At 35.9% G+C, this 144,179-nt stretch overlaps 2 protein-coding genes, 1 long non-coding RNA gene and 1 pseudogene across 3 annotated transcripts; 1 reads left to right on the forward strand and 3 right to left on the reverse strand.

Annotated features, from left to right (window-relative positions):
- The first annotated feature begins 23,163 nt into the window (after positions 1-23,163).
- On the forward strand, positions 23,164-25,781 carry LOC114396938 (receptor-like protein kinase). Its single transcript, XM_028359100.1, has 3 exons — positions 23,164-23,409; positions 24,764-25,016; positions 25,726-25,781. Exons 1-3 carry the CDS (start codon positions 23,164-23,166, stop codon positions 25,779-25,781), a joined length of 555 nt encoding a protein of 184 aa, XP_028214901.1.
- Positions 25,782-52,524: 26,743 nt separating this feature from the next.
- On the reverse strand, positions 52,525-67,698 carry LOC114395224. The gene is made up of 2 exons (XR_003662969.1): positions 67,612-67,698; positions 52,525-52,756 (listed from the first exon to the last, which is right to left on the reverse strand). It is a non-coding gene; the product is annotated as an uncharacterized LOC114395224 (long non-coding RNA).
- A 14,342-nt stretch (positions 67,699-82,040) lies between these two features.
- Positions 82,041-82,667, reverse strand: LOC114396939 (annotated as a pseudogene).
- A 7,954-nt stretch (positions 82,668-90,621) lies between these two features.
- Positions 90,622-93,637, reverse strand: LOC114395641 (GDSL esterase/lipase At4g10955-like). Its single transcript, XM_028357471.1, has 2 exons — positions 93,238-93,637; positions 90,622-91,943 (listed from the first exon to the last, which is right to left on the reverse strand). The coding sequence occupies exons 1-2, from the start codon at positions 93,414-93,416 to the stop codon at positions 90,908-90,910; spliced, it is 1,215 nt and encodes a 404-aa protein (XP_028213272.1). The 5' UTR covers positions 93,417-93,637; the 3' UTR covers positions 90,622-90,907.
- Positions 93,638-144,179: the final 50,542 nt, after the last annotated feature.

The following is a 144,179-nucleotide window of genomic DNA, read 5'->3' on the forward strand; positions in this document are numbered from 1 at the left end:
GAATAATGTAAATATTACTTTCAACCTATATTTAAAGTGTGTCAAATGAGTTTAATCATTTTTACAATATTTGCTTTCAATTTTAACAAAATTTGAAGACAAAATCAGCCTCTCCCTCCAATGTTGTAACAAAGAAACAGAAAAATGTTTCATGTACAAATGGGACCACAATTGTAGGAATTGAAGGAGGTGAAAGTACCAATCTAACACAAGAATCAAGAATCAATTAATGGAGTCAGCATGGAGGATTGAAGCACAATTGGATTATCTGTTAAAGTTTTTTGGATGTTGAAGTTAAATGTTGTGGCTCTATTTTTTGCTAGTTCAAGTTACTGTTTAATGTGGCTATGTAATGCACTCTTTATCTAATTATCTTTTCTTGCTATGTTTAAGCTATTGTTTAATGAGGCCATGTAATGCACTCTTATGTAATTATGTTTTGTTATTATGTTCAAGTTACTGTTTATTGTTCATTGTCATATTTTTGCTTTGGTGATATTATGATCTAGTCTAATTAGATGCACATATTTTTTGTGTAGTTTCTAGCCCATTGACCATAAAGCATGGTTACAACTAATAAGTAATCATTTCTAAGACGTGCTCAAATTTTGATTTTTGAGAAACAAGGTTCAACAACTTGCACTAAAATACCCTTTTAGGGATAGTGATATGTCGTTGTTAATAAAGTTGTACAAGTAGGATTGTGGAAAATAGCTTGTGTTTGTATGGTTGTCCACTACTTGCATGATAATTTGGTGTCTTTTTTCAATCAACCTTACCTACTTGAATGTGGAAATAATTGCAAACACGCCACTAACCAGATCTTCAAGATTAATTCGCTAATGATTGATCATTAGTGTGAAAACATATTTTGTGTGGGAGAATTAAACATTTACAAGCCATGAATGGAACATTTAATTTGTGGAATCTGTGTAAACACCAGGTGTCTTCCAATAAATATTCATTACTCTAGTATAAAGCCTTTGAAATTGTCCTCTTTGTCCAAACAAAATTGAACCATTATATGCATATATCAGGTTCATGATATTTTACATCCCTACAATAAGAAACAATTATGATAATATGCAAACAAAATTTATCCTCTTTTTGTCAAAACAGAATTGAACCATGGGATCAATGTAGATCAATTCACTAATTATAATTATTGCACCAGCTAAAAAATGAAAACCAAACAAAGTTGAACACCAAATAAATACCAAAGCTGAACACCAATAAACTCTTCTATCATTAACATAACCATTCAGTAATTACAATTTGCAGACTAAAAACACCAACAAGCAACTTACCACTATTACTTTGGTCCTAAAACATTACATAATAAAAACACCAACAAGCAAATTGCCACCATTACATCACATTCTCCTGCTACATAATAAAAACACCAACAAGCAAACACTGACCTAAGACAAAACCAATCCAATCCCTAAAAATTTTCCCTTCATCTTCATGTCATTGATCTTGCTTTGCAAACCTTTTTCCCTGACCTTCAATTCATCAACCTTCTTCATCATAACCCTGGCCTATCAGGCTTATAAGACTTTTTAATAAGCCTAAGCCTGGTTTATTTAATTTAATAGACTTTTAAAAAAGTCTGAGCCTAACCTTTTAATTAAATAGGTCAGTTCAAGCCAGGCTTTATGTAGGCTAGGTCGTAGGCCTATGTAGGCCGGCCTGACCTATTCCCACCCCTACCTCCACCGTGTGAGACTTGTACATCTTGATATTATAATTTAACAAATAATAATTATTGACCTAAGAATATTGGTTAAGGAACTTAAAGTAAAAATATTTTTATTAGAAGACAAAATTATCCTACTCATGATCTTTTTTATGTTCTCTACAATTTACGTAATAAATATTTTGACCTTTTAATTTTTTAATAAGATCCTTATTTTTTAGCCTCTAAAATCATTTGTTATATATTTTAAAAAATAATACTATGATCTTGATATTATAATTTAGATATATCTAGTCAGTGTGAGATTGCACATCTTGATGTATTAAGGGGACATTTTAAGTTTTTTATTTTTTTATCCTAGGAATACAAGAGTAGGCAATTTTATCCTGTATTTAGTACAAAATAACAAAATAATTAATCATAATCATATTTTATTCTTGGATAAGTTATAATTCTAAGTTCAATCAATACTTTATCCCAATAAAAAGAATGAGAAAAAATTATTCCTATATAACAAGAATTCCATGAGTAAAAACTCATATACTCTTTTTACTATCCATTACTAAACTACCCTTCTTCATGGAAAATAAGAAATAGATAACTAGTCCTGATTTGCTTGAGAAAGTCATTTTTATTTTTATAAATAAATCCGGTCAAGCAAATACATTCATTGGCACTTAAAGCCAACAAGTTTTGTTTCACATGTTGATTTGCGTAACTATGGAAGTGTTTTATTTTTTGGTGATTTTTTAACAAATACTAACAATAATGATATTTTAGTAACACTACTATAATAAAGCTTTTCAACGATGATTTTTGATCGTCATTATAGCTAACGTCGTTAAAAGTGAATTTCAATTAACGACGATTCCAAAAAACACCGTCGTAAAAAACATGAACTTCCTAAGACAGTTATTACATCATAATCATTTTAGAAAATTAACATTCTAAGACGATTATTACATCAAAACCGTCTTAAAAAGTTTGTTAGACCCTGCTTTCTAGGATAATTCTGATGTAATAACCGTCTTAGAAAACTAACATTCTAAGATGGTTGTTTAAGAATCGTCTTAGAAGAGTAGACATTCTAAGACAGTTATTACATCAGAACCGTCTTATAAAGCAAGATCTAACAGACTTTCTACGACACTTCTGATGTAATAATCGTCTTAGAAAACAAACATTCTAAGATGATTGTTTAAGAACTATCTTAGTATGTATGTTTTCTAATATGGTTGTCAAAACTACCATCTTAGAAGGTATGCTTTCTGAGACAGAGTCTTTTTTTACACCCTAGAGGCACACGGGAGGCACTCAATGCAGTGAGAGAATAAATAAATTGTATGCTAAAAAGTTGATATCATGAATGTATTGATGTTAGCATAGCATCATTTCATGAGTGTGAGCCAAACATAACAAAACTTTCTTACTCTTCAACCTAATATTGTTGTAAACTTCTAATAACTCAGTGCAATAGAACTATGTCACTAACATTAATTGGACCAAAATAAAATCATGCAATAGAACTATGTCACTAACTTGAAGACAAACTTCTATAATGATGGGTTATTTATTCACAAAATTTATCATGCACCAAAAATTGCAAAATCATCTATGAATTTCAAAACATTTTCTTATAGTAGCAAGCTAAAGAGAACCAAATATATTTGTTATGTGCTTATTGTGGAAGTCATTACTATATAAAACACATAAGTGGTACAACTTACATTGACAAAGTGGTGCACCAAGATTGCATGAAATGTTCCATATGTGATGATACAAGCTCCGAACAAACCCTGCAAGCCTTCTATAAGTGACTTGTTGAGTCCCCTCAGCTAGTTTTATGAAGGACAAACATTGAAGAGGAATGAGAAATTTAGTTTCTATACAACTTTATGAATATTACAATAATTTTGAAAAATACAGTTTCTAAGAAAATGAAAATCATAATAAGTTTATGAATATATAGGGAAAATGCATTTAAACCTCATTTTTTAATGTTTTTTCATATATCAATAAGTTAAAACATAAATAATTATAAAATAATTTTTTATGTTTAAATTTGATTACTCTTTCACCTACTCCCCCAAATATAGTAACCATGAAGTTAAACCTTCAAACAAACTCAAGTATCACAAGGTTTACAACAACTACCAAAAGAACAAAGATTATAAGATAGGAAGGCCCAAAAAGTATAAAAATCAAAATTCAATTATGCAACTATAATTGAAAGACCAATCATGACATTTGATTGCAATTATACAATCATTTATAAACTACCAATAACAAATTATAAAAGAAAAATAATTTATACTCAAGTATTTTTCCTAAAAAGAAAAATATAATTATTTCCAAAAAAATGTTCTTGAATCAAGAAAAGATTTTTCTTATTTAAAATATTACCAATTAAAAAAAAAGAGATTTTTTTTTCTCTTTTAGTCCTTTTCACTTTAAGCTTATAGAAACCGTAATTAAAAAAACACAAACTTAGAAGAAGAATTACAATTAAAAAAACACAAACTTATAAGACTAAAAATAAATAAAAAAAGCTTACAGGAATAAAAATTTAAAAAAGCTAAAAATGAATAAAAACTTAGAAAGATTAAAATTAAAAAAACATGAACTTATAGTAACAAAAAGAACATATTGAAAATTTTTAAAAAATTATGTATTAAAAATTATCAGTGCATGAACAAAAAAATCATTAATAATATTCTTCCTATTACAATTAAAACTGAACCAATTCAAACTATTTCATAAGTTAGTTTCCTAATCACTTGTTTCAGAATTCTTTCTCTTTGGTTAGGAAATATATAGACAACTATTAATTTTTCTGTTCAGTAAAAATAAAAATGTATGTGATTACCTGAGCATTGATTTTTGTGGTAGTGCTCGCGCTTGAGTGATCAGAATAGGCCTTTTTGTACCTCTCTATTGTTGATCTTATGTTGTAATCACAAAGGCCAAAAAATAAAATAAAAAAGAATGAACAATCAGAGAAGTTCATTAATTTGCATAATACATATATTATTCAGTATTCACATTGTTATTCATACTTTCACTTCATTAGTCGTAAGGGGGTTGGAAGGATTTCAGATCTTTTTAGGCCTATTCGTTCATTCAATTAATTATATTAAACTCTGTTAAGGGAAGTTTCTTCTTAAACTTGAAAAATTGCATGCTAAAATTAACATTTCAAAATATGAAATAGACAATTTAATTTAATACATATATAAAGAAAAAGGAAAAAGAAATATTATCGAAAGAGTACAAGAAGTGCTCTCATTTTTATAGAGGAAGAACTTGTTAGCAACTTGTTAATTACTACATGGTAATTAAACCAAGCAATATAAATAAGAAATAGGTCATTCTGAAAAAGAGAACCGTGCCAAATGCATGCCAATTACTCTAGCTAGACGAAAATATGCAGTAAGTCGCATCTTTCTAGTTTGAAAATAATTCTCTTATCACCCATTTAGCTAATTAAATATTTAAATAGATCAAACTTCTGTGAACCATAAAGTCGCCCAGATTTTTTTTTTCGATCCCCACCTTTAATTTTTTATTGTATATATGTATGTTTGCAGTTTGCGTGTGTTAATTTGTCCATCTTAACAATCATACTTTAGTCTCAAAGAAAGATGCATACGTCTTAAAAGTTCTAATAAGTTACAGGAGCCAGTCAAAGATGAGGCTGAATAGCATGATTATGTTCACCATATGGTGCTAATTTATATGATATTATCTATTCACAATAGGGGACTATATTCTGATAATTCATATTGTATTTGTTCGAAAATACGTTACAGTAGCGGAATTTAATCATCATGTAGTAATATTAACTCAGAATAAGTTATTTAAAACAAAACAAAGTCACGTTGCAACAAAATATATAGTAACTCTAATTCTAATTCTAACCAGATCTTTTTGTTTGTATGTGTCAGTGCATTTTAGTTTTGAAGCTCGCTCGCTAGCCAGCTAGCTCCTCTATCTTTCTTTGCCCTTATATGAAAAACAGCAAAATCCGTTCACTCCCTCTAGGGTGTGAACTGTGAACTGCATCTCTCAACTCGACTGAAAGAAATTAGACCAAAGACGACCTTGTTGTTTTAACACAAAAATATATATGTAAGTCTAAGAACAAGAATGATATCAAACTCAGATCCTTAATTCCTAAACTTCAATTCTATTTTTCTTTTCTGGAGTCAAGGAAACTAGAGATCTTGTAAATATATAAAAGATGCTTCTCAAGGAAATTAAAACAACTTTGTTGATAAGAAAAAGAGCTGGCTGGAAAACAAAATTAATATTGAAAAAGATCTTGAAGCAAGGGTAGTAAATGCCATTTTGCAGAGTAGAAAAAGAGATGGGACAAAGATGAGGTTAAGACAGGAAAGATTACTGTTAAGAATAATAAACAGATAATTTTGTTTCCAACTAACTGACCTGCTAATTTGTTTGGGAAGAAAACTGTTGGGATTTTTTGACTCCAACAGCATGTGGTTGAAGGAGTCAAATCAGTTAAATAAAGACATGTTCCTATGCTATTTCTTAGAAGGATTTTATGCATGGTTTAGTTAATTAGCTTAGCAGATATCTCTCAAGTTTGTTTACATTTATGTTTTTAATTTGTAGTATAATATTTGCTGTTTATGTTCAATAAAATCATCAGTTCCCCTTTCATCCTCTTGTCTCTTATACTTTAAATCCTACAAAAACTACCAACCTTTCAGGATGGAAACCCTTGTTTTGGCATTTGATATTGGAAATATGTGGCCCAAGCCAAAGGAATTCTGTCATGGAAGCAGCTTGTTGAGATCTTGCCTCAGCCATTGCAGCCTGAAACAAACATTATTCAATTCGGCATTTTTATCATAGGTTGTACATACATGAATCCAAAAAAGCACCCTACTTGGTTCAAGTAATAGAACTGTTTGATTGAAAATATTGTACTTAAACTAATAAAAAAAGGTGATACCATGACACATTTACAGTGCGTTGGTTCAAAGAAGTGAAGGGGGACGGAGGGATTTTAATGGAGGGAAGGATAGGTCCCCTTGTATTATCAAACAGTCACCTACAAATATACAGTGGCAAAAAAAAAAAGCACAAAAGAGCATGACATTGTAGTTTGTACCACAAATATCACCATCCAATTAAAGTATATATATATTTCAGCTCCCATGTGTCAAGATTAATACTAGATCTCTCTTTTGCCTTTACCCATCATTCTCCTTTTTTCACTCTTGCTTGTTAATTTCAAATATCCAATGCCACATTTCCCAAATTTTCTTATATTCTTCCTTCTTTCTTTGATCCAAGAAAGCAATGACTCCCAAGCTATTATTACATATATCAAAAGACGGGGGCTAAAAGAAAAAGTTCTACCTCACAGATCTGCACCTCTTAAGCATTGCTTAACCTAACCCCCCAGAAAGAAAAATCAAAATCAAGACAGTACAAGACAACCTTTAGATATGGGAGTTAGAAGTTGGCCCCTTGTGTTGTTCTCCTTGTGTCTATTTTGCAATTCAGGTAACTTAATTTTTTGTTGGAACTTTGGCCATTAACCCAAAACATGGATACATGTGTTTACATTTAATATATATTCTTATTCATGTATTGCTCGGCATAACATAGTTACAAAGGCTTAGAAGCTGACCATAAATATAGTAGCAATGTTTAATGTTTAATTAGAAAAATACAATTTTCAAGCCATGAAAAGCTGTAGATAGAATTTGCGAAAACTCTAAGGAGCAAAAAAGTCATTGAAAAGTTTCACAATTTGCGAAGTAACAACCATGATTTTTAACAGGAACAAGATTTGAAAATAAAAGAATGAGACTAATTAAATATCACTCTTCTCCCTGAATCTGAATTAATACGATTGCAGAATCAAGAGAGAAGATGCAAAACAATAATTACAGATAAGTATCTCTCACAACTCAAGGAAATTTGAGACTCCTGCATGCATATCCTTCCAACCTCTACTCCCAATCTAATCTAACTCTTATTATTACCCTCCTATTTATACCCTGCCATATTTCCCACTCTTTTATAAATTAGCTAGGATCTCTAACCAACTAACTGTTGAATACCGCTGTTAACAACTTCAACGGACCCCAATTTGAGCATAACAGTAACCAATGCAATATCTACTCCTTTTGTGCTCGCTAGTATTCCTGCTAATATACACCTTTTTAATTGGGGATCTGCTGCTAAGTGTTACTCACTTAGTAACTAATTATAAGAACCTTTTGAAAAATTTGTTTGTTCATTTTATAATATTATTTTTTTAATTTCTAAATGTTTTAATTATTGTTTTCTCTTGATGTCCTTAATTATTTTCTTTTCGAACATTAATAAGAAATAATTAAGTGGAGAAAAAATTGAGGAAAAAAATAATTTTTAATAATAATACTAATAGTTATAAATAATGTGATTAAATAAAGTAATTATTTTTCTTAAATAAAATAAATTAATTGAAAGGATTTTATAATTAGAAACAAAAGGAGTAAAAGATTCCTCTCGATGATTTTGTATCAAATGAATAAATAAAATATCATTTTTTATTTTTCTTCAAACTATTATTTTAATTAATAAAGTTATTTCTTCTTATTTATTTAATTATAAATACCTCATCATTTTTCTAAAATTCAATTTATTTTTAAATAAAAATTCTTTTTTAATTTATTTTACGAAAAATGAGATATTACAAAAAGTACCGATGGATGATGGATTTACAAATCACTTTAAGAAACTTCTAGTGAGGGTTTACAGACCAGACTTCTCTACCTTTCTTGGTGGATGATGGATCCAAATATTCTTTGTCATCGTGAATGTTTTCTTTTCTTTGTTGAGATAACATCTTCAAATTCTTTGGCCTCATGTACCCGTATTTCTTAAGATATGCTACCATATGTTTATTAGTTCTTTCATCCTTATAGGCTTAAAGAGATAATCACAGGCTTCATATTGAACACCTTTCATCACCCTGCTTGCTTCCCCATCCACAGACATCACAAAGCAACATTGTAAAGTGTGACTTGTCAGAGCTTGGAGTTTCAATCAATGAGATCAAAGGCTTACATTGATATCATATAACTAAAAAATTAAATATATTATGGATAGAAAACTGACTAATGACAGGAAGATCCATCTCAAGCCCAAGATGGTCAAGAAGTTTAAAACCTTATTGTGGGTCATGTTTACATGAGAATATTACTATATCATATCAATCCTTCCTTTCACGAAGCAAGCTTAGAGCATGCCTTGCTAAAAAACATGTAGACACTAATGCAAATGATAGAAAAGAGTCAGAATAACATTAAGAAATCAACCATCTCCCACAAATAGGATTGTCAACAACTGTTAGTAACAACAAGGACAATCAACACACCTAGCAACACATAGGCCATTTCAGCAACCTCACGTAGGTCATAACAGAATTAGTTACGCAATGTTATGCAATAGTGCAATTTTGTTAGGCAAATATTCTCACTAGCAGACAAACAATTATATGTATAAATAAGCACTAAGTGAATGGAAATGGTAGAGAAGAATTATGAGATACTTGTTAGTGTAGTTTAGCATAGCTAGCTTAATTCCTTTTCGTAACAATTGGTTCGACCTGCCCCCTTCTCTGTCGTTCTTCAATGGCAGATACCGAACCTCTCGACGCTAGCCTAGACCGACTCGAGGCAGCCATGGCCAACCTCGCTGTAGTGGATTCAAATCTCCATGCATCTCACCTTCATTTAGACGCGCTCCATGCTTCCATGCTCTTCAAACTAGATCTCATTAGCCTGAATTTAGATACCCTGATCTCCCGCCAACACTCCCCGTCACCTTCTCTGGTGCAGCCGCCGCCGCCGCCACTGTTCCCTCCTTTAGCGCAACCACCACCCCCATCACTATCGCTACTGTCGCCGCCATCGTTTCCTCCTTCAGCGCAACCAACACCGACACCACCAGCTCCTCTGCCTCGCTCTCACGTGCCTCCTCCCATGGCTGGACAACGAGATAGTCCTGTTATTGGAATCGATTCCAGCACCATCGATTTCCCCGTTAGCGTGTGGCAGCACCGTGCCGACATCAATCGCCACTTCCGATCCATCCAGTTGTGGCTTCTGCCGCTCCGCACCAACCCCGCCGTTACTGCTAGATCCCCTACGACAATGATATCTTCCTGCTCGGGGACGTTGTCGTAGCACACCGGATTCGTCCGCGTTGAATTTGGATTCTCTTCGCTACTGAGACTCCGCTTTGCTCCGTTCGTCATCGACGTCAACTACCGTCGCCACATCCACCACCACCTCTAAAGCCACCGCCTCCACCATCATCTCCGCAACCTTGGTTCACACATTCCTTGACTGCTCCACCCCACGGGTCACACACACTACTTTAGACATTTTTATTGTTAGGCCCAAACTAGCCCACCAACAAAGCCACTGCACTTATGTACCTTTTATTTCCTAAACTCACCCCTATTTTTGCTTGTTTTTAATTGCCCAACCTTGAGGACAAGGTTGGTTTTCTAGTGGTGGGTATTGTTAGTAACAACAAGGACAATCAGCACACCTAGCAACACATAGGTCATTTCAGCAACCTCACGTAGGTCATAACAGAATTAGTTACGCAATGTTATGCAATAGTGCAATTCTGTTAGGCAAATATTCTCACTAGCAGACAAACAATTATATGTATAAATAAGCACTAAGTGAATGGAAATGGCAAAGAAGAATTATGGGATACTTGTTAGTGTAGTTTAACATAGCTTGGCAGCACAAAAAACACTTATCCTATAGAATCAACTACACATTGCAAATAAAAGGCATTGTGCAAGGCCTTGGGTGCAGACAAATTGTAATAAATAAATATATATTAATGCTGAAATAATTTTCAATTAATCAACATAGTTGTTTATAATGTGTTGAAGACCAGCCTTCGATCTTAAGAGCTTTAGCTTTAGTTGGAGGCTAATTAATGTTTCTATTATCTATTTGGCTTAACATACCCCTCATGCAAGGACTCTTAGAGCTTGAATTATGGACAATCTCATTCTACCTTAATGGGGGCGGGATGATTTGAATTCTTGATTACATAGAGCCTCTGATATGATTTCAAAAGAGCATCTCCCCTAAGCTTAAGTCGGTAGAGGCTCATGAATGGATTTGTATTCATAGCAACATTTATTGTCAATGATTGATGAAAGAATATACTCTTTCTAGAAGCTTTTCTAAAAATGCAAAAAAGTTATTTTTTTCTTTTAATTACTCAATTTATATTTACAAAATTTTATACTAGTTCTTTGAAAATTTGCTAACCCTTTTCTCTCAACATTTAATAGAGAATACATTGATTTCTAAAATTTATTATTTTCATTGTAAGATTTTCCAGAAATAGTTTCATTTGATGTAAATGAAACCTAAAGAAAGTATAGAAGAAAAGGCAATCATTACATTATATCTATTAAGACTATGGTTATGCGGTATTATAATATTAGCATTAATTACTGTTCACTCCATTACACTTACACTAGACTATTATCAATCTATTCATTCAGTTATACAACTGACACTAACTATCACCAATCATCGTAATAAAATCCAAAAACCATATCAGTATAATCATGAATTTTTTTTTCATATTCAGTTCAAGTCTAGAATTCAGAGTCAGTTTCCTTTGTCTTTCTTTTTTCTCTCTTCCTCTCTTTTTAACACACATTTTTCTCTCACTTTCTCCATTTCTCTCACCTTGATTACTTTTTGGTTTGAATTCTTGGTATAAGACAACCATTTCTTGTGAATTCTTGTAGATCATTATGAATCTGATGTCATCGAGAGTCATTTTCGTAAGTTCTAAGGGGCTCAATATATTAGAAAATTTTATGTGATTTAGTGTTTTCAATGCAGATTTCGTGGATGGAGAAGTTATTGTAGAAGGGAACTGAGATTACTGCACGTGTGCCAATGACTCCACTTGCTGGAATTACTGGGCTTGGGGGTTTTGAAGTTCTTTTGTCAAAAGGAAATACTTTGCGATCTGATGCAAGTGCTCTAAATGTCGGTGTTTTCCATCTAGTACCAACAATGGAGGTGTTTCCATTAGTAGCAAACCCAAAATTGTAAGCCTGATTGCTGAATGCTATGAGATTAAACATTTTTTATCTATTAGGCTGCCCATGTTTTATTTGTTTTGGTTGTTTATATCACCAAAGATGGCAATAAAGCTAGATGTGTGTATGACTATATGCACGCACACACACACACACACACACATATATATTAGCCTGAAACAATGTTGTTTAGGGTTTTTTGGGTAAAATTTATGATTTCTTTCCCTTTTTCTAATACATTTTTTTGCTTTAGAAACAAAATAGTATTTGAAACTCTTCTTCCTTGAAATTCATTTTTCGGTAAAAATAATATTGTAAAGTTATTTAGTATAAATGAGATAAGGATGATATAGAATTAAATAGAGACACAAAAAGGGATGATCCTACCCTTCATAAATCTAATGAGAACTCCATACCATGTCTTTTTCTATGCTGTTTTCGTATTGTTTTCTCTTCTGGTAAGGTTTTATATGTGCAGCACTTCATTTCATCTTTTATTATGTGAAGGCTCTTTTATCATATATATGTTATTGATTAATTCTATTTTCTTTCAACTTAAATACGTTGTGAACCTCAGCTAAGCAAGAAAAGACACGGGAGACTACTAGAAGAATATGATGAATGGCCTACCTATGTCTGAATCAATCAAAGACATCCTTGTTCAAGATCCACACGTATCAGATGCAATGAAGGACCTATATATTACAGACTTTGATATAAAGCCTAATGTCATCTTATATGACACACATGTTGTTCCCAACAAGCATAAGCAAAAGATTCAGCAGGCCATGGCCAAGAAATTGGAACCAAAGTTTCAAGGAACTGAGAGGCATGGTTGAACAAACTGTGGACACAACTATATCCGTCAAATCTCATACAAACGAGGAAGAAGATTATTCTTTGAAGAATAAGGGGAAGTCCATTTCACTTGTAATCCAAGCAAAAGTGACTGTTCAAAGAAAGGAAGGTTTGAGTTTGACTGGGGGCAGAAGTTTGACAGGCTAGAAAGAGCATTTTGATGTTAAATCCAACCAACCAATGAAGCCAAGTGTTCCGAAAAATTCACACAACAAATCTTCTGGTTAGAATTCTTTTGGTGCTCTTAGATAGAATAATGTCTACCAGAATAATTCAATTGACAAAGACAAATTACCATCAAAGGCATTGGTTACCAATTGAAACAGTAGGAAAGTTCTGACTGGGGATTCCTCTTATGGACACCATAGAAAACAAGAACAAAATAACATACAGATATATGAAATTCATTACTCACTAATTGAAATAGTTGGTACTTACCTATATGGCGATGCCTGCACACAACATACAGAGGCGCAACACGAGGGAGACACACTTTTGATAGCTGGTGAGTAGATGAGTAGAGTGAGGGACAACAAGAGGGATAGTGGGTGAGGAGTTGATGTCAGCGAATGGTTGATGTAGGGCACTTTTGAGAGTGGGTGAGCTAGAGGGAGAGTAGGTTCCAGGGGGGAATGATCGAGCTAGGGATTTCAGTGCCAACTATTTGGGACTTAAAACCAAGACAATTTTACGTAAAACTGTCGTGGTTTTCATTCCCCCTAATTACAAGATTGTCATCGAGTGACATTCTAAGATAATTCCTCATAACCGTCTTAGAATGTGCGTTGTAAAAAAAAATTTTCATTCCCCTAATTACAAAATTGTCACCACATGACATTCTAAGACGGTTCCGCATAACCGTCTTAGAATGTGCTTCGTAAAAGAACAATTTTCTAGTAGTGTTTTGTTAATAGTTCAGAATAATTGGCTAACAATATGTTTTAGGAACAACTTAATTTCCAAAGTGTTTTTGCAACATAACGTTTAGCAAATAACAGTTGTTTACTTCATATCTATTTTCTTATGGATTTTCATCCCTTAGTTGCTTTCCCTACTTTTATTTGGTAAAAATGTATGAATTTGTGGGATTTTAATGCCTATATTTTCTTGTTTGACTTCATATTTTTCTAAGAAATAATTTAGCACGAATGTGATATGATTTCATGTGGAGAAAACATGGCTTAATCTAGATGATTATAATCTAATTCTAAAATCAATAAACTAATGCATTAATAACAAAAGATTATCTTTGTCTAATGACAAATGTCAACCATTGAACTTATCCTTGTTGATATAAATTTAACTCAATTATCATGTTACTCTTCAAGAGTGTTATTAACTCGTTACCATCACAATCATGACTTCTCTACCTTTATCATCATGATTGTCGTTTCTACCACCATCATCATGACAACCATAACCATTATCGCTATTGTTGTAATTATAGTAGTGTGGATGACGGTCATAGTGATAATATATGGTCACAGTAGTGATGAAGATGGGTTAATAAAAGTATAATGGAGAGGTTCAATTGAGAGCCACTCCTAAATGCACATAACATGACACCTCTTATTTAACTCAATAACTTAAGGGAACTATATTAAGCACTTGGATTTAAATCATATATTTTGTAATTATACAATAATACATCATGTTGTCATGTAGAAATTTTAGCCCAAAGCTCAAATAAACACTCACAATGATTTCTAAATGAATCAACTAATTGCTGTTCTTTTTTCTTTTTTTAAAAAGATTCAACTAATTGATGAAGAGAAAGAGACTTTGTTTCTTTGGCTTGGATTCCTTTGGGCTGAAAAATCAAACCGATCAAGCCCGCATTACCTTTAGGCAATATTTTTTTAAGGCTCAGCTTAGTCTTACTATGTGGGGCCATTGGATCAAATTAGTCTATATTAAAAATAAATAAAAAATAAAAAAAATTCAAAATGAAACAAAATTGAAAATAAGTTCGGTATTTACTAGAAAAGAGAATAACAAAAGAATCTTTTCCTTACAAAGATCTTTATTGCTCTTTCTTTTCTTTAGTTCACAAATTTCTGCAGTTGTGACCATGCAGCCTGTATTAATTTGTCTGGAATGGTCCTATGAGTTACCTCAAGAATAGGCTCTACTATTCCTCTAATTCTATCGTTTACTATGAAATTGGGTTGTTTTCCTTTCTTTCATTGGATTTTAGTATGTAACTAACATAATGGATGTATTTAATTAATTATAAAACTAGAAAAGAGCTATAGCTGCGGAAAGTTTTGAATGTGAATAGCTGAATTTTGTATGTTAAAGTTCTGAGAGTAAATATTTAAATTGATTAATCAAAACTACAATACACGTGATGTCTAATTATTGCTCCAAAAAAGTAAAAATATGCATTACCTGAAAGAATGTAAAATTGCAGTAGAGGGGAGCATATATCCATTCACAACTAATTGATTTGAATCTAGTCTCTAGATGAGACACACTAACAATAGCCTTTGAAATTGGGCTAGCCAATAGTTATGGTACATATGTGATCCTCAATTTGCATATCAAGTAATGTGATACGTAGTGACCATCCAGAAAAAAGTGTCCTAATATGTTTAAATTGAGGAGAATACTATTGGTTCCTACACAAATTATTATTGGCCCCTACATCATTGGGAAATTATCCTTTTACCTCCAACTTTAAAATTGCTTACTCTTCCCTCTTCCCCTTCCTAGCCCCTTCTTCCCCTTCTTCTCCATCTTAATCCCAAATCCCCATCCCTTCTCCTTCTGCTTTTCCTTCTCATACTAGATCCTCTTTCCCTTCTCCTTCTTCCTTCTTCCTCCTCAACCTAACCAAATGAACCATTTCCTTCTACTTCTCAACCCTTTTGTTCTCCCTTTCTGTGCACCCTCTCAAATCTACTATTTTTTTAGGGTTTTATATTCAACAAAATTACAATTCGGGGTTTTTGGTTTCTCTACAACGAAATCATGATTCCGTTACTTTTTCTTTTGATTTTGCAAACCACAAATGAAATCATGATTCCGTTATGGTTCATTCCATAACCAAAATGGAATCATGATTATGTTTTGGTTATTATTTTTAATTTTATTTTTAATAATTAATGTTTTTTTGGTTATTTTTTTTATCAATAGTTTAATTATTTTTCCTTTAATTTTCGATGGCTCGAACCAAACATGCATCATATGTGGATGGATGCAATCCCTCTCATGAGTGCCCGAGCCCCTCACATGAAAGGGATGATGCTAAAGAGAGGCATCGAAGGCTGACCGTGTCAACACGCGGCCAACGACATTGGTCGACAAAGCTAGAACTAGAGCCAAAGCCACAAGTAAAGGCACACCCATCTAATAGGATCATTGGACCTCCATTTGGAAGAGGTCTAGTCGATTTGTCATTGATCCTATGTTACAAGGACCACTGTGTTGGTCATCTATGGACCCAAAAATGACAATCAGAGATGAAGTTGGTCAGTAAAGAGGTCATGAAGATTTTGCTCATGACTCACCTTAGCATTAATTCAAAGGAAGAGGCTATAATGGCGACCACCGTAGATGCCAGGGATAGGCTGGCGTTGCTGGCAGACCTATATACACTTGGTCGATAGTATGATATTTGTTGACAAGTCCTCAATTCATGTCCATGTCACCTACCTCCTCTACCTCAGTAACCTGGATGACTGCCTCCGGTATGCTTGGGGAGTCGTTGCACTAGTGTACCTATCACTACTATAAAAAAGCATTTCCACGACATCAATATAACATCGGTGCTATGCAAACGTTGTTGAATCTGTAGCGGTGACATTTTTGTAAATACCCCGACATTAACAACAACGTTTTTGGTGCTGCCCAATGTGGTATTTGAGTGGTTCAACAAATGACTATGTTTGAGTGAAAAACGTCTTCGTATTTCACAGCATGCCAATGAATACAACAACATTTTTTAAGAAATCACCGCCCTTGTTGCAGTTTTGCAAATTAAAATAAAATTTTAGAAAAATAGTATCGCGGCAAGGACGTTTATTTTAAAAACCCGTATTTGAATTGTTATGCTTTTTTCTCTCTCTTATTTATCTTCTCGGGTACACTGCTGCTGACCCTTCATTTTCCACTCACCCTTCACTTTCCTCTCTCTCATTGTTGCCTTGTATCTCCCTTTTTCTTTGTCGTAAACCCTAGCATGGTCAGGTGCCGAATCTCTGAGTCTGAGAGGCTCAGCTCCACCAAGGTCGGCACCAATTCTTTCCTCCTCCTTGACTCCTTTGCCCACAATTTCTTCTGCCTCCTCACCTCGCTCTTGCTCAGTGCCGTGATGCCGGTCCCTAGGACCGGCACCGGCACCGGTTTCAGTGGCATGCTCCAGCTCGGCTCGAAGGTGTGCCCCACGCGCCGCTTCTTGGCGATGCCGAGGCTGTGGAGCTTCTTGGCGATTCGTTCAATGGCGGATGAGATCGACAAGTTCGGGTTTGAATCTCGGGAGTGGAGCAATGAATGTGGAATCTGGTTTTGGATTTGGGGAATGGAAGAGGGGAAAAATTCAATGAAGAAGGAAAGGTGTATTGAAAGTGGATATGAGTTGCAGGAAGCAACATTTCAGCAGTTACTTACTTCATGGAACATGGATGAATAAAAATACGAGGCCGCAAGATATTTTTTTTTAAAATTATTGTATGTATCAAAAATTGCCCGAATTTGGATTCGAATCGTGAAGAGGAAGTCGAATAGGTTTTTGTCTGTTAATCCTTTGCAATTTCAATAATAAATTTTTATTGAACAAAAGGAAAAAATACACAAAAAAACTCATTTTTTGGCTTCCAAAAACACTATCTATTAATTGCTTCCACTACTAAAAAAAAAGGTTTTTTACGACGATTAATAAGTGCATTTAACGACGGTTATTAACCTTCATTGTTAAAACGAAATTAATTTTTACAACGGTTATTATAATAACCGTCTTTGAATATAGGAACCTTTCGAAGATGGTTATTAGCTAATAACCGTCTTTGTATGCTATGTTAGAGTTTACATTCAAAGACGGTTATTTGCTAATAACTGTCTTTGAACTGTGTGTCAGAATAGGCATTCAAAGACGGTTATTAACTGATAACCGTCTTTGAAATGTGTGTCAGACTTTACAATCAAAGATGGTTATTTGCTAATAACCGTCTTTGAATGTTGTGCCTTTCAAAGACGGTTAATTGTTATTAACCGTCTTTGAATGTTGTACCAAATTTTAGATGGAGCAGTACAATAAATAGGTTTACCACAAATAACCATATATGCTAAATCATTGTCAACCAATTTCAACTATTAGTATGTATTTAATAATCATAATTATCTTAAAAATTCATATGAACTGAATCAAGGGGCTGAACATGGAAAGCAGTGGACTCCGATAATAGCTCAGCTTTAACCATAACATCCAAAGAGGGTTCAGTTTCAGAAATCTAATCATAGCAACCTACGAAAAGCTAAAAATATAGCTACAGATGCTAATTACATTGAAATGTTGTGTATATTTATATTTATATGTTTAATTAGCATAAAATATTTGATGTTGCTTATTACAGTGGTGTGCAAATTCCTAACAGAGAAAATGAAAGTTGTTATTTAGATATGAATGCATCACAAAAAAAAATATTGAAAGTACAAAAAATTATTATCTGAAAATGAACTAATTAAAGATGTTTATTAGGTATCTACTTATGTCAAAAAAACGTAAAAAAAGGTGTTCCACTCTTTGAAAAGAAAGAAAATAAAACGAAATCTTTAGTCAATTGTTTGTCATCCTAAGCTACTTACTTTCACTAGCATGCACACATATTCAATGGGCACAAATCCTAAGCATGTCTCTAATCCTTATACTATGTATTTTTTCTCTCACCCTTGCAAATAATCTCAATTCTTATACACGTAGTATTTTTTTTTCTCACAATTTTTTTTAATGACAATTATGTTCAAGTTACAATTAAGCACTAAATTAAATATGATTTTTTTAAAATAATTTAAATCTTAATTGATCATATTATAAAAGACTTTTGTCTCCTACCTTGCACATAATCTCTATTATTCCTATATACCTTTTCTCAACTCCTACCTAGTTGATCATGTTATTTATTTTAGATATAATTCTGTACGAAATACTATTTAACACTAAATATAAACATCTTTTTTAAAAAAACTTAAGCCTTAATTTGCCACCTTATAAAAAGATTAAATTAATTCTGAATCCCTATACACTACTAGTATAGTATAGTCTCACACACGCAAGTTGGAATAATTGACTAAATTATCTCCTAAAATTATGAAAAAAAGTGTTTAAAATTATTAAAATATTATCTTAATTAGTTCTTAATTAAAATCAACAAAGAATAGTCATTTCAGTCCAAAATATTTATCATATTATTCTTTAAAGTTACATATATAAAATAATAAATTTCAACAAAGAATCATTTTTTGGTTCCCTTGATCATCTTAGACCATCAAAATGAGATGCAAAGAAACACGTGAAATACACTAATATACAAAACATGAAGAGAGACATAGAGAGTAGTGAGGCAGAAACATAACACACAAGACTGCAATGGCAGTCAAAGGCACTATTGATGAGTGAACAAAACAAAGAGGAAAGAAGTCTAATAAAATGACACCAGGATTCTAACATTTGTTGGTGCCAACACTCTACACGATAAAAGCTTCCAATCTCTTACCATTTTTAATCCTTGTTTTGCTCTTTCCCTTCTTAATCCTTTACCAATTTCTACATACCTCACCCAACCAAATCCAGGCCTAGCTTACCTAATTGAGCAGCTTTTTCTAGAACCACTCCATTAACTCTCTTTTCATTACACTCCAAACCCCCAACTAGTCTCCTTTTTTTGTCTTTCTTGTCATTCACACACAAGTCTTTATAAGCAATCACAACATTGAGTAGGTAACAAACTCACCTTAGAACAAGTAAATAATAAAACACTGCTATAAGTGTGGAACATGGCAAGTAGTGATTAATTGTATAAGTGGGAATTGTCCATAATAAGTTACGGAAAAAAAAGCACAAGGCATAAACAAATTTCTATTAAGTTGACAAAGGGGGAAGGGGGATAATCCACTAAAATAGAAAGATTTCCTAGCAATATAAACTTATTTGCTTGTAATTAAGTGATCTTCACCTGCCATCTTGAAGCTTTAGAAAATATGCCTTGTCTTATGACACAACAATAGCAGATACAAAAGCTGCAACAAAAGTCCAAATGCAAGGTACAAAATCCATTAGAAAACACACTAGAGTAAAACAAGTAGAGAGTAGAACAAATTCGGTAAAAATACAAGTGAAATGTGTTGGAGACTTAGAAGTCCCAAAATTAAAATAAAATAACTATAAAATTATAACTTCAAGTATCCAATTATTTTGTGTTATATCTCTTAGCTAGGGCCGAAATTTTTTTTTATAAAATGGGTTATCAATATCATGACTTACATCATATAATAGTTCTTTTTTCTCTAAAGCTTATAAATTTTGTTAAGTGGGGGTGTATTCAATCCTGAATTTTAAAAGTTTTTTATTAAAAAAATTACAATTTTTAATCGAACTTTTAAATAATAAAAATAAGTCTTATTGCTACAAAGTCATAAGTTCTAAGAAACAAATATTTCAAAAATAAATATCATGTGAAGATCATATATTTGGAAAATAATGGTTCTAGGAAAATCATATATTTGGAAAACTCTTGCAGGATTTTTTTCCAGGAAAATCATATATTTCTAACAATAAAATCCTTCTCCTATTTTATAAAAAAGTATCAGAAAATAGATATATTTAACGAGGAGGGATGAAATTATTTTAAGAATAATATTTACTCTTTATTTCAACCATTCATTTTTTTAAATTCAATAATCTTATAGAATGATATGGTATAATAGATTTAGAAACAAACTACCTAAGTTACCCTTGAACCTAGAGAACCCAAATATTTTCACTTGTTCCGTGAATAAAAATTACGTAAACTCTTTTTCTTGTACATTTATTTTTAGTAGTAATTTTTATTGTTACCATTGTTTATTGCTTAACTTGTTAAACATTCTTTAATTTTTATTATTTCTATTGTTTTCTAATACACCAGTACACCCGTTTCTCCTTCACGAGGATTGAAAATATTATTTGTCTTAAATATTAATATAGATTTCTGTTTTATGTTAACAAAATAAAAGCAAACCTCATTATGTACTGGGGAAATTAACAAAATAAAAGCAAACCTCAAGATCACAATAACTCGGCTAATGTCACAGCTGCGTCAATGCATACATATATTAATCAATTGTCATTTATAAATGCACATGATCCAAATAATACCATCAAGACATATGAATTGCCAGCTACTATATAATTTAGTAGTAGTATTTTTTAAATCGGAATATCATCACACTTGCAAGTAAGATCAAAGACAATTGGAAAAGTTATTTATAGTCAATTGCTATATTATCTTATTTTTTTAAAAATAATAATAAAAAATACAATAAACTCTAGTTTAGTCAATGTATATATTGAGAATTGACTATCAAAAGGACCTAGCTTGCTCTAGATATATATATTGACAATTTGGCTGATATAGCCCAATTAATATAATTTATATTTCTATAAATTTTTATATATTATTTTGGATAACAGATGCTTATGATTAGAAATATGCATGCATATACTTTATGCTTAATACTGGATGAGTAATTTATTTGACATGTGGATATTTTAATTGGAATCATGGATCGGCAATATAGTAGCGTTATTATCATATCTTATTTTGTTGCTAATGCATAAAAATATAAAGAAGAATCACAATTATTTTACAGATTTATACCTAAGTAAATTATTTTACTGATTCAAATCTCTTGACTAAACAGAGGGATTATATCAAATTCAACAAGTATAATTCAAAACCAAATATGTAGGCAAAAAAATAAAATTTATAAGGCCTTCTTTTGTTTTGCTAGAAAACTCAACTTAAGAACATAGCAATAGTATTCCCCTCTGTAGCTTGTTATGTTATATTCTGTGAGAGTTGAAGAGGTTCAGCATAGCAGTGCATAATATGAATTTACTCAAGCAGTCCAATTTGTACAAATGATTTATTCAAGTAGTTGTTGGTGCAATAAAGTTTCATTCAGTCATTTTATCAAGCAGTTTGCAAATAGTAACCCTGTCTGTGATTCCAGAAAATAGCTCTAACAGCTTTGAAACCAAGTTAGTTCAAACATAAAAGCAACACAAAATAATTATAATATGAAATGAAGCATACAATACAACAACAACATCAAAGTAGACAAAGACGCAAAACCAACAATATAGTTAAGCCCAAGTGATTCATACCTGCATAAAGAGACGTGTTGATGTTTGTGGAGCTTTCCTTGCACGCAACATGCCACGGTAATTGACCAAGTCCAGTCTTGGTGAATAACGAGTAGCAGAAAAAGGAGAAACACAGTCATTAATAATTCATTTCTTCAACATTATAGAGTACAGTATACGCATCTTCAATTTTCTACTCATCATTCCAAATCTTGTACACGACTACCCGAGCACAAAATTATCAATCTAGAAATGAGGAAAAAGGCTTGGTGTTGCCCTGCATTGCTGAAAATATAAATATACATATAAACCAGAATGTTAAACATCTTTCTAAAGTAGAAAAAAAAGTGGCATAGTTTATTGGACTTTGTTGTGGCTTGTTTGAAATCAAATTATATATGATTTAGAATCACATTAAAATGTCAACTGACATGATTTTAAGTCAATGTCTACATATTTAATTTAATTTTAAATTAATGTGGAGTTAAAGTTCATCTAACTTCAAAATTAATTTTTTAAGTTCAGCAGAAATGGTCACCCAATGACAACACAGGCAAGCAGACAAGTTACCTTGTGAGCAAGAGAGTAAGCCATGGCTCTTTCTCTTTTGAAAGCTTCTTCTTGCCTCATTTGTATCTTTGTCTTAACGTCTTCCAACGTTCCTCTGCTGTCACACCATCCTTCCTACAAATTCCATTAGATACAATACCACACCACAGGTAAATGATGAAACACAAGCTTGTATGGGTGAGTTATAAATTATAATACCTCAGCTTGCTTCAAAAGATCATGTTTACTCCGTCGCACGTTGAGCAAGTTTTGCACAGCTTGCCCCTCTATGGACATCCTCACACGACTAGCTCTTACTCTGGCCTGAACTCGAACCAAGGCCTGCATGCACCTTAATGTCTCCGCTGTCTGCTTCCTCACGTGTCTCCCCCCGAACAAGTGCTTGAATCCTCACCACTGCCTTCAATGCCCTCAAAGCCCTTCTTGCCTGCAATCACCACACAAGTGATGTCGAAATATAAGGTTGGTCTAGTGGTAAAGGCCGAACGCAGAAGGAAAAGGGGGAGAGGCCATATGTTAGAAACTAACAATCCTAGCAATTAATATTTGTCTATAAAAAAAAATAGTGAATGTAAGATGGTATACCAAGAAGGCGCGAAGCTTGGACTCATCCAGATCGCACTGAGTGGAACCTCCGACGCTGCTGGTGACGTTGAGGAGGCGGTGGCCACCCTCGGGGATGAAGGCGCCGGTGTAGAGGGAGAGCCCGCGGAGGCAGAAGGCGGCGGAGAGCGTGACGTCGACGGGGAACAACCGGGGGAGCGCTGTGAGAAGGAGGCAGAGGAGGGTGGAGAGTTGGGAGAGCGAGGCGGAGACGAAGAGGCATTTAGCCTTTGGAGCGAGGAGTGAGACGCGGGCGGAGCCTCTAGAGGGATTGGGGGTTAGGGTTCTTGGCTGTGCTGTGCATGTACCACTCTCACATATATATCTAGGGCTTTTGTTTTAATTGAGATAACGACGGTCTTTTATTAAGACTCGTTGTTATTGTTATCACCAACACACATTCTAAGGCGGTTTTTTAATAATCGTCTTAGAATGTGTCCTTTTTGTAAAATAATTACAAAAATGCCACCGGTTAATTTTTTAAGGCGGTTCTAAAATAACCGTCATAGATTCGCTGTCGTAAAATCCCACATTTTTAGTAGTGTTCAACACCCCTTCGGTGCACTTCTCCCTACTAAAAATCCATCTATTTTGCAAGAAACAATTAATTTAGCAGGATTTTTTTTCTAGTACAGTCCTTAAACAGAATACTTGAATGCATGGAATATCTACGAATACCCAAAGAGTAAATTTTGATGATATATTCAATATACAAATTTTCTCAGAGCTTTGTGTTCTATTCTGACCTTTCTAGTTTCTTCTCCAATTAATATACCCTTAACATGTATTTTTCTCCCTTTTGCTTCGTTCTTAATTTTTTTTCATTTTTAATTGTTTTATTTAAACATTGCTTGTTTCTATCGTATCAAGAATTTGTTTCCAAATAAATAATTAGTCTATATTTTAAGCATTGCTTTGAGTCAGATTTTGTACTCACTTTAGAGCACCAAAGGTATATTGATATTATTATCTTATTCTGGACTTGCTGTTTTCTAACAAGAGCAAAGGTATTGGCTTCACCACTTTCTGTTACTAATGATTCTATTCATGTCATGCCAGTTAGTGGTTGTTTACACTTTCCTTATTTGGTTTGTATCTTCATACTGGAAGTGCCATGACTTTGTAATTCATAACCACATGGTTGATGATAATGGAAGCAAGAGAACAAACTTAAATTCGTTCACAACTAACAATTTGAAAATTATGAATAACAATTTGAACAAACTTTAATTTTTTTTATGCTGATGTTGTATGATTTTTTTATACAAATTCTAGTTTTTTAAAGAAAATTATTTTAGGTAGTTTTAATTTTAATCTTCTCAAATTCAGAATTATTATCAATTTTCCCAAAGATTAATATGTTATTAATAATAACTAAAATAAGTGGTTTGTTCAAGGACCTGGGGTAGGTGGGGAAAATGTCCTTGACTTTTTTTTTTAATATGACAAAATTGAAACTTAACTAAAATTCAGAATTCTTTGGTTTTTCATAAAAAAGAATGTTTTCATTGGTGGTTCGAATCTGGGAGTCTACTGATATGCGTTTTTTTTTACTTGTTGTACAGTTTTGCAGCTTTGCTATAAGCAGTTAACTGGAAGGATACCTACACAACTTGGTGATTTGAAGAAGCTTAGTGTTCTTGCTCTTCAGTCAAACCTGCTGGGTGGAGCTATCCCTGCTAGTCTAGGTGATTTGGGAAAGTTAATGAGGCTAGATTTGAACTCTAATAATATCTTTGGTTTCATTCCCATTAAACTAGCTGATCTTCCTTCACTGCAAGTTCTGGATGTTCACAATAATACTCTCTCTGGGAATGTACATCCTGGTAAACATGATGCTACTCCTTTCATTTTATTTTATTGCTACTATCCATTTCTTCATTGATATATTTTGTTTTGTCATTGAAAATGTTCAAACTAAAATAAGTTTATTTTGCTACCCTTTATTAAAATGATTTACGTTATGATTGTTTGATACTTCAATAATCAGCATCTTTTAAATATTCTGGTATAAAGTATACACCAACAACATGTTATTAGTAAGAAAAGGCCGTGGTTGGTACTGAGAGCATCTCTTTTCTCACTATTACTCATGGATGCTTCAAGAGAACACTCTTTCTCATGGTTTATTTTTCAATGAACAAGCTTTTGATGGATCTTTGCTTCTGAACACTCTTTCTCAGGGTTTATTTTTCGTGGGTTATTGATTAATAATTAAAAACCTGATCCAAGTGCTCCTCTATAACATTGCTACATGATTAGCTCGTTGTTTGATTATAATATATAACCTTAAATGTCCTTGAAAGGAGTTGGACTACTGGATTGTTTTATTGACCTGGAGAAAATATGGCATCGCTGTTCATATAGTTTTGTGAAAACACTTCTTAATTTCCATGGCAATATGAAATAAGTATTTTTATTCACGTTCTGCTACTAGTTGTTAACTTAAGCTTCTTTTTCTCCTTTGTATAACTTGCCCAAGTGTCAAACATCTACATAATAAATATGAAGATCCTTTTATTTTCCTCTATACAGATAACTTGCTATTGACTGAAGACCAGAAAACAGTCAAGCTAGCAGATTTTGGTTAGAAAAAATTCATTAACTGAGATGATGACTGCTGAAACAGGAACTTACCGTTGGATGGCTCCATAGTATTGACAGATACATGCACTTTAATGTGAATGTAAACTGCTTTGATCAGTTTTAAGTAGAAAACAAAATAGAATTTTGTTAGCTTAGCTTCTTTAAATGTGATAAACAACATAGAATAGTGTACTCTTCTGACATTTGCTTGACTTCTTTAAAAGTTCGTGTTATTTACTTAGATAGGTTTACTTGAACTCTGAATTTGCTATACTAGATAGTTTTACTTTTACCTAATTACTAATCTTTTTCTTTTCATTTAAAGCTGTGAGAGTACATTAATATTTTCAAGTAAGTAGCTACCAATTTACTGATAATATATCAATTGGTATCTGGTGAATGACATGAAATTCTATTAATTGTAATTAATATTCAATATTTAAATGATAGAATAAATATAAATAATACTAAAACCAGTATTTTAATTACAATATTATCATATTGTAATTAAAATACTGGTTTTCATATTATAAATACTGATTTATTGATTATTAGCAATATTGATAATATTAAAAATATAAAAAATGATCATTAATTAACAAATTTTTAATTGCAAGTTATTAAATATTTAACATCGTTTCTTAACTTAGCACCGAGGTTGAAAAGCGTTATTTTACAATGTTAACTAAGATAAAAACGATGTAGAAGGTGTAATTTCTACATCATTTCTTAACTAAGCACCGATATTGAAAAGCGCTATTTTACAGCGTTCACTAAGATAAAAACGATGTAGAAGGTGTAATTTCTACATCATTTCTTAACTGAGCACCGATGTTGAAAAATGCTATTTTAGAACGTTCACTAAGATAAAAACGATGTAGAAGGTGTAATTTCTACATCATTTCTTAACTGAGCACCGATATTGAAAAGCGTTATTTTACAACGTTCACTAAGATAAAAACGATGTAGAAGGTGTAATTTCTACATCATTTCTTAACTGAGCACCGATGTTGAAACTTTCTACAACGGTGATATAGGGACCGATGTTGAAACTTTAAACTTTCAACAACATCTTATTCAACATCGGTCGACCACCGATGTAAAATGTGATTTTCCACCGATGTTGAAACTGCGTTTTCTAGTAGTGTATACGACCATCTCTCCTATGTGAGCTAGTACACCAGTAAGCAGGTTGGAGGTTACACAACATTATTCAAGGTAAGTAAAATAATTGTTTAATTGTGATTCTTTGTATTATTATTTCTTTATTACTATAATTAATTTTTTTGACAATATTTTTTATAGTCTTAGGTGTTTGCGCATCTGCCCACTTTTTTTTGGCTATTTCAAGCCTAGGACTGGTTAGATGACCTCATTAGCCAGCAGATGGAAGCCAACACGAAGCACTGGGTAGACTCATTCGATTAGGGAGAAGCTGGATGACCTCCATATGGATGTTGTTGTCTGGTGTCCTTATGAGCGCCACAAAGGTGTTAAACTTTTCACCCAATAGGCTTTTTTCTCTGGCTTCATCATGTGTGGGACGAACGTGTGGCTGTATCTTCTGGAGAGGATGCTAAAGTAGTTTGGTTATGTTCATCTCATCTCACAACAATGTCTCATATATGAGGCTTGTGACATAACATGGATGGAGTGCCAACAAGATGTCATTCTACTGGGCGATGTTGTGCCACCTAGGGGTCCTTGGGCTTGCACCCCTAACTACCTGCCTTTGTTTTATCGGGTTTCCCACCCATATGCCATTTCACTAGAGGAGGGAGAGCCACCACATCCTTCTGTATGTTTACGGCCCATCCCAGTGTAACTACCACTTTAGCAGCCATTGATAGAGTATGTACCAGGTGGAGATTACTCTTGCCAGGTAAATCAAAATGGATTTTCACTACAAGAAAAATGACATATGCCTACAGAGGTTTTTTCCTACACACATAAATTGGTGTAGGTAAAAGTCAAAAAATCTAATGCCTCCGTGGACCACTCACCTCCTCTTCCACTCTTCAATTCAATTAATATCTCTCTCTCTCACACTCACACACACTCTCTCTCTCTCACACACACACTCTCACTCTCTCTCTCTCATACATACACTAAGTTCCCTCTCCAAACATGGCGGCAATTTTCTCTTCTTCGCTCTTCGTTTCCTCGCCTATTCCTGAATCCATAAAGCTCCACAACTTTTCAGGTTCGTAGTCTTAACCTATCCTCGCTCTTTTTGTTCCTCTGTTATCAGTTTCATTCTCCAATTTCTTCTTCTCTAGGGCTCGCTCCTCGCTCCTTCAGGATAAAGAGGAAAAAGTGATCGTGTAGGATTCATTCCCCTCCAAAACCTCTCCTCTTCACTCCGTTGATAAATCAACTAGTGGAAACTCGATTAACACCTCTGCGTTCGAGAAATGGATTATCAAGGTTGAACAATCGGTGAATATCTTTCTCACGGTAATTTAATTCTCCTCCTTCAATCACTCAACTGAAATTCACTGTCGGAATCACCATATGCTGTTGTATTGTTACGCATCCTTATTTATTATTCATCTTTCTAGCAAAACATTTTAATTGAGTTATTAAGTGTATGAACATTCACCAAGCATTTTCAGATTAATCGCGTTACTTGATATTGAGGGAAACTGCAGACAAATGCCGCTGATGCTGTCACAATTGCGTTTGTGTTGTCGTCACTAACCATTTTTTAAAACCTTGATTTTACATATAGTTGAAACTTTCTTCACTCGTGGGTTCTGCTTTTGGGGATTTTTATTCCTAGGAAGAAGGATGTGAGTATTTGAGAATGTTGCATTACTATAATATTTGAGAAATAAGGACACATACAAGTTATAATTTAATTGGTGGACTAAGTTCATATATCTCTAAAATCTACCATATTTTTGAAACAAATATAAGGAAAGTTAAAAAGCACTGAAACACGCATATATGCATTGTAGGAACTAAGAATAAATCTTATAAAGTTGAATTTTATGAAATTTTATTTTATAAAAATTGTGTTTATATCTTTTTCTACACAGAGTCTCAATGTCTAATCAATACTTGCAAATATTCTGTTAAATGTGCATAGGAAAATACATAATCTCGGTCCTTGAGGAGAATTAAATTAATAAATAACGTTTCAATACATTCATAACTTATCATATATGTGTACATAATATTCACTATTGATTATTTCATCATTAATTGAAATTACATACTTTACCTTTTAAATTCAGAAGCTTACTATAGAAAAACAGGATCCGTTTTTTAAAGTTCCACTTATTTACTTTTCACTTTTATATATTTTGGGTCTTTGCTCTTGGTCTTTTTTGGATACTTTGAGTATATTGTGTTTAAAATCTTCTTTTCAATGTTTTGAAGTTTTTAATATGGAGAAGTTAACAAAAATGACTGCTCAAGGAGATCGACTTATTTGTTTCTCTCAATGAGGACAGGTTACGGGTCAATCAAGCCTTTTATGGTTTGGAGATGCTACATACCAAGCCCATATAAAGTGCCAGAGTCTAACTAGGTTGAGTTTTCTAGGTTTGTTTCATGAACTTTGGAACATTTCCCTGCCTTATTCGGTTATTGTTAAAAAGGAGCTTAAAAGCTGATAAAAAGTAAGAGCTTAAAAAAGTTTATATCTGAACTCTGAAGGATCAGTTAACCCCATTCAAATGTGGTTTTTGGTACAAGCAAATGTAATATACTCATCATAAAATAACTGCAGCAAGTTCCAAATGCTTTCCTAGGAAGATTTCCATGCAAATGTTCACACAACCCTTCACAAGGATTGCAGGGGTTTCATCTCAACTACAACATTCAGCATATATTTGATGGCATATGGGACCCACATACAGTGATATGGGGTGCAAACTAGCCCTTGAAGACAAAAAAAGAGTCGCATTTAGGAGGAGGCAGAGGCATGAACATGTAGATGCAGCAAGGCATGCCAAACCTTGCAATTGTTCAAGTTTGGCCTCTCAGCAACAAAAAGGTCACAGAACCAAAGAGAAACTAATTCAATTCCATTGTAGTAGTTGCTTGCTTTGTGTATGTTGCCCTTTAGCCTGTGTCTGTTGTTTCATCAAGCTACCATGCATAATCTGTCTTCAAGCACTGAGGTGTGCCCGGAAATGGGCATGTTATGGATCAAAGAATAATAGGGTATGTGCTTTAAATTGACTGCATAGGAAAAATCACCCTTTAGGTTTCTTGTTGAACACCATTTAGGAAAAATCACCCTTTTTTGTTTTCATTTAATTCTTTGTACTATGTCTTACTTGGAACTTTTATATAATTGAAGGCTAGTGACTGAAGCTTTGAAAAGGCTATTGTTGTTCTTGTTTCTGTTGAATGTAGCTTCTTCTGTAAATCACTAAATCCCTTGTTATTTATTGAATAACTCGCCCCTTTTTTTCAAACCTTACTTTTTTGTGCCATGTGATGTTTTAACATAAGCTTGCGCAGAATATAGATTGTATACTTGTAAATTCGTACATAGATTTGTAGTTTTATTTAAAAAATCAAGTTTTACTTTTGAAGTCAAAAAGTAATTTCCAAACATGCAATTCTTCATCTTTCTAGTGTTGGATTTACATTTGTACTGAGTTTTATTGCAGTTGAAAAATCCACTACCATTTAATTTATCCTTTTGCATAACAAGCTGGGTTTGTGAATTCCTTGGCTTTTGCAAAATCAGGAGAATTCTTAGTTGTTGGAGTTGGACATGTGAAAATTTTCTCAAACTGTGTCCTGCTTGTATGCTTTTTTTTTTTGTATACTATTTACTGAAATTTCGCTGGAAACACTGCCATGGACAGAAAAGCTATCTGTGATGTTGGGGGTTAAGATGATTATTTAATGCTTTTCTCTGCTCCTTCAGTCTGAATTTTCCCATTATGGTTGCAGACCGTTGTCCTCAAAGTTGGTATGTCATGTCAAGGGTGTGCTGGAGCAGTAAACATGATTTTGGGAAAAATGGAAGGTATTTTTATTCCTGCAAGCTATCTCTACTATCAGATCCAAAATGAAAATGATCTAGTAATTATAGCAATGTAGTATCTTACATGTGAATTTTTTTGTAGTAAACTCAGAAAAATGCAGATCAAACCTGTGTGTTCTCTGTCAATTCCATTGACAAACTAGTGCCTTGCTTCTGTCAGTTTTATCACAATCAAAATATGCTGCATGCTTTACATTCTAAATTTTTAATTATCATAACTATTTGGTTTGTTTTGTTAATTTTGATGTTCTTTTTCATTCCTTTGTATAATTTCTTTAAATTTGTGTGTAATGCCATTTGTAATGTTAAACACCAGAAGTTCCAGTTAATATCTTTTTCTCTTAAACTTCTTGCCATTTTCTGTTGGGTGATTAAGTGGTTTTCCTGTTCACAATTAACTTTCGGACATAATCAAGAATACCCTGCACAAGTCAAGGGCTGTTAAGGCCTGACTAAAATTTGCCAAGACTCAGCAAAATTACATAACATGGAGAGTGTTAAAAAAGTGTGTACTCATAACAAGGGTAGAGGCTGAGGACCACCCGCCGGAGACACCGAAAGAGACTTCTCAGCCTCTGCAGCCGCAGCCATTTGCTTCTTCTTCATTAATAATCTCTTCCCAGTCCTCACTCTTCTCATTGTTTGCAAGTCCCCAAACCTTACTATCACCATCTTTTCTTCTTCTGCATTTGTCCCCATAGTGCTCTTGGCTTCCTCCACAACCATTGATGTAAAATTTATACTCTTGTTTCGAATAGACGAATATAAACAAAAAAACACATTAATTAAGAAAATGAATTAGTACTGGCATTTAGTTGTATTAATTTTATTTAAAAATAAATATTTTTTTTTCTAAACTACCCTTTCTTAAAACTTGATAACAAACAATTTTAAATGAGCATATGAGAATGAGAGTTGCTTTCATATGGGAAAAAGAAATAACCTCAGGCTTTAATGGAAGCAGTCACTTTTAAATTGTTGAGTTGCTTTATTTATTATGGGTGGTGTCGTGATGCAGTCACGTATGTATGTAATGTAAGCTTTCAAAAACTGAAAGTGCTTTAAATGAGCATGAGTTATCACAATATATAGGCCATCAAATGCAATGATCATCAAATGATGATGCTTTATTTATTAATGAGTTTTGACTTTTGAGACTCTTCTTCTACTTGCACTTGGGTTCTTTCCGGTTTTAATTCCAACATTCTAACTCCAACCATCAACTATGGATGCCACCTCCACTCTTCCGACACCGGCATCACCGACATTGCTTTGCACTCCTCCGGGATCAAGTCAGAAAAAGGTATGTGATGTGTTACTTGTTGCTTCTAGTTTGCTGTATTTGTCCCTCTTAAGCAACTAAAAAATATTCTTGATTTTTTACTCTTATATAATTAAAGATTTGTTTGTTTGTTTGCTATGCGTCTTCCTTTCAATTCCCATCTCATCCTTAACGTTAAAATCAACAAGCTTATTCACAAATGGTTGATTGGTTTCCATAATCTAGATAGAGGATCGATAAACAAAACTATGGAGATTAGTGTATCTTATAATTACCTCAACAGTGGCCATTTGGAATGCAAAGAGGGAAAGTAATAATAGGATGAAGTATGAACTGGAAAGGAAAGCTAAGAATAAAAGAGAGTGGTTGTGAGTTGATCGAAGTAAGAGAGGTTTAAATATATAGTTGTAGAGTCTTCAACACTAATACCTTCCTAGAGAGTGTGAGTAATGGCCACTTCCAAGAATCTTTTTCAAGCAGACAACTCATGCCACTATATACCAAAAAATTAAATATAATAATAACAAAGATCACCATTTCCAGTTGTAAATGATTTTTGTTTCCTTTCATTTATTTTTCAAAAATATTACTTTGACAAATAACTAGAATAAGAGATACACGAATATATATATATATATATATATATATATATATATATATATATATATAATAAATATCACTATTTATATTCATGTATTTTAATTTATAATTTATGCTAGCATATAAATTAATAAAAAAAAAATTATTATTATTATTATTATTATTATTATTATTATTTTTAAATTTTTATTATTAATTAACTTAGTAGTAGTATGAACCAAAATTTTAATTCTTTAGAAAAAGACTCAAATAAAAAGATATAATAGAAATTAAAAGGTTATTTAAGCCTTAAAAATATTAACTAAAATTTTCATTAACATAAATTAATTATTATTTTGGCCTAATTATTCAATTTTAACTTTGGACCATTTAAATAAAGTAAAGACATTTAACTCCAACCATCAACTATGGATGCCACCTCCACTCTTCCTTTCAATTTTAACTTTGGACCATTTAAGCTTATTTTGGCCTAATTATTCAATTTTACAAGGAATATACACCAGACATATCTGGACTTTGTGCAATGTCGCGCTGCTTTCCATTTCCACCACCAGGATATACAAACAAGGGATATGAAAAAGAAGGCTACAACTGAGGACGTGGAATTACTGACAAAGGTTAACGTACTTTCCTTATATTCACAGGGTACATTTTGTTTCATTATCATGATTTGGGATGCAAAAATGAAATTTCTTGTCAATTGTGTAGCTGTTAAATATAAGATACATCTTTGCAAATGGACCATCAAATTGTTTTTTAAGAATATACGTGCTATGTGGCTATCAATATAACTCATCCATGATGTGGTTTAATTATGTACATCCCTTTGTTCTGAACCATAGATGAATTGGATTTGCTGAGGGTCCATTTTAATTGTGTCCTTACTCTGTTTTTTCCTTAGAGTCGGGCAGCATTGGCGGAGAAAGTTAGATTGGTGCTCAATGAGTATCCACAACTCAGGCTAACCCAAGGGAGAAAAGTGCTAGAGATCTGTCTAACCATTAAATGGGACAATGGCAAGGCTCTTGAATTTTTGTTAGAATCATTGGGTGAGTAGATAACTATATATATTAATTCATGCAAAAATAGCCTTACTTTGATATCTCACCTACCTACACTACATATATAACATATATTTGTTCTGATTCACTATAATAATACTATTTGCGTATTTCTAGGGTACGAGAATTCGAATGATGTATTTCCAATCTATATTGGTGATGATCGAACTGATGAGGATGCTTTTAGGGTAACAAATGCTGCCACGCCTAGTTAGTTAGTTAGAGGTGTTCATGTTAAACATATACCTACAGTTGAAGATGATAGATACATATTAAAGACTTTTACCTACAGTTAAGAGATGTAAGTAGAAGTTAATGACTTTTACCTACACACTATACATAGTAGGTAAAACCTATAGTGATAGACAATTAGCTGTCATTATACGACCCCTCAAAGTTGACGGAAGAAACGTCTGTAGGACAAAGTCTATCATACATTTACCTACGGATTTTTTATTTATAGTAACAGTTTTTGTTCGTAGGTATAGGTAATTTTTCTTGTAGTGTTTGTTAATTTCCCCCCCTAAATTGTCACTTTAAAAATAGTTACTAGTTGAAATTGTTCTCGTAGGATCGAATCCGGATGGCGTCAAGCACCATGCAAAGCTTACTGGACCTCAGAGTTGTGCCAAAGGGGACGAGTCATTATCAAATCATACAACAAGCTCTGCAATTGTTGCATGAGTGCTTCAAAGCTGATTGTAACTTAGAGAGGCAGCGGAAAAAGGCTGCCAAGGATGGTGGCAAGGGCAACAGAAAAGGTGACAGAGGCAGATGATTATTTAATTATTATTATTATTATTTGTACAATTTTTTGTTGACATATTTTTTTAGTTGATGGTGTGTTTCATTTACTTATTTTTTGTGTTCGTCAACTATTAAAACAACACACGCCTAGTAGTAACAACAACTCTTCAATTGATTCATAAAGAAAAACATTTGATAAACAACAACTACATAAACACTGATAATACATAGGTTTTTTGAAAATAAAATAAACAAACATTGTATGATTTTGATAAAGTAAAAACATGACTACATATATTTAACATTTATCAGAGCAATGATCTCATTAGCAAATCTTAGTTTCATTGGGTTGCACAACAGGGTAAGGATTTCATTTGGAGATCAACCAAAATTTGCATTCTACTCAATCAGACCTTTGCTACTAAATTTAGAAAAGATGAAAAACATTTTTCCTACATCATCGTCATGTTTAATCTTCATACACCCATATTGAACACAACCATCACTAACGTAAATTGGTTGACGGTAAGAAAAATCAAGTAAAATTCTACAACCTCTAATAACATCAATAATTGCTTTTCTTAAGGCATCAAGCGATATGTGGTCACTTATTGTGATGTCTTGATGACCACTAGGGCATTCAAACAATATCCCTTAAGATGATGAAATCATGTCACCATCGCAATACACAAGAGCGGATACACTCTCCATATTTTAAACAATATGGTGAATATCAAGCAAAGATGTTGAGTTGTGTTAAACCCCTACTTCTATTTATACTAGATGATCTACTATTCTTTTGTGACTCATATCATATAAATGGTTGAGATGACACTTGATAACTGCGAAATATGAGTTAATTTAATAGTCAATTTTGGCTAACAATGATTCCAATTTCTTCACATTAATATTGTTTTTAATGAAATAATGAAGAAATTAATATCTTTACAATTTTTTATAAGCAGAAGTCAAAAGAAGAAGATTTCAAGTGCTTTAGAGGAAAATTGATGCAAAAATTGGAAGAAAAAGCCTTGAAGAAAAGTTGGAAGAATTGAATAGCTCGCTTAGCGCTCTCCAGGCTTAGCGTGTAGAAAGCCCACAATGAAGCCCAAAGACGCGCTTAGCGCGAAAACCCATGCTAAGCGCGAGTTTAGCATGAAAAGTAAGTTGCCTTAGGCATATAAAAGGAGTAGGAAGCAAAAAGGGAAAGACACACCGAGTCTCATAGCTCTCTAGTGAAGAAATCCAAAGCCTGAACACCCCTAATAAGGGAAACCCCTTTACTTTAGCCATTCCCTCCTTTCTTTCTTCTAGTCATTCAGCCCCTTCTTTCATCCACATTAGCCCCTGAAGTGTAAAGCCTCTCATGGCTATGAGAGGCTAAAACCCCATTGTTGGGAGCCTGGCAGGTCAACACCCTTATAATATAACTGTTTTTATTATCTATTAAATGCAATTTCTATTTCTATCGCTTCTTTTCTGCTCTTCATTTTTATTGTATGGTCTGATCACCCATGCATTAGTTTTAGGGATTATACATTGGGAAATGGTAATTTCTAAAGAACTGGAAAAAAGCATCTAAAAAATTCATTGCTAGGGATAGAATGACTTTGTTTTGCCTTTGCATACATCTCCATGCTTAATGCGGTTTATTATTCAATCTTTGCAAAGGATTTGGGAGAGAGAATAGATAAATTATAAATTAGGCTCTTCATCGTGAAGGATCAGAGTTGAGTGTCTTAATAGATATGGGTGGAAATAGGGATTTGATTAGATAGAAAATATTTTACATTATATTATAAGTAGTTTTGGCATAGTAGGTTCCAACTTTATCACATTTTGACTTCATCTTTGTGCAAATAAATTATTATTTATTTTTCTTGTTATCCTTTTCTTTGTCTTACTCCAAATTTCACACTTCCTATTCCTTATCTTTTCTTCTTCTACTTCTTCTTATTACTTAATAATTGGGCTTGCAACTTAAGTACAACCAAAGTCCCTGTGGATTCGACACTTGGACTTCCATTTTAATCTTTACTACTTGTGATAAAATTGGTAAATTTGTCAATGAGTTAACAGCACCAAAAACATAAATAATTTAGATTGCGCCTATATTTAATATGATTGGTATGCATATTAGAAAAACAATTGTTCACTAAATACATCTTGAAAAAAGTAATGTTCAATCATTATGTCTAAAAAAAAAGCAATCTTAGTCAATAAATGGGTAATAAATGCATCATTGTAGTGTTCAATAAAAAAACACATTTAAGCTTCACTCAAATGTGTTTTTTCTTTTTTCTTTCTTTTTTAAAAATCACCACAAAGGAATCAATATTCTGTTGTAGATTTTTTTTGTATCCCAATGAAATCGTGATTCTATTGTGTTAAGGGGGTGCTGCTAAATATAACAACAAAATCATGATTCCGTTATCACTATTAGAAAATACACTTTCAACATCGGTTATTTTGAACATTCTACATCAGTTTTAAAACCGATGTTGAAAGTGACGATGTTGAATGTATGAATGTTAACATTGGTTTTGGAGAACCGATGTTAACATACATATGACAACATCGGTTCTCTAAATAACCGATGTTAAACACAATGAACAACAAAAAAAAAAGTGTACGCATGATGAACGTTGACATCGGTTTTCCAGTAAAACCGATGTTAATATGTTAGTTTAACATCGGTTTTCGAGAAAAAATGATGTTAATATATGCCCTTAACATCGGTTTTTCTAGAAAATTGATGTCAACGTTGATGATGCATACACTTATTTGGTGTAGTTCTTTGTGTATAACATTGGTTAATTATAAATAATCGATGTTAATATTTAAATATTCACATCGGTTATTTATAATTAACCGATGTTAATGTACACTAGTTGACATCGGTCATCTACAGATAACCGATGTTAAAATACAAACGCTGACATCGGTTATTCCCCAAAAACCGATGTTAATATACAAACGTTAACATCGGTTTTGTATTATAACTGATGTTGGTAATGATATTAGCATCGGTTTTTGTTAATAACCGATGTTGTTTTCAAATATTTTTTTTATATATACTTTCTGTTTTAATAGTAAACCCAAAATTGTACCTGTCAAATGCAATTTCAGGAGGCCCAATTTACAGCAAAGAAACATTTTATTCTGCTTTCAAGCGGTTTTAATGATAATAAACATCAAATAGCAGATTTATATATTATAAAGAACAATCAACAAATGAATTCAATGTTCATGTTTCATAGAAAATGTAAAAAATGTAAAAAATGTTAAAAAAATGTCCCTAAATCCTAGGCCTGATCTCTAACTCGGAGATAAAACTATGCCCTCTGGATCCGCAATGCTTTTAATCTCTCAGGCTCCAATGGTCTAGGGTCGTTAAAATACTGCATGATTAAATAAATCATATTAAGTTAATAATGTAATACAAATTATAAATAAATCGATTTTGTTTGAAATAAACTTACCGCTTCCCAATTATTTCTAAAACTTCCTAAAATGATGGTGGACATCCAGTGCATGACATAGTAGCCGCACTCAGTAGTTCCTTTTTGTCTATTACACTAAATACATAATGAAATTTGGATATTAATTAAACAACTAGTGTACAAACACATAAAGAAATATATATAAGTGGAAGTTTTATGTAAATGACGTACCTTGACGACAATCCACCTAGCAGGAGCCTTTGATTTAGGCTGTGGAGCATCATCAAGACCCTTGATAGCACTGTTCCATATGAGTAACAATTAAAAACTGGTGTTGTACGTTGAGGTATTACAATCCAAATGTATTGAAAAGAACACTAACCTATTAATAATCCCCTTAAGGTAGTTGTCTGGCCTGCTATGCAATGAACAAAACCAGACAACTAAGTGTTCCTTGGGCAGGATGACCACCATCTGCCAATGTCCGCTGCAGTGAAACCTAAAATGGGTTAGTACATTAGTAAACATTAATTAAATTTTGTTATTTTGTGACTTACCTATTTAGGTAGGATCATTTCCTGAGGGATCAACACAACTCCCCTTTGTGCTCACCCGAGGACCGGAGGGACCAGGACCAACCAGAGGCTCAGAAGGTCCCTGAGATTGCATCTGTGACTGAAGCTGGCTGAAGGATGCCATGACCTGCCTCGTCACTTTCTCTGTGATGGACTCCTCTAGCTGGTCCCTGATCTGCTGATTCAGCTACTGTAATTCGTCAGGAGGCAGGGAGGAAGCGTTGCGGGACGTCCGTGGAGCCGATCCAAAGTATTGCTTGATGGTGACACCGGCTCCAGCAGCACGGACACGTCCAGGGTGCTTTAGACGTCCAATAGCAGCAGCCAGAACATCCTGACGTCCATGGGGGACGAACGATCCCTGTGTGGCCTGCTCCTCAAACGAATCCTGCACAGAAAACACACAGTGGTACATGGCATTCTCAAAATATTCAAACATAATTGTAATGGTTAGTTGAAAATGACTTACAATCTTCTTAGCGATTTCCTTTGCGGCCTCAGTCGTCATCTCCCCTGTCTTCTTCGTGCGGGCCATCTTCCACTTCACGTGGCGTCTGACCGAGGATGGAGGGTCGATGACGCCATCAACGCTTCCTGACTGTGCAGCTTCCTGCATCTTCTTCTTGGTCTTCTCAGCCAGGAGCTTCTGCTCCAAATAATCATAACCCCCACGAGACAAAACATGGGGGGCAGTATTCTGCTTCTGGATGGCCCGTGCCTTGATGCGCACATCCTGGAAAAATTAAACAATAATGTTTGAAATGGGTAGAATGAAGTATAACAACATCATGTTTAATATGAAAAACTTAAATGGCAAAGGAACATACCTCCCAAGAAGGGTCTCTGCGAGTCTGGCAAAACTGGGCCCACTTTTCCTTGCTGATGCCGTATTTGTCACAGACAGTGTCCTCGACACCGTCCTGATCGGCTGCAAGGGCCCATTTCCTCATGAGGTATGATTTAAACTGCCTCAATCTCTCCCCCACGGTCTGTAGTAACTTCCTTTTCGTCCTACTGTCAGAAGCCTCTAGGATATCAAATTCCGCCTGACAACATGAAACAAAGTCTATTTGTTACAATAATGAAATTTTTTGGCTATTAATTAGAGTCCTGAAATCTGTCCTCAGAACTTTTGAGATGGTTTCCGGTCTCAAGATTAATTATACCAAAAGCCAATTTGGGTGCATGGGAAAATCAGAGGCTTGGTGTAGGGAGCCAGCTCTCTTTCTCAACTGTGGTCAGCTAGATATCCCCTTTTCCTATCTTGGAATACCAGTTGTAACAACATCTAAAAGTTGGAATGTGTGGCAGCCTATCATTACCAAGTTTGAGTTCAAACTTAGTAAATGGAAGCAGAAAAGTCTATCCATGGGAGGAAGGATAACACTTATTAATTCTGTTTTAACAGCACTTCCCATCTACATGATGTCCTTCTTTAGAGTTCCTAAAAAAGTGGTGCACAAGCTAGTCTCAATTCAGAGAAACTTCCTTTGGGGAGGAGATTCTGAAGTGGCCAAGATTGCTTGGGTAAATTGGGATACTATATGCCTTCCTAAGAACAAAGGGGGTCTTGGGATTAAAGACTTGTCCAAGTTTAATGAAGCCTTGCTTGGTAAATGGGTCTGTTACTGCAAGAAAAATCAATGATCTAAAAAAGCAGATAAATGACATGGATGCAGGTATTAATGCCTCAACAATATCCCAAACTCAGGCAGACCTCAAGAAATCACTGCAGGAGCAGCTATGAAGTGCAACCCTTGCCTATGAATCTATGTTGAGGCAAAAATCCAGAGTGAAGTGGTTAAGAGAAGGGGACAGAAATTCATCCTATTTCCATAGAATCATCAATCATAGAAGGAGGGTTAATGCTCTTCAAGGTCTGTGTATTGATGGAGGATGGATCCATGACCCTAACAGTGTCAAGATTGCAGTTCTTCAACACTTTAAAGAAAGATTCTCAGAGCAGAATCCTTGCAGACCAACCTTGGAAGGGATCCAGTTCTCTTCCCTTGATCAAAGGCAGAAGGAAAGCCTTGTTGATAGATTCATTGAGCTGGAAATCAAGTCTGCAGTTTGGGCTTGCGGGGGAGATAAAAGTCCTGGCCTGGATGGTTTGAATTTCAATTTCATCAAACAGTTTTGGGAAACTCTAAAACCTGCTTTTATCATATTCTTTGATGAATTCTTCATTAATGGCAGATTCCCCAAAGGAAGTAATGCATCCTTCATAGCCCTCATCCCCAAAACCAATAGCCCCCAATCTCTTAATGACTATAGACCCATCTCTCTCATAGGGTGTGTCTACAAAATAATGTCCAAAGTCCTGGCTAATAGGCTGGCTCTTGTGCTGCCTCGCTTAATTGATGAAAGGCAAATTGCTTTCCTCAAAGGCAGACATATCCTCCATGGTGTAATGATAGCTAATGAGGTCTTAGCTGAAGCTAAATTCAAAAATAACCCCTGCATGGTTTTCAAACTTGACTTTGAAAAAGCTTATGACTCAGTTTCTTGGGGATTCCTAAACTATATGATGATGAGGATGGGATTTTGTGAAAGATGGAGAAAATGGATCCATGGATGCCTTTCTAGTGCAACTATATCAATTTTGATCAATAGCAGCACTACTAGAGAATTTGTGCCTGAGAGGGGACTGAGGCAAGGAGATCCCCTTGCACCTTTCCTATTTAATATAGCAGCTGAGGGACTCACTGGTTTGATGAGGACAGCTGTCTCCAAAAACATTTTCAGCAGCTATAAAGTGGGGAGGCAAAATGAGGAGATTAACATCTTGCAGTATGCAGATGATACACTGTTTTTTGGAACTGCAACTACAGCTAATGTTAGAGTCATGAAATCTATCCTCAGAATTTTCGAGTTGGTTTCAAGACTCAAGATTAACTATGCTAAAAAGCCAATTTGGGTGCTTGGGTAAATCTTTGGACTGGTGCAGGGAAGCAGCTAGCTACCTTAATTGTGGCCAGCTGGAATTTCCTTTTTCTTACCTTGGAATTCCAGTAGGGTCCACCTCTAAAAGCTGGGATGTTTGGCAGCCTCTCATCAGCAAGTTTGAATCTAAGGTAGCCAAATGGAAGCAGAGATGTCTCTCTATGGGAGGCAGGATATTCCTAACAGCCCTTCCTATCTACCTACTGTCATTCTTCAAAATTCCTAAAAAAGTGGTGCATAAGGTAGTATCTATTCCACACTTGGTGTTGGTTAAATGGAATGGAGACAGACTTCCATCTTCAGATTTTTGCAGTGCAAAAAAAAAAATAATCATGCAAGCATATTTGAAAACTTAAAATACAAATAACTCAAGTTAAAATCAATTCATTTTTTACAACTGTGAACAAATTAATTAAGGTACAGTAGGCAAATTTGTTTTCACTAATATTAGTAGGTCATCACCACTGCAGTAGAATTTAAGTTAAACTTAGATAAGTACCTTATGAAGAGGCCAGCTACCTTGTCACAACTAACAAGTCAGAACTGAACAAATTTCTGCATGTATAATTCAACAAATTTGTTATCAAACTTGTGTGTGTGTCTTTGTATGATGAGTGTGTGTGTGTGTCATTAGTGTGTGCCTGTGTGTTTCTATCATACGTGTGTGTGTGTGTGTGTGTCATTAAGGTTTGTGTGTGTGTGTGTGTGTTTCATGACCAATTTTTCTTACTGGCAATTCAGTGGCAGTGTATTGCTTAGGCTTCCGTCGAAATGAAAGGAAAATCAACGAGTCTGACAGAACAACTTCAGTCTTCACTCTTCACTAGTTGAACACAAATTAAAAAAAAAAATTAAACTACTTCAAGGATAAATAAAAGGTTCAGAAGCAGCAGGCCTAGATTGTCTAAGCTATTTTATAATAGGCAGCTATAGTTACAATGATGATGAAATGAACTATAGAAAAAACAAGTATAAAATATAGAAGAATAAAAAAACAATTAAGGGCAGAACTCAAAAGCTTTTAGCCATGCTGCTTGGAATTTAATCAATGAATCAATCATGTCACTGAAATTTGGAACATAAATGAACTTCTCCCTTACTATCATTCTCTTTCTCTATTTTTTCTCTCTCTCTAGCTGCCTTGTTATGTTATATATCTATCTGCATATACAAATGATACTCTCTTTTTACTTCATGGTGAATAATTAACCTACCTAGGTCTACAATGAGGGACTGAAAGTTCCAAGAGAAGAGTTTGAATCCAGAGAATATCAGTTGTGGCAACAACTAAACTTCTATATTTTGCTGCAGAGGCCACTTCTATATCAGTTGTGGCTTTGTATCTATTGATATTGCCATCAGAATTAATAATGATCAAGCAAAAAAGAGAAAAGATGTTATTTCATATACATTGACCTAAACATTGATCTACTAAGGACCATATACACTACATTGGTTAAAAGAAAATGTTGCATAGTGGTTAAAACTTGCTTGTTGTAGCCTAAACCAGTTTAGCATCTTGCTCTCAAATTACTGGTTTCATAACTATGCTACTGGCTTATGTAGCATAGTGGTTAAAACTTGCTTCTTATAGCCTAAACCAGTTTAAGCATCCTATTTTCAAATTACTGGTTTCAATTTTCTACACAAGCTACAAACAAAAATTCTTAGGATCACTTCACAAACAAAAATATGCATAAAAAGAAATCATTGGAACTATCTTAACTTTTAGACCAAAATACTGACATTGTGTTGGATTAAACGAACGAGCTGATAAAAGAATCCTAACTAAACTGGGAAAGAAGAGCATAAGCAAAACAAACGAAACGGCACTCAAACCAAATAATGATTGCATGGGTAGTTTTCTTGAAATAGCACTCAAACTGGGAATGGCAGCTTAATTGGAGAAGACACCTAGCCTTTTCGATTCTGAAATAGCAATGGCGGATAGTTTTCTTGGGGACATATAACAGCAGCAACTTCATCCCCTAAGGGAGGACACTTGGATTTGGAAATCTGAACCTGCAGGAGACTACTCAACAAAAAGTGGATATGATTTGATATGGGGAGAGCTGATGGAGGCAAGACAGGAACATGATTATGGGGCAATATGGAAACTCAAAATACCCACAAAAACAACAGTGTTCACTTGGAGGCTACTTCGGGATAGATTACCAACAAAGCAAAACCTTAGAAGGAGACAAATACCGATAGATGATATGCTATGTCCTTTATGCAGAAATAAGGAGGAGGGGGCTAAACACTTGTTCTTCAATTGTAGCAAAACCCTCCCTTTATAGTGGCAATCAATGTCCTGGGTTAATCTTATCACTGTAATGCCACAAAATCATAAGGACCATTTTCTGCAACATGGAATGGAGGTAGCAGATGGAGTCAGGTCCAAAACCTGGAAATGCTGGTGGATTGCTTTAACTTGGACAATATGGCACCATAGAAATAAGGTGGTGTTCCAAGATACAACTTTTCATGGAACCAAACTGTTAGAAGATGCCCTATTCCTACTATGGTCGTGGATCAAAGCAATGGACAAGGATTTTACTCTTCATTTTAACCAATGGTCCTCTAATCTTAAGGAAAGTTTTAGGAACTAGGAGGCGTTAACTCTTAAACTCTTAAACTGTTACAAGAACACAATAAGGGTAAGGGAAACTGTTAAACTCCAATAATAGGCGTTAACTCTTAAACTGTTACAAGAACACAATAAGGGTAAGGGAAACTTCACTAAGGAGAAGAAGCACAAAGTTGTCACGATGCTCGAGTTAAATATGAGATACCCTAGCCATGTTTAGTTCACTAAGTGTGCGATACATGAATGCAATCAAATATTTATACAGGATTAGACCAAACATACCTACGTGAGGTGGCGAACGAGAAGAAGCACAGACTTCTGACGATGCTGGAGTGCGACGAACACGATGCTCGACCTTAGACAAAATGATGGTCAGATGGAGAACATACAACTTCAAGGTAGATGGAGAACAAATAGAGTAAGAAAGCATGGATGGAGAAGAAGACAGAGAGAAGGAGAAGACAACGCGAAGGAGACAAAACATACCTAGGTATGGTGGCGAAGGAGAAGAAGCAGAGACTTGTGACGATGCTCGAGTGCGACGAAGATGATGCTCGAGTGCGACGAACACGATGCTCAGATGCAGACAGGGACGGTTTCGCTAGACGGAGATTAGAAGAAGAAGAGAGCGCGAAAGCTTAGATGGAGAAGAAGACAGAGCGCTAGTTTCTTAGGGCTCACCATATTTTTTAAAATATAACTTCAACATCGGTTTTTTAAAAAAACCGATGTTAACAAAACGATGTTAAGGTTAACATTGGTTTTCTGGAGAAAACCGATGTTAACATATCAAACGTTAACATCGGTTTTCTAAAAACCTGATGTTAATAAACATATGTTAACATCGGTTATTTAAAAACCGATGTTAAATAATAAATGTTAACATCGGTTCTCCAATAACCGATGTTAATGAACTTCGTTAACATCGGTTTTTCACAAAACCGATGTTAACGTATACACAGTATTTACAATTATGCCACCGCGCATATGTTAACATCGGTTTTTTTAACAACCAATGTTAACACACTGATGTTGAATCCGCTTTTTGTAGTAGTGTATTATGTTTGGGTGACAAAAAAATATACAATAGAATCACGATTATATTGTATTCATATACAATATAGTCACAATTCCGTTTTGAATAAGATGGCAAACATGACTTTAAAATGAAATCACGATTCCATTGTGTGTTTGGTACAATGGAATCATGTTTCCTTTAGGGGAGGATGTCTTTAAAATAAAAAACTCTCAACTCCTTGGTAGGGACCAAGAGCAATTAACATAGGATCAATAGTAACTCCCTTTAATCGATATGTGTGTGGCTTTTATATTTTACATTTAGCTATAGGGCTAGTCCGACTCCAACCCACTTATCCCATTGGATAAAATTGGTTGGGCTTTTAGTTCTTGCACCTCCTTTTTTGCTTCCTATACCCCCTAAAACCCAAATGGATAGAACTACTCCTCGTTAGGCACCCCTGCACCACCAACCTATTCTAACCCTCCATCGACCCCCTCCTCTCCTACAATGCCATCGTTCATGGTTAAACCACCATCACCAACATACATCCAATGTAAAGCTTAATTCAAGAGTGTTACAAAAAAACAAAAGTCCACAATCACTTCAAAGAGATATTTGAGTAATGTAAAGATCACTGGAATGCATAAAACATTATGATGTTGTGGTAGGTGCTAAACCTTTTTCATAATAGCGGTGTCAAGGGTGAAAAGATGGACAGAGGCTGTAGAGGCTCTACACTTTCTTGTGACACTCGAAGTCGTCTTGGTCTTCGTTGGAGTTGGTGGCAGAGTTGTTGAAGGTCTCTGGATCTGTTGATGATGGGGAAGCATGTTACTATTCTTATACCTCACCCTGACACCCTTAAATGCTCCCTTCGCATTGTCATTCTGGATCTGTTAATGTGGTGGTGGTGCGATGTAAATGATGGGTTTGGTGTTAAGGGTGATGATGGTGCAAGTCGCGAGGAGGTTTGAGGCTTGGGTGGCAATGCAATCTTAGAGGATGTGTGGGCAACACAAGGGGTACTTAGATTAGGATAAAGGAAAAAGTTAAAAGGGAATAAGGGGTGCCACCCCTATTACAAAATAGCTATTATGAATTATGAAAACTATATATTCTAGAATAGGTATTTTGAAATAGGTTTCAAATTATTTATTCTTATTTTAGAATAGCTATTCCAGCATATGAAATTCATATTCCAAGATAGGATACTCATTTGAAATGATATTTCTAGTATAGGGCTAAGAATAATCTTGTCTGTTGGAGTCTTTTTTGAACTGCAGTAAGCAAAACAAGAGGTGCAAGAAGTAAAATCTAAAAGAGCCACCCTCGTCTTTTTGTTGGCTGTTGGAACCGGCCCATTGAACCATGCCCATTTTACTAGTTCTAATTTTGAGACATAAGAAACAAGAAAGTCTAGGCTACCAATAGAATTACATCTTGTCTTGTTGTAGAGGTTTGTAAGGAAGTTAGTTAAGAGAAGTCCTTACAACTTTAAAACTGGTGAAAAGTGGTCTTCACTCTTCCGTTGAAAATAGGAAGAAATTATTATTTTCAAAAATATATTAATAATGATAATGACCATATTGAAAGTAGATAATTCACTGAAAAAAGGAAAATGTGACTATATGTTTAAGGAGGTGAATATTCTGGTGGTTATCAAGAGTTAGTTATTCCGTTGTAAGATCAGCTATCGGATCGATCAATTGTAAAACTAGCTGATGTAAAAGTCATTCATCTTTGAAAGAGTATCTATAGATAGCGGTAATTTAGTGCTTAGCTATACAAGCATGACTTGTACATACTTTTTCAATCACACCAATCAATCAAATTAATATTTCCTATTTACTTTACATATATCTTTATTTCTTTTGTTGCCCTTTGATTTTTGTGCAAGTTTAATTTTTGTTCAACCCTCAACACTAGGCACTCTTTCAAGTAATCAAGGAATCCATAGCTGAGAAACAAAGTCTCTTTTTTGGCATCAATTAATTGGTTCTTCAGAAATTATTGTGAGCTTAAAATTTCTCTTTGACAACATGACGTATTATTTTATAACTACAAAATATACGATTTGAATCCAAGTGCTTAATAGTTTACTTAAGTTATTGAACATTGAGTAAGATGTGTTATGTTATAGGCATTCAGGAGTGCCTCTCTGATGCACCATAGACAGCCAATGCCAAAATTATTGATTTTAATATGACCATGACAATGACATAGCGGGTGCAAGCATTCACACAGCTAAGTGATACAAAGAATGCTTTCATTTACCAATTGATTTATGCCTAACAAGCCATCAATCATTTCCACCATAATATATTAATATATTAATTATATACAAGAAAGAAGGAACTGTAGATGAGGCTGCACTCAATTTTGAGCATAAATGAAAATATAAGCACTCAATTTTGTATAGATGCTCATACCCAAATACATTAGTAGTACCAACAATATTTTGGATAATATACTTTGAATTCATTTATGTCTAGCAAAATGGCAATAGGGAAATTAAAGAGAGATTCAGGAGTACTAACAATATTTTGGATAATACTTTGAATTCATTTATGTCTAGCAAAAAAGCAATAGGGAAATAAAGGAGAGATTTGGGAGTAAAATAGATTATTGATCTCTTTAATCTTATTCTATATCTAATTATTTTCCTTTTGTCTGATTCTGGCACTGCACAGATGCTATTAGGGAAAGAAGATTAAGCAATAATTAATAAATCATGCATCATGTTGCTTGAATATTAAGCTGCGTGCCCTCAATGCCCTTCTACTTCATGTGGCATCTATATCTACTGTTAAAACAAGTTATTTTTATTCCAGAAAAAAACATCTTATGGAATTGACCAACATCCACATCTCCATGTAAAAAACAAAATTCAGCATATCTTCCTTTCACAGGTCATACTTGAAAATGCACATGGGTAGAGACAGAGTTAGAATTTATAAAGAAAAATTGCTAGCAACTGACCTTTTTAATCCACTCTTTTTAACACACTTTTTTTACTAATATTTGAAATTTATTAGAACTCACACAATGATGTGAGTCATACTTTATATTTAATGATTCATGAATGTGAGTTTTCAATAAATTTTAACTAGTTACGTTAAAAAGAGCGTGTGTCTGACTAATTTTTATGATTTAAAATGATTAGAGATTGTTTGTTGGGTAAGGATACCTAATAAAACAAGCTTTTTTTAAAAAACGAGTAAAATCTTTTTCAGCATCTTTTTCATACCATGCTATTTGTTCTGTATCCACCCCCCCAATGCATATCTTCTACTACAAGAAGAAATATTTATACCTAAGTTCCTTGTATCCTCCGAGAGGTGGGAGAATATTACTAAGTGCCAGTTGTATAGACATAGAAATCATCACCATGGGAAGGAAAGTAAGTCAAGGATCACTGAAAATATCTAAGGTTGATCATCAGAAACATCAATTCAACACTCTGATCAAGATCTTACGGCCTAAGGTCTACATCACTGACAGCTCAAGCTTCAAGAAGTTAGTTCAAGAGCTAACTGGCAATGGAAGCCCCACCACTTTGTCTCCACCACCTTTGGAACCAAACATGGATGCAAATTTCCCCCTTATTGGAACTGAGGCTCAGAGTGACCCTCAAACTAGTCCTGATGATGTTTCAATCTCCCCTGAAGTAACTAGCAACTCACCTGAGTTGTGCTATGATGCATTGATGAATGAAGAGTTTAACCAAGTTTGCAACCAGTTATGCTTAGATGGCCTAGCCTTCCAACAAGACTCAGTGACCAACCAATCTATTGACCATTTTTTGGCATATCAGAATCTTGAGTCACTACTGCTTGATGTTGAACCAAATCCCTTGTACAGCTGTTATGAACAGATGGTGCAGCCAGATGTCAGCATATATGATTATGAGTTGTCAGGAATACTATGAGCATGTCTATCTTTTTTAAGGAAGATCAACCAAGATGTTGTTTTTTGATTTACTTTTCTAGTTCATGTCTTGTGTTATGTGTATAAGTATTCTTTTTGTATATACTATATATAGCCCATCTTGTGTTCTTTGATGCTTATGATTTTGCTTTTGTTATTTAGTACTTGTTTGTTTCCAGGATTAATCTTAACGAGGCTAATTATTTATGTTTTGCATTGGATGGTTATATTTTATTCAGCATGCATGCATGAAGCATGTCACTATGCGTGAGGTTAACCTATTAAGCAATGTGCTCCAGTTTTCTTAAAAAACAAAGGCCATTATGCTGATGATTGTCACCCTTTATTTTTTGGTCTAGGGTTAGAGAACACGTATGGGTGTCCTTCAACCCACTATATGATAGACTAATCACGCTCGCATGGGTGTCCTTCAACCCACTGTATCATAGACTAATCACACTCATATTATGATTTGCCACACTTTATTACTAATGATGCTCTGGAGATGAAATCTGGCAACCGTATAGACAAAATATGACTTCTCAGATTTGTCAGTTCACTCAGTTGCATACTTCATCTTTCGCAACTCTGAAGGGTTTAAACACAATTGAAATGACTAATATTTCATTATGCTATTGTATATTATATACATGACTTCTACGTTCTAACCATTTCAAGGGTTTTAAAATCAGTTCCTCATGTTTGTGTAAACTTTATTAACTTATATAAGAGTGCATTCGTTACTATAACCGTGTTTTTTTTTAAGAGATATAACACATTGCATATAAAATATGACAGCAGTAGTTTTCAATATTTCATACATAATAATGTATATGAAATGTGTATTGGTGTAATGAGGGAAGCATAAAGGACCTTTTATTATGATGTCACACTCTAATTTGTTTGGTACTTCATATATTAAAAATGTTGATTTAGACTCAAGAGCAGACAAATGAATGAATCACCGATGGCGTGCCTACAAAGTCCTTCTACCTCATATACACTTCTGTTTTTTTTTTTTCCTTATCCCGTGCTTCCTTGAGGCCAGCAAATTAATGTATAGCAGATCATGCTATAATATGTTATACAATTTTTACGATGTAGCTTCATAAAATAACTTCTATAATTTCTTTTTGTCAATACAAATATACAAATCTTCGGATGTGTGTATTGTGCACAATGAAGAGACCATATCAAAAAGTGGTAAGCGAGGTATTTATCTTGGAAATTATCCTTACATGCTGGACACTAGGGATAAAAAAAATTGCTTTACATACGGTTTTTATTAATTTGAAAAAAAAAATGTAACATCGAGTGCCAAGATAAGATAAATGTTTTGAAAATTTTTGGAATAGAAATATGTTATAGCCACTTATATTTGAGTTATAAGAAAACATTTATGACAAGATTAAGTGTTACCAGGGGTGAGTATAAAGGTAAGTAGGTTATTTTCAATAAAATTAGTTGAAAATTAAAAAATTAACTTATTAAATTATAAATATCCAGTAAAACTAATTGTTGAAATAGTTGAAAAGTATAAACTGACAGTAAAATTATAAAATCATGATTTATTTAAAAGGATAACTATAAAATTTGATAAATATATTGAGGAATAAAAATATAAAAAATTAAAAGTTAGAAGTTAGTACTTTAAAAAATACTACTTTAATTAATGTTTCAAACAATGCTAGAAGTTATTAAAAATAATCTGTTTATGGAACAAACAAACTTTTCACTTATAAAATTTAGGAGCTAACTTAAATATTTGCCAAACATAACCTAAACTCGTCTAGTAGATATATGTAATATGTAATTACTTAAATGGTCTTAATTATATATAAAGTAAGTTGTTCATTTGTTAATATAAATATATTTTAGATTATTTTTCAGTATATGTTTTAATATTATTTATTTTTATCCTATCTTATTTTATTATTTTTCAAATTTTTTATTAAATTTTGTAAAATAAATATGTCCTAAATTTTCTATTTTAACAAATATCTAAAGATATTCATCGATATTCGTAAATATTGAAAAAAAAATTAAATTAGTAGAAATTCACTCGATAAATATTCGTATGAGTACGAGATGGATTTTTATCTAACAAAATGGGTGACAAAAGGTTACTATTGGTGTCTGTAAGACCCCAATTTCTTTCATTCCTTATATCTAAGATTTGTGTGAGTAGTGATATTTGTGGTAATTATTTAATAAAGATATTTTGGAAAATGGAGTTGGGTAATTAAAATTAGTTTTATAATTTAATGTTTTAAAATAAAATAAGTGGAGTTTGTAAGTTTTGTTTTTGAGCCTTTTGTTATTTGTGCACCTGTTTTTCTAAGTCGGACCTTTGTATTTGTAGCTCAACTAATGTTAAGAACTGTCTAGTAGTCTAGACCTAATTATATTGTACATTTCTGAAAAGTACGTGTTTTATTGGAGAGCCATTACATGAACCTTTGGGAACATCATTGCAGTTGTGATTAGAAATCAAAGGAATTATTGTTGAGCTATATTCACCTTCTTCTTGTCGATTCACCTTTTTCGAGGCAATAAGGAGTGAGTTATCTCGCTTATCGGTGCAATAGTCATGGATAAAGCGGTTGACATTTTATGACATTTTATCCTAATTCATTGATTTGTATAAGGAGATGTGATTTCCCCCTTTTGTGTGATTGATCACTTATTATTATATTTTTCTTGATGTTTTCCCCCTTTTGTGTTCTTGATATTTAAGTATAACAATTGATGATTTGACGTGTTAAATTCGTACTCATGTTATGTGTTTTGTGTTTTGCATTGATGAAATTGTGTTGGGAATTGGTTTTGGACTCGTTGCATATGATTTACGATATTTGGGAACCTTTTAGTGAAGAAAATGTTGTCAAAAACTTTGATTCATGACATTTTGTCTATCTCCTTTTGCTTAGCGAGATAGTTACAAAGGTTGGGTGAGCTTCTCTGAGTCATTCGTTAAGCGAGAGCAACGTCTCTTTGAGCAAAAATTGGCCATAGAGTGGGTAAAATTCTAAGAACCATAAGCGGGTGATGTGTCCTACTAAGCATAAATTAGGCACACAATTGTTTGAAACCCTTGGAACAAATATGTTGATATCTCGTTGATCGAAAAGCTAATGTTGGTTAGCGAAGCCCAATTTCGCTTAGCTTAAGCTAATAAGTGAGTGAAAGAGAATTCCCAGAGCAAGAACAAGTTTTGTTGAGTGAAAATGAGTAAGAGAGTTAGTGTAGATCATTGTGACCTATCGTTAAGCGAGAGTAGTCTCATTTGAGCGGAAACAATCACCATAGTTTGGCTAGCCTAAGAGTAAAATCCCACTAAGACACAAATAAAAGCAAACAAGCTACCAAAAATTCAGGAAAGCCTCCCTTAAAAATACAATTAATCACACATAGAATAATCTGCAAAAACATATCATAGATCCATATACATATTCAAATCCAATAGCCAAATGTCAAGGCCACATATCACAACATAGACCCTTAACAAAATATATAAATACAACAACTAGTATTAATATAGCTCATACACAATAATAATCATCATTTCTCACATCATAATTACATAATTAGCATGTTCATATGGTAGGATCACATAGGACTTAAAACAAAGATATTGTCCCTATCTCTATCCTTATAGTTGTATTATACTAGAGTTATCAACAAAATAATCCCCATCATAAGCATTGAAAGCCTACCAAAAGATGAATAAATTCCTGGATAGATCAACAAATCCCCGAAAGTTTGCTACTCAACCACCTGATATCAATAAAATAAAGCGGTAAGTCATAAAAACTTAGTGAGAGCATAATAAACAAAGTGAACAAGAAGGAAACATGACACAAGTTTTTACACATGAAAACTAGCTTGAATGATAGTTAACAAAAATTTAATGCAGTATAACTCACTTAAAAAAGCATAATTACTCCATTTAGAACTCATTAGAAATATAATTAAAGTCATAATCAAGAGTAACAAACTTTAAATAAACTTTCTTTATACTTTGTGCACATAAATCACATTATTTCTTCGTTATGGCGAACAATAAGCCAAACTACATTATCTCTTTGTTGTAGTAAACAGTATTATGGGTATCTAACCCATAGGTTATATTATCTCTTCGTTGTAGCGAATGAAAAACATATATATATTATGAATATTTGACTCATAGGCTACGTTATCTCTTCGTTGCAGCAAACTAAAAACATATATATACTATGAGTAGTTAACTCATAGGCTGCATTATCTCTTTGTTTTAGCATATGGAAATTAATCACAAAGTCCACAATAAAAAACCAATTTCAAATTTAAAGCTACATTGTCAAACTATTAAGGATTCACTTAGAATCAAGTCCAATCAATTGAAATAAATATTATGCTTCATTCTCAAGTACCCATAGAATCCAAAATCATCAAAAAAGCTTATTTTAAAATTTACTTGTTTCTCTTAAAAATAATTAAAAGTGTCATTAGGTAGATTGACTACTCACAACCAAAGAGAACACAATGATTGTTGTCAAAAGCCATAGGGAGGAGTAATCACTGTATTTTATAAGGAATCTAGTCATTAGGAGCAAGATAACAATAGATTAGATAAATTATATCCTCAAAATTAACATGCTTAGGGTTTTGAGAAAACCACAATGATCCAACTATTTAAATTTCCAATTTGTCACCCACAACCCATAACTAATCTATGTAACAAAAATAATCATCTACATCAATGAGTTATAGATTTACCTCAAGGAGCTTTAAAATAGGATGAGTATTGTTCTTTTCCAACTCAAATCACTTTCCCATATTATAGTGCTTCATGGCATATAGGGATTGAAACAATGATAAAGGGGAGTGCAAGAAGAAGAAAAGATGAAGGGAATGATCCTGTTTTGAAAGAAAAAGAAACAAGATCGAAGCTACAAGGAGGTTCGGGGTTCTTATAAACAAAAAGAAAGAAGTTATGTTGGGGAGGAAGAAGGGTTTTGGGTCTCTTAAAACAAATAAGGGAGGGAAGGGATTAGTTTATTTTAGATTTATTTTTTTTCTCATTAATGAAACAATGTGTTTCATTCTCCCCATCTTAAACAAAATCTGTCCTCAAATTTAATCTATTACTAACCTTTTGTCTCAAACAAGTGAGGGTACTTTTCATGCATAACTTGTCTCTAACTCCTAAGTCATATTTTTATCATTTATTCCTTGCCATGTTACCTTCACTAACACAACATTCTTAGAATGAAAACACTTCATGCATTTGTCTATTATGGTCATTGGTTGCTTGGTAAATCTTATATTTGCATCAAGTCACACTAGCTGACGCTAAATAATGTGAGAGAGATCATGAACATAGTTATGAAGCATTTATACCTAGAAAACTGAATGTACTCTAGATATATCAAGTTAGAAGGCTAAGCAATGCTGCTTGCCCCAGTTTCTTTAGAATATCAAAAGGACTAATGAACATGAGACTATGCATACCCTTCCTGCCAAATCATAGAATATGTTTCATCAAAGACACATGTAAAATGCTTGTTCTCTTGCATTAAAATCCAAAGGTCAACGCCTCTAACTTGAATAATATTTTTGTCTACTATGAGCAATCACCAAGTGATATGAAATTATATTGACTATCTTAACAACTTCTAGAATTAGATCTTGACCTACCAGTATAAACTTTCAAATTTCAAACCAACCAATTGGTGATCTATAATACCTCCCATACGAGACCTCAAAAGGTGTCATCTGAAAAGCAATATTCAATCCGATGTAGTCCTTAAGGCTACCGAAAAGGATTTCCAATATTGAGTTGTCGACTAAGGTCTTCAATTATATATTATGAACAATGCCACTCCACGAAAAAATACTACTCTCTCTATATAAAGCTTGACATATTGAGTTGCTGAATAGGTAGTTTTCATAAGCAAAATGTGTCTCATCTTACTCAAGTGTTCTACAATTATCCAACTTTAGTCATAACCTTTTGAGGTTCTAGGTAACCCTATCACAAAATCCATAGTGATTTTCTCCCATTTAAATTAAGGTATATCAATCCTTTGAAACAAACCTACGATATTTTTGATATTATACTTTAACTTAATAGTATACTAAGGCCTTTAGATACAAAATCAATTGTCCTTTTTAATCCTTTCCCACAAATGGAATTCTTTTAAGTCTTGATATATTTTAGTATAACCTTAATGCATGTTGTAAGAGGAATAACAACTTCCTTTATATTCTTCTTCCCTCAACTCGCTGACATTAGGAACAAGTAACAACCCTCGATGCCATTACATGGGACACTAAGATTTTAACACTAAAATATATATTTTTAGTCCTTTTAAAACTCTTGAATTAGTTTAATCAATGAAAATACATATAAATTTTTCATCAATTCAAACAATTCATATAAACATTATCCATAAAAGGTCCTCAAGTTATAAAACATCAAGATACTTGTGCCTCGAGCCATTACATCATCGAAACATCATAAACAAATCTTCAAACAAATCTCAAGGGTTCCATTAAGGCAATAAATACAACATAGATCTATGAATATATCTAAATCCTAAGTTGGTTACCACTAAGACAAAACATAGATAAAAGACCAAGGGTTAGATCTCATCCCTAAGTCCACCACCAAGTCCACATCAACCACGAGTGACATGCTCCTCAGACCCTTCATCATAATCTACTTCATGTCAAATGACACGACCATGAAAATTCAATAAAAAATAATGCAATGGTAAGCCCATTTTAAAAGAAACAACATATAAGAGAAATATAAGATCACCATGTTTAAAACAGATCTAGAAATCCTTCACTTTTCCAACAACCATGTACTAATACAACTCACCAAGTAACACATCATTCTCAATAGCAAATATCAATGCACATGCTTATTTATCATATTGTGCCATGATGATTCTTTACTCCCAGAATATTTCCCTTGAGCAATTAACCCAAGTACATCCCTTTACATAGTTACACCTTGACCACTCAGGAGACTTAAATTAACCCTGCGGAAGGAGTGTGATTTTGTCAAAAATGGATGAGTGTGGGTAGTAGCTTACCTTTGATAAGGCTCGAAATAACCTTAACCTATTTAAGAATTTTTCCACCCATCCATTCTATAGGTCATTTCCTCATTAGTCACCATCGACAACCTCTAATACTAGGTTGAGGGACTTCTTAGCAGCCCCTACGTTCCTACTCAAATGCAATGTTATTCATCAATGCATGTATGCTATTATGGCCATTCAAATCACTATCATACGTCATCACAAATACATTCATTCACACACTTCCATTCATTTTCACTTTGTCATTCACATCTTGTTCAATTCATCATTAATTCACCATTCATATCATTCTCAACAATCATGAACTCTCACCTAGTTCATCAAACATCGTGAGACTTTTTACAACACAAGTTCTCATAATCAAATGAAAAAGATTATGGAACTTACAAACCAAGAGAGGGGGGGGGGGGGGGGGGAGTGAATTGGTTTCTAAATCAAATCCAACTTCAAAAACAAAAGTTAAAAAAAAAACTTCTTTTCCAAGGATCATATCACAAACTTTTGATAAACCGATATTTAATCAATCACCCTTTAAACAAAATATTTTGTTAAAGCTCTTTCCTTAAAATGATATTTTCTTTAACATTCAGTAAATTGATCTAGACTAGAATGAGAAAGAAATATAACATCAAGAAAAGATGTACACAAATTTTTATGCTAGTTCACTCTCTATTTCTAGATAAGCTAATCAAGTTGTCTAATCCAACTCGAATTAGATTTTCACTATGCATATAGAATTCTTACAAGTAATCACAAGCAATCTCAAATCCTACCCTAGAAAAAAAGACTAAAGTACCTAACCCTAGGGTCTTTTATGAATAAGAGCCTAAGAGAAACCTACCCTTAGCCTAAACTAAAAACAACCTATTCTAGCATGCCTTCAAAAATTCATGCATATACTAACAATGTACACGAAAATTAGAGTCAAAGAAAAATACAACTTGATCAATCATACGCAAGAACCATGCTTGAATGAATGAGTGCCTTCTTGAACTCAAGAGAAATTCACAACTCACTTTTCACAATATGATCTTCATAAACAAATTTTAGAAGTTGTGAGTCACACTTTATCTAAGCACTTTATCTTCTCTCTTTGTATCACTAACTTTAGCTTGCACTTTTTCATACTAATTTTTTACTTAGAAGTGAAAACACAAGGTGGTTATTTACAGAGAAAACAGTTATAACATCCTGTAATCAATTAAATACACAATGTAATCAATTAGTTCGAAGAAGTAATCGATTATATAACCATTTCAATCAACTAAAGTGTTCTTCCCAAAATCTGAAAAACTTTCAAGAACAATGTAATCGATTAGATTATTGATGTAATCAATTTAAGTGTTCTTGATCAGTTCTAAAACACTTTTAAGAGAGAAGTAATCAATTACGATTACCTGGTAATCGATTAAAGTAGAGACTCCTGAAAAACCAATCATTTTCTCAACTGAATTGTGTAATCGATTATGATTAGCTGGTAATCGAGTAAATCGATACGAGAAACTTATCTGCAAGCTATAAACACTTGTGTAATCGATTAAGGTTAGCATGTAATCGATTAAAATAGAGAGTTTTAAAAACTGAAGAAATTATAGACTTTCTTTTTACTCCTACATGATGATGTATGATGCACATATAAAAGGATAGAGACTAAGATGCAATACACAATGCAACAATTAATACAAATGTCACTCAAGTGAGGTTAGCATGTAAAAGACAAAACTTCTTCAAGCCTCAAGGCTTAGTCTTCATGTTGCTCCCCCTATCTCTAATGTCAAACATCGATCTTGTCATAGGAATATGAATTACATAAGACTAAGAAGATTTCTATTCAATTCATACAATTAAACGATATAATAATATCTCATCAATAATAATATCATAGACCAATCAAATCATTATAATAATGCATCACTATACATTTATAACCACTTTCCACTTTATGTTTAAGGTTATAAACATCTCATGAGTTTGGGGTTACTAATTCCCTCATTTTCTATTATGTGCGTATGACCTCCACAACTTATAAACATGATAATTAACGATATACTAATTCAATTAAGCTATTTATTGTTTCATTTTAAATCTAAGAATATCATCTCCAACTTTCATATTTACTCAAAGGCCTACTTTGGAAGCATACTATGCCGAAAATTACAATCTATATGAAACTTTTACCTATTATCGGCAATTTGACCTTTGTTCACTAATTTAACCATTTCTAGAGTTATACACAATATTTTTGAGTGAAACCAATGCCATTAGTTAGCTAACATATTGGGATACAATTTTTTTGAAGATTATTTTCCCTAATTCTCCCTTATAGATTGACTTTTGTTCCACTTAGTCAACTATGTCTTACTATAGTTGACTAAATTTAGCATAATTGTACTAGGGGGCTTGTACTAATATAAATAGTCGATGATGATGCCAAATAATCAACTATTTGCAACCTGAATTAAAACACAACTCCTGAAACTTAAAATAGTGGATTATCTTGTGTGGGCTAAACCAAAATTCAACCTCTGAAGATCATTTTAATCAATTATAGAGCATTATAGGTGACTAAAACAATTCAAAGAAGTTGGGAATACGAATTTAACACAAAAACTCCAACTTGCTCTAATCTAATGCCATCTCACACTATGTGAACATCATCACAATGAAAATCAAACATGCATAAGCCATTTTCAACCATCAAACTTCATTCATATCCATTCATATCATCAAATCAACATCAAAATTTCAAAATTAAATATCTCAACATCAAACAAGAAAAGGTCAACTTTCCTTACCTTTTCAACTTTAAGGTGCAAAATTTTCAGAAAGTGGAGGAAAAAGGAAAGAACTTTGGGTCCAAGAGACGAACTTTCCTCTACTTCCACAACAACCACACTACATAAGCATCAACTAAACCCTAAAGCCAACCAAAAACAAAATTGAATCCCCTTAAAATCAAGCTTTTCCATGAACTTCCATGGGTGCTCTAGACAAACAAAAATGAAGAGTAAGGGATGAAAAGGAAAATCTTACCACACCAAGGACAACTATGGAGTTCCAACAAGAAGGAAAAGAATCTCCTTTGAACAAATGCATAAAAAACTCAACTCTAAAGGGTTGGGTTTCTTGGAGAAGAAGTGAGTGGAAATGAAAGGTTTTTCATAAAAGTTTCTGAAATGTGATGGTTTTGAGAGGTTTATGACTCTTTAAACTCTTTATTTTTACACCTTAGATTCTACTAACACATCTATCCCTTTCCCATAATTCAAAATCCTATCCCTTTAGGCCTAAACATATAAAAAAACTCACCAATACACATAAAACAATACTTAAATCACTAACTCATCAAGTAATTAATTCATTCAAGCACTTAAATTTTATTTCTCTTGTAATTTAATTAAATCACTTAAACAATTAATTAATAGAATACAACGTTACAGAACATATAGGTGAGTGCTAAGTGTAAGACATCCTCATAATCATCCACCAATATTGGGAACTTTGCCCACTTAAGTTTCCTACATAATATTCCTTAAATGATGCTCTTCACCTTGGGTTGCTTTATTAATATTCATTAACGTGGAGCATACATGAACATGAGCTAAAATTGATTTAGTGACTATGACCTCAAACTTCACTCCACAAATTACCAGATCTTGGAACTCCTTCACCATAGGTCTCCTAACTTCAACTGTGAGCTAGGCTACCTATAGACTTACTACTTAAAGCATCAACAACTACATTTGCTTTACTTGGATGATACAAGATTGTGCAAACATAGTCTTTCAAGAGCGCCATCCACCTCTTTTGCCTTAAATTCAAGTCTTTCTACGCAAAGATATTCTTATGACTCTTATGATTAATCTCACAAGTCTCACCATATAAGTAATGCCTCTAAATCTTAAGAGTAAAAACCATTGTTGCCATTTCTAAGTCATGTGTTGGATAGTTCTTTTCATGCCTCTTATGTTGTCTAGAAGTATAAGCAACCATCTTTCCATGCTGCATCAACACACACACACACACACACACTTTCCCAAACCAATTCTAGATACACCATAATAAACCATATAACCAACACTACATAATGGTAAAGTTAAAAATGAGAACAAATAACCAACAAAACTTTAATCACGGGAAACATTATTTTCATGCATCATTCCATAAGAACACAACTTGTCTTTGTGTTAATTTGATTAAAGGAGTTACATATAATTGGAAAAATCCTTAATGAACCAACAATAGTATCTTGCAAGTCCAATAAAACTGCACATTTTAGACATTGATGTAGGCTAAGGCAAAATTTGAATTGCTTCCACTTTCTTCATATTTATGCTTATTTTGTCCTTAGATACCACATGACCTAAAAAGACCACACTATCCAACCAAGACTCACATTTGGAGAACTTGCATATAACTTATGCTTCCCCCAAGCTTACAAGGCTAACCTTAAGTGTTGCTCGCACTCTTCCTTACTCTTGGAAAATGCCAATATGTCATAAATGTATACTATCACTAAGTGATTAAAGAATGACTTGAAGACTCAGTTCATCAAGTCCATAAAAGTTACATGGTCATTGATTAGTCCAAAAGACAACCAAAAACTCATAATATTTGTATCAAGTATGAAAAGTTATCTTAGAAACGTCTTCTCCTTTATTCTCAATTGATGATATCTAGATCTCAAATCAATCTTTAAGAAACAATGGGATCGTTGGTGTTGATCAAATTAGTCCCTGCTACGAGGTAAGAGATACTTATTCTTTACCATCACCTTGTTTAATTGTCGATATTCAACACATAAATGAAGAGAATCATTATTGTTCTTCCTAACAAACATACCATTATGACATCCGAGTATTCATATACCATTATGACTTTCTTTAACTCCACTTCTAACACATCAACATCTTTTATCATTGCAAGGTGTCCATGAAAACCTTTCCTTAACAACCTAGAAACTTTTACTGCTAAAACTTAGTTACTTAATGACCAACTTGATCACCATGAAACCCAAATGTTAGTTCCTTTGGCATGTCAAACTTCACCATTTTATTGTGGTAATCTTCAATAGTACGATAAAAACCCAACCAATCGATACCTAATATCACATCAAACTTTACTATATCCAACTCTATAAGGTCTATCATTAACAATTTTCCCTCTACCAAAACCTTACAAGATCTGTACACTGAATTTGCTAAAAAGAAGTCACTCAAGGGCATAGCAACTATCTAAGGCTTGTTCAAAAGGCAATGGATCTCTCCCAAAAGCATACGCAAAGAAGGGAGACACAAAAGGAGTGCATAGTTTCAAAGTCAAACAAAACACGTACATCTTGATAGCCTATGAAAAGTTAGGGGTGGGTAAGCAGGCCGACCCCTCCCATGTAACGCCCGTCCGCGTAAGCCCGCATTGGTAACAGATGGGGCCAGCCCATCTCGCACTCTTACACAAACTTAATACATTGGTCCAACCCTACTCCACAGACCCCGTGAGCCAAATAGACCGGTCCACTGGCCTAGTTTTTTTAAAAAAAACTTGCAATTTCAAAATAAATATATTTTTTTCTCTTAAAAAATAGTCAATTACACTCAATTATATATTTTTTAAAAGTCTTAATAAATCTCTAACAAATACTCAATTACAAATGTTTTAACACAACCAAATAAATTTTCAACATAAATGCAAAGAAATTTTGGATTGGACTTTTAGTATTAATTAGGTTTGGGTTGGGCTTGGCTGGTGGTTGTGGGTTTCCAAGCCAACCTATAGACCCCACGGTCCAAACCCGCATAGCCTGTAGATTATGCGGGGCAAGCTCAAAATCCCATAGCCATGGATTTTAAAAAATAAATTGGTTTGTGACCCCGTGGACCAGTGCATGGACCTTAACACGTTTACCCACCCCTATCGAAAGTATCCCATTCATAACTACATTGAATGTCTGAGCATGATGAGTCCAATATAACACATAAGCCTGTCCTTCACTAGTTTGTCCTTGCTATTTGCCTCTTGGTCCTTTGCCACCCAAATGTGCACTATTCAACACTAATGGTTTAGAATCACTGGACTATCCCACTTGAACCATTAGGTGTTGATACTCTACAATCCAAAAATGCCTTTCCACACGTAGTACGTGTAATAAGGGTCCAACCAAAAGTTGTTCAATGTTGTGAAACCCCTTGACTATGAGTCGTTGGTTACTTGGTTATCCTAGGTGCTCTATGACCATCAATCTTCATGTTGTCCTTGAAATCACTAACCAATATTATCTCTAGAATCTTGTTTATTTTCCTTGCTCAATAGTTAAAGTCCTATGTAGACTTGTTCTTAAGTCATATCTCTCTACTCTACAATCATCCTAAACATGTAACTCTTCAAACTATCCAAAAATATATAAACTCATAGATTCTTCATAACCAGCAAGTGTGGTGCATATCTAAAAATTCATATGAAGTGAATATTATGGTCGATTAGTAGCATTTGATTTACTTGCACACATGTCTTATACTCTTGTGCTCTACTATCTCTAACACTTAGAATCCAAAAGTTATCTAAAAAAAATCTAAGAAACTCATCTTACACTAAAGAATCAAATATAATGACTAAGACAAACTCTAGTGTAACAATGGATGTTTATAGCCTCTTGCATGTAAGTTAAGCTGGAGTACACAAGTTACAAACAAGATTCTACAACATACCCAAATAATACAGCTATAGGACCTATTAACATAAGCTCTGATACCAACTTTGTGATGATCCTCTCTTAGACTGTGACTAGTGCACAAACTACAATCTCCATAGCTTGACTAGCTTGAGAGTAAAACCCCACTAAGACACAAATAAAAGCAAACAAAAGGAGCTACCAAAAATTCGGCATAGTCTCCATTAATAACAAGATAAACCACACATAGAATAACATATGAAAACATATCATAGATCCATATACATATTAAGATCCAATAGTCAAATGGCAAGGCCACATACCACAACATAGGCCCTTGACATAATATCCAAATACAAAAACTAGTACTAATATAGCTCATACATAATAATAATCATCATCATTTCTCATAACATCATAGTTACATAATTAGCATTTTCATATGGTAGGATCACATAGGACTCAAGACAAATATATTGTCCCTATCTTTATCCTTATAATTGCATGATACTGGAGTTATCAACAAAATAATCCCCATCATAAGCATTGAAGGCCTACCAAAAGATAAATAAATTCCTAAATAGATCAACAAATCTTTGGAAGTTTGTTAGTCAACCACCTGATATTTGAGGGGAAAAAGAAAATAAAGGAATAAGCCATAAAGACTTAGTGAGAGCATAATAAACAAAGTGGAAAGGAAGGAGAAAATAAACATGACACGAGTTTTTACATATGAAAATGAGCTTCAATTATAGTTAAAAAATGTAATGCACTATAACTCACTTTAAAAAAATAGTAATTACTTTGTTGAGAACTCATTAGAAATATAATTAAATTCATAATCAAGAATAACAAACTTTATATAAACTTTCTTTATATTATGAGCACATAGACCATATTATCTCTTCGTTGTGGCTAATGGTATACTAGGCTACATTATCTCTATGTTGTAGCAAACATTAAATATGCTACTTTATCTCTTCGTTATAGTAAACGAAAAATGTGCTACATTTTATTTTCATTGTAGAAAACAGTACTATGGATATTCGACCCATAAGATACATTATCACTTTGTTGTAGCAAACAAAAAAACATTTATATATTATGAGTATTCAACTCATAGGCTACATTATCTCTTCATTTTAACAAACGGAAAACATATGCATACTTTGAGTATTTGACTCATAGGTTACATTATCTCTTCGTTGTAGCAAATAATAAACAATCACAAAGCCCACAATGAGAAACTAATTTCACATTTAAAACTACATTATCAAACTATTAAAATATTTATCAAACCATTAAGGATTCACATAGAATCAAGTCCAAAAATTTGAAATAAATATTATACTTCATTCTCAAGTACCCTAGAATCCAAAATAATCAAAAATAACTTATTTTGAAGTTTAATTTCTTCTCCTAAAAATAATTAAAATTGTCACTAGGTAGATTAGCTACTCACAAGCAAAGAGAACTAAGTGAATGTCATCCAAAGTCTCTACTCTAAGCAATCTAGTCATCAGGAGCAAGATAACAATAGATTAGATAAAATCCCCAAATTTAACATGCCTAGGATTTTGAGGAAAGCACAATGATCATAATATTTAAATTTCCAAATCTTCACACGTAATCCATAACTAATATGTCATAAAAATACTCATCTACATTAGTGGGTTATATATTTACCTCAAGGAGCTTTAAAATGGGATGAATATTGTTCTTTTCCAACTCAAATCACTTCCCCTTACTTGAGTGCTTCATGGGTGTATAGGCTTTGAAACAATAAGAGAGAGGAGTGTGAGAAGAATAAAAGGTGAAGGGAAGGATCCTACTTTGAATGAAAAAGAGACAAGATCGAAGCTGTAGGGGGGTTTGGGGTTCTTAAAAACAAAAAGAAAAAAGTTATGTTGGGATGGAAAAGGGGTTTTTGGTCTCTTAAAACAAATAAAGGAGGGAGGGGTTTAGTTTTTTTTAGCTTTATTTTTTCTCACTAATGAAATAGTGTGCTCCACAAAATAAGCTAGTAAGTGAGTTAAAGAGAGTTTGTAGAGTGAATGGAAGTTTTTGTTGACTGAAAAGAGTTAGAGAGTCTATGTAGGATCCCTATGAAGCAAGATTAGTCTTGTTGAGCATGGGAAGTGAGTGTTGTTAAGAGAGTCCAAATCTCGCCAAGTGAAAATATGGCAAAAAGTATGACTTATCTGCATATTTCTTACTAAACAAGGGCATCCTTCACTGAGTGGGACTATGCTTTACAATAGAGGAATTACCTATTCTTTAGGTTAAGACTTCCTATTATACTTCAATTTTATATGTGAGTTATGTACCCCTATGTAATGATTGACATGACTTGACATTGTTGAGATGAGTAGCCTAGTCTATGAGAGGTGAAAATGGACTCGAGTTGTGCCTTATTGGTGAAGGGCCTAGCCTATGAGGGTAGAAAATAGGACTTACCTTTTTGGAAGAAAGGGGTCTAGAAGGACTTTTGTATACATATTATGCGTTGTGCATGATATTGACATTGAGATGAAATGAGTGGGTAGAAGATAATTATGAGTATCCAAGGTGGAGGTCCTAAAAGGTCAACTTAATGATACCTAATATGGACACCTTAATGATTCATTTTTATCTCATGGAATTAGGGTGTACTAATAAGTTGGGTAACCTTGACTAGTCACCAAAGGACATCACTCTAGTGTGCGGGTGCAAAATCAAAAGCATTGGCACTACTTCATGAGTTTAGGTTAGTACCACATGTATATGAAGTAGAGATATGAGGAAAATGCATTCCCTTGTGTATTTTATTCTCATGCATAGTTTATAAGTTTGTTTAAAAGAATGTTATTTGTGAGCTCTACTTATTTTTGTTGTTACAATGCGAGCATGATGTGATATGTATCTTGCGTCTTATCTTTCTTGTGTGTTTCTTTATCATTCATTTTTTACTTAAAGTAATATTCACTATCTCCAAAAATTTCCCCCACTCCCAAAGGTTTAAGGGATATTTTAGTAATTTTAAGTGCATTAAAACAATCACAAAAATATTTAAGTAAAAGAAAAATCATAAATGTATTTTAAATGTGCATTCATTCAACATAAAGGAAATTAAAAGGATCATGATTTATAATTTTAAATGCAAGAAGTTATAAAAAATTATGCATTATAAAAAATTAAATGTACAAAAATTATAATTCAAAATATATTTGATATTGTTTTTCTTTTATTTTGAATTTTTGTGACTGCTTGCATTTCAAATTATTAATCGTGATTGTTTTAATTTCCTTTATGATGAAGGAATATAAATTTAAAATAACTCTATTAATTTCCTTTAAATTTATTTTGAACTTTTTTATTGTTTTAATGTACTTAAAATTACTAAAATGCCCCATAATAAGGATATATTTGGCGGATTAGTAATATATTCTTTCATCAATTGTTGAGCTATATTACTTTAAGTTATAAATGATATATTTTAATAATAAAGCTTTGTATATATTCATATCACTACTACGAAAAACACTTTCTACGTCGGTTAATTTGCGCATTTTACATCGGTTATTAACCATCGTCGTAGTCAACGTCGTAAAAAGTCTGCACTTTCTACAATGGTTCCATAGGGAATCGTCTTAAAAAATATCATTCTAAGATGGTTCTTAGCTAAAAATCGTCTTAGTATGATACATTTCTAAAATGGTTCTTAGTTAAAGACCCTAGATGATTCTTAGTTAAAAATCATCTTAGAAGAGTACACATTTTAAGACATTTTTTCAGAGAACTGCATTAGAATGCTTTTTTTAAAGAAAAATTTAAAATTATTGAGGATTATAAGAATTTTTTTTTTTAAAGAAAACCGTTTTAGAATTAGACATTCTAAGACGGTTTTTCATAGAACCATCTTAGAATGCATTTTTTTTAAAATTAAAATATATTAATGATTCTAAAATGGTTCTCTGAAAAACCATCTTAGAATGTGTTTTTTTTAAAAAAAATAAAAAATTTCATATACATTAACGTCCCATATGAATTCTAAAAAATTTTGTAAGCACTTTACCCTGCACAATATAGACCATCACAAATTAATTATTTATTGGTTTAATGGTCTCAAGACTCTACTGTTGAGAATGCTGATGCAATTTAATAATCCTAAATGCATTAATTTTACAATGCAAGTAAAGGTTGCATGGATCAAGTTTTTAAACAAAGCAATAAAAAATTATATTTGGATTCTTAGAGTATTGAATTTTAGCCTATAACAAACTATATTTCAAATGACATAGCCATTAGTAGTTGGGAGCAGTTTCACAAAATCAGTATTTGAAATAAGCTCTTGAAAATATCCCATGATTTATTCATCAATGAATAATGATACAATATTTTGGAAGATAATAATAATAATAATAATAATAATAATAATAATAATAATAATAATAATAATAATAATATAACCCTACCACTACATTGAATTTCCAGCTATAAGAACAATTTGACCATAATGCTTCCTATCAAGCAGTTTTATTTACCAGTCAAGCAGAATAACATATGACCATAATGCTTCCTGTGAATTATCACATAGGACACTAATGTTTACGAATGTAGTTGAGGCAAACTACACAATATATCATATCATTATATAACAAAGTGCAGTCAAAGGAATAATTATTTTAGTAGAATAAAGAACCTAAGGAGTCGGGAGAAGAACATACCTCTTGGCCCTTTGTTTTCACTAGGTCTAAAATAGTGCAACCTCAGAATTCACTTAATTAGGAGTAGTGAAGTAATCCCTCTTCTTACCCATTGCAACATATAAGTATACATGAATCACAAAAGCTACTTGAAAAAACTGATAAGTAGGAATAGGAGTAACAAACCTCAAGAAAATGAAGAATATCTTGCTTGCAGTGAAGGCAACTAATAAAGCATGCTAGTGAAGAATACAGCCTATGATTTATGAAAAAATGAGAGTCAAGCAAAGTAACTTATTGAGCAACCAAGCACGCAGTAGTTAAAAAAAACAAAAAATAAGCATGCATGCATTGCAACAGAGTATTTATATTTGATTGACCTTGACGTCCCAACAAAACCAGGTAGTGGGTCTTTAACCATCTTTATCCTCAACAAATTCATGTGCCTAAAATGCCACAAGAAAATGATCAACAACTACTTAGATTTACGAATCCCTTGGTTTTGTATATGGCTAAATGCTTGAAATACCCATTTATAGTAGGTTGGTTAATACCCAAAGGTCACGTTACAATCAAAACAATGTTCATACTTGTTAAGTAAAGCAACAAAATACATATCAGGTAGTCAATTACTTGAATAAGTTGTTATCATAATCTCAACATTCTAAATTTTTAATAACTTCACCCTAGAAAGAGAATAGGCACCAATTTATAAAATTAAGCATAAAAGAAAAATCATGAAACTAGTCTTAACCATTTAAAATACAATTCATCCCTTATATCCATACCAAAAATAAAAGAGTCCAAGCTACCATTAAGCATGTACTCATAAACCAACATTTTTTCCTCTCCTTCAAGGCAACATCCAAGAAGCCTCTTCACAGAAATTTCTTCCCCATCTTTTAGAATTCCTTGAAAATTTTAATTTTCAAATTGACCATTTGAAAGAAATCAAGAAATGTTCATTTTATTCCTCAATTCTTAATGCCATAATAATCTATAAGCAAATTACCTTGTATGCAGGTCCAAAACCATCTTCTCCAATTTTGTTCTTGACTGTGAAGTTGCTAGTGGTCGTAGCTATTGTTGACAAGTCAAAAACTGGTAGGTCCATATCATCCACTCGCATTCCACTATTTTGATTTGATTTGATATTGAAGTCTGATCTCTCTGACATAGTATAAGTAGGTGTTTCAGATTGTGATAAACATTTCAACATATTTCTTTTAATTTTTGAAAGGACTAGAATTTCATCTTTTGATTAAATGAAAATTTCTTATATCCTACTCCGAGTTATTCCACTTTCCCTCCCTCAAATGAAAAGAAATGATTAAGGAAACAAGAGAGCTAGTACCTCCAAGTAGAAACTATACACAAGAAAAAGTGTTTCAGATTTAACTAAGTTAGTTTTGAGATAATCAATTAAAAGTTCATTTTGATTTACCTTTTCCAACACATTATCCAAACAAAACTGAAAAAACAAAAAAGTCTTGCGCATAATATGATTTATAAATTGGCTGCAATCATAAATAACCTCCATTGAGGGAAGAATTCAGAACAAGTGTCTGTCATGACTTTTCAACGTCCATAAAACTTATTGTCCTATTATTTCAAACTGAATTCTACAAACTTCTTATTTAGCATGTAGTTATTGACCAAGGAAGGTGAACCAAATTATCTACAGTGGAACCTGTACACTATTTACTTCTATGGTTTTTGTTTTTCAGATCATTGTATGGTTGTCAAATAATATGCATACATCTAATACAATACTACAAACATTAATAAAGCAATACAAATAATTTTTTCTTTATGAGAATAGGAACAGAAATGTGAATTTTACCTTTGACACTGCAACATGATTTCTTTCTAAAGCACGAACCAAGTATTATTAGTATTCTAGCAACTACAGCCATGACCAAAGAAACTGTTACTGCCACTAGGAATCCACCCTTCTTGTGGCCCTCATTGGCATATTCTAATTAAATTTGATCACAAATTTGCAAAGGTAACATATGAAAATGTCTCCTAGCTAAAAATTTATTTGAATAAAGACCAATAATTAGTTTCAAAGCCAAGCTCCTACCTAATTCTGAAGCATCAATTTGAACATATACATCCTGGCCTCCAGCTGCAAATAGTCTAATATCAATTAGATCATCAAACCACATAGCACAGACACTTCCTTGTCCACTAATATCCAAATTCGCGTAAGCCATACAAGAACAGTTATCCAAGCACTTAGCTTTGCATTCCTCTAACCCAATTGTCTGATCCATTCATGTCATGCCACATGGTTTCAAGATGGATAAGCCTATCCACTTAGCTGCATCTCTTTGTAAAGATGAGGAGATGCATTATTTTTATACAGAGGATTAGCTTTTACGACTTAAGTATATTAATTTACAGGTTAATTCGATATATTGTCGATTACAGATTTTTATACTACCCATTAATTAATTTAACTTTTAAATTAATTATTATAAAAATAATTTTTTTTAATAATATAATAATTTATAAAACAGTAATGTAGTTCAATTAAATTTATTAATTTATAAATTATTATTGTTTATAATAATTTATAAAACAATAATAATTTATAAAACTTACCCTGCCCTGTGTATAATCTTAGACAATATATATTTGTAATAACAATAAAATAGTCTAGTAATATATATATTAGGGGTCAAACTATAGCATAGAAAATAAATTAATAAAACATTAAATTGGCTTTCAACCGTACAAGTTTAAGGTTCACACAAATCATTGATAGGATCCCACTTAAAACCAATGTGACAGGCTCAAATTTGTAGAACAAATTCAACTTAAAGTGGCCATTATATTTTAAAAATATAGTGAATAGTTGTAAATCCCACTTTAATCTCAGGAAGCTTTACTGGAATCTAAGAAGGCACCTATTATTGTTGCTTGAATTGTGGCCAGAACGCATGCTATCATTGTTCCTCAATACCTCAGTGGAAATGCTCTAAGCAACTTCACCTTTATCAATTCAAAATATCTATTTAAGACGAATTTAATAATAATGATAATAATCACATTCAAGACATTTTTAGAGTGAGAAGATAATTGTTCATTAACTTTTTTTATTTAACATTGGTTAACTATAGACCATTGAATAATATATAGTGTAGACTAATATGATAAAGAATGAAACGCATACTTGCGGAATAAACCAGGCCATATAGAGTAGACTAATACTAACATGGCATTATTCCATTAAGAGCTAAGCTAATCATTTAAATAAAGGAAATAAATTAAGCAACATTAAGATATTCTTTCCATGCTACCATAATAACCGGCATATTTCCTACAATAGTCGCCACATGTGCAGCCCTTGGAGTTGGAGGTTCTCGAAAGGGAGTTATATATCCTGCATGATATTTCCCTTATTAAGCATTGATGCAAAGTATGCAAGTCTATACAAGTAATAATTAAGTCTTAATGGAGGTGAGAAAAAATAACTTAGTTCTAAGCTCACCTAGACCATTTATTAGTCAAGACATCATAACAGTGGACATCAATTGTGGCACCAGCTAAACCTAAAATGTAAACCATGTAACGGGATAAATTGTAAGCATAAAAACTATAACACTTAATTGTTAAAGCTATAGAGCATATCATTTCATTCACAAAGAAGTTCCCTTAATCCAATCAATATCAACTCTTCTTCAAAGGGAAAAATGCATAAATCTATATAAATTATTGTTTATTTTGTGTTACTCCTTACAAGAAGATAAGCAAATATGGCCAATTCTCAAATAATCAAGAATGTTTGCACCAAATCAAGTTTTCGGTATGTAGTTACCAACATCGATATGCACCATAAATAAGACTTATAAACATCATTTAGTGCTACAAATGAACAAACCTCTACCTAAGAGCTTAAACTTTTAGAAGAGTTGGCTCTTACCAAGGATTTTACGACCAAGTGGTCAAGAATTCAATCCTTGTCACCACCGTTCTTCATAATTAAAGTAAATTTTAGGATACAGTAAATTGGGTTTGTGCATTGTCTACACTTCAAACTTGAGATTCCTTTGCTTACAAGGTGCGTTAGATATAAAACCATTCATGGCCTTTCACCTAAGAGAGGTTATCTGTAAGGAGAATTAGTTATTGACAAGCTTGTTTGGGTGAATGCAATGGCTATGAAGTGGAACGGAATAGACACTAACAAAAGGAACCACTAAATCCATCTTTTGGATGCATTATATAGAAAGCCAAATGGAATGAAGTGTTCCCTATAACATTTGTGGAAAGAGTTACATAAAAATTTATGAATTTCCAAATGACAACCAACCATAATATAGAAATAAAGTTGTATACTAATAACCAATTCATTTAGTTTATTGCCTTATGCACACACAAACCTGTCTAAGATGGTTTGAAGTAACACCTTTTGTAGATGCAATTGGCTTTGATGTTTTGATGATGATCATGATGATGTGTTGCAATTGATGCAAATGGGCTTTTCAAGATTAAAATTCAAGACAATACTTCAAGATTACAAGTCACAACATCAAGATGATCACTAGAATATTAGGAAGGGAATTCCTAATTGAATTAGCAAAGGTTTGGCCAAGTGATTTAAATTAAAAAGTGTTTCTCAAAGGTTTTACTCTCTGGTAATCGATTACCAGAGGATGTAATCGATTACCAGTGGCCAAATACGTTTTATAACAGCTACAAAAATTTGAATTCGAAATTTTAGACTGTGTAATCGATTACACAATTTTGGTAATCGATTACCAGCAGTTAGTAAACGTTTTAATTCAAATTTTAAAAGCTGTAATCGATTACACAATTACTGTAATCGATTACCAGACAGGATTTTCAGAAAAATAATTTCAAGAGTCACAACTTTTCAAAGGCTTTATTCATGACCACCAATGGTCTATATATATGTGACTTAAACACGAAATTGCTTAGAGATTTTCAGAACAACAAAGTGTTTATCCTCTCAAAGAGCAAATTCATTTTATCCTCTTAAGAATTCCTTGGCCAATTCAATTGCAATTCATTAAGGAATTATTTGAGTGCTCAATCTGTAAAATCCATCTCTTTCTAGAGAGATTTGTTCTTCTTCTTCTTCTCATTCTCTAAGGGATTAAGAGACTGTGAGTCTCTTGTTGTAAAGGATCTATAAACACAAAGGAAGGATTGTCCTTGTGTGTTTAGAACTTGTAAAAGGAATTTACAAGATAGTGGAACTCTCAAGCGGGTTGCTTGGGGACTGGACGTAGGCACAAGGGTGTGGCCGAACCAGTATAAAACTGAGTTTGCATTTTCTCTTCCCTTAATCTCCTTTATTTATTATTGCTTTATATTCATATTCAAATTGTTTCATTTGAATTAATATTTAAGAAGATTGTCATTAAGGGAATTCATAACTTGAGTAAAAAGTGAAATAGATTTTTAATTAGGGGAAACAGTTTGGAATATCTTAATTCAACCCCCCCCCCCCCTTCTTAAGATATCTGAGGCCACTTGTCTAACAAGTGGTATCAGAGCTTCATTCTTGTATAAAGTTTAGAAGCTTCAAGAAAAAGATGGCCTCAGCAAATTCCTTATTTCCGGAAGGAAATTCTATCAATAGACCTCCAATCTTTAATGGAGAGGGTTACCACTACTGGAAAACCCGAATGCAAATTTTTATCGAGACAATAGATCTAAATATCTGGGAAGCCATAGAAATAGGGCCTTATATACCCACCACAGTAGAAAGAGTTTCAATAGATGGTAGTTCATCAAGTGAAAGCATAACCATAGAAAAACCTAGAGATAGATGGTCTAAAGAGGATAGAAAACGAGTACAATACAACTTAAAAGCCAAAAACATAATAACATCTGCCCTAGGAATGGATGAATATTTCAGGGTTTCAAATTGTAAGAGTGCTAAGGAAATGTGGGACATTCTTCGATTAACACATGAAGGAACTACACACTAACTCATGAGTATGAATTATTTAGAATGAATGCAAATGAAAATATTCAAAGTATGCAAAAGAGATTTACACATATAGTAAATAACCTAGCAGCCTTAGGCAAAGAATTTCAAAATGAGGATCTTATAAACAAGGTGTTAAGATGTTTAAGTAGAGAATGGCAACCCAAAGTAACGGCCATTTCTGAATCAAGAGATTTGTCTAACATGTCTCTTGCCACTTTATTTGGTAAGTTGCAGGAACACGAGATGGAACTATTGAGATTGCACCAAAATGAAGAAAATGACAAGAAAAAGAAAGGAATTGCTCTTAAAGCATCATCCTCAATTCAAGAAGAAAGTGATCAGGATAATGATCTAGATGATGATGATGATGATCTAAGTCTCTTTGTAAAAAGATTCAACAAGTTTCTTAAAGTAAGAGGAAATCAGAGGCGACCAAATTTTAAATCAAAGAGAAGGACAAAAAATTCATCCTCTATTCTAAAATGCTTTGAATGCAATCAACCTGGACATCTGAGGGTTAATTGTCCCATCTTCAAGAAAAAGATGGAAAAATCTGAAAAGAAAAATCATAGTGAAAAGAAACTGAAGAAAGCATACATCACATGGGATGAAAATGATTTCGAATCCTCTGAAGATTCTGAAAATGAAGAGATAAATCTCTGCCTTATGGCCAAAAGTTACGAAAGTGATGAAAAGGTAACATCTTCAAACAACTTATCTATTTCTTTTGATGAATTGCAAGATGCATTTGCTGATTTGCATAAAGAATCAATTAAACTTGCAAAATTAGTTTCATCATCAAAGAAAACAATTTCAAATTTAGAAAATGAAATTTTGAAATTAAACAAAGAATTAGATCTTCTTAGAAATGAAGTCTCAATCTCTAAAACAAATGAAAAAGTTAATATCTCCACTATTAATGACAAGAAAATAACAGATTCTTGTAGTTGTTGTTATAAATATGTAAAAGAAATTAAAGAGTTGAAAAATTCACTTGCAAAATTTTCATATAGTAGAAATAATTTAGATGTTATATTAAGTAAACAAAGATATGTGTCTAATAAAAATGGACTAGGGTATAAATCTGAAAAACAACAAAAGGTTCATAAAAACTTTTCCACTTCCACACAAAAATGTAATTCTAATTCTATCACTTGTTTTTACTGTGGAAGAAGAGGACATGGCATATCAGCTTGCTACTTCAAGAAAAATTACAGTAACATTAAAATGATATGGGTCCCAAAAGGATCCTCAGTTTATACTAACATGCAAGGACCCAATAAAATTTGGGTACCTAAGTCAAAAACTTGATTATGCAGGTGTCTTTGAGAAAGAAGTGGTACATAGATAGCGGATGCTCAAAACATATGACTGGAGATGCATCAAATTTTACATATATATCTCCAAAGAAAAGCGGGCATGTAACATATGGTGACAACAACAAAGGTAGAATTCTTGGAGTGGGTAAAATAGGTACAAATTCTTCAAACTCCATTGAAAATGTTCTACTTATTGAAGGCCTTAAGCACAGCCTGCTTAGCGTTAGTCAACTATGTGACAAAGGCTATCTAGTATCATTTGATTCTCAGAAATGTCTTATAGAACATAAGCATGACATTAATATAAAGCATGTAGGACATAGAGTCAATAATGTTTACATGATAGACTTAAGCATAAAACAAGAAAACAATCATTGCTTTCTTAGTAAAGATGATGATCCATGGTTATGGCATAAAAGAATTGCTCACATAAACATGGATCACTTAAATAAGTTAATTTCAAAAGATTTAGTAGTTGGTTTGCCTAAATTGAAATTTGAAAAAGATAAACTATGCGATGCATGTCAAAAGGGCAAACAAACAAGAGTCTCATTCAAACCTAAAAATGTTGTTTCAACCACTCGACCATTACAGTTATTGCATATGGATCTATTTGGTCCATCTAGAACCATGAGTTTTGGAGGAAATTACTATGCTCTAGTTATAGTTGATGATTTCTCTAGATATACTTGGACACTATTTATTACACATAAAAGTGATTCATTCCAAGCATTTAGGAAACTTGCTAAAGTCATACAAAACAAGAAAAATCTCAAGATTGCATCCATTAGAAGTGATCATGGGGGTGAATTTGAAAATAAAGATTTTGAATTATTTTGTGATGAACATGGTATTGAACATAATTTTTCTGCACCAAGAACCCCTTAACAAAATGGAGTTGTTGAGAGGAAAAATAGGTCATTGGAAGAAATTGCAAGAACTTTATTAAATGATACTTCTCTTCCAAAGTATTTTTGGGCTGAAGCTGTCAATACTGCATGTTACATCATGAATAGGGCCTTGATAAGACCTATATTAAAGAAAACCCCATATGAGTTATTTAATGGTAGAAAACCTAATATTTCTCATCTACATGTTTTTCGTTGCAAGTGCTTTGTACTTAATAATGGTAAAGATAATCTAGGAAAATTCGATGCAAAATCTGATGAAGGCATTTTTCTTGGATATTCATTACAAAGCAAAGCATATAGAATATATAATAAGAGAACTATGAATATAGAGGAATCCATTCATGTTACCTTTGATGAATCTAATGCTATATTGTCAAGAAAGAATATGCTAGATGACATTGCAGATTCTTTAGAACATATGAACATTCATGAACAAGATTTCAAAGGAAATGACAAAGGAAACAATGAAGATCCTCCAGAAGAAGTCAAATCCAATGATGCACTCCCAAGAGAATGGAAAACTTCAAGAGATCATCCCATCAACAACATTATTGGTGATATCTCAAAAGGGGTAACAACTAGACACTCTCTTAAAGATTTATGCAATAATATGGCTTTTGTATCCATGATTGAACCTAAAAATATAAAAGAAGCCATAATAGATGATAATTGGATCATTGCCATGCAAGAAGAATTAAACCAATTTGAAAGAAATAATGTGTGGAAATTAGTAGAAAAACCTGAAAATTATCCTATCATAGGAACAAAATGGGTTTTTAGAAATAAATTAGATGAACATGGTATAATTATTAGAAATAAAGCCAGGTTAGTAGCAAAAGGGTATAATCAAGAAGAAGGAATAGACTATGAAGAAACATATGCTCCTGTTGCAAGATTAGAAGCCATTAGAATGCTATTGGCATATGCATCCATAATGAATTTTAAACTTTATCAAATGGATGTTAAGAGTGCCTTTCTAAATGGCTTAATTCAAGAAGAGGTATATGTTGAACAACCCCCTGGTTTTGAAATTCCTGATAAACCAAACCATGTTTATAAATTACAAAAGGCTCTTTATGGTTTGAAACAAGCCCCTAGGGCATGGTATGAACGATTAAGCAATTTTCTTCTAGAAAAAGATTTCTCCAGAGGTAAAGTGGATACCACATTGTTCATAAAGAGAAAGCATAATGATATTTTGTTGGTTCAAATATATGTTGATGATATAATTTTTGGATCCACTAATGATTCATTGTGCAAGGAGTTTTCCCTTGATATGCAAAGTGAATTTGAAATGTCAATGATGGGAAAACTAAAGTACTTTCTGGGATTACAAATCAAGCAAACTCAAGAAGGTATATTCATCAATCAATCCAAATACTGCAAGGAATTGATCAAAAGATTTGGGATGGATAGTGCAAAACACATGTCTACACCGATGAGCACTAATTGTTACTTAGATAAAGATGAATCTGGTCAGTCTATAGACATAAAACAATATCGAGGTATGATCGGATCTCTTCTTTATTTATCTGCTAGTAGACCTGATATTATGTTTAGTGTATGCATGTGTGCTAGGTTTCAATCCAACCCCAAACAATCACATTTAAGTGCAGTAAAGAGAATCATGAGATATCTATTAGGAACAATCAATTTAGGATTATGGTATCCTAAGAATTCAACATGTAACTTAATAGGATATTCTGATTCTGATTTTGCCGGATCTAAAACTGATAGAAAAAGTACAAGTGGAACTTGTCAATTTATTGAATCGGCTCTTGTCTCATGGCATAGTAAGAAACAAAACAGTGTTGCTTTATCTACTGCTGAAGCGGAGTATATCTCTGCTGGTAGTTGTTGTGCACAGATCTTATGGATGAAGCAACAATTATCTGACTATGGCATCATTCTTGATCGCATACCTATTAAGTGTGATAATACTAGTGCCATAAATCTATCCAAAAACCCAGTTCAACACTCTAGAACTAAACATATAGAGATTAGACACCACTTTCTTATAGATCATGTCCTAAAGGGAGATTGTGTATTAGAATTTGTTGATACTAAGAATCAACTTGCTGATATTTTCACTAAACCTCTCCCTAAGGAAGTGTTCTTCTTTATTAGAAGAGAATTAGGTCTCTTAGATGTAAGAGATTTAGAAAAATAGGGATTGATTGGTTGATTGATTGATTGATTGATTGGTTGATTGAATGGTTGATTGATTGGTTGATTTACTCTTACCTTTTGATTGTAGATTATTTTGTTTGATCTTGTTTAAATTCTTGTTTTTATGATAGAATTTATGATTTCTTGTGTATATAATAATTGAATGATTGAGTTTAGTGTATTAGTAGTGAAAATTAGTCATATAGGATGTATTTGAGCATAAATATAGATATTCTCTTAAGAAACTAGCCTAGGATAGGCTCTGGTAATCGATTACCATCCAGTGTAATCGATTACACATGAACAGGCAGCCTGTAATCGATTACAACATCCTGTAATCGATTACCAGAAGGCTTATTGGGTCTGTAATCGATTACCAATACCTGTAATCGATTACAATGCGTCATCCTCTATAAATACTCACGAAATCAGAGCTGCTGCGTAGCCAAAGCATCCTCCACGTTTTCCTCCATACCTAGAACTTCAAACCTTCGATTCTCACTCAATTCTTCACCAAATCACGTCCCGTAAAGCCCAATCTTCCTTTTTCTCACTCCTCTTTCACTTCCACCGATCAAAATCCAGAAAAACTTCATCAAATGGTAGAGCCATCAAAGAAGAGAAAGGGATCATCCTCCACCGCTACCGCTGCTGCCCATCGCCGTCACGGCCCATCCGGAGCACCCACAACACCTATTCCTCCTTCTTTGTCATCTCCAAGATCATCAACACTGTTTTCATCCGATGATCAACGTCTACGGTACCTTTCTCAGTTTTCTTCTAGAATAATCTTAGACCCTAAGTACCTAGACGTAGAGTTCTTTAATGATGAAACGTTTGATTGCCATCAAGTGTTTCAAAATTCTGGTCTTGTTGATTTCATGTCATTAAAATTGCCATATTATCCTGAACTTGTAAAGGTCTTCTACTGCAATTTAAAAATTCAGGATGGTATTATTATGTCTGAGGTGCATGGTACTTCTATGGTCATTGATCAGTCACTTTTCTTTTCTTTGACTCATTTACCCAGTCAAGGTGCACCTTTTGAGGGCACCATTGTTGATGACTGGAAATTCGATTATTCGAGTCATGATGCTCGTCGCATGGTCTGCAATGATCAAGCTGAAATGACCGGTAGATTGTTGGCCGGGTCATTAACTTTTGATAATCGCATCATGCATTATATCATTGTTAGAATTTTGCTTCCTCGGTCTTCAACTTTAGCACAAGCCTCTGAGGAGGATTTGATTCTTATGTGGGCTTTTCTAACTAGTCGTCAGATCGACTGGGCCCATTTGGTTCGGTACCGAATGCATAAGGCATTACGGGCCAATGCACCTCTTCCTTATCCACATTTGATTACTCTGTTTTTGCGTCATTTTCAAATTCCGCTTGATGATGAACCCTTTGTTCAAGTCAAGCGTTCCTTTGCAATTGGTGCTGGTGCAGTGACCTCCTTTGGGTATCGTAAAGATCGGAATGGACAATGGCTGAAGAAGGATGCACTCCCTCCTTAAGATGAACGTACTCCTTCACCTCCCCCTCAACGTGACGATTCTGCACTCATGAATGAAGTCCTCTCCGAATTACGGGGTCTTCGTTCTTATGTTGGTGACCGCTTCGACTCGTTAGATTCACGCTTTGCCGATATGGACATTCGCCTTACACAACTTGAAGAGGATGTCGGATACATTCGTCAGAGTTTTGATCTTCCTCCACCACCTCCATCTTCTTAGATTTTAGTTTCTGACTATATGTCTTTTTATAAGCTGTGTATTTTGGCTTTTAGTTTCTTAGAATTTACATTATTATGCTAAGTACTTTGCTTATTTATCTTGTGGTTTCTTAAATTTCAGTCTTGGATGTTTTGTGGTTGTTGACATTTTCAGTTATTTGGATTCTGATTTGATTATTTCTTCTTTGTGAGTTTGGCTTCTTGTGTTTTATACTCTGATATTTATATATTTTTCTACTCCTTTGACATATCTGTGTTGATTTCCGAGTTCTTTGGCTTTTTTATGTTGCCAAAGGGGGAGAAAAGGTTGCTTAACAAACTTAGAAATCAAGTGATCATGTATTCCGAAATATAGGGGGAGTAAACGCATGCACGTTTTATCTATATACAATTGTTTGTTGCTTGCTTGAATCTTGATTTCAGGTATTGTATTGTCATCATCAAAAAGGGGGAGATTGTAGATGCAATTGGCTTTGATGTTTTGATGATGATCATGATGATGTGTTGCAATTGATGCAAATGGGCTTTTCAAGATTAAAATTCAAGACAATACTTCAAGATTACAAGTCACAACATCAAGATGATCACTAGAATATTAGGAAGGGAATTCCTAATTGAATTAGCAAAGGTTTGGCCAAGTGATTTAAATTAAAAAGTGTTTCTCAAAGGTTTTACTCTCTGGTAATCGATTACCAGAGGATGTAATCGATTACCAGTGGCCAAATACGTTTTATAACAACTACAAAAATTTGAATTCGAAATTTTAGACTGTGTAATCGATTACACAATTTTGGTAATTGATTACCAGCAGTTAGTAAACGTTTTAATTCAAATTTTAAAAGCTGTAATCGATTACACAATTACTGTAATCGATTACCAGACAGGATTTTCAGAAAAATAATTTCAAGAGTCACAACTTTTCAAAGGCTTTATTCATGACCACCAATGGTCTATATATATGTGACTTAAACACGAAATTACTTAGAGATTTTCAGAACAACAAAGTGTTTATCCTCTCAAAGAGAAAATTCATTTTATCCTCTTAAGAATTCCTTGGCCAATTCAATTGCAATTCATTAAGGAATTATTTGAGTGCTCAATCTGTAAAATCCATCTCTTTCTAGAGAGATTTGTTCTTCTTCTTCTTCTCATTCTCTAAGGGATTAAGAGACTGTGAGTCTCTTGTTGTAAAGGATCTCTAAACACAAAGGAAGGATTTTCCTTGTGTGTTTAGAACTTGTAAAAGGAATTTACAAGATAGTGGAACTCTCAAGCGGGTTGCTTGGGAACTGGACGTAGGCACAAGGGTGTGGCTGAACCAGTATAAAAATGAGTTTGCATTTTCTCTTCCCTTAATCTCCTTTATTTATTATTGCTTTATATTCATATTCAAATTGTTTCATTTGAATTAATATTTAAGAAGATTGTCATTAAGGGAATTCATAACTTGAGTAAAAAGTGAAATAGATTTTTAATTAGGGGAAACAGTTTGGAATATCTTAATTCAACCCCCCCCCCCTTCTTAAGATATCTGAGGCCACTTGTCTAACAACCTTAAAGAGACTTCTTGGCAATGAATACAAGAAGATCAGTGACACGTTAGCTGTAGAACCGAGGACAAAGAAGGTATTAGAACCAACTGAATTAATAATAATAAAGCATCTAAAAATCGTGTGATTAGATTTTTGGCCAAATTAACAACTTATTGACACACTAACCCACTATCACATACAAGAAAATGTTAAAGGTGCATTTACCTGTATCCCCCACTCGTTGTCGTACCAAGAAACAAGCTTCACAAAGTTCTTATTCAATTCAATTCCAGCCATTCAATCAAAAATGCTTGATCTGGAACAATGATTTTAAAAAAAGGTTAACAGGTAAATGAATAAGGTCAGGCTGTCAACATAAAAAAGGGTATGGAGTATACCTTGTGTTCACACCAAAAAAGGAAATATACCTTGTATACGACATTATTTTATGGATGTTTTCGTGTTTCTATGAATTTAAAAGGGTCAATTGCTTTTGCTGTGTGGTAAGCAATCCGATACAACACTGCATTGAAAGCAACACCTAGAGTGTCAGCCTGTTAGTTACTAATTTACTGTGAACCCATCTGTTACATACATGAGTACTAGACCATTCATGCATTCAATTCTTGAATCACATACATAAAAAACACCATAAGCTATCTCAATATTCAAGAGATACTAAAGAGACTAGCTAGACATGAGACTACAATCATGACAAATTGTTGGTTGTATAATAGACATGATGGAAAAAATAACACTACCAATGGATTTTGTACATTTCCTTTCCAAAGTTTGATGCAAGATTACCCACCCCCATTCTTTTTAATGTCTTCATCAGTATTTTGTATTGAACAACTAAAATTTTGAGTTAATGTTATGCCAATTGTTATATAGTTTATTTCATACTCCTTAACTTATTCTCCACATATAATTGATTTATTTCAACCACTATGCAACTTTCACTATTTCCCCATGACTCTATCCATCATTTTCCACAATTTGCTATTGATAACATTGGATAACCATAAACACACCAAGAACAAGTAACAAACATGTATTATTATCAGCAACTACAATTCCGAGTTGACACACCTCAATCATAATTCCTCTGAGACTTTCTGCTTGACTGGGAACAACTTTAATGACTCTCATATGAAATTCACCCAATTTATACATCACTCCCAGTAGCACTATCATAACAGATTAAGTGAGCAAAAGCACAAGAATAAAAACCGCGACATTGCAAAACAAAACGAACCTTGAAATGAAGGGCGACTTTGGACTTGTAGGACTAGAGTTTCTCCATGATAAGCAAGATAGAAGAATCGGCCTCCAGAACAATCTTATGGCCACGAATGATGAAGTAGTATTTGTTCAGCTGCTCCAGCATCGAAATCCCCAGAAAATCGCGTGGGAAATCGATGGGCACCGATTGGTCTGCGAAAAATAGAATAAAGAAAATGCTTCAGAGAAAACTAAAAAACCCAAAAATAGAAGGCAAAGAGAAGAGTAACCTCGTAAATTGGGTCAGTAGAAAGTGAGGGAGGCTTTGCATCTTCCTTCTTTGATTCTATTGAGGCTTTCAACGCATTGCGAGATCTCATTCAAGCATTAGGGTTTAGGGTTTTGTCGGGGATTTGACTCTCAGAAATTAGGTTGGTCATGGTGAGAGGGAAGAGTTTTTTCAAAAGGGTGAGAGACTAAGGTGACAAAGAACGAAGACACGAGTTTGGTATTTGGAAGAAAGAAGGAAATGGAGTGGATAGTCACTTTTATACCTTTTGAACGTCCTTTGGAAGCTGGCAGCAACCATGGCCTTTATTTCGTATCTCTCTTTGCCATCGGAGACCAGGAAGGAAGAAGATGGACAAAGTGGAAGATGAAAAGAACATAGGGTTCATGAATAAGAATGAGAGTGAGAGTGAGAGGAAAAGTAAAAAGCAATAGAGCAGAGGGCACTTTCAATGAAGACGGTTTTTACAAAACCGTTGTGACACCCTCTACCCCACACATATATGTACTAATAATAAAAGAAATAAAAAAATTAAACTTAATTCAAGTTTTTAAAACATATTTAAATACAAGCCTTTCAAGTGGGTAGCAGGCTCACATTCACCTTTCTAACATCATCATAAAACTTTTCTAAATAAATAATAAATTCACTTCGGCTCAAACAAGGTTGTCTATAAAACCCTATACCCCAATGCCACATCCTATCAGAGCGTTGTGTCCCGACGTCTTTCAGCACATGGTTCCTTAAAGCAATTCACCTAGTCATCTGCTCCCCCGAACACAAAGTTCAAGATTATCACAGGATCCAAACACAAACAACACACGGGGAGTGAGTTATCACATTCCTAACTAATAGAGAAGCAAGACAACTAGATATACATATCATATAAACCAAATAAAACTCACTTGCACATAACTAACGTAATCCCGTCACTTTGTCATTCAAGGTTCACTTTTCAACCATCAATCGCATCACACAAGAATCACACACTCTGATCAAGACATAATAACACATCAAATTCATAATAAGCAATTAGCAAGCGCATGAGATAGTTATGCTAGGACTCAAGCCTATATGCAATGTGGTACCATGTCAGTGAAAAACCACCCTGTGGCACTTAGGAGTACATAACAAGACACACCACACAATAGGTTTGCCAGGTCACTCTCACTAAGTAAGATCATAGGGAGACCAGTCAGGGTCACGATGTTTTGCGAGAATACTCCAACCATATGGGATCAGCATAGGCTTAAAGGAACACTCAAACTCGGTGACCCCCAAGGCCTACACTCCGAAGAGTCCGTCAGGGCCTCTCCCTCCTGATACAGGTCCAACCCCTAAAATCATTTTAGCACACAGACACTGCTCGTGAATTATACAATACTTACGACCTCACACTCGTGTGTTAAACACGTACAACATATTGCGCTACAATTTAACACTGGTTCCTGAATAGGAAACCTACACTTTCTCTTTAACACTGGTTCCTAAATAGGAAACCTATATTTTCTCTTTAACACTGCGCATTTACACTTTTCTCAAGATAACACTGGTCGGGTTATTGTACAATTCACAGCTTACAACACCAATAATATCACATCAAGAGTTAATCACACACTTATTCACGACCAAAACTCATTCACAGTTTCACATCTCATAATGTCACAATCCACCATCACATGTTTTCACGCATCTCACAATTCAACCCCTGTTCTACTTTACACTTTTACTCAATCTCAATAACAATATTATAATCTCAAGGCAACATATTATTCCACAATTCATCACATATTTCATTTATAAGCACTGCTCATGAATTATACAATACCACGACCTCACACTCATGTTTCAAACATGTTTAACACAATTGCGCTACAATTTAACACTGGTTCCTAACTAGGAACCTACACTTTCTCTTTAACATTGCGCATAAACACTGGTCGGATTATTGTATAATTCATAGTTCACAATATAATTAATGTAACATCAAGTGTTAAACACATCCACTTATTCACAATTGAATATCATGTCCACACTTTAACATCTCATAACATCACATCAACCATCTCATAACATTCCTAATGATATTCATAAGGTACAATATACACATGTTCATCAAATTTAACCATAATATCCTCAAACTCCAACACTTAATAATTTTTGGAATCATACTATAACACTCTACAATATTATTTACATAAATTATTAATATAAATAACTACCTCTATATATATAAACTAGCATACATCATATTGAATCACAAATTACAAAGTAAGCTTTCAATGCACAAATTCTAAATAATTATATGAACACTTTGGTCAATTTCAATTATGATATTAATTTTTTAAAAATTATATATAAAAACCTAAAAAGCAAGAAAAAGAGAAAATATAAAATCAATATCTCTCTCTAAATTTCTCCTTACTTTATTTCATCAATTCATATTAATTAGAAAAAAAATACTCCATTTATAGGGTTCACGCTCAACACAATAGCATATCAATTTCACAACAATTGGTCTGTCAAACATATATAATTCACTGTAATAATTATAAGGATAAAATGAAAATTGCAAAAACACCCCAAAACCCATTCCAATTGATATCTCTAAGGATCATTACACATGTTCTCACTAATTCCCAATTGTGAATAGCTCATCTCTTACCTCTAAGCGGGCTCACGTGTCTTCCAACAACGACAAAGACATCTCTAGCGGTTCCCTGAGATTCCTCCAGTTTTTCCTTCGACTACTCTGATAGAGTTCCCAAACGTCACAGAGACGGAGAAGGGATTGAAACCTCCACTTGTGTTGTCTTCATGCGATTCCTTTTTCTCCCTCCATGAACATTATCTTGCAAATCCCAATGGTGAAAGTGTGCAAAATTAAATTTCAAACAACATATCCAAATTTCATGAAAATCCAACTGTTAACGAAACCGGAATCGTAATTTTACTGAGACCGTTTTGGGTTTCTGCGGGAAAGGAAAATGCTACAATGCTTAAGGTACTTCTCTCAGCTCAAACATGATATCAAAATTCCCAACTGTGAGAATGCTAGGAGATGGGCTGTAAACGTAGTGCTCAAATTTCATGACGATCCAACGGTGAATGAGTCTGAGATCATCATTTTTCTGAGACAGGTTAGGTGGCCTACGGGAAAAAGAGAGGATTTTGGGAGAAGAGAGAAGAAACGAAATTGTGAGGAGAGGAGGCTGAGGAATCAGTCTGAAAATTGACCTAGCATGTTGCTATTTATAGCTAAGGGCATTTACGACCTATTTTTTACTCTATTTATTTATTTATTTATTTATTTATTATTTTATAAAAACAAACTTTATTTTATTCTCTATCAAACAAATAAATAAAATACCCTTTTTATTTTCTCTCAAATCATTATTTTAATTAATAATTATATCTCCTTATTTATTTATTTATAAAATCTCATCATTCATTTTTTTAAAAAACTCTATTTATTTATAAATAACAATCTTTTTTAATCTAGTTTACGAAAATTGAGATGTTACAACCGTCCTAGAATAATAACCTTCTAAGACGGTTTTTGCGAAACTATTGTCGAATGGTAGTTTCTAAGACGGTTTTTATAGAACCGTCTTCGTTGAAAAGCCTCTTATTTACAAATTTGTCACTGTCTTACATACTAAGACGGTTTTCGATAACTGTCATTGAAGGTGCATCGTAAAAAATTATTTTTTCAGTTGTGTATACAAAATTGGGCGGATTAGTAATATATTCTTCCATAAAAAAAGTAATATATTCTAATCAAACAGAATTTTAAAGCTTTACTCTCCTAAATAATCCACCAAAATGGGTCAATTTTTTTTATAAAAAAATTGATTAATTATTTAATTAAATTCTTCATTACTCACAGGAGCACATCTATTGTTTCTAGTATTTAGGATTGTGTAAGCAAGGATTGGGTTTTGACCTTTTTCCCTTGGTAGTAGGGATGCTAATTGCTATGCTCACTTCTTAGCTAGTGTAGGAGTCCACCAATCTCAGTCTTTGAAGATTTGGGACACTTCCTCTCTGCTTTGTTAACTCTTATTTTGGGATATTCCTTTGGTTGAGCTCCCTTTCTGTAGTTTTTTCACAAATAAAAAAAAAATACATTGTCTCCAAAAATCCTCATCCCAAAAATTGAAGAGAAATTTTAGTAATCCTATGTGCAATAAAACAAGAAAAAAAAAGTTATACATTGAACATGTAAAATGTTGTACATGAACATCTAATTACAACCCATCATGATAAGTTTATTAACTTTTAAAATAACTCAAATAATAATTTATCATTGGATAACATTATTAATACATAGACATTAAATTCTTAAAACAATCACAAAAATATTTAATAAAACAATGATTACACTCCATCTCTCTCTTATTGCAACAATGAAATAACATAACTCAAGATGAAGGAAGGTGGTTTTTTTTTTTTTACATATTTACTTTGTGAAAGATGATAGATACAGAAAGGATTTTCCATTTAATTGTTTACGATATATATTAATTTTTATTTCAGATATTATAATTCCATGATGCAGGGATGTTGTTAACAGTATTATTTAAATCTATTAGGGAATTAAACAAATAGATAGTATCTTTGTTATTTTATTGGAGAAGGATACGTTTGAAAAATATTATTAGAGATCCAATTTAGAATGCCACTAGTGTTGGTGTTTTTAAGAATAATGATGATTATTATTAGAGGCAGAGTCAGAAATTTAGTTCAAGGGACCAAGAAAAAAATATAATTTAAATTTTGCATCATAAAATTTATAAAGGAACTTTAAAATATTATATATATTTATTATTATTTATAAATAAAAAATATAACTATTCGCAAGTAGATACATCATTCACCTATTAATATTTTAAGTCATTCTCACATTAGTAAAAATATTACTTTGAATTACGAATAATGCTATTAAGTATGACCATTGCTTAAAGCTTTTAATTCTATGACATTATTAATCAAAATTAACAATTATTACAATATTTTATTAACTGATAAATTTGTTATGTGCTTCTTTATATATATATAAAAGATGAATCCTTAATCTTTAACAATTATTACAATATTTTATTAACTGAGTAATATTTTTTTAAAATTTATCATTGGATTGAAAGTTCATTTCACATAGATTATATATAAAAAAATTTATATTAATCTAAAATTATTTGTTATCTCGTCTATATTAATTAAAATCAACTTAATATAAACATTTCAAAATATACTAAAATATGGATTATTTGATTATTTTTTTGTTGTTATTCAATTTTGACCAAATTTGACACAAATGATCTTGATAATATGTAGAAATAATTTAGCGGTTGAACCATTAAAAATCACATTCTATATTAAGTGATAGTTATCAAGGTTACACCCGGATAATTTGATCTCTCCTCATATATATATATATATATATATATATATATATATGAGAAAATAAATAAATTAGATATATAGAATAATTATGGATAATCATATAGGAACATTCAACATCACAAATACTCCACTAAAACCTATAGTTTTCCTTTTATTCTTCTTCCTATCCCATTCTCTCTTTCTTTTCCTGTGTTCGACTAACATTTTAATTTCCTGTATTATTTTTTAATATTTTTTTATTAATTTTAAGAGAAATCTAAATTTATTTTTTATAATAAAATATACAAACTTTAGAAAATTCTAGGGGAACTTACTATGTGTTTATTCATGAAGCTGATGGATGAGATGGTAAAATTTTATGAATTGAAAGGTGTTCATCATCTAGAGTTTATTTATTGTTGGCCAACTTATTTTAGTATTAATTCTTTAATTACATGCTATAAAAAAGGAAATAATAAATAAAACTAATGAAAATTAAATTTTGAAGTCTTTGAGCCAAGTGGGCATGCATTACTCTCTCCATGGGCTGTTTGTAGCTACGTGGGGACTTGAATCATGTATCTCCTTATGTGTATCCCGCACCTCCTATTATTCAATAAAAATATAATAATACTTTTAATGAAATATTCATAAGTAAAAAATGCTTTCGAAATCACCTTTTCATAAACAAAAATTGCTTCTGGAATGGCCTTTCCAGAAGCAAAAATTATTCTTGAATGACCTTTCCACAACCAGAAATGATTTTAGAATGACTTTACCTAACAAAAAATCCTTCTAGGATGGTCTTTCCATAAGCAAAATTGCTTATGGAATGACCTTTCCATAAGCAAAAAATGCTTCTAGAATGACCTTTTTATAAGCAAAAGCTGCTTCCAGAATGACCTTTTCATAAGCAAAAATGCTTACGAAATGACCTTTCCATAAGGAAAAAATAAACCTCTAGAAAAGGTGTTCCAAAACAAGCTTTTTCCAGAACATTCATTCCGGAAGCAAAATGTCAGGAATGATATTTCAAAAGGGATGTTCCAGAAAGTTTTATTGGGCTTACGAAAAACCCACTCTTGAAGAAGCACCTGCACTTTGGATTAGGCTTTCTGGAAAGGAGTTACTTTCAGAATAAGTATTCCAGAAAACCTTTTTCCAAAATGGTCATTCCATAAACAAGAAAAAGGAAGTATAGGATTTTTGTGCTGAAATGTACCTGGCATGAAGAGTTGGAGGAGGAGAGGGCTGGAACCTTTGGCGTAGATGGAATAAGGCATCAATTGGAACCTCAAGTGCTGGAAAGTCAGTGCGCTGTGGAAAGAAGAGAAGACGAAATGGAAGGGTTTGCAGGAGGAAGAACGAGAATAAAAAGAAGAAGATAGAAGAGGTAGGGGTAGGTTAGGTTTTTTTCAAAAAATGGGAGGTGCAAAATGCGATTAGGGAGGTGTAGAATGCAAGTGCTAGTTGCGTGTTGGGCAATAGGGCAGTTGGGCCCATAGACATGTGACAATAATATTAAGGGTGTTAGTGTTGGCCCAACAAAATTGTGCTTGTCCCCTACCAGTCATGAACAATTACCAAACTATCTTTTCCCACCCCACCTTGCACTCACTTTGCTAGGTATTTTTTTTCATTTTCGTGGTCAAACGGAATCATGATTCCGTTGTGAAATTTTGCATATTGGAATCACGATTTTGTTATTTTTGGTGTTCTAGATGCACAACGGAATTATGATCCTGTCGGGCAAAAATCACACTTCCATTGTATATTTTTTTTTTTCTCCAAAAAAATACTAAATGGAATCACATTTCCGTCTAGTATCGTAGAGGCAAAAAATTTGGAAATAGGACATCGTGCTTTTCGGAGAGGGGCAATCTTTGAATTTTGAGTGATTGTAGTGGCCAATAGCAACTCCCTAATAACAATATTGACAAAATTGATGCTTGACTTCCTAATAGGGATGTGTAAAAAAGCCGAATCAAATTGATACCAAATTGAACTGAACCGCTTTGAAAAAATCAAACCATTTTGAAGAAAAAACTGAGTCGAACCACTTTATGAAGACTATTCAATTAACTGAACCATTTTTAAAAAGAGTTTTGGTTTGGTTCAATTTAATTATTTAGGAAAACCGATTCATACATGGATAAAAATAAATATATGAATTGAACCAAACCAAACCTAAAAAATATCCTATTTAAAAAAAAAACCCAAACCAACGCGGTTTGGTTAACCGAATGACTTTTATAAAGTGGATTTAAAATGGATCGGTTTTTATTTATAAAAAAAAAAAATTGCAAAGCCCTACTTCAAAATATACACATCTCTGCAGCCAGATCTTGTTGAAACCCCCCATTTATCAAGTGTTATCTTTTTAATTGCATTTCATGCTTTCCTCTTAAACACATTAAATTACATGGCGAGCTCGTGCTCAAGACCCCACGCACATAATGTTATCCATTGTGCAAGAATTGAACAAGGATTAAAATGATGAAAATGTACACCAATATTGATGGGTAAATGAAGGCAAGTTTTTTACAACTTCTCACGTCACTGTTTCTCCACTATTGGCTATTTTCCACTATGATAATAAACCAGCTTTAACCAATTGCAATGAAACCTCTGGTGAAACTGTAGAATTCCCTGAATTTGATATTAGGAAACAAAATTCAACTGTCGTCTGCTGGTTGCAGACAAATCTGCATTCATTTCCCCCTTCACTCTTGGAAAGGAAATAGGAAGATTATGGATTTAAATTTATGTTCGAGACTCTAACATGAAATCACAGAAGAATGACTTCATATATTGCAAGGTAAAATGATACAATTTGTTTAAAGGAAAAATATAAGAAAACCAAAAGTAACAAGATATGAACACAACCCAAATTATAATTAAGAATGAAAACAACTCATTTCACAAACAATCAGAGCAAGACCATTTGTTACCTAGGTAATTTTCCTTGCATTACTTGTGAAGAAGTACCACTTGTATACAAAGATTTAAGCTGCCTGCTTATGAGTTTACTATTAGCCTGCTGAAGTTGTGCATCACTGGACCACCATTGTTCCAGGGCATGAGCTTCATGAAACTTCTGCTTTTCCTTGGTGACAACAAACAGTTTTGCCTCAACTTGTCCATTTGTTGGACCAATATTCTCCTTGTCAGCATCATTCTTTTCTCCTCCCGAGCATTCGGGGTCTGTATAAGAGCAACATATGTAGTCACTGTTGTTTACATACAGATGAGGAACCCATTTTCCGACCCCGAAACCGGCATTCTTGAAGCTAGAAAACCGAGGTATCCAACTCTTCAGTCCCATGCTCAAAGTCTTGTCTCCATCGTTGCCGGCTTGAGCTTCTTCACTACTCGAAGAAGGAAACATAGACTTAAGTCTCTTCCAAACCAACTCAGCCTTTTCTCCAATGTTTCTGAGACTCATGCCTAGTGAAACAGAAGGTGGATTGAACAAATGTGTCTCCACATAAATGCCTTCTTTTGCCAATGCCTTTCCCACTTGAAGAGCGAAACCGGCTCCCAATGAATGCCCTGCAATGCAAACATTGCTGCTTCCGTATGTGTCAGAAACCGATTTTAGTACCTCCAGAGCTACTTTAAACCTGACAGAGCCCTTCAGGCATTCCCAGGCAAGAAAACGAAGGTCATCTTCAATGTCTCTCCGCATTGTAGGGCTTTTGAGTAGCGTTCCCCTTAGAGCTAAAACAGCTTTGGGGGCACCACTTGGTCTAATTAGTACTAAGTCGGCCATTGCTGCAGATCTGTCCCATTCAAGAATTGCACCAAAAATGGATCCATCTCTTTCATCAATCAATGTTTGTGTGAGCTTGTACTTGAAGGGACTCCACCAATTTGGAGCTAGAGCGTTTTCTTGCATTCGGTTCTCCTGTCTATCTAGTTCAAGCAGGTAAACTGCTTGTATAAAACAAGCAATGACAGTTCTTTTGTAAGTTGCATCCTTCCTGCATACAAGCAAAATAGTTATCAATATACAAATACTCTGAAAACTATACGATTCCTTTTGTTTTAGAATTTACAAATGATAATATTAACCAAAGTAAAGGGTAGCAAAATTCAATCCATAAAAGACCCATGTTATAAATTTAAATTGAAGATGACATTAAAATAGAAAAAAAAAATCTGTTATAGTTGTCCAATCAATAGAAAGGATTTTAATTAAGAAATCGATAATACAAAAAGTAAATAGCTTGGACTATCTTTACCCATGCGACTCAAGTATAGCTAATAATTTAATAGCCAATCCATAATTCTAAGTCGACTAATAATTATATCCTAATCCTCCTAGAAAACAATTACATTGATGCTATTGTTAATAATAGTAGAGGAAATGCCGTAAATCAGGGTCCCCGAAATTCTATTCCAAATACTATAATTAAAGTAACTAAAGAATTGGGTATCAAAATGAATATTCTAACATAAAGAATCTTCGAAAGTAAAAATGTTAGCCCCTGATTGATAACACAAGGCAAAGACGCATAAGTCAAATAAATGAACAACATATAAGGAAACTAAAAGAAGATACACATCAATTCTCATTCACCCCACTGTAGTTTTGGAAACATGGTCGAACACACCTTTCTATATATATAGTTCACAATTTATTTCATATGCACCCACCAAAATTCTTTATTAAAATAAAAATAAAAATTCAATTAAACGGTTTTGGCAGATATAGATATTTCCAAACATGCATTTGAATCCACCGCATCTAATTTTATCATTTAGATCTCTAATATTCAAGAAACCCATCTCTAATTTATAATGACACGCCAAACCCATTTGATAAATCTTGCTATGTTTTCCATTTCATGACCACTCTTTCAGTAAAAAACAGTAAAATCCAAATTCCCGTTAAACCCATTTGCGAAATTTTCCATATCATGATATTTCCTTCAATCACAAATCGCAAAATTCAAATTCTCTACAAACCAATTGCTGAAATTTGCTACATTTTCCATTTCATGATATTTCCTTCAATCACAAACAGCGAAATTCAAATTCCCCACAAACCCATTTCTTAAACTTCGCATACTCATGCTCAAATCCCAACCCCCATCACACTTAACAACTTCAAAACGGATCAAAGCACTGAGACACCACACAGGTTACAAACTTTCCAAAGCAAGTTTCAAACATTGACCAAATGTGGCCGAGAAACACCAACCCAACAAACCAAAAAGCTAAATTTATGTCAGATTCAGACGAATCAAAGCAAAATATGAAATGGGTACCTACCAGCTAGAACTGATAAGGTCTCTCCAGTTAAGGTTGGCCAAATTGCGAGGACCAGAAACATGAAAGGCGTAAGGGTGAGACGCTTCTTCTGCTTCTTCTTCTTCTTCTTGAACCACTTCCTTTGTTCCTTCCTTTTCTTCTTCCCCTTTGATCACTGGGGTTGCGGTTTGCGTGCTCATGGTGATGGTGATGCTTCAGAGAGGGAGAGAGAGAGAAAGACAGTGAACTGTGAAGTGGTGGCTTTCCTTTATGGGAACTAGTTGCTTGGGATCTTCATTAGATTTGTTGTGCTCTTTTTTTCTTAAAACAACGACATAATTGTCAAATTCAAACACGATTCAGAATTCGGATCCCTCTATATAACGGTCATATTTCTATTTTCCACCGATGGAGGAAAATGAAGGAAAATGAATTGAAATTTTGGATTTTTTTTCTTGGGATTCCACGTGATACCTCGTCGCAACGTGACGCTGAATACGTCAACTTTTTGTTTTTCCACTCTTTATACAAATAAATAATGTGGTTATATAATTAAAATTTATAATAAATATTTTTTAATATATAAATTGTGTTTTTTTTATAAGAAAAATAAATATTTTGAGTATATAAATATAAATTATATTTTTAATTTATAATAAAATAACTTAAATTGATAAGAGGAGAGAGAGCGGGTGGTTCAGTGGGAGGAAGGTGAAAATTGTTGTAGGGGATGGGGTCCTAGAAAACTCACTAGCTATTTTTTTACCAATTTTTCGGACACGCATCAAGTTGTGGACTTATGGAAGATTTTCGTTCCATATGGGAAAGTCTAGAACGTTTTCTTATCCCCTAGAAGAAGCAAGGATGGTCGGAGATTTGGCTTTGTGATGTTGAGGGAGGTGGAAAATTCGGTGTGCTGGAAGCAACACTGGACAATATATTTATAGGACAGTCGAAGATGATGGTGAATCTACCTAAGTTTGATAAGTCCAATATCATAGCAGCTAAAAGGGGGAGGGAGAGAAGAGTATCACAGGTGTAAAGCAAGCGGATCTTCTGACTTTTGGCTATAACGGAGTCAAGCCTAGTCAGTTATACGCTCAAGCTGCAACACTTCAACAAGCACATAACAGGGGCCATAGGAGATGTCAGAAAAAAGGAGAAAAAAAGGTGATGCAGACAACCTTTAGTTGCTCACCCCATCGGAGGGAGCTGACTTGTGAGAGATACTTAAAGGGGCTTAGTGAACTCTTTGAAACCATTGTCGAATAGACACTAGAAGTATGTTTGGTTATCAAATTCTTGAATTAATTCACTAACTCTTACGAGTTTACGAGTGCACTTGTACTCTCCGAGTTGACTCTTGAGTAAATTCTTTTTTTTAGTGGACTCTGAGTAAACTCTATAAACTCTAAGTAAACTCGATAGACTCTCGAGTTTAACATCGAGTCAACGAGTTAACAAGTTAAAAAGATTAAATCAAAATGTAAGTTATTTTTTATTGTTTTCTGTCTGTTTAACATTCAACATACTTTCATTTAACGTGTTATTCTCAAATACAAAATTCTCACCTTTAATAATATCAAACTCTTGTTCTTTAATAATATCAAACCCTCAATGAGAATCATCTACTACTACTATAACCTCTACAAGTTATTGTCTAGTAATGATGTATTATTACTAGACTTGATTATTTAAATATTCTGAACTTTATGATTTATTATTTTGCTTTATTATATTGTTGAAATGTTTAATTAGTATATTATTTATAAATATTTTGTTATTATTTTTATATGAAGTAGACTCTTAGGAGTTTAGGAGTCGAGTCCACGAGTCGAGTCTATGAAATTCTCACGAGTCTGCGTAAACTCTCGAGTTTGATAACCTTGGAGGTATGCACTAATAATAGAATGGTGTGGCTAAGAATTGGAGGTTGTCGTTGAATGTTTGGAGTAGGAGCTGCTTCGAACATATCACTACTTCTATTGGGGAACTAATGGTGGATGAGGAGATGAAAAATCTCCCACGCCTAGACTATGCTAAAGTGCTTGCTAGAACGTCTAGACTGGGAGTGATACCAGAAAGGAAACTTGTCATTACCACTCAGGTGTCAAATCTTCTATTAGGGGCCTTGATGGGGGAGATGGTTCAAGTGTGTCGGACTATTTGGAGGATGATGGTTTTTGGGTTGGTGATAAGGACAATGACAAAGATGGCGATCCGGTGACGAAAACAGGTACTTCAGTAAAGGTTGTTTCAAATTTTGAAAGTGAAGTAAAGGAAGCTAGTCAATGTCTGTTACACCATGATGAAGGGGCTAAGGCTACACAAGGAGTAGGTATGGACGAAGTTGCAAAGGATTCGGCAGGAAGGGTGCAGGACTCCATGCATGTTGCACCTAAAAGGAAAGAAAAGTACACAAGGAGGGGCCATATGTAGTGATAAGGTTGGACAAATCATAGAGGATGGAGTTAAAGGAGTGGGGATCAATTTGGACAATGAAATCACGGAAGATCAACACAACAGAGGTAGCATGGGTCAGACTTTGGAAGGTCAAAATGACAAGGGACGGTTGACGGCAGAGGCAGTGGGAAATAAAAGAAAGAGGGTGGGCAAAATGGTCAACAAAAACACATAAAGGAACTGCACTTTTTTAAATGGGGAAATTTTATCTGCGCCAAGCTAATAAGCCTAGATACAATTATAAAACAAAAAAAGGGAGTGACAAGTCTAAGTGCAAACATAGGCCTAAGGAGAATGGCCTTATGTCCCAAAGTTCTCTGGTTGGGAACGGTGATCAATAGCTACCTTGCAAAAATGATGTGTAGAGCCCATCTGATAAAGAGATTCATCTTTTTATTTTAACTTGGGTAATAGGGAGCTGAGGGATGCCATTGAACATGTTTGTTCTTAAAAATCTCTAAAGGAGTTGAAGAACAAAGAAGGCAGGATCATTATTAAAGAAAGACACTATCCATCATCAAAAGAGAAAGTGGATGCTTCAAGCAACAATTCGGGGATTCAAGCACGACTTAAAAGAAGGACACATGTAAGTGTAGTGGTTTGTGTGTTGTTAAAGATGATACAACCAAAGAAAAAATATTATGTGAGATGACCTTCAATATGGGGGTTATTTTTATTGAGGGTGCGAAGGGACCTGTAGACAAAATATGGATTTTTGGAAAAAAAAGATCGAGACAAAAAAGATAAAGGAGTAGACAACAATAGAGTGGAGGTAGAAGGGAGAAAAAGAGAGTATCTTATGAAGATATTAAGCCAGAATGTTAGAGGGCTGGGTGGGAAGTTTATGTGGAGGGCTATAAGGGAGTGTTTAATCCAAGAGGAGGTGAAATTTACTTGTTTCCAGGAAACCAAAATGGAAAGTGTATCTAAACAACTTTGTTCAGCTTTGTGGGGAGATGGAAAGTGTGAGTGGCGGGAGTCTCCAGCTATCAATTTAGCTGGAGGACTTCTTTGTATTTGGAGTAAGGAGCTCATGAAGGTTACTATGACTTTTATTGGGAAAGGCTACATGGGAGTGCAAAGGGTGTGGACAGAAGGTAACATTCCATGCCTTATCATCAACATTTATGCACCATGTAAGGCGGAAGAAAAAAGAAGGCAATGACAACAAGTTTTGTGTTGAAATGGAATCAATTTGATGTCTCGCTGGTGACTTGAATTCGGTAAGAGTGATGGAAGAGAGGAAAGACAATTACAATGTACCTATTGGAGGAAGGGATATGGGGATGTTTAATGAATTCATCAATGATATGGAAGTGGATAATGTCCCACTTGATGGTTGGAGTTATACTTGGTTTAGATCAAGCACTCATTCAAAAAGTCATCTTGGTGGATTCCTTGTATCAAAAGATTGGATCCATCAATGGCTGGAGAGTACACAATATGTATTGGGGAGAATTTTTTGGGATCATTGCCTTATTGTACTAAAAAACACATGCATTGATTGGGGACCTAAGCCATTCAAGGTTCTTAATTGTTGGTTTTTGGAAAGGAACTTCAAGGAGAAGGGGGAGGAATGTGGAACTCTTTTAAGGTACATGGAAGGGTGGCCTTTATCTCGAAAGATAAATTAAAACTTCACAAGAAGAAACTGAAGTTTGGAATTCAAAGTCATTTAGGAATCTTCAAAATCAATGTAAGGAGTTAATTGCTAAAATTAATTTCTTAAATGTGAGGGATGAGGAAGTTGACTTGTCGAAAGAGGAGATTGAAAGAAGGAAAGTTTGTTTGGGAGAATGTTGGAAGATTTCTAGAAGGCATGAATCTTTTCTACATCAAAAATCAAGAGTGACAGAATGGCCAAGATTATTTCATGGCATGATTAATTGGAGAAAGGGACAAAATGGCCTTAAAAGGCTTCAAATGGAAGGCTAATGAGTAGAGGGTCCAAAACTTGTGAAGAAAGGTATCTTGGAATTCTTTGAAGAAAAAAAAATTCAAGAATTAAACTATGAATGACCAAATCTTGTTGGAATGAAGTGCCTTTCAAACACCTTGGAGAAGGAGAAAATGCTCTTCTTTGTGGAAAGTTTAGTGAACCTAAAATTAAAGAAGTGGTGTGGAAGTGTGGAGGAGATAAAAGCCCGGACCTCGATGGACTTAATTTCAACTTTGTCAAGAATTGTTGGGATACCTTGAAGCCAGAGGTCATGAGTATGATGCAAGAATTTTGGGAGAATGGAGATATCGTGGGAAGTCCTCTTTTGTTACTTTGTTCCCTATAAAGGATGATCCACAAGGTCTTAATGAATTTAGACCTATCCCTTTGATCGGGTGCATGTATAAGATCATTTCAAATGTTTTGGCCAACAGATTGACAAGGGTGCTTGGTAACATTATTGATGAAAGACAAAGCACTTTTGTCGGGAAGGGAGGGGGGGGGGGAGAATTATGCTAGATAATGTGCTTGTTGCAAATAAGATGGTGAATGATGCTGAGTGTAGGAAAAAGCCATGTCTTGTTTTCAAAGTTGATTTTGAAAAGGTGTATGATTATACGTGTTAGGAGTTTTTAATGTACATGATGAGGATGATGGGTTTTAATTTTAAATGGGTATCATGGATCAAGTCATGCTTGGAGACAATATCTATTTCCATTCTTGTTAATGGCAACCCCATGGAAGAGTTCAATTGAGACAGAGAGATCATATTTCCCTGCTTCTATTTTTGATTGTAGCAGAAGGGTCGAACAGTTTTATGAGGCAAGCCTGGCTAAAAGGCATGTTCTTTGGATACAAAGTATGGAATCAATAGGTGGAGATATCACTTTTGCAGTTCATATACGACACATTATTCTTTCTTGAGGATTCTATTCAAAACATCATGTGTATGAAGGCAACTATCAAGAGCTTTGAGCTTGTTTCTAGATTGAAAGTAAACTTTTTAAAGAGTTGTTTGGGAAGGATTGGCATGGAGGATTTCAGTACATACCTAGGTATGCTCATATATTGAACTATAACATTATGTACTTACCTTTTGTATATCTTCGAATCCCACACTACTACAATTTTTAGATTTAACATCGCACGGTTAACATCGGTTATTCACAAAACCGATGTTAACAAAAGCGCGGTGGCATTTTTGTAAATAATTAGACATAGTTAACATCGGTTTCGGAAAAACCGATGTTAAGTACTATATATTAACATCGGTTATTTAAATAACCGATGTTACTATGGAGTAGTTAACATCGATTTTGGAAAAACCGATGTTGGTGTGTCGTTGTTAACATCGGTTTGGTAAAAACCGATGTTATGGAGTTGATTTTAACATCAGTTTTCTTAAAACCGATGTTACCTAGTTGTTTTTAACATCGGTTATTTTTAAAAAACCGATGTTGTTGTCATTATATATTAAAAATCTGATTTTGCAGAACCCGCGCGCTCGAACCCTATCGCTCTTCTTCTTTCTCCTTCTGTCCTAAGTTCGTCTTTGTCGCAAACTGGCCTGCACTTCTGTGACTGCAACCACATTGTGGAGTTCGTGTGTGTGAAGTTCGTCTCTGCCACTTATCGATTGAGGTACGTCCTTTCGTTTTAACATTAGGCGTTCCTCGTTTTAACATTTGCTCGCTTTCACAGGTCGAAGAAATCTAGGAAAGGAAAGAGTTCCGGAAAGGGTGGGAATCGGTTTTGGAAGTGCATTGTGGTTCGCCTTAAGACTCCCAGGGCGTTCTTCTTATTTCTCCTTTTGCCCTAAGTTCGTCTTTGTCACAAACTGGGCTGCGCTTCCGTGACTGCAACCACATTGTGGAGTTGGTCTTTGTGGAGTTCGTGTCTGCCACATATCGATTGAGGTACGTCCTTACGTTTTAACATTAGGCGTTCCTCGTTTTAACATTTTCTCACTTTCGCAGGTCGAAGAAAACTACGAAAGGAAAGGGGGGGAAGCGATTTTGGAAGTCCATTGTGGTTGGCTTTAAGCCTCCCAGGGAAGCCATCGAAGGTATGTCTCTGTTGTCAAGTTATGTCTAAATATGAAAAAAATATAATGCTTGAAATGGAGTATGGGTGTGAGATGCTAAAGTATATTGATTGCTTGCTCTTGTACTATTTGCATTGTGGGGATATAGTGTTGGATTTGTTATGGGAAATTCTTTGATAAACCTAAAACTCTATATGTCATCTTAAAACCTAAAACCTAATGTTGTGATTCTGCTGTGAGGATATGATAAATAGCCTGGGGTACCTTTCTGCTAGTGATTCCTGTTGATTAATCCACTTGTGTTTCCAGAATCTAATTTTCTCTCCATCTCCCACCTTCCACCTCATGTTATTTTGAATAACCATTCCCTATTGTGATTGATTAAAAGCATGTTTTAGATCCCTCCACTAAACAGATTGCTTTGCTGAGTTTCCTATTTCTTCAAGGTTCCTCCATCCACCATATTTTGATTTCAGAACTCTAGTCCACAGCTCACCATTTTCTTGCATTAATTGCCACTTCCATTTTCCAAGTAGTGCAAGGTTGAATGTTTCAATATCCTTGATGCCCAAGCCAGCCTTTTCTTTTGGTAAGCATACCGATTTCCATTAAATCCATGCAATCCTTTTGTGAATTGCCTTCCTTCATAAAAAACTTCGCTGCAGCTTTAAAAATTGCCTTCTGAATTTCTTCATCCATGAAAGGTGCCAGAAGCTCGTTATTCTGCTGTAGATTAACAGTTTGAAACCTGATTCCATCAATCTTGGGTTGCTGACCAATTGGTTCTTGGCACCTATGGAAGAAAAAGGATTTCACCTCTTCCTTCACCTTGTGTGGGTCGTCAGTCCATAAACCATCAATGAATACACCCCTGATAGAATTTCTATTTCGGTTAGCATTCATCAATAGGTGGAAAAAACCTGTGTTACAATCGCCTTCTTTTAACCATCTTCATCTGGATTTCTGCCTAAGTAAGGATTGATGGGCTTGGGCAGCAACCCAAAGAGAATCATGTAACTGCTTCCTCTCCAATTTTTCTTGCTCTGTTAACTGTCTATGCATTGAGTTCTCCTCCAGTTTATTTAAATCTGATTCCAGCTTTGTGACCTTTTTGAATGTATGTCAACAAACTTCTTCTTCCTCTATCATGAAGAATTCTTCTTCTTCTTCCACTCATAGGCAAAATTTTGACTATGATAGGCAAAATTGCCTTATTGGCCAGAATTTGTTTATTGTTGCAGTGAAATTTTCTTTTTCTGCTGGTTTAAGTTGATTATGGATGTTGTATTTTAATTGAAATGTAGATAATAGGCTTTAAAAGGGTTTAAATACACTGTGGATAATTTCTGTATGCTTTTTTTTAGGCTTATCATTTACTACTGCTAATTGGCGTTGCTATGGAAGCTCTTTGATTATAGCAACTCCAGGTATGTTTGTACGGTCTACTATCTTTATATGTTTTTTTTGGACTGCAAAGATATAATATATATATATTAATCAAATAATAGTACCAGTGGTACTACAAGATAAGAAGGAGATAAAATCTCCAGGATCATGAGTCCAAAAATACATAACACAAATGCCCTACAAGAAGCCCCCAACAGACCACAAGCTAAGTAAAGGCCATAGGCATGGTTGTGGACCATTGGTGAAAAGGGGCATTGAAGTCCTTTTCCCATCCCCTCAACCAGGACCAAGTGAGGAAGTTAGTGTTATCCACCAACTTAGAAATGTGGAAAGGCTGGTTATGAAAGATCATATCATTTCTGAGCTTCCATATGGACCTTGTAGCTGCTATCCACCAGATTCTCCTTCTTGAATTTGAAGCCTTCTAACCTGCTATGGAAGAGTGCTGAAGGAAATGATCCATGGGCCTGCAAGGGAGAGCTCTAGGCTCCTTTACCCACGTATTGAATTCCCACCACAAAGGCAGAACTTTTTGACAAGTGAAAAACAGATGAGAGCTAGATTCAGGGTGGTTTTGGCAGAAGGGACATGAATCATTGGCAAGATCAACTTGCCTCTTGGATAAGTTCTCCTTAGTAGGGAGCCTGTCCCAAAGCAATCTCCACGCAAAAATTAGAGCTCTAGGAGGGATTTTGGTACCCCACAGTTGGCAGAACCCAAGCTGATAATCTTCAGAAGGTTGCTCAGCTTTAATGCATAAATAGGCAGATTTAGAAGAGAAAATCCCATTAGAAGTAGCTCCCCACACCCAACTATCCTTAACCAATGCATTTAGATTAATGCCAGCAGTTTGGTCAATAAAATCAGAGGCCATCCCCATTTCATTGTCAAAGAGGTTGCGCCTCCACAGGAATTTCCATTCCCACCCTGCTTCACTGGAAGAACCCATCTCGGCTACAATATGCTGTTTTTGCAAGGAAATGTGATATAACTCTGGATATTTATCTTTAAGAGCTATTCTCCCTTCCATCCAGTAGTCCTCCCAAAATAGGATTTGGTCACTTCTTCCCAGCCTCCAAATAAACTGTTTAGAAATCTCAGCCATACATCCTTGTTGGTTAGTGGATCTCAAGTCTGACCACCAATAAGAGAAGTTAGGCTTTGGTGGCCCCCCTTCCAAGCCTCTCCAGCCTCTGTATTTAGAGTTCAGAATACAGCACCATAGCTGATCACTTTGCTGGAACATCATCCATTTCCATTTAATTAAAAGCGCATTGTTGAAAGCCTTAATATCTTTAATACCCAAACCTCCCGTTTCTCTAGATGAGCAAACTTTATTCCAAGCTAACCAAGCAATCTTCTTTCCTTCAGAATTGCCACCCCAAAGGAAATGTCTTTGGATAGCATTTAATCTATTAATTACTGCAGAAGGAGCCCTATAAAAAGACAAGTAGAATAAGGGTAATGCTGTTAAAACAACATTAATAAGGGTGATTCTTCCAGCCATAGAGATGCTCCTTTGGTTCCATTTGTTCAGCCTAGCTTCAAATTTTTTTATGATAGGCTCCCAAACCATATTTCTTCTCGGATTAATGCCTATAGGCAACCCAAGGTAACAAAAGGGAAACTAAAGCATAGCACAATTAAGAAATTCAGTAGCAGAACAAGCCCATTCTTCAGTTTGTCCAATAACTCCAAAATGGCTCTTGGCAAAGTTAATTCTCAAGCCTGAAACCATCTCATAGCTTCTAAGCATGGCCTTCACAGTTTTGACATTTTCCATTGAAGCTTCTCCAAAAAAGATAGTGTCATCAGCAAATTGGAGGATGTTCACCGGGATCTTATGCTTCCCCACCAAGAAGCTTTGAAAGCAGTTTTTAATTAAAGCTTCCCTCATCATTCCAGTCAAGCCTTCAGCCACCAAGACAAACAACAAGGGGGCCAAATGATCCCCTTGTCTCAAGCCTCTTTGGGGCTTAAATTCAGAAGTAGGGCTTCCATTTACAAGGATAGATATAGAGGCTGAAGTGAGGCACCCCTTAATCCAACTAATCCATTTATCATGGAACCCCATTCTTCCCATCATGTAAAGCAGAAATTGCCATGACACGGAGTCGTAAGCTTTTTCGAAGTCCACTTTAAACACCATACAAGGCCTCTTAGACCTCCTAGCCTCCTCAACCTCCTCGAGGACACTGTCTGTGACAAATACGGCATCAGCATGGAAAAATGGGCCCAGTTTTGCCAGACTCGCAGAGACCCTTCTTGGGAGGTATGTTCCTTTGCCATTTAAGTTGTTTTTCATATTAAACATGATGTTGTTATACTTCATTCTACCCATTTCAAACATTATTGTTTAATTTTTTCAGGATGGGCGCATGAAGGCACAGGCCATCCAGAAGCAGAATACTGCCCCCCACGTTTTGTCTCGTGGGGATTATGATTATTTGGAGCAGAAGCTCCTGGCTGAGAAGACCAAGAAGAAGATGCAGGAAGCTGCACAGTCAGGAAGCGTTGATGGCGTCATCGACCCTCCATCCCCGGTCAGACGCCACGTGAAGTGGAAGATGGCCCGCACGAAGAAGACAGGGGAGATGACGACTGAGGCCGCAAAGGAAATCGCTGAGAAGATTGTAAGTCACGTTCATCTAACCATTACAATTATGTTTGAATATTTTGAGAATGCCATGTACCACTGTGTGTTTTCTGTGCAGGATTCGTTTGAGGAGCAGGCCATACAGGGATCGTTCGTCCCCCATGGACGTCAGGATGTTCTGGCCGCTGCTATTGGACGTCCAGAGCACCCTGGATGTGTCCGTGCTGCTGGAGCCAGTGTCACCATCAAGCAATACTTTGGATCGGCTCCATGGACGTCCCACATCGCTTCCTCCATGCCTCCTGACGAATTACAGCAGCTGACCCAGCAGATCAGGGACCAGCTAGAGGAGTCCATCACAGAGAAAGTGACGAGGCAGGTCATGGCATCCTTCAGCCACCTTCAGTCGCAGATGCAATCTCAGGGAGTTGCAGTGCCTCCTGAGCCTGTGGTTGGTCCTGGTCCCTCCATTCCTCGAGTGATCACAAAGGGGAGTTGTGTTGATCCCTCAGGAAACGATCCTGAGATCGGTGACTCTGACAAGTGCGGCTTGTACATAAAAGCAGATCTTGCACGCCTGGTTGCCATCGGGAGAGTTTATGAGGGATCCACTGCTGTTCATAACACTCCTTTGTTGCCTGGCCAAGTAAAGGTGAGTGTGGAGGAGGTTACAGATGCAGATGCTCCAGTTCCTGTACCCACTGATGAGGTTTCCTTAGTGGGGCACGCACTTCACACCTTCCTTGCTTGGGCGACACATCTGGTCAAGTCTTTATCACAACAGGTACTTATTGTCCTTACTATATGTTTCTTCTTTTCAAATTAGGCTATTTAACTTTGTTTCATGAACAGGTAGCTATGTCTCCACCAAAACCACCTTCGAAGCCCGATCCGGAGGTCGATGATCCGCTTTATCTGATGACATTGACCATCCCAGAGCTTTTCTTGAGGCCTTATCAGGTTAGATGGGATGCCACCGTGTTCGGGGTCGTTAATCCAGATTTCCCCCTGTACATAAAGCACGAAGACCTCTCCGAAATCGCACACGGTGGTCAATGTCTCAGCATATCAGTGTTACAGTTGTGGATTCTGTAAGTCTTTATATAAAAGGCTTTTATTTACCTAAGTTATGGCTTTCAATTCATAAATATTTAACTTTGACTTAACATAAACAGACATCTCACTGAAACATGTATGCGAGCGGGGAATTCTGATATCTATGGATTCCTCGAGCCTCAGTCCATTCAGAGGCCTGGGCAATCGCAGTTTGAATCTGAAAGTTACATAAAGAGTTGGATGCAGAGTTCACAACGCGATGTGTATCTTGGAGCCTACCTAAATGGGTAAGTCACAAAATAACAAAATTTAATTAATGTTTACTAATGTACTAACCCATTTTAGGTTCCACTGCAGCGGACACTGGCAGATGGTGGTCATCCTGCCCAAGGAACACGTAGTTGTCTGGTTTTGTTCATTGCATAACAGGCCAGACAACTACCTTAAGGGGATTATTAATAGGTTAGTGTTGTTTTCAATACATTTGCATTGTAATACCTCAACGTACAACACCAGTTTTTAATTGTTACTCATATGGAACAGTGCTATCAAGGGTCTTGATGATGCTCCACAGCCTAAATCAAAGGCTCCTGCTAGGTGGATTATCGTCAAGGTACGTCATTTACATAAAACTTCTACTTATATATATTTCTTTATGTGTCTGTACACTAGTTGTTTAATTAATATCCAAATTTCATTATGTATTTAGTGTAATAGACAAAAAGGAACTACTGAGTGCGGCTACTATGTCATGCACTGGATGTCCACCATCATTTTAGGAACTTTTACAAATAATTGGGAAGTGGTAAGTTTATTTCAAAGAAAATCGATTTATTTAAAATTTGTATTACATTATTAACTTAATATGATTTATTTAATCATGCAGTATTTTAACGACCCTAGACCATTGGAGCCTGAGAGATTAAAAGCATTGCGGATCCAGTGGGCACAGTTTTATCTCCGAATTAGAGATCAGGCCTAGGATTTAGGGACATTTTTTAACATTTTTTACATTTTTTACATTTTCTATGTAACATGAACATTCAATTCATTTGTTGATAGTTCTTTATAATATATAAATCAATTATTTGATGTTTATTATCATTAAAGCTGCTTGAAAGCAGAATAAAATGTTTATTTGCTGTGAATTGGGCCTTCTGAAATTGCATTTGACAGGTACAATTTTGGGTTTACTGTAAAAACAGAAAGTATATATAAAAAAAATATTTGAAAACAACATCGGTTATTAACAAAAATCGATGTTAATATCATAACCAACATCGGTTATAATAGAAAACCGATGTTAACGTTTGTATATTAACATCGGTTTTTTGTGTATAAACGATGTCAGCGTTTGTAATTTAACATCGGTTATCTGTAGAAAACCGATGTTAACTAGTGTACATTAACATCGGTTAATTATCAATAACCGATGTGAATATTTGAATATTAACATCGGTTATTTATAATTAACCGATGTTATACACAAAGAACTACACCAAATAAGTGTATGCATCATCAACGTTGACATCGGTTTTCTAGCAAAACCGATGTTAAGGGCATATATTAACATTGGTTTTTCTAGAAAATCGATGTTAAACTAACATATTTACATCGGTTTTACTGGAAAACCGATGTCAACGTTCATCATGCCTACACTTTTTTTGCTGTTGTTCATTGTGTTTAACATCGGGTATTTGGAGAACCGATGTTGTCATATGTATGTTAACATCGGTTTTGGAGAACCGATGTAGAATGTTCTAAATAACCGATGTTGAAAGTGTATTTTCTAGTAGTGCCAATTGTGGCTAATCCAAGGAAGAAGGGGGTGTGGGAGCCAATTTTGGAAAAGTGTAGGAAAAGATTAAGTAAGTGGAAGCAAAAAATACTCTCATTTGGTGAGAGATTAACCTTGATCAATTTTGTCCTTTCTTCTGATCATATTTTATTTTTATCTATTTTAGGATTCTGGTGGGGGGTAGCAAGGAAGATAACTAGGCTAAGAGGGAGTTCCTTTGGGGGTGGAAATGAAGAGGTGAGGAAGATAACTTGGGTTAAGTGGGAGGTGGTGTGTAGAATGAGGGAGCAAGGAGGTTTGGAAGTAAAAAATATTGAGATGTTTAATAAAGCACTTTTAGGAAATGGAGGTGGAGTTTGTTGAGGGAGAAAGGACTTTTGTGATGTCTTGTTCTAAAATAAAAAAAATGGGGAGTTGGGTAAGACACCTGTGAGGAGGGTATCTAATTTAAATTCTATTTGATGGAGTGGTTTGGTGGAGATATGTGATGAAAGGAGGGAAGAGTCATGGTTTGATAATTGGAAGTTGGGAGATGGGAGGAGGTTAAAATTTTTGCACAACATATGGATTGGCAATCAAACACTGGCCTCTAAATATAATGGGCTTTTTTTGAACTAGCTCTTTGCAAAAAGAGGACTTAGTGGGTGATGTGGGATTGTGGAAGGATGGATCTTGGTGTTGGAGGTTGGAATGGAGAAGACAATAGTTCATGTGGGAATTACCTATGGTTGAAACATTGATGGAGGATTTAAGGAGGGTCACTTTAGTGCAACATGAGGAAGACAAGGTGTTGTAGAAAAGTGGTTCCACATGGATGCATTAAGTTAAAGTGGCATATCAATTTGTCTCTGTTTACTTTTCTCCTGTTGAAAACCTTTTCTACGAGTACCTTTGGAATCTTTTTATTCCAAAAAATGTGATGCCTCTTTTTTATGATTACTTTATCATTTACCTATTTTTAGTCCATACAAACAAAAAATTAAGAATCAATAATAAAAAATATAAAGTAATCATAAAATCAGTTTCATTTTCATATATTATAAAACTATGATTAAAAATAAAAAAATTCATCTTATACTCATTAATAAAAACATGAAAAACTAACACGAAGGATTGACGCACTGGTGTAAGGTCTCGTTTCATTCGCATGAGTGAGAATGATCTATTTAGCGGGAGAACCCATGTTTGATTCCTATCGTGTATAAAATTTCATTGGGTCAGCGACAACCAAGTACTGCGAGCAAGATTAATCTATGACCCAGTGGGTTGGGAGACATCCGTGGTCTTTAACCTAAGAAAAGAAAACATGAAAAACTGGTACAATCACCTAAGGTGAGCGGATGAAAAATACAAAATGAAAAGTGGAAAAACAAAACGGAACAAATGAAAATAAATAACTAAAAATAAAAAAAGGAAAAGACTCAATGTTAACAGGATTTGGACTCAGGAATTTTGTAGACCACCGTATAAGTTGTTGCCTATAAAGTACCAAAAATAACTTATCAAAATAAGCTCAAAAGATCTTATGAAATATTTATAAGATATTTTTATAAACTCATCCCTACACGGAAATAAGCATGGGGTCCTTGATGCTTGCTCCCATGAATTGGTTGTAGACCCATGAAGGGAAATTGATTTGGTTGTCCCCAATGTTTGGTGGTCTAATGAGTTGGCTCACATTGGTTCCTTGACCGGTTTCTAGTTCCGCCATGATTCACTCTACTTTCGCCATTGCTATATTGTTGGTTGATGAGCTTGAAGAGGATCATTCTTTGAACAATTGCTTATTGGCATGTGAAGCTTCTCCCTTTAGCTTTTGAAAAGTGTTTTCGATTTCAGGATCAAGAGAAATTAGAACGGTCATTTTGCTTCTCTTACGTAGCATGTAAGCATAAAACAAAAAACTTGGAATAGGTGTGAGTAGAGTGGTCAGTTTAATTAGTTTAAATAAAAAATAAAAGATATAAAAGGATTATTAAATTTTTGAAAAATTAACTAAAAAAAGGAAAATATTAAAATCTGAAAATAAAAGATAAATATCGTAAGTACTAAAAAATGTTAGTGTTTAGCTCTACTGAGCTTTAAAAGATTGGCTAAGATTTTGTTAAAACATAAGCACTTAGACAATGAAGGAAAGCTGGAGTTGCTGCACATGATGTCCAACGATATGTCAAGGAATAAGATCGGGCTGCACAATGCACAAGGCAAGATAAAATGTCAAATGAAGAATTGAAGTTGCAGGATCCACGATGTCGGATACAATGTCCTGACATCCTGCCCGAGAATACTGGAGTTGCTGTACAATGCAAGATAAAAGTCAAGTGCAGAAGTGAAGCTGCAGGATCCACGATGTCGGACACGATGTCCTGACATCCGGCCCGATAATACTGGACACATAAATCTGTTATATCTTTAACAGATTATTGTGCAGTTAGCAAGAGATAAGAAGATCTATCTTTAGGAACGAATTAAAAGATCATTAAAGTTCGAATTTCAAAGTAGAAGAGTTCGTTCAGGGATTAAAGATTAAAGATTAAAGATTCAAACTAAAAGATCAAAAGTTATCTTTTAGTTCTTTAACTGCAGATTTTTCAGAAGAAGATAGATCTCCTCCAGCATCAAGGAGTTGCAGCCCAGAATCGTACACGGCTATATAATCATAGAGGCTGCACGAGTTCTGTACCAAGTCCGGGATTGAAGAGTTATTTTGTGAGTTTTAGGACTTGAGTGTTTTTGTGAGCCACCTTGATGGTATACTAACATCAAGTGTTGGACCTGAGTGTGTAGAGTTGATCTCTATTGTGTAGGGTTGATCCCATTTGTTCAGAGTTGATCTCTGGTGTGTCTTTGAATAAATTGTAAACACGGGAGTGTGAGTGAGAGGGAGTGAGCAGAGGTTCTCATATCTAAGATTGGGTCTTAGGTAGAGATCGCACGGGTAGTGGTTAGGTGAGAAGGTTGTAAACAGGGGTTGTTAGACCTTGAACTAACACTATTGAGAGTGGATTTCCTCCCTGGCTTGGTAGCCCCCAGATGTAGGTGAGGTTGCACCGAACTGGGTAAACAATTCTCTTGTGTTATTACTTGTTTAATCTGTTCATACGGACACACATAAACTGCATGTTCTGAAGCGTGATGTCGTGACATCCTGTACGACATCTGTCCCCTGGTATCAGAATTTCAATTGGTATCAGAGCAAACACTCGAAATCACAGAGTGAGATCTGGGGAGATAAATTCTGATGAACATGGAGAAAGAAGGAGGACCAGTGAACAGACCACCAATTCTTGATGGAAGCAACTATGAATACTGGAAAGCAAGAATGGTGGCCTTCCTCAAATCACTGGATAGCAAAACCTGGAAAGCTGTCATCAAAGGCTGGGAACATCCCAAGATGCTGGACACAGAAGGAAAGCCCACTGATGAATTGAAGCCAGAAGAAGACTGGACTAAAGAAGAGGACGAATTGGCACTTGGAAACTCCAAAGCTTTGAATGCACTATTCAATGGAGTTGACAAGAACATCTTCAGACTGATCAACACTTGCACAGTGGCCAAAGATGCATGGGAGATCCTGAAAATCACTCATGAAGGAACCTCCAAAGTGAAGATGTCCAGATTGCAACTCTTGGCTACAAAATTCGAAAATCTGAAGATGAAGGAGGAAGAGTGTATTCATGACTTCCACATGAACATTCTTGAAATTGCCAATGCTTGCACTGCCTTGGGAGAGAGGATAACAGATGAAAAGCTGGTGAGAAAGATCCTCAGATCCTTGCCTAAGAGATTTGACATGAAAGTCACTGCAATAGAGGAGGCCCAAGACATTTGCAACATGAGAGTAGATGAACTCATTGGTTCTCTTCAAACCTTTGAGCTAGGACTCTCGGATAGGGCTGAAAAGAAGAGCAAGAATCTGGCTTTCATGTCCAATGATGAAGAAGAAGATGAGTATGACCTGGCTACTGATGAAGGTCTGACAAATGCAGTTGTGCTCCTTGGAAAGCAGTTCAACAAAGTGCTGAACAGAATGGACAAGAGGCAGAAACCACATGTCCAGAACATCCCTTTCGACATCAGGAAAGGCAGTAAATACCAGAAAAGATCAGATGTAAAGCCCAGTCACAGCAAAGGAATTCAATGCCATGGGTGTGAAGGCTATGGACACATCATAGCTGAATGTCCCACTCATCTCAAGAAGCACAGGAAGGGACTCTCTGTATGTCAATCTGATACAGAGAGTGAACAAGAAAGTGATTCTGACAGAGATGTGAATGCACTCACTGGGATATTTGAAACTGCTGAAGATTCAAGTGATACAGACAGTGAAATCACTTTTGATGAGCTTGCTGCATCCTATAGAAAACTATGCATCAAAAGTGAGAAGATCCTTCAACAAGAAGCACAACTGAAGAAGGTCATTACAGATCTGGAGGCTGAGAAGGAGGCACATGAAGAGGAGATTTCTGAACTTAAAGGAGAAGTCGGTTTTCTGAACTCTAAATTGGAAAACATGACCAAATCAATAAAGATGCTGAATAAAGGCTCAGTTACGCTTGATGAAGTGCTGCTGCTTGGAAAGAATGCTGGAAACCAGAGAGGGCTTGGATTTAATCCTAAGTCTGCTGGCAGAACGACCATGACAGAATTTGTTCCTGCCAAAAACAGGACTGGAGCCACGATGTCACAACATCGGTCTCGACATCATGGAATGCAGCAGAAAAAGAGCAAAAGAAAGAAGTGGAGGTGTCACTACTGTGGCAAGTACGGTCACCTAAAGCCCTTTTGCTATCATCTACACGGCCATCCACATCATGGAACTCAAAGCGGCAACAGCAGAAAGAAGATGATGTGGGTTCCAAAACACAAGGCTGTTAGTCTTGTTGTTCATACTTCACTTAGAGCATCAGCTAAGGAAGATTGGTACCTAGATAGCGGCTGTTCCAGACACATGACAGGAGTTAAAGAATTCCTGGTGAACATTGAGCCCTGCTCCACTAGCTATGTGACATTTGGAGATGGCTCTAAAGGAAAGATCATTGGAATGGGAAGGCTAGTTCATGATGGACTTCCTAGTCTGGACAAAGTACTGCTGGTGAAGGGACTGACTGCAAACTTGATCAGCATCAGTCAGCTGTGTGATGAAGGATTCAATGTAAACTTCACAAAGTCAGAATGCTTGGTGACAAATGAGAAGAGTGAAGTTCTAATGAAGGGCAGCAGATCAAAGGACAATTGTTACCTATGGACACCCCAAGAAACCAGCTACTCCTCCACATGTCTATCCTCCAAAGAAGATGAAGTCAGAATATGGCATCAAAGATTTGGACATCTGCACTTAAGAGGCATGAAGAAAATCATTGACAAAGGTGCTGTTAGAGGCTTCCCCAATCTGAAAATAGAAGAAGGCAGAATCTGTGGTGAATGTCAGATTGGAAAGCAAGTCAAGATGTCCCACCAGAAGCTTCAACATCAGACCACTTCCAGGGTACTGGAACTACTTCACATGGATTTGATGGGGCCTATGCAAGTTGAAAGCCTTGGAGGAAAGAGGTATGCCTATGTTGTTGTGGATGATTTCTCCAGATTTACCTGGGTCAACTTTATCAGAGAGAAATCAGAAACCTTTGAAGTATTCAAAGAGTTGAGTCTAAGACTTCAAAGAGAAAAGGACTGTGTGATCAAGAGAATCAGGAGCGACCATGGCAGAGAATTTGAAAACAGCAGGTTCACTGAATTCTGCACATCTGAAGGCATCACCCATGAGTTCTCTGCAGCCATTACACCACAACAGAATGGCATAGTTGAAAGGAAAAACAGGACCTTGCAAGAGGCTGCTCGGGTCATGCTTCATGCCAAAGAACTTCCCTATAATCTCTGGGCTGAAGCCATGAACACAGCATGCTACATCCACAACAGAGTCACACTGAGAAGAGGGACTTCAACCACCCTGTATGAAATCTGGAAAGGGAGGAAGCCATCTGTCAAGCACTTTCACATCTTTGGAAGTCCATGTTACATCTTGGCAGATAGAGAGCAAAGGAGAAAGATGGATCCCAAGAGTGATGCAGGAATATTCCTGGGATACTCTACAAACAGCAGAGCATATAAAGTATTCAATTCCAGAACCAGAACAGTGATGGAATCCATCAATGTGGTTGTTGATGATCTGTCTCCAGCAAGAAAGAAAGATGTCGAAGAAGATGTCAGAACATCGGGAGACAATGTAGCAGATGCAGCTAAAAGTGGAGAAAATGCAGAAAACTCTGATCCTGCTACAGATGATTCAAACATCAACCAACCTGACAAGAGACCCTCCATTAGAATCCAGAAGATGCACCCCAAGGAGCTGATTATAGGAGATCCAAACAGAGGGGTCACTACAAGATCAAGGGAGGTTGAGATCGTCTCAAACTCATGTTTTGTCTCCAAAATTGAGCCCAAGAACGTGAAAGAGGCACTGACAGATGAGTTCTGGATCAATGCCATGCAAGAAGAATTGGAGCAATTCAAAAGGAATGAAGTCTGGGAGCTAGTTCCTAGGCCCGAGGGAACTAATGTGATTGGCACCAAGTGGATCTTCAAGAACAAAACCAATGAAGAAGGTGTCATAACCAGAAACAAGGCCAGACTGGTTGCTCAAGGCTACACTCAGATTGAAGGTGTAGACTTTGATGAGACTTTTGCCCCAGTTGCTAGACTTGAGTCCATCAGATTATTACTTGGTGTGGCTTGCATCCTCAAATTCAAGCTGTACCAGATGGATGTGAAGAGCGCTTTTCTGAATGGATACCTGAATGAAGAAGTCTATGTGGAGCAGCCAAAGGGATTTGCAGACCCGACTCATCCAGATCATGTATACAGGCTCAAGAAGGCTCTCTATGGATTGAAGCAAGCTCCAAGAGCTTGGTATGAAAGGCTAACAGAGTTCCTTACTCAGCAAGGGTATAGGAAGGGAGGAATTGACAAGACCCTCTTTGTCAAGCAAGATGCTGAAAACTTGATGATTGCACAGATATATGTTGATGACATTGTGTTTGGAGGGATGTCGAATGAGATGCTTCGACATTTTGTCCAACAGATGCAATCTGAATTTGAGATGAGTCTTGTTGGAGAGCTGACTTATTTTCTGGGACTTCAAGTGAAGCAGATGGAGGACTCCATATTCCTCTCACAAAGCAGGTATGCAAAGAACATTGTCAAGAAGTTTGGGATGGAGAATGCCAGCCATAAAAGAACACCTGCACCTACTCACTTGAAGCTGTCAAAGGATGAAGCTGGCACCAGTGTTGATCAAAGCCTGTACAGAAGCATGATAGGGAGCTTATTATATTTAACAGCTAGCAGACCCGACATCACCTATGCAGTAGGTGTTTGTGCAAGATATCAAGCCAATCCTAAGATAAGTCACTTGACTCAAGTAAAGAGAATTTTGAAATATGTAAATGGCACCAGTGACTATGGGATTATGTACTGTCATTGTTCAAATCCAATGCTGGTTGGGTATTGTGATGCTGATTGGGCTGGAAGTGCAGATGACAGAAAAAGCACTTCTGGTGGATGCTTCTATTTGGGAACCAATCTTATTTCATGGTTCAGCAAGAAGCAAAACTGTGTGTCCCTATCTACAGCAGAAGCCGAGTATATTGCAGCAGGAAGCAGCTGTTCACAGCTAGTTTGGATGAAGCAGATGCTGAAGGAGTACAATGTCGAACAAGATGTCATGACATTGTACTGTGACAACATGAGTGCTATTAATATTTCTAAAAATCCTGTTCAACACAGCAGAACCAAGCACATTGACATTAGACATCACTATATCAGAGATCTTGTTGATGATAAAGTGATCACACTGAAGCATGTTGACACTGAGGAACAAATAGCAGATATTTTCACAAAGGCTTTGGATGCAAATCAGTTTGAAAAACTGAGGGGCAAGCTGGGCATTTGTGTGCTAGAGGAATTATAGCAACTACAGCAATCTGAACGTGCCCAAACGAATCACTTAACATTAATAGCACGTTCACTACTGAACCAAGGAAAATTCGACCGTTGCTTCACACGGCCCTCTACATTCCTCGTTCAAATTTATATCTGCTTGGCATTCGTGTTTTTACCAGCATTTCCCAACAGTTTTCTGAGATTTACGAAATCATTCCAAACGCTCTGCTTTTCCATGGCTACCTCACCAAAAGAAACTGCAGCTTCTGGTTCACCCGCTGTACCATCATCTCCGCACCAGGAACAACCAGAATTCAACATCCAACCCATACAAGTAATTCCTGGTCAAGCTTCTGTCCCTGAGAAACTGGTTCCCAGAAGACCACAGGGAGTGAAGATTGCTGAAAACCCTAGCTCTGCAACGAGTTCTAGGGAAGTAGACACGGAGATGGACAAGAAAATCCGCAGTATTGTGAGTAGCTTTCTGAAAGATGCTTCTGTGCCTGATGCTGAGAAAGATGTTCCAACATTGTCCACCCCAAGTGTTTCTGTGCCTGATGTCAAGAAAGATGTTCCAACATCTTCCGCTCCAAATGCTGAAGCCGTCCCTTCACCCAGTGAAGAGGAATCAATGGAAGAAGATGATCAAGCCGCAGAGGAGACCCCTGCACCAAGGGCACCAGAACCGGCTCCAGGTGACCTCATTGACTTAGAAGAAGTCGAATCTGATGAAGAACCCATTGCCAACAGGTTGGCACCTGGCATTGCGGAAAGACTTCAAAACAGAAAGGGAAAAACCCCCCTTAAGAGGTCTGGACGAATCAAGACAATGGCCCAGAAGAAGAGTACTCCAATCACTCCTGCCACATCCAGAAGAAGCAAGGTTGCTATCCCCTCCAAGAAGAGGAAAGAAATTTCCTCATCCGATTCTGATGAGGATGTCGAACTAGATGTCTCAACATCTAAGAAGGCCAAGACTTCAGGGAAGAAGGTGCCTGGAAATGTTCCTGATGCACCATTAGACAACATTTCATTCCACTCCATTGGCAATGCTGAAAGGTGGAAATTCGTGTATCAACGAAGACTGGCCTTGGAAAGAGAACTGGGAAGAGCTGCCTTGGATTGCAAGGAGATCATGGACCTCATCAAGGCTGCTGGACTGCTGAAGACTGTCAGCAAGTTGGGAGATTGCTATGAAGGCTTAGTCAGGGAATTCATTGTCAACATTCCCTCTGACATATCTAACAGAAAAAGTGATGAGTATCAAAAGGTGTTTGTCAGAGGAAAGTGTGTTAAATTCTCCCCTGCTGTGATTAACAAGTACCTGGGCAGACCGACTGAAGGAGTGGTGGATATTGATGTTTCTGAGCATCAAATTGCCAAGGAAATCACTGCCAAACAAGTCCAGCATTGGCCGAAGAAAGGGAAGCTTTCAGCAGGGAAGCTAAGTGTGAAGTATGCAATTCTGCACAGGATTGGAGCTGCAAACTGGGTTCCCACCAATCATACTTCCACTATTGCCACAGGTTTGGGTAAATTTCTGTATGCTGTTGGAACCAAGTCCAAATTTAATTTTGGAAACTATATTTTTGATCAAACTGTTAAGCATTCAGAATCATTTGCTGTCAAATTACCCATTGCCTTCCCTACTGTATTATGTGGCATTATGTTGAGTCAGCATCCCAATATGTTAAACTACACTGACTCTGTGATGAAGAAAGAATCTCCTCTATCCCTGCATTACAAACTGTTTGAAGGGACACATGTCCCAGACATTGTCTCGACATCTGTCTCAACATCAGGGAAAGCTGCTGCTTCAGGTGCTGTGTCCAAGGATGCCTTGATTGCTGAACTCAAGGACACATGCAAGGTGCTGGAAGCAACCATCAAAGCCACCACAGAAAAGAAGATGGAGCTAGAACGGCTGATCACAAGGCTCTCAGAAAGTGGCATTGATGATGAAGAAGCAGCTGAAGAAGAGGAAGAGGCAGCTGAGGAAGACAAAGAAGCAGCTGAAGAAGAAGAAGAAGCTGCTGAGGAAGAGGAAGATGCAGCAGAAGAGACAGAATCAGATGATGATTCTGAAGCCACCCCATGATCATCAGACCCTTATGTTTGCTTTTCACTTTTATTAGCTAAAGGGGCATGTCCCTTTGAACAATTGTTTACTATGGGTCTGTAATATCTGCACATTAATTTCATGCATCCTACTTTTGCCAAATTTATGTCTAAAAAGGGGGAGTAATAGTATTATGCTTGCTATTATGCATGATTATGTTGAATGTATGATGTATGGCAGTAGGATAGTAGGATACGAGGTATGCATGATTCATGACCTTGAGGGGGAGTTGTATGTACACGATTTTGAGGGGGAGACTGCTGCTGATGATGACTGTTGTAAGCTACTAGAAGCTGATAGAAGATGCTGCAGTAAGAGCATGAAGACAGGGGGAGCAGATAACGGATGTCACATGAGATGTCTCGACATCCTGGAAAAGACTAGTAGCTGATAGAAGATGCTGAAGTAAGCATGAAGACAGGGGGAGCAGAAGCAGAAAGCTGATGTCACGAGAGATGTCTTGACATCCTGGAGAAGACTTGTAGATTTGCAACTTGAAGAATTTCCGCTGTGCTTGATTACTCTGATAATGGAAGTTGCTGATCCCACTTGCATAACTGCTCGTACCTGCTCAGGAAGTGTCTAAGTATGTTTTAGACAAAATTTGCCAAAGGGGGAGATTGTTAGTGTTTAGCTCTACTGAGCTTTAAAAGATTGGCTAAGATTTTGTTAAAACATAAGCACTTAGACAATGAAGGAAAGCTGGAGTTGCTGCACATGATGTCCAACGATATGTCAAGGAATAAGATCGGGCTGCACAATGCACAAGGCAAGATAAAATGTCAAATGAAGAATTGAAGTTGCAGGATCCACGATGTCGGATACAATGTCCTGACATCCTGCCCGAGAATACTGGAGTTGCTGTACAATGCAAGATAAAAGTCAAGTGCAGAAGTGAAGCTGCAGGATCCACGATGTCGGACACGATGTCCTGACATCCGGCCCGATAATACTGGACACATAAATCTGTTATATCTTTAACAGATTATTGTGCAGTTAGCAAGAGATAAGAAGATCTATCTTTAGGAACGAATTAAAAGATCATTAAAGTTCGAATTTCAAAGTAGAAGAGTTCGTTCAGGGATTAAAGATTAAAGATTAAAGATTCAAACTAAAAGATCAAAAGTTATCTTTTAGTTCTTTAACTGCAGATTTTTCAGAAGAAGATAGATCTCCTCCAGCATCAAGGAGTTGCAGCCCAGAATCGTACACGGCTATATAATCATAGAGGCTGCACGAGTTCTGTACCAAGTCCGGGATTGAAGAGTTATTTTGTGAGTTTTAGGACTTGAGTGTTTTTGTGAGCCACCTTGATGGTATACTAACATCAAGTGTTGGACCTGAGTGTGTAGAGTTGATCTCTATTGTGTAGGGTTGATCCCATTTGTTCAGAGTTGATCTCTGGTGTGTCTTTGAATAAATTGTAAACACGGGAGTGTGAGTGAGAGGGAGTGAGCAGAGGTTCTCATATCTAAGATTGGGTCTTAGGTAGAGATCGCACGGGTAGTGGTTAGGTGAGAAGGTTGTAAACAGGGGTTGTTAGACCTTGAACTAACACTATTGAGAGTGGATTTCCTCCCTGGCTTGGTAGCCCCCAGATGTAGGTGAGGTTGCACCGAACTGGGTAAACAATTCTCTTGTGTTATTACTTGTTTAATCTGTTCATACGGACACACATAAACTGCATGTTCTGAAGCGTGATGTCGTGACATCCTGTACGACATCTGTCCCCTGGTATCAGAATTTCAAAAAATAAAAATAAGAAAATAAAAGATATATTTTTAATAATTTTATTTACAAATATTTAAAAGTTCGTAATCAAATAAAAATAGAAACCCATTTATTCTCTGACAACGACGTCAAAAACTTGTTAGGGTTTTACTTCGAGTTAGATTCAACTTTTTGGCCAAGTGTAATCCAATGATGATGTAGTAATTGAACTATCATCCAGATCGTCTCCTAAAGGAATAAAGGAGGTATTTCATGTAATTATTTAACTAAGAACTAAGTTTTTATATTCTTATGTTTGTGATTGTCACTAAATTAATAACATAAAATAAATTACAATAAAAAATAAATGACAATAAAATAATTAAGTAAAGAATGAATGTTTTTGGATGGTGACGTCGATGTTGATGAATGAATGTTTAGGTTTGAACTTGGAATTCGCTCAATCCACTGTAACTTCACAATTCTCTACTCACCTCTCTTGCTCATCCCCAATTCACTGATGTATTCTACCTCGGTTCGCTCATGGTCGTAGATTCTAAACTACTTGCCTGATACTCTATCCCTTGGACATACCGACACAAACAATCAACATTAATAGTTGAGAATCAGCGAGGCTTAACCAAGATTATTCTATCCCTAGAGATAATCCCAATTAAGTACTTGATTCATGTTTGGGTTTCAACAAGGCTTGTCAAAGCCCAAGCCAATTCCTGAATTCATCTATAAGATGGTCAATCAAATAAAACATTGAGTACGAAAACAAATAAAGAACTCAAGATGAAGTATTGAATTGAAAGAATTAAAGTAAAAGAACATTCATCCTTTCCTCTCCTAGGTGGAAGAAATTGCACTTATAAAAATAATACAATGAAATCTAGAGTACGTGGTTAATGGAATAATGGAGGCGTCTAGTAGGTGGAAGTCTAAAATATAATTCTAAGAACTGCTCGGGACTTCTACATGTTAAAATGAATGTCTAGCCTCCTATTTATAGAATTGTAGCTAGGTTTATTTAAGTAGATAATTACAAGAAAGTACAAACAAATAATATCTCTAATTAATTCAAGTAATTATCTTCTTCTTTAGTTGATTTATCAATGAAAAATATCTTGCTCTTGATTTTCCTAACTTTTATCTTCAATTTCTACAATTTTCTCCTTCCAGAACTTTCTATGCATAGAATTTATAATGTTTTGGTGTTATATTTGATGCAAAAACATAGAGTAAAGATTGGAAGAGAAGTTGAAGATCTGAAGACTCTCACTCAGCATACAACACTCACTCAGCACAAAGAAGTCACATGGAGAAGCTAGATAGCACGTGAAGGAGCGCTTAGTGCGAGTCGCACGCTAAGCGCATAACCACTGACTCACTTGCTAAGCACGACAGTCATGCTTAGCGCGAGGTTGCACAAATTTTAAGAAAACTTCACCTATAAAAAGAAGAGGAAGCAAAGGAAAAAGACACACAACTACACACAAAATATTATGGAGAATACAATTCCTCATAGAAGGAAAAGGCTAGAAGCAGGAGAATCAACCATTAGCAGTCATTCCTTCTCTCCATTCCCTTTCTTATCTACTCCCTTCATTACTTATTACCCTCTTGCAATTGTATAGCCTCTCATGACAATGAGAGAATAAACCCCCCATTGTTGGGAGCCTAGCAACCAAACACTCATGATGTAATTTCTTTCCTACTATCTATTTAATGTTATTTTAATTATTATTTTCTCTTTTATGTGCTTAATTTTATTGATTGTGACTTGATCACCCATATTCATGATATGCTTTAGGATTTAGGCATTGAGAAATGTTTATCTTCTAAGAACTGGGAAATGACATCTAAATGATTCATATCTAGGGATAGAATGATATTGTTTAGCCTGTTTTATGCATCTCGGTTCATAATGCCATTTAACTAGTTTATTCTCTTAAGGGATTATGAGAGGGATTAGGTAAATTAGGCTCTTTCACTCGAGGGATCATGGTTAGAGTAAATGAGTAGATGTAGGTGATAATTGGAATAATATTAAATACAGAAAAATAATTAACATTACATCGAGAGTAGTTTTGGTAAGCTAGGGCCCAACATCCGCATCACAGTCCCCAAAGTGTTTGTTTGTCTTACTCTTGCCTGTTTTAGATAATTGGTTTAAATTTATGTCCATTTGCTTTTCATTTTCCATCTCTCAAATATTTAATTGGATTTATTAATTGCTTGAAAATTGAGAATACACCAATCTAAGTACAAACAAAGTCTCTATGAATTTGACACGGAGACTTCCGTTTTACTTTACTACTTGGGACAATTTGGTGCACTTTCCAATGAGTTAACAAGTGTTTGGAGGGAACAAATGGATCCTAAGGGTGGATTCCCCCTATTCTTGCACTAATCCTAGCCTTTGCTTTTTATGGGAAGCTCTAATCTCGTGGCTTTTCAGTGTCTAGTTGTGTGTCTTCAGTGTATCTTTTTCCTTTGCTTCCTCATCCTTTTATAGATGAAGTCAGCTTAAAATTTATGCAAGCTCGCACTAAGCACGATCGCCGCGCTTAGCAAGTGAGTCGGTGGTTATGTGCTTAGTGCGCAACTCACGCTAAGCGTGCCTTCACGTGCTATCTAGCTTCTCCATGTGACTTCTTTGCACTGAGTAAGTGTTGTATGCTGAGTGAGAGTCTTCAGATCTTCAACTTCTCTTCCAATCTTTACTCTATGTTTTTGCATCAAATATAACACCAAAAAATTATAAATTCACCAGTTTAAATACCTACTGGACAAAAACTTAAATGATGCTAAAATTCAAATTATTCACACAAAAAGGAGCAATAAAAGAGGGGAAATCTAACATATTTTATATGACTTAATCATAAAATATACATATGCACAACAGTTATCAAACTCCCCCAAATTTAAAGCTTTGCTTGTCCTCAAGCAAGAGTAAACTAATGACAAGGTTCAGAATGTACCAACCATAATACATGAGATAACTGCATAACCTTTCAAACAACTTCAATTGCCAACTCTCAAAGTTCACATTTGTCATGATCTCATGATAAAAACAAGTATGAAAAGCATCACGGAAGATTCACCATGCATCATTCCTCACAAGACTAGTGTTTATTTCAAGTACACAAGTGTCTCTGTTACGAGTGTTTCAATCATAACAACTGAAAGTAAAATTCCCAACTTTGCACATCATCTCATTCAATGTAATCATGCATACAGAATGTGGATCACTAAGGACTTTATCAAGCTTGTAATGTGGTTGGGCTAACAAAGAATCATGGCTTTTCTTGGATTCAAAGTTTAGGTTCTAGGAGAGCATTCATTCCCTATTTTCTTGACAAACCATGGCTCATATTTCATAGCCCTTACCTCATTGTTTGCTACTCTTAACAACACATGGAATTTATTTGGCAATAGTTGCTTCCAGCTCTTATTTATCAACATAACTAAACACTTTTTTTTTAAATGAAACTAACAATAATACTGGAGCAATTTATCACATACTGCAACTCACATTAGCTGTGTGTTGATATTACTGTTCCTACAACAAAAGTTTACTAAAAACACTCCCCCAAAGTAGGGACAAATTCATCTTGATCCATGAGTGTTCTCCTACAACCTAAGATAAGGTGGTTATTCAGTATCAATTTCATTCAGCTCGGGTTTCAATGACAATTCATTCACATTAGGCTCAATAGGGTGCAAGGGATTCATTTATTCACTAATGACAAGGTGGCTATTTGGCTAAGTAGTTGAAACAAAATAACAGCAGGGCCTTGATCATCTTCGCATCATGTATGCATTCAAATAGTCCAAGAATAATACAAAATTAGGAAATTAAAATCAATCATTCTCTCACAATTAAGGTTCACACAACTCACCCGGTATTCTGTAGCACTCAGTTTATAGTTCCATAATTCTCTGTTAAACATGCTAACCTCTTCACTCGTGGGCATTTAATTCACCCTTCATCACTTACAATGGCGCCTATTCACACAAGAATCAGAATTTTCACAACAATATTCATCAATACGTAGTTCATCTCACTCATGCAATTGATTCACCCAAAAACATGTCGCCACCAATCAATAAGTCCCTACGTCTCTATCATGCATCGATCTAAATTAAAATTATTAAATGACTGAATTTAAACTGCTGAAATTAAAATGTCATAATGCAAGAAAATAAATTGAGAATAAAATAAAACTAAAAATAAAGAAAAGAAAAATAAAGAAAAGAGTTCTAATCAAAATGGGCCTCAATCTATGGTGGCCCTGGATCCCAAGTTTCCTTGAGCAACGTGATATCCGTAACATAATCATCATTAGCTTCTGCATTTACGACATCATCATCACTAGTGCTAGAGGTGTCACCCCCCTGATAGAGGGAAGCTGGACTCCTGACCAGGTAACCTGAGCTAGGAATGCCCCTGGCGTCATCACCGGCTGCTAGAGGGAGAGATGGTGGAGGCTCTGCATCAGTATGTACTGGTTGTGACGGAGGCTCTGCAGCATAGGGAGGAGTTGCTTCGATAAAGAGAAAGATGGAGAAGACATGCCAGCTGTAGAAGAGGTGGCTGGAGGAGGAATCATCGGAGGTGGAGCATCTGAAGTGGCTCGGGCCCCAAATCGTCTTGGCCTCGGGAAGACAATGGAAGGGTATGTTGGATTCATGACTGGCTTGACTTCATCTTCTTCTAGAAACACATACTTCAGGTGTTGCCCAGCAAGGTCAACTTCTTGCATAATTGCCTCCACCTTGAAGTAAGTTTTGCTATCACTAGGATGTTTTATCGCCTCAAACAAGTTAAAGGTGACTTTCTGGTCCTCCACACTCATCTTTAAGTTGCCATTCCCCATGTCCACAACACATTTTGTAGTAAGCATGAATGGTTTGCCCAATATCAAGGGAATATCATAATCCTCTTCTATATCCATTATCACAAAGTCGACTGGAAAAGTGAATTGGCGAATTTTAACCAGGACGTCTTTAATTACACCATATGATCTGGTAATGGAGTGGTCTTCTAGTTGAAGAGTCATTCTAGTATGAGCAACCCTCAGATTTATGATTCTCTAGCACATAGAGAGAGTCATCAAATTGATGGTTGCCCCCATATCAATTAGAGCTTTACCCACTGACAAATCCCCAATAAAGCATGCGATGGTTACACTTCCTAGGTCTTTGAATTTCCATTGAAGGGAAGGTGAAAATCTCATCCCAGTGATAGCAAGACTTACTTCAAGGTAGAGGCAATTAAGCAAGAAGCTGACCCTGTAGGGTGACACCTGAAGTATGTGTTTCTAGAAGAAGATGAAGCCAAGCTAGTCGTGAATCCAACATACCCTTCCATTGTCTTCCCAAGGCCAAGGTGGTTCAGGACCTGAGCCACTTCAGATGCTCCACCAGTGCCACCTCTAGTGATTCCTCCTCCAGCCACCTACTCTACAGCTAGCATGTCTTTTCCATCTTCCTCTCTATCAGAGCAGCTCCTTCCCATGTTGTAAAGCCTCCACCTTTAATCCCTTCCATTAGGTTCCTAAATTAGGGGCACGAAACAAACACACTATGTTTTGTTTCCTTAATCTAGCCATGCATATCTTTATGATGTCGTGATTGTGTGTGTCATTCCTGTGTTTGCCATGTTGTTATGTCATTTTGACATTAATTTATTGTGTTATCATGCTTTTTCGTCTAGTATGTTTTGCTTTATGCTACCAACTACATGCTTTCATGCATGCATACACATGTCGTTTCGTCACTCATGCATCACATTTATCTCGTCATTTTTGTCACGGGAATCCAGAAGGTCCGCATCGCCTTCTTAATTACATGCATTGGGCACTATGGTAATGCCTGCGAACAAACCATGATACGTAATGCATTATGGGTAAGAAGGGATGGTCTTCCAAACTCTTGCGTCCGTAGATAAATGCATTTTGTCATGCATAGCATAAACATTCCCTGATGCATTCATCATACCTCCTCTATGATAGGGTGTTAAAGTATTGTTCATCAGAATTTTCATTCTAGCAAACATAGGGTCGAACCAAGCGCCCTCTTTTAAAAAAAGGTTCTATCATGTCAAAGTCAAGAGCCTAGAACTAGCCAGCTTGCGAGAGCTAGGGCAGCGAATGGATCAAGTTTTACGTCAAGCCTTCCGCAAGGCATATAGGAAAATCTAGGATTTGGCCATGATAGAAGTGTCCATTGAAGCCATCGCATCCCTCGCTCAATACTACGACCAGTCGCTCAGATGCTTCATGTTTGGGGACTTCCAATTAGTACCAACCATAAAAGAGTTTGAAGGGATCTTGGGATGCCCGCTAGGAGAAAGGAAACCATATCTTTTTCCGGATTTTACCCTTCCATGACAAGAGTAGAAAAAGTGGTCAAGAGCTCGGCACAAGAGTTAGACCGAGTAAAGAAAAATAGAATAGGGTGGTAGGGTTACCAAGGAAGAGCTTAGAGGAGAAGGTAGAAGCTTTGGCAGATTAAGGAGAGTGGACCTCGTTCATTGACATATTAGCTTTGTTGGTGTTTGGGACCACACTCTTTCCAAATATAGACGGGCTAGTGGGTTTAGCAGCAATCAACGCTTTTCTTGCTTATCATCAGAGCAAGGAAAGCCCGATCGATGGTGTTTTGGCCGATGCATATGACACATTCGACCTGAGATGCAAAAAGAGTAGCGCCAGGATTGTTTGTTGCATGCCCACTCATTATGTGTGGTTGGTCTCCCACGTGCTTCATCATGAAGGTAGACCTGTCTGTCCTCTACAAGGTCATCACATGTGCGCTGAAAAGGGAAAAGCAAATTGGAATGAACTCTTGGCAGGTATGCTAGGAGCGTCCGTTAGTTGGTTCCCCCGATGGAAAGAAGGAGGGGCCGGAGTGTTGTGCTCGTGTGAAGGATTCCCAAACATCCCCTTGATGGGAACAAGGGGTGGCATTAATTATAATCCCATGCTGGCCATAAGACAACTAGGCTACCCTATGAGAGGTGCACCGTCGGAAGAGACTATCGTGCCTTTCGTCGCACGGGGTTTCATTGAAGGTAATGCAAAAATACTTCAGAGAATCTGTAAGGCATGGAGTATAGTGGAAAGAAAAGATAAGGAGCTTAGGGGAAGCAGCAACGATGTCATCGGTGGCTATCATAAGTGGTTAAAGGCTAGGACGCAAGGGGTAACTTGGCTCTCAAAGCTAAAAGATCCAAGTGGGAAAGAAGCTGAAGTCCTCAAGGAAAATGAAGAAGTGCAAGCCTTGAAAGTAGAGCTTGAAAGAACGAGCGTGGTTAAGGAAAAGCTAAAGACGATAGTCACCAGGGTCCAGAAAGAGTGTGACAAGCTAAGGGATGTCAACATGACTATGGACGAAGCATTAGAGTGGGAAACAAAGAGGGCCCGAAAGGAAGAATGGGGCAGAAACAAGTTCTGAGGGGCTCTATGGGGCAACAACAACGAGTTCAAGCTTAGAAGGGCTGAAAGGGATGAGTCAAGGGTGGAAAGTATGGTATTAGAGGAGTTTGACCAAACAACTGAGTAGAACAGAAGAGAACATGTTGTCAATCATTGACCAGTATAAAGAAAAGCTAAACCTAGCTGCTAGCCATGGGCAGTGACTAAAGAATGAGCATGCGAAGGTGTCGGCTCTGCAAGTGGAAAGGGAAGCAAGAGAGAGGGTGATAGAATCATTTCATGGGGAAGCTGTGAAATGGATAGATAGATTCGCTTTCACTCTGAATGGGAGTCAAGAGCTTCCAAGGTTGTTAGCCAGAGCCAAGGCAATGGCGGATGTATACCCGGCTCCCGATAAAGTTCATGGGCTTTTCGATTATTACCAACACATGATCGAGTTGATGTCCCACATAATTAGGAACCACCGAGGCGTTTGTATTTATGCTTTGGCTTTGGCAAGATAAACAATGTTGTTTCTTAATGAAAATGAGATTTGATTAGACCCTATGTCTTTGCTGAAATTTCTATGTGGGTTCAATACTTCAACAACTTATCATTATCATGCATTCATGTTTATTTCGTTGTCGCATTACTCATTGCATTTTATTTTTTTTAGCAGTCGTAGGCAAAAGTAAACACAATAACCAAAAAGAATGAACGCGCTTTACGACACCCCTACCAAACATGTGCCAAAACCAAAATCATGAGTGAAATAGAGGAAGTGCAAGAGTAGATGAAGGCCGACATGGAGGCCATGAAGGACCAAATGACCTCCATGATGGAGGCCATGATGAGTATTAGAAGGATGATGGAGGACAACGTGGCTGCAATTGCCACCACCAGTGCCGCCACTGAGGTGGATCCGACTCATCTATCTGTTATAAACCAAACAAGTCATCCAGCCCCATACATGGTAGGTCAGGGAGGAGAAGTATTGGGAAGTATGGGTGGTCCCCATATGGTGCAAAGTAAGAATTCTTTCCCACCGTACGGCTTGCCACCTAAGTATACACCACCCAATGCGGTGCACGTGCCCAGTGAGAATGCCAACCACTCCATTCTCGTTCTCTTTGAAAGCCAGCAACCCCAGTTGGGGCATGCACCCTTTGCTTAACCTATGGGAGACGCCTGTGAAAAGCCCCGGGACCACGCTTTGGGCAAGTTTGAACCTTACCCTACATATGCCGCTTAGGCACCTACGCTTGGTGGCATGCCTCAGCCCAATACCTCAGGGGCCCCTTAACACCGCCCACTGCAACCCTTGCATTTCTTGGTAGGGAGACTACCTCTGGTCATGGAAGAAAGAGAGAAATTTGATCTCATAGAGGAAAGACTGAGGGTCATTGAGGGGATTAGTGATTATCCATTTGCCGACATGGCAGAGCTATGCTTAGTGCCCGACGATGCCATCCCTCCCAAATTTAAGGTGTCGGACTTCGACAAGTACAAAGGGACCACTTGTCCCAAGAACCACTTGAAGATGTATTGTCGGAAGATGGGGGCATACTCAAGAGATGAGAAACTCTTAATACACTTTTTTCAAGAGAGTTTGGCCGAGGCGGCAATCACTTGGTATACTAACTTGAAAGCTTCCCTGATCCGTTCTTGGAAGGACTTAATGGCTGCTTTCATCAGGTAGTATCAATACAACATTGACATGGCTCCTGATAGAACGCCATTGCAAAACATGTGCAAGAAGGAGCATGAGTCTTTCAAGGAGTACGCCCAAAGGTGAAGGGATTTGGCAGCCTAAGTAGCACCTCCCATAAGGAATTTCCCAAAAAGAAAGCCCTTGAAGTTCACCCCGATACCAATGCCTTATGCTGACCTACTGTCATCTTTGATCAGCAACCAAATGGTTGTGGTGAGCCCCGGGAAGGTCTATCAATCTCCCTTCCCCCGATGGTACAATCCCAACGTGACCTGTGCCTATCACAGTGGTGTTCCAGGGCATTCTATAGAGCAATGTGTGGCCTTCAAGCATAAGGTACAAAGCTTGATTAATGCGGGATGGCTGATGTTTCAAGAGGACAGTCTGAATGTGAGGACTAATCCACTCACCAGTCATGGAGGCTTGGCGGTTAATGTAGTGGAAGAGTGGGAGCCTCGGGGCTGAAGCAGATGGGGGACGTGTCAACCTCTAGAAGGTTCATTTTGGAAGCACTACGCGAAGCTGGTATGATTCGCCTTGAGGGTGACAAGGGAGATTCCTATTTAATGCATCTGGGGGCATCACACAATGTGGAGACGTGCTCAATGACGGAAGAGTTGGTATAAGGGATGATGGATAAGGGAAAAATTGAAGTCTACAGTGCGAAGAAAGGGGAGGGGGATGTGTGCATGTAATCAGATGATAAAAACCCAAGTAAGCCCAAGCCTTTGGTAATCCACTTCACTAGGGATGTCACCACTCAAAAGCCCCAAGGTTTCCAGCCCGTTACAGTTAAAAAGTCTGCACCCTTTCCTTACAAAAGTGATAGGGCAGTGCCATGGAAGTACGCCGCACAAGGACCCAACAGAAGGAAGGATGCATCCATCGTACATGTTAAGGATGATCTGTCCTCCACTAAAGTTACAAACATATCCGGTACTAGTCGCATGACTCATAGTGGATGGATCTTCACGGAGCCCGAACTACTAGTGCGGTCCAAAGACCCAAAAGGGAAGGTAAAGGCGGATATGGGTGAGAGTGATAAGGCGGGCATGACCCTAGATGACGAGGTCCTGGTTGGAAAGATCGCCGAGGAAGGGAATGACTTCCGCAAGAAGGGAATATCCGCTGAGGAGGCGATCGAGTTCCCGAGGATCATCCGACAGAGTGAGTTCAAGGTGATTGAACAATTAAACAAAACCCCAGCTAGGATTTCTCTGTTGGGGCTGCTTATGAACTCCGAGCCTTATCGAGCGTTGTTGGTCAAGATTTTGAATGAGGCCCATGTAGCACAAGACATATCCGTGGAGGGTTTCGGGGGTATAATCAATAACATCACGACTAACAACTACCTCACGTTCACCGACGAAGAGATACTCGTCAAGGGTAGGGGACACAATAGAGCCTTGCATGTGTCTGTCAAATGTTTGGATCATATAGTGGCCAAAGTGCTCATCGACAATGGCTGTGCGGGCTCTTGATGGTAGTCGCCAGGATGTAAGGGGAGAGATCGACCTCCCGATTCAAATCGGACCCCACGTGTGCCAAATTACCTTCCAAGTAATGGACATAAATCCTGCCTATAGATGCTTATTAGGCTGGCATTGGATTCATTCGATTGGGGTGGTCCCACCGACACTGCACCAAAAGTTAAAATTTGTGGTGGAGGGGCAGTTGATTATAGTTTTGGGAAAAGAAAACATACTTATAAGTTGTCCATCTTCCACGCCTTATGTTGAGGCTATAGATAAGTCATTAGAAACATCCTTCCAGGCACTGGAAGTTGTGAGCAATGCTTACATGGAGTCTCTCCCAATGTTGCCGTGCTCATTTGGTGTCGCTTTGATGGTGGCTCAGGTTATGTTAGGGCACGAATTTGAGCCCAGAATGGGTTTAGGCTGAAAGGAGAATGGCATAGCAAGTTTGGTGGAGTTCATAGAGAATCGCGGAAGGTTCGGGTTGGGTTACGAGCCTACATGCTCCGACAAGAGGAAAATCGCCTTAGAAAGGAGGAAGAGAAGCTCGACTCAATCGCAAGGGCTAAAAGTGGAGAGAATCCCTTTTTGCCACATCGATGAAAGCTTTGTTAGTGCAGGGTGGATGTGCAAGGGATGGGTTGCCGTGATAGATGAAGAAACCCCTCAAGACCAACCGATTTAGGTGCGGCCGTGTCCTCCAGAGTTTGAATTGAGGAATTGGCAAGTCGTCAAACAACCTGAGATTTCCATGGCAAATTCAACGTAATTCAATAGTTCCAACCCTATTGTTGGGCCCAGGCTTTAGGGTTTGCTTCCTGTTTGGGCATATCTTTTTGTTCCCACAAATTATAAATGCACATCCCTTTTTCATTTGATGTGTTCCATCTTGCACTTTCGTCTTTTTTCATTCTTCTGCATATTTATTTTTGTTGCGATTAACTGATTTGACGCGGATCCAACAATGAGTCCTATGAAAGTAGTGACACTCAGGACTCGGATGTTGATTTTGAGCAACTAATAAGTCAAGCCGAGAAAGGAGAAGATGAGGATTGGGGGCTTCCTCCAGAGTTGAAAAGGATGGTTGAGCAAGAAGAAAGGGAAGTGAAGCCACACCAAGAGGAAACAAAAGTTGTGAACTTAGGTGTTGGCGAAGAAAGAAAGGAAGTCAAGGTCGGGACTTGCATGTCTGCAAACGTCTGAGATGAATTGGTGGCTCTGTTGAGAGAATACCAAGACATCATTGCTTGGTCCTACCAAGATATGCCTGGTTTAAGTTTCGACATCGTACAACAGAAACTACCTCTAAATCCTGAGTGTTCCTCGGTAAAGCAAAAGCTGAGGAGGATGAAGCTCAAGATGTCCTTGAAAATTAAAGAAGAAGTAAAGAAGAAATTCAATGTTGCCTTCTTGGCCGTTGCTTGGTACCCAGAATGGGTTGCCAACATCGTGCCAGTCCCTAAAAAGGATGGAAAGGTGCGAATGTGCGTGGACTATCGGGATCTAAATCGAGCCAGTCCAAAGGATAACTTTCCTTTGCCGCACATCGATATCCTTGTAGATAGCACGACCAATTTTGCCCTGTTTTCTTTCATGGATGGGTTCTCGAGCTATAATCAGATAAATATGGCACTAGAGAATATGGAAAAGACAACCTTCATCACCCTATGGGGGATTTTATGCTACAAGGTGATGTCTTTTGGGCTCAAGAAAGCTGGGGCAACTTACCAACGAGCTATGGTGGCGTTATTCCACGACATGATGCATAAAGAGATCGAAGTCTACGTGGATGACACGATCGCTAAATCAAGGACCGAGGAAGAACACCTTGTCAATTTGGGGAAGTTGTTCAATCGGCTGCGTAAATACCGATTAAGGCTAAATCCAACAAAGTGTACTTTCGGGGTCAAATCTGGAAAGTTGCTCGGTTTTGTCGTGAGTCAAAAAGGAATAGAGGTACATCTAGACAAGGTAAAGGCCATCCTCAAAATGCCCAAGCCACACACCGAGAAGCAGGTCTGAGGTTTCCTAGGACGGTTGAACTACATAGCAAGGTTAATGTGTCATCATTTTCTCATATTTCTTAACCCTTTTTGTCACCATTTTACTTACTGATTAGCCTTAATTGTCAATTTAATTATGTAGTTTTATCATTTGGACCTACTGGACTAATTTTGTGTTTTTAATTTAATTTCAGGAGAATTATAAGCTATTGGGCTTGAATCCAGAATTGAGCTTGGAGTTGAAGAGAGCAGACAATTTTATCAAATCTTATCTTATCTAGATATTATTTCATCTAGATTTTATCTTATCATATCTAGATTTTATCTCATCTATATATTATTTCATCTAGATCTTATCTTATCTTATCTAGATTTGATTTTATTTATGGGCTTGGACTTAAAATAGATTTGTAAGCTTTGGGGCTGAGAACTATATAACAACACCAAGGTTATAGTTTAAGCCTCTCTCTTTTTGGTTTTACTCTCTTTCGTTTTAGTCACTTTTTCGATTTGCAGAGAAAGAATAAATTTAAGTTTTGGCGATTCCAATTTTTACTATTCACGTAGCAATAAAGTTTCGTTTTCTGCTTCAATCTGCAATCTCGTTTTCTACTAATTAATGGAAGGCTAAGTCTCTAGCGTTGTTTTCTCTCGAGGATCAAGCACAACTCTCTTTGAGGTTTTATTATTACTATTGAATTCTGATAAGCTTTTCCTCTTCACCAATTACTCTGTATTTGTTGCTATTAATCCATGCATGCTTAGTGCTTGATTAATTGTCTCTGCGCTTAATTTATGTTCATGCTTAATAATCAGTTTCGTTCATGATTAATTGGTGTATGTGTTGCCTAATCACATAATGAATGCCTTATGTTAAATTTCGCTTAGTAATTTAATTTAGGGTTGGATTAAGTGGTTGAACTGATAAAGGATAAATCCTCGTAACCTAGGATAAGAGACTTGCTTTTGAATTAAGGGGAAACTACGTGTTTTAATTCTGATATTTTCTAATTCAAATTTACTTGTTGTTTAATTTACAAAAACAAACAACCCCCCCCCCCCAAATTCGTTACTGTTTTATTACAATCTGTTATGAACGTTTGGTTGACCATTGCTCGTCCCCCCCCCCCCCAAGTTTCTTGGCATTTTGTGAATTGAAATCCTTGTTTTTTCTCTGCATGTCAAGTTAGTTTTGAAAGTTCGAATTGAAGGTGATAGATTTACCCTTGGTGAGAATTTGAGCCATCATCATCTATTTTATTCGATGTGTTTTGCCCCATTGATTGCTTGCACAATAGCCTTGGCTTTACTCTTGTTGATACTTCTTGCTTCACATGCATGTTGGGAGATGATTTAGGCATTTTGTTCTTATAAACCTCTAGCCAAATGAGCCTACCTTAAATTAATTCCTTTGATAGCCCCTTTGAGCCTATGTTCCCCTTTCTTTGTTTTGAAGCTCATTACAAGCCTTAAGTGAAAAACCATGATTTCACCCTACCCTTAAGGAATTTAGGAGCTTTGGAATTGTTTTGGGAATAAGTGTGAAGGGGGGGGGGGGGTATGTTTCATTGGATGATATGTTTTTGTTGGCCATGCTTGATCTATATACATATATTGCCTAATTGTTGCTTTATTTTTAAAATGCTTTCAATTGCTACTATTCACGTTCCAAAAAAAAAAAGAAAAAGAAAAGGAAAAAGAAAAAAAATAGAAAAAGAATGAGGTTGAATAAATGAGGTCTTGGTTTGAAGACTTGAATTGGTTTGAAGACTTGGTTGATTTTGTTTTGGGTTTACTTTCTAAGGCTTAATTTGTAATTTTGGTTTTGGGGTTTACTACTTTTTCTTACTTCCCACTTATTCCCCATTGCTCCTCTATTCCTTTGGGTTTTAGCTACTATCCCATAATTTCATCTACCTTGTCCTTGGCCCCATTACAACATTAAAAGACCTTTTGATCCTCATGTGCATGTGCTTGTGATGTGGTTGTCAATTTTAGAGTCTTGCCAAGTCTATGCGATGTTTGTTTTCATGGGTGCTCTGAGAGTAAACAGTAGCCTAGACACTTGAGAGACAGAGTGTATATCTTGTGAGGCTTTATCACTTTTCATTCTTGAGCTGATTTACTATCTTGCCATGTTTGAGATGCTTGGATGATTTTCATGACCGCCTTGATTCTTTAACTCTTTACGTGTTGGATGTTACCCATTCTTAACCCTTTTTGTCACCATTTTAATTACTGATTAGCCGTAATTATCAATTTAATTATGCAGTTTTATCATTTGGGCCTACTGGACTAATTTTGTGTTTTTAATTTAATTTCAGAAGAATTATAAGCAATTGGGCTTGAATCTGGAATTGGGCTTGGACTTGAAGAGAGCAGACAATTTTATCAAATCTTATCTTATCTAGATTTTATCTCATCTAGATATTATTTCATCTAGATCTTATCTTATCTTATCTATATTTTATTTTATTTATGGGCTTGGACTTAAAATAGATTTGTAAGCTTTGGCGCTGAGAACTATATAACAGCACCAAGGTTCTAGTTTAAGCCTCTCTCTCTTTTTGGTTTTACTCTCTTTCATTTTAGTCACTTTTTCGTTTTGGAGAGAAAGAATAAATTTAAGTTTTGGCGATTCCAGTTTTTACTATTCACGTAGCAATAAAGTTTCATTTTCTTCTTCAATCTGCAATCTCGTTTTCTACTGATTAATGGAAGGCTAAGTCTCCAGCGTTGTTTTCTCTTGAGGATCAAACACAACTCTCTTTGAGGTTTTATTATTACTATTGAATTCTGATCAGTTTTTCCTCTTCACCAATTACTCTGTATTTGTTGCTATTAATCCACGCATGCTTAGTGCTTGATTAATTGTCACTGCGCTTAATTTACGTTCATGCTTAATGATTAGTTTTGTTCACGATTAATTGGTGTATGTGTTGCTTAATCACATAATGAATGCCTTATGTTAAATTTCGCTTAGCAATTTAATTTAGGGTTGGATTAAGTGGTTGAACTTATAAAGGATAAATCCTCGTAACCTAGGATAAGAGACTTGCTTGTGAATCAAGGGGAACAACATGTTTTAATTCTGATATTTTCTAATTCAAATTTACTTGTTGTTTAATTTACAAAAACAAACAACCCCCCCCCAATTCGTTACTGTTTTATTAGCATCTGTTATGAACGTTGGTTGACTATTGCTCGTTGGGAGACGACCTAGGATCACTTCCTAGATACTGCATTTTTAATGTTTATTTGATTCGGGTACAGCCTCGATCAAATGTTCATACCATAGTTGACCGCCACTTGCGAGCCTCTTTTCAAGTTATTGCGTAAGAATCAATCTGACCAATGGGACAATGATTGTTAAGTGGCATTCAAAAGGATTAAATGGTGCCTCATGAATCCTTCTATGCTCGTGCCACCGGTGCCCGGAAGACCCCTTATCCTGTACATGACTGTGTTAGATGAGTCAATGGGGTATGTGCTGGGATAGCATGACGTGTCCAAAAAAAGGGAACGAGATGTTTATTACTTGAGCAAGAAGTTCACGACGTGCGAGATGAACTACTATTTGCTAGAAATGACGTGTTATGCTTTGGTATGGGTGGCTCATCGTTTGAGGCAGTACATGCTGAATTACATTACTTGGTTGGTATCCAAAATAGACCCCGTCAAGTACATCTTTGTAAAGCCCACTCTCACTGAACGGATTGCTCGGTGGTAGGTTTTATTGTCGGAGTTTGATATTGTTTATGTAACTCATAAGGCAATAAAGGGGAGTGCCTTGGCAGATTACCTAGCTCAATAGCCCATCAATGACTATCAACCTATGCATCCAGAATTCCCTGATGAGGACATCATGACCTTATTTGAGGATGAAGTAAAGGATGAGGACAAGGACAAGTGGATTGTGTGGCTCGACGGCGTGTCTAATGCACTAGGCCACAGAGTTGGGGCAATATTGGTTTCCCCAAACAAACAATATATACCTTTCACGGCTAGGTTGGGTTTCGACTGCACAAATAACATAGCTGAGTTTGAGGCGTGTGCCCTTAGGATCCAAATGGCGATTGACTTCAAAGTCAAGTTGCTCAAAGTGTATGGAGACTCAACATTGGTAATTCACCAGTTGAAGGGTGAATGGGAGACCAGAGACCATAAATTGGTGCCTTACCAGGCTTACATTAGGAAGTTGATAAAATTATTTGATAACATATCCTTTCATCACATTCCTAGAGAGGAAAATCAGATGGTCGACGCCTTTTCCACTCTTGCGTCCATCTTCCAACTAAGCCCGCATGGAGATTGGTTGTACATCGAATTCAGATGTCGTGGCAAGGCTACACATTGTTGTTTAATAGAAGGAGAGAAGGATGGTAAGCCTTGGTACTTCGATATCAAATGATACATTGAAGACAAGGATTACCCGCCTGAGGCCTCTGACAACAACAAGAGGATGTTGTGAAGGTTGGCAGCCAGCTTCTTCCTGAGTGGGAATATTTTATACAAGAGGAACCATGACATGGTACTGCTTCGATGTGTGCATGCAAGAGAGGTTGAGCAAATGATGATAGAGGTGCATGAAGGATCCTTTGGAACGCATGCCAATGGACATGCCATGGCCCGAAAAATTCTGAGAGCGGGGTATTACTGGCTCACTATGCAGAGCGATTTTTGCATCCATGTGAGCAAATGCCATAAGTGCTAGGCCTTCGCCGATAATGTTAATGCTCCACCCATACCTTTGAACGTCTTGGCAGCACCTTCGTCATTCTCTATGTGGGGCATAGACGTGATCGGAGCCATTGAGCCTATGGCTTCAAACGAACATCGCTTCATCCTAGTCGCCATTGACTACTTCACCAAATGGTTCGAAGCAGCTTCATACGCTAGTGTGACTAGGAATGTGGTGATCTGATTCATCAAAAAGGAGATAATTTACCGATATGGGTTGCCCAGGAAAATCATCACTGATAATGCCACCAATCTGAACAACAAGATGATGAAGGAAATGTGTGAGGATTTCAAAATCCAACACCATAATTCCACACCTTACAGGCCTAAGATGAATGGGGCAGTTGAGGCTGCCAATAAAAATATCAAGAAGATAGTTCAGAAGATGACCATGTCATACAAGGATTGGCATGAGATGCTCCCCTTTGCATTGCATGGTTATCGAACTTCGGTGTGCACATCTATTGGGGCAACCCCATTCTCTTTGGTGTACGGGATGGAGGTTGTGCTCCCATTTGAGGTGGAGGTTCCTTCTTTAAGAATCCTAGCCGAGTCGGGGTTGGAAGAATTAGAATGGGCCCAAGCTCGCTTTGATCAGTTGAATCTTATCGAGGGTAAGAGATTGGCTGCCATGAGTCATGGGCGACTGAATCAAAGTAGAGTGAAGAATGCTTTTGACAAGAGGGTGCGCTCGCGCAAGTTTAGCGAGGGGGATGTTGTCCTAAAGAAAGTATCGCAGGCTCAAAAGGACCACAGAGGGAAATGGGCCCCGAATTATGAAGGACCATTTGTTGTGAAGAAGGCTTTTTCGGAAGGAGCATTGTTGCTTACAAACATGGATGACGAAGAGCTGCCTTCGCCTGTGAACTCCGATATCGTCAAGCAGTATTATGCATAACACCTGGGGCAATTAGAAGGCTCAACGTCTGGCGGTCCTCAAGGACTCATTTGAATCTCCAAGTCTTGAAATGTTTTGTAAACCATAATCGCAACATTAATAAATATGGATTAATGATATGCATCTCTACCTCCAGTGTTGTGTCCTTTAGTTTTTATTTTCTTTAAGAACATACACTCTCGATCTTGCTCACTAATTTCGGACCCATTCGGCTCGATCAATGGGGTGCCATAAACGTTTAAGTAAAATTGAACATGATAACACCTGTTTAATTATTACATTTAATATTCGATCATACACATGCATGCATTTGCATCTTATCCTGCAAATCGAAAGATGAATAAAGAGTCATTTTGGGTGATGGTCAACACCACACCAATTTGGGTAAGCACTAGGGGCAAGTGAAAGGAAATGCAAGCATCTTGTAGTATTGTTTCACATTTTTTGCATGATGACACTTTCTTTGTCCAAGCTTAGGGGCAGGTACGAATAGGTGCTAGGCCCATGATCGATCGATCACCACCCCGCGTCCAGCTAAAGACGTTAAAGAAGCGCTCCTAGGAGGCAGCCTAGTATCTTTAACTTTGCTCTTTAATTTCATGTTTCATACTTGTTCATTTTCTTGAACTATATCCTGAATTTGCCTAAGTTTATATGCAATTATAGGATTTTAAGAGAGAAAAATATAATAACACAACTTTGCAAAGGATTTTTTGCAAAAATAAATAAATTATTAGCACGCCTGGGCGAGTGGCTAGCTCGCCTCGGCGAGCATGGTCTGATGAGAAAACATAAAAAAGGGAGGGGTGAAGCCATTTTCACCCCATTTCTTCCCCAAAGCTCAAAATCTCCACCAAGCTTACGAGAACCACCATTGGTAGCAGCCCCAAGCTTCCTTTGTGCGGTTTTTGTTTCATTTTTTTTGCATTCCTTTCATCTCACACAAGTAAGTACCATCTTCATTCAATTTTACCTTTTCCTTGTGGAATCTTGGTGCTTTATTTGTTATGTTTTTGCAATGTTTATGAGATAAATTATTTGCGAATCCATGACTTGAATGCTTGATTAGGGACTGCAATGGATGGCCCTAGGCCTATCCTTGATCCTATTGTAGATTGGCATGTCATTTTGTTCTCCATCCCTCATTTTTACATGCTTAAACATGCGCCCACCAACCGTTCAATAAAATGCCTCAATGACTATTTCATGTATTATTTTGGAATTTGAGTTGAGAAAGATCCACTGCACCTCCATAAGCGAACATAGAATTTGAAGAACACCGCTTCCGAAGTGAGGAACACCAACGCCACTTTGAAGCGATCAAGAGTTGGTCTTTCCTCAAAGAGAGACGGGTCCAACTGAGAGAGGGAGAATACACTGAGTTCTAGAAGGAATTTTCTAGGAGGCAATGGACTCAACTCATAGGGCCCATGACTAAATATGACCCGAAAATAGTCATGGAATTCTACGCAAATGCATGGCCCACAGAGGAAGGAGTCAGGGATAAGCGCTCCTGGGTGCAGGGCCAATGGGTCCCCTTTGATGAAGATGCCATCAATTAGTTCTTGGGGAATCCATTGGTCTTAGAAGAGGGGCAACGTTGCAAGTTCAGTGAAAGGAGGAGCCAAGCTTCAAGATTTGATGAGGAGGTCATAGGCCATCTACTGTGCATTTCGGGACAAGACATCGCACGAAGCATGACGGGTGCGGATCATGCGCACTAGCATGACCACCTTGACACAGATCTTAATGACACTGCTTCTCAGCAACATCCTCCTCAGCGATCATAATTTTGATCTTCCCCTGCCAAAATGCCAGCTGGTCTACGCCATCTTGACCCAGGTCAGTATTCATGTGGCCCAGCTAATCTCGAATGTCATTTACCAATTTGTAGAGATCACGCCTCCAAGACAGCCAGTGGACCCGCAAAATTCTAATAGAGCACTGGGATTTTCAACCTTGATCATAGGTCTTTGCCAATTCTATGGGGTGCCGGTTATGCCCACGAAGCTTATTCGGCCTCCCATTAACGGGTCCTTCATAGAAAAGTACTGCATGCCAAGGCAGGCACAACAGCTGGGGCAGGACCAGCAACAACAGCTAGCCGTAGATGCACCACCGCCACCTCTACAGTAGCCACCATCCCTAGAGTCCATCTCTGCTCACATACAGAGGATAGAACTCTACATGCAGCATGTGGCTGACCAGCAGATAGCCAATCATAGGGGCTAGGTGTAGTTGAATGAGATCTTTTATCAGTATACCCTGCATCAGCAGCGCTAGGATCCCAGTCCTTACTCGTGGCCTACTCCCGAGCAGTTCGGGGCCACAGTTGCATGGCCTGGAGACCGGCTCGGTTTATAGGCAGGGGCAGGACCCGCAGAGGCCCCAGGAGATGAAGATGGAGCTCAAGAAGATGATGACATGGCCAATGTGATGGACTTCTTCCTTTAAGGAGGCTGAAAATTTTTTTGTGATTGTTAGTTATTATTCATAAGTTAGTTACGTATTGAAAATTTGCAAGTAAATAGCACTCTGCCCCCAATTTATGGCTCTTTTTGTAGAAATTGTACATATTTTCTTTATTGTGTGATTTTATAGGGTAGAAACTCCAATTTTGTGACCTAATGTTGAATCCAACTCAGTTTCAGGCCAAAGAAGAGAAAGTTAAAGCTGTTGATGACTCGCTCTGTGAGATGCATCCGCTTAGCGAGGCATCCAGCTCGCTTAGCGGATGGGAAACCCTAGAAGAGGATAAGTCAGAGATCTACACACCCAGTGTGCAGCTAGCCCACCCAGCGAGGTCATTGTCTCTTCTCGCGCTCAGTGCACCCACTCTTGCTAAGCAAAAATTCACTAACTCTTGCTTAGCAAGACATGCTCGCTAAGCGAGCCTTTGAAAACTGAAGAGTTCAAGAGCCTTTAAAAACACCAAAGTTGGCGGAGTTAAAAAAGGAGAACCGGTTGAGATCAGCAAGGAGAGCTTAGTTTTGTGAGAAGTAGGGAGATTTAGGGTTGAGAGGTTGGAGGAGACATTCTCCACAATTTTCTTCCATTTTTCTTCCATCAAAATTTTTTTTCTACTTGCTTTATGAAGCTTTGCTTGTAATGGAAGGCTAAGCCTCTTTGTTGGGGAGTTAATACTGAACATCTTGATGTAATATTCTCACTATCTATTTAATGTTATTTCTTTGTGTTCATTGCTTCTATCTATGCTTATTTTATATGTTTGTGGCTTGCTCACCCATTTGTATATGTAGTTAGGCTTTTTAGTATTGGAAAATGCTTTAAAACCTTAAAACTGGATAGAGCAAGTTAGAAATTTGTATGTCTAGGAATAGAGTGCAGTGATCTAGTCCATTTTACACTGTAGGCTTAGTGCAGCTCTTTTAGAACAAGTTTGTTGATGAATCAAGAGCAAAGTCTAAAGAGAGTTAGACTCATTCATGTGAGGAATCATGGTTTGAGTAGTTTCTCAGTGTAAGAACACTAGGGTAACATTAAATACAGAAAAACACATTTAATACATCAAGAGAAATTCAGTAGGACACTCCCCAACGCTTTTAACTTGATAGTTGTCCCTTTTTATAACTTTAAATATTTTGTTTATGTTCAAATAGATTTTATAGTACAGAACTCAACATTTTCTTTATTTTAATCTTTATAAGTGCTTACATACTAAGTGTACATGGTCTAGGTGAAACAAATTTCCTGAGGATATGATACTCGGTCTTACCGTTTTATACTACTTGTGCGAATCGGTACACTTGCCGACAAGCGAACAAGTTTTTGGTGCCATTGCCGGGGAATTTCTTTCCACTTAGATAGTATAAGTCAGTTTGAAAAAATTTATTCTTTATTCTTTGATTATTTGCTATGAATAGATAGCATTAGATTTTATCTCTTGACTTGGTTAACTGCTACTTTGCTTAGTTGCTTCTTGTATGCGAGGTAATTCTTCAGCAGGTGATTTAGCTCAATTAGATTTGGAGATTGAAGCTACCTGCAGGAGGAACAACACAGAAACAAGGAGGAAAACTTTACAAGACAGGGCAGTACAACCAAGTGTCGAGAGAACTCGCTCATCCGAATCATCTTCAGCATTTCCAGCAGACTTAAGGGAATCCGAAGTAGGTGCATCTGAAGCTCACATCATGACGGACGACCAACCACAACGGGTTACTCTTGAGGACTATTCCAGCTCTACCATGCCACAATTTTTCACAAGTATTGTGCGGCTAGAAGTCCAAGTGCATAATATTTCCTATCCCCATTCCTTGATTCAGCTGATTCAAGGAAATCTATTTCATGGTCTGCCCAATGAAGACCCTAATGCACACCTTGCAACTTACATAGAAATTTGTAATACCGTGAAGATCGCAGGGGTACCGGAAGATGCAATAAGGTTGAGCTTGTTTTCATTCTCTTTGGTTGGTGAAGCTAAGAGATGGTTGCATTCTTTCAAGGGGAACAACTTGAAGACATGGGAGGAAATAGTAGAGAAATTTCTGAAGAAATACTTCCCTGAATCAAAGACAGCTGAAGGCAAGGCAGCTATTTCATCATTCCATCAGTATCCAGATGAATCTTTGAGTGAAGCGCTTGAATGGTTCTGTGGGTTGCTGCGAAAGACACCTACTCATGGATTCACAGAACCTATTCAGTTGAATATCTTCATTGATGGTTTGAGACCGCAGTCCAAGAAGACCCGAAAAGAAGCAATGGAAGTCATTGAGAATATGGCTACTAGTAATCATGATATTTTGCGTGATAGAACTCATATTCCCACCAAGAGAAGCCTGTTGGAACTCTCTTCACAAGATGCATTGTTGTCACAAAACAAGTTGTTGGCCAAATAGTTGGAATCATTCACTAAGACACTCAACAAGTTGCCAACACAGTTACAAGCGGCTCAGCCCTCTCATTCAGCTATTATGCAAGTTGGAGGCTGCAATATTTATGGAGGAGGTCATGAATCCGGCTGTTGTATACCCCAAGATGATTCTGCTAAAAAGGTAAACTACATGGGGAATCAAAATAGATAGGGATTTCATACAGGCAACTTTTCAGGTTACCAGCAAGGAGTGAACTTCAATCAGAATCAAGGGCAAGGATGGAGGTCACATCTAGGGAATCAGTTTAACAAAGATCAAGGAGGACCTTCCAATAGACCCCCTAATCAAGGGCCTTACTTGTATGAGAGGACCACCAAGCTGGAAGAAACTTTGGCTCAATTTATGCAGGTTTCAATGTCTAATCACAAGAGCACTGAGTCATCCATCAAGAACCTGGAGATCCAAGTGGGGTAGCTGGCCAAACAAATAGTTGGGAATTCTTCTAGAGGTTTTGGAGCTAATACTGAGAAAAATCCCAAGGAAGAATGCAAGGCTGTCATGACCAGAAGCAAGAGGGAGATCATTGTGGAGAATGAGAGTAGGACCAATAAGGAGAAGAAGTTGAGAGCTGAGGGAGAAAAAGAAAATAAGGGAGATCAAATGGAGGAGAAAAAAAATAAATGGAGATGAGGAAGAAAAAAAATGCAAAAAAGAGAGATAGTGAAAAAGAGAAAAAAACCAAGAGTGAGATGGCAAGAGAGAAGAAGAAGGAGGTTGTCCCAAGTTCTGGAAAGGAAGCACCATATCCTTTGGTGCCGTCTAAGAAGGACAAGGAATGACACTTTGCTCGTTTCCTTGATATCTTTAAGAAATTGGAGATCACTATTCCGTTTGGAGAAGCCTTGCAACAGATGCCACTCTACTCCAAGTTTCTCAAAGATCTGCTGACCAAGAAGGGCAAATATATCCATAGTGACAACATTATGGTGGAAGGAAATTGTAGTGTTGTCATTCAGAGGATCCTTCCACCAAAATATAAGGATCCAGGGAGTGTTACTATCCCTTGCTCAATTGGTGTTGTGTCAGTTGGAAAGGCGCTTATTGATTTAGGGGCTAGCATTAATTTAATGCCTCTATCTATGTGTAGAAGGATCAGAGAATTGGAAATCTTGCCAACTAGAATGACATTGCAGCTAGCAGATCGCTCAATCACAAGGCCATATGGTGTAGTGGATGATGTGTTGGTCAAAGTGCGTCAATTCACTTTCCTTGCAGATTTTGTAATTATGGACATTGAGGAAGATGCTGAAATTCCACTGATTCTAGGTCGTTCGTTCATGTTAACAACCAATTGTATGGTTGATATGGGAAAGGGTAACCTTGAAATGAGTATAGATGATCAGAAGGTTACTTTCAACCTATTGGATGCAGTGAAACATTCAAAGGACCAAAATGTCTGTTCCAAGATGGAGAAGATTGAGAATGAGACAGCTCAGATTGCCAGAGCTAAGGTGTTACAAGACCTCTAGAGGTAACATATGTCAAGCTAGTGATGTTAAAGAAACACTTACTGAGAGGCAACCCAGCTATTTCTTAGTTTTCTCAATCATTTTTCTGTTAAGCATTGCATGTAGTTAGGTTTTGACTCATTTGAGATTGCTATAGTAAAGTGTTAAGCATGTTTTGTACGATAAAAAGGGTTGGCCAAAAGCTTCTCTGAAGCATGGGATGAGAAAAGAACTTAGAAAATTTTCAGTCATCCAACTCGCTCAGCGCGCCCCAAGCGCTAAGCGAGACATACCTTATGCGTTGAGCGAGTAGCATCTCTCGCTAAGCGTGCCAAGCCCCATCCATTGGCTATTTAGGTCTCGCTAAGTGAGACAGTTACGCTAAGCCCAAAAACCTCTTGGGTTGTGCATTTAATGGAATTGGGCTAAGCGAGCTCGCTCGCTGAGCACGACATAGTCTCTCGCTAAGTGCGCCTATGCACTAAGCGCAAAAGGCTCTCTGCCTGAACTTTCATGGTAATTAGGCTAAGCGGGTCATTCCGCTAAGCCCAAAACCCTCTCTAGAATGGTAATAGCGCTAAGCGAGACCATCTTGCTAAGCACAACCCCACTACTACATCATGAGGCATTTAATCCGCTAAGCGAGTCATGTCCCGTTTAGCAAAAGTTGCAGACCAATCAGAGCTGCATAACTTGCTAACCGTGCACCTATGCACTAAGCACAAAAGGCTCTCTGCCTGAATTTTCATGGTAATTAGGCTAAGCGGGTCATTCTGCTAAGCCCAAAACCCTCTCTAGAATGGCAATAGCGCTAAGCGAGACCATCTTGCTAAGCGCAACCCCACTACTACATCATAAGGCATTTAATCCACTAAGCGAGCCATGTCCTGCTTAGCAAAAGTTGCAGACCAATTAGAGCTGCATAACTCGCTAACCATGCACCTATGCGCTAAGCCCAGAAACCTCTCGAGTTTTCTAATTTTTGAATTGGACTAAGCGAGTTAGTCTCGCTAAGCGTATGAGTTTAAATCTTGAAAATTCAAAATAACTGAGTGCTCACTTAGCGAGTCACTCGCGCTTAGCGAGCAGATCGAAACTGCCAAAAATAAAACATAATTGCCTTAGGCAGTTACACTTCACAAATTATAACTTCCCTCACTATCATTTTTATATCATTTGCAATCATTCTTGCTCTGTGCTCATACTTCATCTCTGCTTCTTGCCTCACCATTTACTCATTTCAGCAATCCAAGTAAGTCTTTTTCACCTTCTTTTTAATTTAAGTATAAACCC

Source organism: Glycine soja, chromosome 18, assembly GCF_004193775.1.
Source record: "Glycine soja cultivar W05 chromosome 18, ASM419377v2, whole genome shotgun sequence".
NCBI lineage: Eukaryota > Viridiplantae > Streptophyta > Magnoliopsida > Fabales > Fabaceae > Glycine > Glycine soja.

What these genes read in the sequence shown, in the direction of transcription:
- LOC114396938 (XM_028359100.1), top strand. Translation starts at nt 23,164, where the DNA reads ATGGTATACCAAGAAGGCGCGAAGCTTGGACTCATCCAGATCGCACTG. An exon ending in AGCGAGGCGGAGACGAAGAG is followed by an intron (nt 23,410 to 24,763) that starts GCATTTAGCCTT and finishes ACAGTTTTGCAG; the next exon opens with CTTTGCTATAAGCAGTTAAC. An exon ending in CTCTGGGAATGTACATCCTG is followed by an intron (nt 25,017 to 25,725) that starts GTAAACATGATG and finishes TCCTCTATACAG; the next exon opens with ATAACTTGCTATTGACTGAA.
- LOC114395641 (XM_028357471.1), bottom strand. Translation starts at nt 93,416, where the DNA reads ATGAGCACGCAAACCGCAACCCCAGTGATCAAAGGGGAAGAAGAAAAG. An exon ending in GACCTTATCAGTTCTAGCTG is followed by an intron (nt 91,944 to 93,237) that starts GTAGGTACCCAT and finishes GCTTGTATGCAG; the next exon opens with GAAGGATGCAACTTACAAAA.